Here is a 139536-nt window from a genome sequence, read left to right as displayed (position 1 = left end):
TTTGAGACAGTAGTAGGAGCTATAGTCTCCGTGCAGGTGTGTACATACCATTATTTCATCATGTGTACACACAGGCCTGCACCGCACTGCCCTGTGGTGTGTTGCCCACGGCAAACAAAAGACAATGGGTAAAAGCAGTGAAATGATGGAGACAAAGACAAAAACAGTCGGATTGAAAATAGGGAAGAAAATGAGGATGAGGAGGATGAGGAAGAGTAGGGTGTCTGCTCATTAAGTAGCTGCTGCTGCTGATTTGGATTCAGTGGATGTGGGCTGCTGAATTGCAATGATAAGCAGAAAAAAACACACACACGCGGCGCTTGTGTTGGATTTTTTTTTTTTTTTCATTTAAAGCAAACGAGGAAGTGCGATTTCTAGACATTTCTAGGTCCCTCATTAAAAATTCAGAGGAAATGATGAAGGATAAATGAAACTCACCTTTTCTTCCTCCTCTAATCCAGCGCCAGTCTCACAGCGCGCCTGGCTGTGGCATCGTGGTAATGTTGTAATGTTGTAATCTCAGGTGAAAAATAACAGCATCAGTCGCGACCGATCATCTCCTCCACGTCCACGGCGCGTCTGCAAACATGCACCGAGGGGATCTTTATGGTTTTTATGTTATGTGAATGTGTATCTCTCTCTCTGTGTGTTAGTGCGGCAGAGCTGGTGTTAGCGTCTCCCTCCAGCGCAGTGTGTGTGTGTATTTGTGTGCTGGGATGGATGGATGGGAGTCTCCTGGATGGCAGGGTGGATCAGAGAGGAGGGGTGTGTGTGAAATGAAAAGTGAAATCAACCAGACTGCCGTGCTGTGGGAAGAGGGGGGAGGAGGGGGAGAGTGGATGAAGAGGAGGAGGAGGGAGAGGAGGTGGTGGGGCCGGATAATGGCATCCACCGCTTTCCCCACAAACATTGAATATTCATCAGTGATGCAGCATCAGAGTGGGTGATGAAGGATGTCCTCGTGTCTCTGATGTGCAGAGGACACGAGTTCACTAATTAGCCTTATTAGTTGTTTTTGTTTTTTTAATTCCTTTAAACCACAAATCAAATAGTCCCCGTGACGTTGATCCTTGACTGAAGTGGAGGTGCAGAGGACAGAGGTTCGGCCTCCGTCGCGAAGGTGACGATCACATTTGTTTATCATCATAAAGTAAAAACACTCCCCAACATTTGATGTTATTTGACGTTTATTAAAAAGCATCAGTGCGCCATCAGCTGGAACACAGTGGGAACTACAAAAACATCACAAAACCAAAGCATTACAGACAAATAAAAGCTTCTGGGGGAAAAAAAAAAAAAAAAAATTATATACAAGAAAATAAAAAAAATAAAAATAATGAAGTCACTTTCCCATGGCACTCAGGATGTTTGCCTGAAATAGAAGAAATAAACATTAGTACAGAGAAAAAGCAAGATGTCAGAGTAAAAAGGAAGATTTTTTAGCTAAAGTGAAAGAAATGGATGTAAAAAGGCTGATATATTAATAATAATTTACAGTGTTCAGAGTGTTACATACAAGTACAAACAGTGCAGCTAGCTACAGCTAATTAATGTTTAATAACTTGCAGGTATTTGGTCATCCACCACAATATTTTTTATTTAATGAAAAATTGAGGCCATCTCTAAATATATTATAATTCATTGTGTGGTCTGCACAAATGGTGGTGTGAGTGGTGAGAAAGTGAGGATCACCACCTCATGGTAAAGATTCAAATGTTTCACGATGAGATAAATTCACCTTCATGAAAGAAGAAAATCTCTTTCCCGTCATGCCCTCAACCTTCACCAGATCGTCCAACTGCAAAACAACAAATCAAACACAACAATCACCACAAGTAAATCAATATTCACCCCGTGATGAGGTGATGCTCATGTTAATACAGGGGAAACATCTTCTCTCTCTCTCTCTACCTTTGTAAAGTGACCGTGGATCTCTCTCCAGCCCAGGATGAGCTTGGCCTTCTTGTCTCCGATCTGCTGCAGACCCTTCAGCTCTTTGAGCGAGCCCGAGTTGAGAACCTGCAGGATTTTCTGCCTGGACATGTCCAGCACAGACGTCTCCAGATGGGACTCCCAGTCGTTCTCCATCATGTTTTCTTTGCCTTCGGGAGGCTGAAAGAGAGAAACCATAAATACAGATGAGGCCATTTATTTTTCTAAAAAACCCCAACAAAAAACCCCCCAAAACCTAAATTACAAAACAGAAAATACACAGCATTTGAAAAAAAAATCTATTTTTAGACTGTCAACTTTTATTTGTTTCTATTAGACTGGAAAGGTGGTTAATTTTGCAGCGTCTGTCGAGTCAAGGAGCAAACTGAAGGTAATGCACTGTGTCAGCTTATATCTGATTGCTTGCAATTCTGCAGATGAGTCAAGCTCAGCACAGTGGAGGCTGGATGCTGACCTCAAGCTGGTTGGAAAGCTTCTTCTCTTTCTTCTTGACGCAGACAGACTGTTTTTTGCCGACTGCAAGCTGCTGAAGAGGTTGAGGCTGGGACACTGTTGGGGAGGAAACCACATAAATAGTTTATATTAAATTAAATTAACGCTTCACATGAAACACAATCTGTTAATGAGGAAAATCTTCTCACTGAAGGGGAAAAATACTGAGGTTTAAACAAGAACTTGCATTAATTTTCATATGTAGGTTGTTGTTTCAAGACAAATACATGACACACACACTGAGAGAAGTAACCTGGCTCACACACCGAGCTGCTGAGCGATGTAAAAATCTGTCCTCCTCATTGTCATTTGATACATTTCCTGGCTGCTACTCTGTAGACTGGGCTTCTTGTATCACATTGCACATTGTATCACCTCATTAGCTCCACTTATTCAATGTGAAAGAATTAGAGAGTGGCTACTCTTTCGGGAAGCATAAACAATAGAGGATTACACAGTAGAAAAGAGCTTTTCCAAGGTCATTTTTTCCACTGCAAATGGTACAAGGGCAGTTTTAGGATAATTATATCTGATATGACTGTAGTCTTACAGGGGTGCGTCAGCTAAAATCCGACAACTTGAGTTTTTTTTTTTAAGTGTGGTTTCATGGGTGGATGAGAAAAGAAACATTTGTGCAATTTCACCAAGTTCAAGTTCTGTCTATCCATTTTATCCATCGCTGTTCATCCTTACTGACCTTGTAGAGGCTGGACCACCGCCTGCTGCTTACTGGGTTTCAGAGCATTTGATGGTTTTCTTTGCAGTGGAGCCATGTTGTTTTTGAAGACAGGCTCCTGCTTGGTGCCGGACTTTTCTCCAGCCAACCGAGTGAACAGACGAGCTTTGCTCTCAAACTCCTTCTGCTTCTCTTTAAGCTCCTGTCAACAAAAGTGAATGATGAGAGGCGGGGTTGGCCATTAAATATCCATGAAGGTCTGATCAGGGGAGGAGATCAGACCGTTTCATCATTTAGGAAGTCATTTACTAATAATGTGAGAGACAAAGGGAGAAGCAGGTGTAGATCGATCAAATATTATATGACGCAGTTTTTATGAGTTTTCACCTGGATCTCCTTACGGGACTGGGCCACATCTTTAAGCATGCTGGTTCTGTCTTTATCTTGGCAGCTCATCATCAGCTTCTCCAGAGCTATGAGTCTGTCCATCACCGACGGCTCTGACAGACTGAAAGAGACACACAAGGAATCAAGGAAAGGTCGATAACGAGGGGGGTGAGCGTCTGGTCAAGGGCTTGGAGGAGATACACTCAAAAGCCAAAAGGTCAACCAGGCTGAAAAAATACAGGTTGACGAGTGTCCCGGCCCAGACAGAAGTGAAGGCCTGTTAACATATGGCAAGAAAAGCAGAGCTCGTCTGTGTCCTAGAGAGATCCCAGTAGGCGCAGCAGCTGCAGCCAATGGGAGCGCTGCAGAGACACTACATTTCAGTGCAAGCTATAAAGTCTTGGCTCATTCCCCTGTTTGCTTGAGCTGCTGTTATATGGAAAAAGCAGCGGAAATTGGACTTGGTGTTTTGGCTTTGGGGCGGATGCAGATGCACGAGGAAACATCACAGTATCCAAGTCTGATTAGCCAGACAAACAATCAATAACTCTGTCTGCGGGCGTCGTCTTTTCAACCTGTTCAAATGTGCAGAAGGTGACGAGGCGTCCTGTTCTGTTTTCTTTTCGTCTTTCTGCCTTTTCTTGTGTGGCTCGGCGCCAGACCCCCCCGCGTCGTGGTCCTCTCTGGCCCGCTTCACTGGAGATGGAGGCAGAGGGGAAATTAACAGTTTAGTATTCAGTGCACTCGAGCAACAGTGTTTGTGGGGATCTCTTGAGTGTAAAGCATTTCAGATGACGATGGCACAGCATCAGTCAGGGCTGCATTGCAGTGCCTCCGTTAAAAGCTAAAGGGAAGAGCAGCAGACTATAACTGTCAAAGAAAAACAATGTATTAAAACTGCCTGTGGCAAAGATAATAAATAAATAAATAATATTCCATCTAGCCCAGAGACGGAGCTGGGTGTTTACTCTTAGTCTTCATCCTCTGGGATCAAATTCAGTCGGAGCTTCCTTTTCTCTTCACACCACTAAGTCATCTGAATGAAAAGCAGTTTGTGCTTCCCTGACTCACCTGGCAGCACAGGTACAGCCACGGTTTCCCTGGTGAAGGGCTTGTTCACAATGAGCTTGGATTTGGCAGCAAAGTTGAGTGCACTAAAAGTATCAAAGTAGTATTTGTACTCCGGTGCGATGTTGGTGATCATGACCGAGTGTGCCGAGCCGCCCAGAGAGTCCTGTAGCAGCCGTGTCAGTTTACTGTCTCTGTACGGCACGCGCACGGCCGTGCCTGAGTTCAGAGAGTCTACAACTTTGCTCAGAGTGAAGAGGGACAGGTTGATGGCTCCGCTCTCCTTCAGCCGGATGCCCTGGTTGCCGGTGCGGCGGTTGTCCTCGGACCCGGCCAGGTCCACCAGATACAGCTTGCCTGTCTGTTGTCTGTGGGGCAAGGCACGCTGAGTCCGTACAACCTGAACCAAGGAGATTAAGATTTTAGAAAAGGCACCGACATGAAGGCCAGACATGACAGAGACACAGAGGAGGGAGGTGCAGGTAGAAAGACAGGGTTAGATGAGGTAAAACAGTGTTTCCCACGTAATTAGATTCTATTTGTGGCGGTAGCGGACTCAGAAGGAGTGTGGGGGCCTTTCTTAAATTAACTATTAAATAACACTACGGTCCTTCTCCTACATCCCTCTCCTCATTAGCTGCACCCATCACCTGCTGACCCTCTGTTGCTGCTTCAGCTGACACAGCAGCAGCGGTTGGAGCCTCTAAATATTCAAAACTAGAACGGCCCTCGGAGGACACACGCCGGCCAGGGCCAAAAACACCACCCCCTGGGTATAGGTAACAAATTAATTGGATAGTTTATGACACAGGTCAACTTCACTACATGCGTGACCATCAGTATTCTGTTCTGCTAACACAAATAGCTCCAGACTGAGTAAAACAAAATCAGTGTGAGGCAGTCAGTGCTGATACTGTGGTGATTTCACAAATAAGTCAATGTGGGAAACGCTCTTTTTGAGACATTATATATTCTGTGCCAAAACACAGGAAGTAAATAAGAATTTAAAAAGGGGAAGTTAGTAAAAGAACAGCAGACACCAGTGTGTATCTCTCTTAGTAGTCCCAGGAAGCCCAAAACTTGCTAGTGGGAGTGTTGCAAGAGAGAATTGATGTAAGCACCAGCTACCAAATCCTGGCCTACTGCTCAGAGGCCACGACCTGTTTAAGATGCTATTTGAATGTCCACTGGACACACCCATGCACAGACCGCCTGAACTAGCAAAACAGGTTCTCTCAAAGAGAATAACTAATTATCTCCTCAGTGTTGAACAAGGTAAATATCAAACCTTGATGAGGAGAATAGCATGGCTGCGGCTGGAGCGCTGGTTTAGTTTGGTAGAAGCTGTGGTACGATTGAGGCTGGCAGGGACAAAGTGTTTGTCGAAATCTGAGAAGGAGGAGATTGTTGTGTGTGTGAGGCCGGGGATCAGGATGTTCTTGTCCTTGTCCTCTCTGATGGGAAGATCCTGGGAACCCGGTGACAGAAGATCTAGCACCTGAGAAGATGAAAGGTGAATGCAATGATGGACTGAATAATGTCTGTCAAAAACAACAATATGGCTCGATATAAACAGAAACTACTACTACTACTTTTATCACATAGCACAGAAGGACATGAATTAAACTCTGCATCAGGGCCGCTGCTGGCCAACCTGGGGCCCTAAGCAAAATTTTATTTGGAGGCCCCTCCCCCGACCGACATCAATAGTTACAAAATGACTGTATAAATTATATGCCATTTAATTTGACAACATTTATTACTAAGAACAAACCAAATAAAAAAAGTAAAGCTGTACAGAAAAGAAAACTGAATTTGAGTCCACTCTGGGTCTTAACATTAGTTTAATAGCTCATCTATCAGACGATGTAGCCCAAACCTAAACAACAAATCATGGGAGTGCCAGTTATAGCCTCGGCCAACTAGACGTACAGGCTGCATCTAAAATGAACACCAATGTTTACAACAGCAAAGTCACAACAAACTCAACATCTGGAATCTAACTCAAATAGTCAGTGAAATCGAGCTGAGTGAGTGATTCCTCCTGTTGCTGCTGTTGTTCACTACATTCAGTCTTCACTCTTATTACTGTAACAAGCAGCTAAACAAACACAAATGGGCGCTTTTCTGAAATGACTTACTAAGTTGAATAAGTGGAAGATGGAAGTTATGTTCGTGGATTTATAACTCACAGAGGTTTAAGTCGCTCCACTGTCACATCTCATCTATGAGCAGCAGCACACAGGGAGTTATCCATGAAGCAGCTGCTTGTTCTCTCTCTCTCTCTCTCTCTCTCTGGACGTGCATGTGAGGGAGCAGCCCCACCCCTCACGGAGACAGGGGGAGCAGCAGCAGACAGAGGCTCAACACCCTATAGTCTATGCTCAACACCACACACACATACACCATACCGTGACGCGGAAACGTCTCGGGATGACTTGTAGCGCTACACGCGCCCGGAGTGAACATCCTTCGCGCATTTGCGGAGACTACCCTGGCGCGATAGGGGGCCCTAAGCACAGCACACAGTCTGCGTATAGAGAGCCTAAGCAGAAGCAGGAAGTAACGGTCACCATGGGACCTCAACTCTGAAAAACTCTCCATACAAATTAACGGGAGTCCAAGTTTTATTTCGTGATCCGTTTGAATTGTGCCATGAGAAAAAAACATGACCTCTACCTGTTTAAAACATCACGTTTCATCCCGAGAAATCAGCAGTTTGTTGTACAATAAAATTCAGAATAATCTGTAACCAGAAAGACTACAAGTCGCGTAGGTGACGTCACCACATGCCGCCCTTTCCCGTGTCAGTTGGTGACGTATTTTTTGTGGGACAGATCTGTAGTCCGTGGAGCGGTCTTTACACAAAATACATTCTTCTGTTGCCGTTTTATGATAAACTGCTGATTTCTCTTCATGAAACGTGATGTTTTAAACAGGTAGAGGACATATTTTTTTCTCATGGCGCAATTCAATCGGATCACGAAATAAAACTTGGACTCCCGTTCACTTGCATGGAGACTTTTTCAGAGTTGAGGTCCCATGGACCCCAGGAAGACTAGCGGCGTTCTAGAGCGCAGCTAATGGGGATCCTAACAAATAAAACATAAAACATTGCGATGTTACTTCCTGCTTCCGCTTAGGCTCTCTATAGGGAGCAGCGGCTCTGCATGCTTCAGTTTTTTTTTTACTTCAATGGTTTACCAACTGAAAAGAGAGCTGGGTAGAGACTCGATTTACTTGTTTCATTTACACGAGAATGTGTTTGGTTATTTAAAGCAGAAGTAAGCGATCCGGTGGTTTTGGCTAACTTCATGTCAGCCGATGGAGTTAGCAGTCCCCGCCCTCGTCCCTACGTCACCACATTCACGCCCATCCCTTGGCTGCACACACAGAGAGGACCGCCCCTTTATGCCGTTCTCTCTCCTCATTGGATAAAGGTTGTAGGATACAAGGAAAGTTTTATCCTCGGCTTACAGCAGAGCAGAGTGACTGACAGACGTGTGTTTCAGACCAAACACTCTATATAAGTGATTGCTGTCGGAAGATAGAACTATTCAAGACTTATATTAACACAAATATTCCGCTTACTTCTGCTTTAAAGCAGAAGTAAGTGGTCCGGTCGTTTTGGCTAATGCTGCGTTCCAGGCAGGCTTTTGAAATCGTAAATTACAGCTTCAAGTCACAACTTACGACTTTGTAGCATTCCAGGCAACCCACTCGTGTTTTTCCGACCTGTTTTACCGGTGAAAGTCACTACAACGGCCACTCGTAACTTCCGACCGGTGAACTCGTACCAGATCGAACTGGTACCACTTCACGGTCGGAAAAATACGAGTTTCCTTGAACGCACCATAACAGTCCTCGTCGCTACGTCACCACATTCACGGCGTTCCTTGGCTGCACACACAGCCCTGCATGCCGTTCTCTCTCCTCATTGGATAAAAACTGTAGGATACGATAAATGTTTTCTCCTCGGCTCAGAGCAGAGCAGAGGGACTGAGAGACCCGTGTTTCAGACCAAACACTCTATGTAAGTGATTGCTGTCGGAAGATATAACTATTTAAGACTTATATTAACACAAATATATCACTCACTTCTGCTTTAATAATAAAAAGAACGGTAATTTACCAGATCTTTTTTTCCAGCCTTAAATAACTGAACTACTCTCAATGTGTTGAACTGTACTGAGCATACAGCTGAATCCTCATACCTTCTCATTGTAAATTTCCAAGTACGACATGCCAATGCTGTAGTCCCATCCATCCTCACTGTCGCCATCCTTTGCTTTAACCAGCTTGAAGACCTCACGAACCGCTCTGGGAATCACACCTGGCTGCTCTGAACTGCCCATCATGGTGTGGGTCTTACCTGTGAGAGAGTTGGCAGAAAGAATACAGTTTAGACACAGATGAGTGGACTTTAAAAAGCAAGATTTGTATTGGATGGATTTAAAACACCATGTGGTTTACATTTATGCCATTTCAGAGAAATGTCTCAAGAAATCTCAAGGTTGGATGACGCAAACAAGAAAAATAGTGAACAAAAGCAACATATACAGTAGTGTTTTTTCATACCTGCTCCTGTCGGCCCATAGGCAAACACACTGGCATTTTGTCCATTTAGTATGTGCGGTAGAGTAGGTTTCACTGATGCAAGAAAAACCTCTTGCTGTGTCGTTTGCTCACCATGAAAAACGTCAAAACTGAAAAAAAAACAAAAAAACAAACGTGCACAGCAGCACTCTTAGAATTTACTGATGGATAATTATTAGAAACATTGAAATTTGTTCAGAAATAAAAACTTGATCTTAGATGTGGACACTGACTGGTATTTGACCGTTTCTGTCGCATTTCTCCAGTTGATGATCTCCAGGTTCTGGGAGTCCAGGCCTCTCACACACGTTCCTTCGCTTTTCTCGTCTTGCTTGTCCATGTACGGCCGCAGACGAACAGCTACCCGAACCCTGGAAATCCTCTTGTTTCCTCCATCTGATACCGCCACACGCTGAGCCATGTCCGAGCTCTTAAAAAACACAAGGCCTGCACAATAACAAGCCAAGTGAGCCACGTATTAACTTCCGTTGGCACTAAAGTGTCTAAAAAGTTGTAGTTTAATCACACAGTTCTTAAAAGTTGCCAGGCTTAATATTATTCGCCGATTTACTTCAAGAAACAATGTGCTTATGCGTTAAAATGTATTTTATTTACAATCGTATCACTCAGCTGATAAGATGCTAACTTTGCTAGCGTCTAACGTTAACGTTAGTTAACAGTGCTATACTGCTTCATTAATTAATGGTTGATTAACTTTTTTGTTTATGCTTACCGATATTTTCGCGGACTCCCACTGAAAAATGTTGTTGCTCTCAAAGTCCCAACTTTGAAAACATTGCAGACGCAGTTTTTTAACAATGGCGATCGACCCCCCTTCGCATCTAACGGAAGATTTTTCAAATGATGAACGCTGTAACCGGAAACGACCGCGAACCAATCAGAAGTCGCGAAACCACTGGCGCCTATTTGACGTCGAGCGTCCTCATTTACAGGATTTACTCGGTCTTTAAATGTTATTTTCAACTTTACGCTAAATAGATATGATGTGTTTTACATTTCGAAATAAGTTATTAGCGTGGGGCAGTGGAGGAAATGTGAGTATAACAATTATGTTCGATGTGCATTCAACCTTGTTTGCGACTGCGCACTAGGCCGGAAGTTGCGTCGCCGTAGATCTGTACAACACACGCGCGAACTAACGGCGGCTCCCCAGGCAACAGTCGAACCATCCAGGTGACGTTTAATCAGCGGGGATAAGCAGCGTCGCGGAAGTGAGCAGATCGTCATACAGTTCTTGGAGTCCAAAATGGCGCTATGTTTACGTCTATGCATAATCGCTTTTTATCCCTAGCAAGTCTCATGGAGAGCTTTGGTGACTTTACTCCCCGGAAAAGATCATTTAACACAAACAATTAACAGCAACGGAGAACCACGACAAACAGGTAATGACAATGCAATGCACACAGGTTGGCTAATTGTGAAATGCTCTTCAGAAATAGCCGGCGGTTAGGCCTGATGTTAGCAAGCTGGTTAATTAAATAGTGGTTTTTAAAAATAAATTACGTTTGAAGTGTTGTTATGTTGACTGCCTTGACTTTCTGTTCAGTAAAGGTAGCAGATATCGCTAGGGTACCCGTTATTAATTTAAAGTTGGACTCTTGGCTAGCTCTCTTAAAGACCTCTTGTCTCAGATACCTATAAGTTACTTCCTCACAGGTGCACTAAAATGTCATTTTGTTTTCCATCAAGCAGAGCTGTGAATATAAAGTTCACTATCAGCAGTAGGAAGCATGCAGACTGAGGCCACAGACTCTTCACTGAGAGAGGGCATAGAGGCTCTGGGCGTGAAGGACACAGAAAAACCTGCAGAGAAGGAGGAGGAGGAAGGCAACACAGATCAACAGGACGCTGAGATGACTACTGCCACAGAGGAGGACACTACAACCAAGGATGAAACCGGTAAGAGAAAGTGGGAAATGCAGTTGCACATCCTGCAGGCATAAACACAGCACAGAGTAGTAAGTTTAGCAGGGAAAAAACTTAAAGGGAGGCCTGAAAGTGACCTATGAGGAAGCACTCCCTAATGTAATTTTTGCAATAGACAGCACGAGGAATGAAGCTCAAAAGATCTAATAGCTTTGAAAGTTTTATGTTTATCAGTTAATGAATTTCAACCAGTACTTGTTGTGTAACACATACTGTATAGAACTGCACATACAGTATGACATGATCATTTATCTTTTAGGCAAGGCAATTTTATTTGTATAGCCCGTTTTTACAAACAGTTTGTCTCAAAGGGCTTTACATTGCATCACAACAACATCCTCTGCCCTTAGACCCTCACATCCACTGAGGATGAGGAGAAAACTCCATAGAAAACCCTTTTAACAGGGAAAATTTGGAGAAACCTCAGGGTGAGGAGGAGAGGGATCCCTCACCCAGGACGGGCAGACGTACAATAGATGTTGTTAGTATCATATAACTAATGTAATAGAGAAGCACCTATAATTTTGTACAATGCATAATAAAGGTTTTACTGATAGCTTACCATTGATTTTCCTTTTGCTAGTAATAATAATTAAGCATTTTTGCTGACTTCTCAGATGGAGACACAGAGGCAGCGGATGGAGAGGCACAGAAGGATGAGGCCCATGCAGCGGACACAGCAGTGGATGGCCAAGAGGGAAAGCAGGCTGCGGACGTTGAAGCTGAATGGGAGCTTGCATACAGCGATGAGGAAATGGAGGACCCAAAAAACTGGATGCCCCCTCCTCCTGAGATCAAAAGACTCTATGAGATCCTTGCTAAAGGAGAGATGCTGGAACTGAACTTTGTGCCGCTTCCCAGAAAGCCCCCTACACCTGAACGCACCCCGTCTCCTGAGAGAGACGATGAGGAAGAGGATGCAAAGGAAAGAGAGAGGGAGGAGAGAGAGCGCAAGTCAGTATTACTGTTTTTGTTCATCATTTTTGCTTGTAAATGTTTTGGTTTGTAATGGTTTTGGAGGAGAAGGCTCATCACTTTCTTTCCCTTTTTTGTTATCCAGGCCTCCAACTCCAACTGAGTTTGATTTCGATGAGAAGGAATTGCAAGCCACTCCGAAAAACTCGTTCATAAACAGACGCAGAACACCAGGTATGATAGACAGGAGACGGACAGCAGGCTGCAGTGCTTTTTTGAAATTTTAATATATCAATGTTTAACGTTCTTCCTTCTCCCCCAGGATCCTCTGCTCGCTCCTCTGTGAAAAGGGAAGCCCGGCTTGATAAAGTGCTGTCAGACATGAAGCGTCACCGCAAAATTGAGGAGCATATCTTGCGCACAGGCCGAGACCTCTTCAAGACTGAGAAAAAGCGGGAGGAGGCCCTGTCTCCCAACAGCCAGAAAGAACGGGAGAAAGAGAGGGAACGAGACAGCAACCCCAACACCATCTTCTCCCCGAGACAGAGGAGATACTGAAGTATTAAGAGAGATGAGGACTTGCTTAAAGGCAAACAAGGACAAGAGCTTTTCAAGGCGTTCTCAAAACTTGAATTTTTTATGTAACGAGTTTTGTATGTTTTCTATGTGTGTTTTGTATGATGGCAATAAACATTTTAACCCTGGAGTAACCTTGTTGTACTAAGTGAGGGTGATTGATTGATAAATGGCATAGAATCATTATATTGATCTATACTGTAATATACTAAGATTTGTAAAACTTGATTTAAAGAATAACAGGACAAATACCAGAAGAACAATGGTGTCATGAAATATGCAAAAGAAAAGTATTGCTACAAAGCAGTCCTGCTCATTGATGTTCATTCTCTACAGTGGCTTGGTAAATGCAAAGATATGGGACGTTTAACATTTTATTTTAAAATCTGGAGAACTTCGTACTGTCGCAATATATGGTCTTGCACCCAAACCCTAAGTGAGATGGGCATGGTGTTGATATGTTTACTGGAACTGACTTTCAAATTAATAGGTGAAACTCATTAAAAGTCTTTTCATGTTGCAGTAAGAGGAAGAAATCCTCCAAAAATTTGGTAGTTAAAACCTTAAAATTGAATTCTAGCACCCTCTACTGGTTTGCTTTTACCAATGACTAGAGAAGGGATGTCTTCAGTCTATCTGGGAATAAAATGTAAAAAAAATTGATAAGTAAATAAAGAAAGACTCGAGGCAGGCTCAGGACAGAGAAGTATATTTTAGCTAAGTTTGAGTAACAATACAGCCTTCACATAAGGCTCAGAAGCATAGAGTATAATATGTATGCATAAATATGCATTCAAAAACCACAAACCAAATAAATAAATAAATAAATACTTACAAATAAATAACGAGCATTTTGTGGAATATACAGTACATCAGTTGAAATGTTTTAGTATTGTCAAGAAGCAGTACCTTATGAATTCATGGAACAGGGGAATGGATATTCTGTGTTCAACATGCCCACAGTTGTCCAGGTGTTTTGGCACACGCTGCCCTGTCTTGATGATTTCTGAGCTTTGTTTTACTCTTGGATTTTTTTTTGTTTTGTTTTTTTTCTTGACCCATTTCCAGGACAGTGTTGCTGCTTTTAAACAAACATAAAATGATAAAACAAGCCAGTATGCTCATAGAAGGTTCATAGAACCAGTGGCTCAAATACACGGCTCAATGATCAGAGCAATTCATACAATGTTAAAAGAATTCATACGACTTAATGATGGTTAAAAATATAAATGAGCAACATCAAAATAAGTTGCCATGGACAAATGTGCTGCATGTCAATCACAAAGGAATGCTTCCCCAGAAGATCGCTTTTGTTTCCCTTCACACTCTAGCATTACAAGTCCCCGAACAAAGCTAAAAATACTCAAACCTCATGGATCCCTTTGTGAAATATTCCAGTCAATCGAGTGGATGTGTTGAGATTTACAACAGCACCAAACTAAAAGAAAAGAAAAACAACACGTAAATTCAGCTTAAAGTGATTGCTACTGTGCATCACTTCCTTGAATCCAAAAAACACTTTGTGATACCAGTAAATGGAATTAAGTCATATCTACATTGAAACGAGAAGCACTGGTGTAACAGGGGGGTGGTCTGCGGACACTAAGTTGTAAAACTGTGAAATGTTTCGTTTTAATGCTGAAATGTAACTGTTAAAACAATGTCTGTAGTAACATTGGATGCAGAAGTGAGACAAAACCTAAAAAAAAATGAGGGAAGGGGGGAGACAAAAAAAAAGTCAACATTGACCTAATACTGACATGGAAATAAGGACAATTTTACATCAGCTATGTACACCCGTCACATTTTTGTGCCCGAGGAAAGACCTCTTCCTTCTCCTCCCAGGATAAAAATAAATTAAAAATGTAAAGAAACTGCAAAGAATGGGGAAAAGGGATAAGGCAGCAGAATACAGGCTTGCGAGATTATCTCCCTTCTAAAGATGAGTCAGTCTGCAGGTTGGTTACATTTTGTTAAGAGTGACAGTGACTACATAGAGGATACAGATAATAAACACTAACAAGTCAAAATACTGCTTAGCCGGGATTTTTTTTCTTTTTTGAAGGTCTTCTTCATTACTAAACTGAATTAGGCCTTCCATCTACAGCAAATGTACTAACATACAATATAATACATTCCTATTTTCCTGCTCTTCCCGTACCGTGAGGCAGAGAGGACTGAATTTGATCTACATGAGGGAAATGGCCACCTATGCTTGCTATACATCCAGGCAAATTCCTCTCGGGTCAGTGCATGTTCCTGTCTGTCACAGTGCCTGATGACATCTTTAAATACTTGAGAGTATTAACACTCCATTTGTTTCCTACAAACTGAGAAGCTGAAGTCCTTGTAGGCCAGCAGCCAAATTATTTAGCTGTTTGACTTCTCGCCACAAAGACTTCAGCGCCATTTGAGGCCATCGTCTGTAGCTTTCTTTATATTGCTACTTGTTTCAAGTCTTACTTTCCCCTCGGCTTTCTTTCCTTTACATACTCATTGGTACATTCGCCTCCCTTCCCTCCCCACCCTCCCCTCCACTCTTCTCAGTGAGTGGCCAGCTCAGGCTCTGTGGAGCGCGTGCTGTAGCCGTTGGCCGGCTGGGGCAGTGCGCTGCCATCCGTCTGGCGCTCCTTTGGTGCGGCCGCGGGTGGGCGTGGTCTCTGAGAGCGGGAGGAACCCGTGAATAGTCGCAGGGCGCCCCTGCAAATGAGGGAGAACCAATAGAGCTGGGGGGCCATGAGCAGAGCAGCACCGAGGTTACAGTGCCACGGCACCGTGAAGGGAACCATGAGGAAGGGGATGGACGCGTACCTGGATGCAAAGAGAGGAGACATAAAAGATTGTGGGGCTGTAAACAAATGTCCCAAGTTGAATTTCCATAATACATAAAGATGGAGGTCACGTGGCTGTGCAGTTACCAACCCCAGCCCGGCAAGACAGCAGAACATGAGAAAACAGATGGAAAGAAAGACATACCTTCCATAGACGTAGTAGAGGTAAGGGAAGAGGAGGACTCGACAGATGAAAAAAGTGATCAGCATAAGAGCCCCATTCACTTTGTGCAGGAGAGTGTGTTGCTGTTTGTACTGAGAGCGAAAAAAAAACAAACATAGGGAGAGGTAGAGAGAGAGAGGGAGAAAGAAAAGCAAGCAGTACAGTTTGGTAAAAGCTGACGATGTTAATCCCATTTGCCATCGTTATATTGTTAATACCAACATTGTTATATCTGTTAAGACTAATCTGCATGGACTGAACAGGTGGCGATGGAGAGCACAGTATGCCATGCTGCTGGGTGGACTGGGCGGCTTCTACTGGAGGCAGCAGCAGAGTGTGTGTGCCAGTGCGTGTGGGCTTTTTTTTTTTTTACATTCTCATTTGTTTACAGCAGATGAGTGAACTTTTATCTTCAACCTGCTTCAGTGAGATAACACTAAGAACAAGCTCACATGCATTCCCGCTTAAAAAGGCCCATTCACTTGTCTCATATCCTAGAATTACATGGCATCCAATCAACAAGTGACTTATTGGTTTTTTGTTTCATTGTTTTTATTCTATAGGTAACAAGGGGGGCCACAGCTGTTGTTGTTATCAAACGACCACATGTGCTGTTGTCAGGGACGGGAGGGGCAGGGTGCTGTGTGATAGAGGATAGAGGGACAAGCTGATATTGTATCTACTGAATATCCAGCCTAAATACTAGAGGCTATATTCAGAGGCTAACAGCTGTAGGAGCTTCAGACGAGGGACAAGCGGACAGGAATGGAGGGGCGACGTTCACCCAGACACCGAAGCGTTGTACACACTCCTACACAAACCTAACACAGACACAGGTGGATGCAGCGCCTACTGATGTGCATTCACAATAACGGTGTTACCGATTAGTGACTGATGTTTCTGACAGTGTTGCTCATGTGCGACACAGTCAACAGGAGCCGATGGGGTATGAACAAGCGGCATGCTGGGAATGAAATATAATCTCCATGGAATGAAAAGGTGAAAAAAGAAGTGAGAGAGTGCTTTAGAAGAACTTTAGTGTGACACATGCACATGCACCAGCACTTAAAAACTTCTTTGAGGATGAACAAGGACACTTACTTGGATAAGGATTTTGCCTAAGCAGACAGACGGAGTGCTGAGCTCAGCCATGAACATTATACCCTGGAAATAATCTCCCTTTCCCTGCCGCCAAAACTAGAGAGAGAAAATGAGATTGATTATTTGTCGGTTACAGTTTGATTCCTTTCATTTCTGGTAGATTTGCACATTGGCAATTAAAACAATATTTGCTAACTGTGAATTTAATACTATGATTGTGGAAAAAGAAATTCTGGCTATAACATACTTAAAGACTTTGCTATACCCTACAGTTAATTGTAAACCATATAAAAATTAAGTTTTAAAGTTCATTTCAAAAAAGGAGATATTCAAACTCAACACACCTTTATAATGCAAAATCAGTGATTAATTAGTCTGTCTGACTTTAGGAAACCGGAAAAAAATGGTAAGATTTTCCCATCAACATATTGTTCTTTCTTGCTATATTTGCCCTTATTTTTCTCTACTCTCAGCCCAACAGGAAAAAAAGCAATATCTGACAGTTACCACAGAGACGGGGAAGCAGACGGTGACCATGACAACGTGGTGCAGCACCATGAGGAACTCGCGGCGCAGGTAGCTGGTCAGCGCTGAGCTCATGTGCTGCGGTGCTGCCGAGGCTTCCTCATGTCCCTTGACCCGTAGCTTGTACCAGTAGCACATGAACATCGCGTAGATGTCATACACAAAGTAGGGAACAGCGAACATGATGTAAGTGCTAGTCAGCCAGTGCCTGAATGGAGAAGAAGAGAGGGTGCATTTAAAAAAAAAGAAAAGAAAAGAAATAATAAAGAGTACCAGCTGAATATACAACGTCCTTCCTGACACAACGTTATGGTAATAACCAGTGCAGTAATTACTCTGAAACCAGAACAGTCTCTCCCCTCTGCAATCTAAAAAAATCTCAATGGAACCCATCTCACCTGAATATATAACCCTCTAAAAAAGTGAGAAACTGCAGGGGCAGTTATAAGTAGAAAAAACTTAATGATTACTGAACTAAAAACTGCTTGTACACTCTCATTTCCTGCTGCTGTATGAATAGAAGCCCACATCCCAAAGTGCCTTTGCATGATGCATCTTAAAAACCTGGGTCATCTGACTTGTTACAGGACAGAGTGGTCGATTGTGATGGGAGGATTTTCTATTAAGCATTATTCAACTTACTGGTCCTCGATGATGTCCTCGCAGGAAGAAGCAATGATGTAGCCAGCTGAAGAAGCCATGACTGCCTGAACTGATGACACCAACCTAGGAGCAGGAGCAGAAAATAGCACGCAAAAAAATAATGTGTAATGTGTATTTTGTGTGATAAAAGGTTCTAGACTAAACTTTTAAGCTTAAACAATGCAGCTTAAAGTGCTTAATAAAAATTCAGCCACAAGAACCTGTCATACTCAGGAGCCATGCAAAAAAACTACCTCTACACAAGCCTCAACAACTTGATGACACTGCAGTTAAAGTACCATTTTACTGCAAGAATTTTAGCAGAAAACAAAAACTTTGTAGAAGAAGGTCTCACCTTGCAGACACGATGACTGCATCTCCTTCGCTCCATCTCAGCGCTGGGATGGACTTCAGGCATTGTTTGGACAGCAGGAAAAGGCCGGGAAAGAACACAGACCCAGCAGCTAGGATGGTCAGCATGGTCCCTGTCGATCTGTCTGAGAGGCAAAAAGTTCAGCAGGCAATCTGGTCCTTGAGATCCGTCAATCTTTCCCCTCTCTGAAAAACACAGAACATCCAACAGTGGGTAAACAGTTCATATTGATCACCAATAGAAGTCGAGGAGCCTCCCACGTGGATGCATTTTGGTTGCATTTACTAGTCTGTGATAACAGACAAAGCATACTGTCAAAGTCCAATGTATGTGGCCATATGTTATTCTAGCCTCTCTTCTTCCTATGTGTACAATGAAATCAAGTGGGACATCGAAGACAGTGCAGGCACAATATGGAAAATGGCTTCATATAGAAGGTGAAAAGGGGACATTTCAGGTGATAGAAAGCAGGGAGACTATATAATTGCTGAGTACAGTCAGGGGCAGAAAATCAGAGAGAAGGTCCTTTTGTGCACTATGCTGCCCTGACCATCTGATGACATTGTAAGCGCTATTCCCAGTTATTCCCGGGACAACCATGTGTGTGTAGCTCCATGTGCTTATGCAGTTTTGCTTACACTAGACCAGCTGACTCATTAAAAAGTTGAAGTCCATTAGCAAAATACGCATTGCGCTACTTTAAAGTCCTGGACGTCGAAAATATCGACATAGGTATGAGCAGCCGGTGCTTATAGACCCCTGTTAACGTCGTGAGCTAATGTTACAAAAACAACAACGTGTAACTTAATTTAAAAAAAAAACTATTGTTTTGACAGCTAGCTTACAAAATAAGCACACAAGAGACCGGCTTAACTATTGTGTTATTGGCGCCGAGCTACCAAATCATTAATGTTAACGTTAGCTTAAGCAACTTTGGCTACATGACGCTTTGTCAACTTCAAGAGCACACATGTCAAATGTATTTGAACTGTACTAATACAACCTCAGCACTACACTGTACACTTGCCTTTAATAATATAACGTTATGTACACCTGCTAGTTACGCAAACAATAACACTAACGTTAGACAGCCACAGGTAACTGTTAACGCAAATTAACGAGCTTCGCTTTGCAGTTAGGTTGTCAACTTGTTAGCAAAAAAGAAGGAAAAAATGAACCAGGCAGCTATTCTATGGGGTTTTTCCTGAAGAGAGACAATGCTGCATAAACATTACATATCCACCCTCACCCTCAGTGAACATGGTGAACTGTGGCCGCTGAATCAGTGCTAACAATGACGCTAGCACCGTTAGCTAACGTTAGCAGCAACCGTTTCGTTTGGCTCACGTTGGGGAAAAAACAGTTAGCCGAATGATGGCATCCACAAACGACAGCTTATATATGGATGTGCCACCATCCACAGTTGCCCCCCTAGTTCACAAACAGGTTACATTACACCAACGCCCAACTGGTTTTTGTTTTTTTGTGTTTGCTAGCTTGTCATTTGTTTGTAGCAGTTAGCAGCAGCAGTAGCAGTTAGCTAACTGGTGGCTAACAGGCTAACAGATATGGAGGGTGCACATGTTAAGATGGGAGAAAGGTGGAAAAAATCTTATTAAACAGTATTTACTCAGAGACTCTTCGGGGATCCGGTCAGCGGCCGGTGGAAACTCGTGTCCTGCAGAAATCGCTTAAGGTTAGAGATGTCCCGGGGCTCTCCGCCTCGATGATCCGCATGTTTATGTGGCCGCTTCAAATGTCTGAAGGGGAGCAGCAGCGAGCTAACGCCAGCTTGCAGCAACTTGGATCGAAATCTACGCGAGGGCAGCTCACCGAGAGCATCGGTGACTACTAGCTCGTGATCTTAAGACAAGCTTTAAGTAAAAAAAAAAAAAAAGGTAATAATTGAAGACACAAGGAGTCACAACGACACGATCCGGGTCCAAGTGTCAAGGTACCGTTAGCCGCTCCAGCCGCTATGTCATCGCATCTGTGTCGCGCCAGCAGAGCTGAGCTGCCTCTGCCTCCTGCCAGAGCCTCGCAGATGCAACGTTGACTCAACACCGTGTACTGCTGCGCCAGCTAGTTCCTACAGGTCCAGACAGCAGCTCATGTCATGACGAGAAATTTGCACCACCACTCACTGCACTGCATTTGGTAAATTTTGCTGCTTTCTAGCTGTGCAGGGAAATGCTGAATGAATCCACCATAAGGAGACCCCCTCTATTCCAGCTACATTCATAGTTTTACAATATCTATCAATGCTTTTCCGCTCAATCCAGTTATGTCATTGGTTTTCGGAAGGACTTTGGGAAGTGTTTATCAATCATTTGGCCTTTGGATTGAACAGCATTTGCAAAGAAACTGTTTAGTGATCAGTTTTCAGATGCACATTATCAGAGATGTTTGGTCTGTTGATAGATTTGTGGTTTTGCAGGCATGTAAACCATGACATGTTTGGAGGTTTGCAGAATAAACCCCAATCAACGCAACTTTGCAGTAATAACCCAGCTCTGTGCTAATATTCAATTCAATTCAATTCAATTCAAAGAACTTTATTTTTCCGTTAGGAACTTCATTTGTGTAAAAGCGTCAGTGCAGGTTTAAAACAAGATAAATAAACAGATAAGTACATACATGTTAAGAAAAAGTTAGAAATACAAAGTAAATGTTAAAAAGAGAGGAGGCACAAACACACACACACACACACACACACACACACCCACACACCCAAGCCAAGCCAGGTCAGCTATTCAATAGTCTGATCGATGATGGAATGAAACTTATGGCTCTCTTGGTTTTAAAAGTAAGGGATCTGTATCTCTGGCCTGAGGGTAGAAGACTGTAGTGATTATGTAGTGTGTGTGCAGTGTCTGAAGCTATCTGAAAACCTTTTTGTTTAGTCCGTCTGCTGTAGATGCTGTGAAGTGGTTCCTGTGCCAGTCCGATTATTTTACTGCTCATGTTTATGATTTTGTTAAGTGGGTTGCGATGTATGTTGGACAGTGAACCAAACCAGGCTGTTATATTAAAGGTGATGACAGATTCAATGAAACATTTGTAAAAGGCAACTAAAACTGACTGATGAACCTGAAGTCTGTGGAGTTTCCTGAGAAAAAATAAACGCTGCTGGCACTTGGAAAAAATGGCTTCGCTGTTTGTGTGAAAGGTGAGTCTATGGTCGATTATGGTCCCAAGATATCTGTATGAATTGATCCTTTCAATTGGCTGGTTGTTGACTGACAGAGGGGGGATGGTAGGGGGGGCTTTACGGAAGTCAATGACCAGTTCTTTTGTTTTGGAGGTATTGAGGTCAAGGCAGTTCTCTCTGCACCACCCTGCAAAGGTGTCCATCTCAGCCTGTAGTTGACCTGGTGAGTTGGTAGTGTCAATGATCACAGTGTCGTCAGAGTATTTAATGTAAGTTATGCCCGGGTTATTGCTCCTACAGTCGTTGGTGTAGAGTGTGTACAGGACTGGAGATATTACAGACCCTTGTGGGGCTCCTGTGGAGAGTGATCTGGATGAACTGAGGTGACCATTGACTCTGACCCTCTGGCATCTGTCTGACAGGAATGAGTGGATCCAGATGATTAGGTGTGGGTTGACGTCCATCTGCAGCAGTTTCTGTCCCATCAGGTGAGGCTGTACGGTGTTAAATGCACTCGAGAAGTCTACGAAGACCAGTCTGACGAGTGACTTGGGCCTCTCCAGGTGTGTGTGGGTGGCGTGCAACAGGGTCAAAACGGCATCATCCACACCTCTGTGCTGTTTGTATGCGAACTGGAGAGGGTCCATGTGCATACTGACCTCCTCCTGGAGCTGGGAAAGAATAAGCCTTTCAAAGCCCTTCATAACCAGAGATGTTAATGCCACAGGCCGGTAGTCATTATTGCAGGAGGGGTTGTTCTTTTTAGGTACTGGACAGATGATTGATGATTTCCAGAGTGATGGGATGGAGTGTTCTGACAGGGAGCGATTGAACAGGTGGCAGAGAACACCAGCTAGTTGGCTGCAGCAGGACTTCAGCAGCTGACCAGAGATCCGGTCAGGTAGGGTGAAATAGTAGGCTGTCTTGGATTGGTTATTCATCATGGAAGACCTGTAAAGACAACAAGAGTTACCTCTTGGAGATCTCAATATATCAGTGACTTATAATATAAAATGCATTATTGGTCAGTAGAATATCTGCTTTTTGTTTGCATCAAAAACAATACATCCTGTGTGTACATGTAATTGTCACTCTGCTCAAAGATTAGTAAGAACACAAATCAATACGTATGCCAACACATAATGTTTGTGTAACATACATAGTATATGTTACTGAATGCATCACGTTATGTTTGTATTTTTTTGGTGCATCTGCTTAAAATTGTCTCATGGACTTACAATAGTGTTCAATTATCTATGGTGCTTGAATCTGAACATGTTCTTTTCAGCTTTACAGTGATACTGACTGTGATATCACAGTGTGATAGGGGCAAGATATCAAGTTTGTCAAGTCAAGACTTAGTGAGAGTTGTTGCCACTGGATTCCTCTGCAGTCTTCTTCACTTGAATTCATGTTTAAACACTGGAGCCAAAAGCTCAATTTAATAACAAGACATACAGGAGATGTGGTCTTTCTCACTTTCCCTTTACTGGGAATCTGTGTGACATAGATTTTTTGTTTAGCATGTATTGTCCTGTTGGTCCTGATGGCACACTGTGTCCCACTGAGGGAGATAACAGGAGAACATGTGCGCTGGTTATCTGTGCCAGTGACATGTGGGGTGTGTCATGAATTCCTGAAATTATCAAGTCATTGTTTGTTAATGACAATGAATCAATCTGAATTAATATACTGCCAGTTACATCATGCAGTACTTTTTGGACCTTTGCCACTCCCACCACCTTTGGAACCAGTTTCACAGCAAAAGATCATTTCAGATTCTTATAGAAATGCCAAGCTGTTTTCGTGTATGTTTGATGTTGGATATTAGATACTAGTATAGGAAAGTGGAATCATTGACAAAAAGCCAACGATCTTGCAGGTGTCACTCTACCAGCTGGGGTTAAATGGACAGACATGTAAGTGTAAGTAAACGTTGACAGTGTACTGAAGTGACAGAGAAGAATTGAGTATTAATGGTGTGTCAGGTTTCCTGTCACTACTCCTATTCTGGGAATCTCTGCCTTCTCTTTTTTGATCAAACTGGACTCCAGCTAATTTGGTGGCATATAAATTAATGAACAAAGTAACTCTGAGTTAAGGCACATGAAATATTAACCTATTCTTAAGTAATCACATCAATCCCATCACTTCGCAATGGGGAGCATTAGGAATTCATGATACATCCTGGATGAAATCATTATGTGCCATGCATTAGTTACACATTAGCTATGCATTACTAAAGCGTGTGTTAAAGATGGACAAATGGAGGACTTCCAACCTGCAGGTCAAACACCAAAGCACTGTCCTGTGAGTCGTGTCAGTGAGAAGCTGTGGTGTGAAAAGATCAGTCCACAGAACAAGGCCTGTTTACCCCTTTTACTTTAAATTGTCCAAATTACAAAATAATAACATGATCTCTACTTCATCTACAAAATAACATAATATTTATGACTGTAGTAAGCATCATTGATTTTTTTTTTTTGCTCTAACAACCTTTTAGACATGCATACTGTTGAGAAATATAAAAATATAAATATAAATACATCCCATTAATATTCTTAATTAATCCATGACTAAGATTTGAAATATTTCATCATAAAAGAAGTAAAATGCAGTTGAGTACGATAAGGCATTAAGATGTATCACAAGAGCTGTACAGAATCCTAGAGTAGAGGTATTATTTTTTTTCTTAGTGTAATGGAGAAAAACCTAAAAATTAACCGTTTAATAAATCACTACTTTTTCTCAACAGGAAGAAGAACACATTTTCTAAAGAAAGAAAAGAAAAGGAAGAAAGAAACAAGTCTACAAATTTCAAGGTAACACATTAACACAAAACTGAAAAAGCACTCCAGTACAAAACCAGGATTTGTTTACAGCATACCGAGTGGTGTTGTCGAACTGCCACTGCACTTCGGACTTGACTGACTCGTGACTTTAGAAGCCCTTTCTTGACACCACACATCACTCACAATACAACTCAAAAGCAACCAAAAGAATATCCAATGGACAAGTGACCATTCTTCACATGATAATGTGGAACGATAATGACTTGCGTTCAGAACATTATGTGCTATACAGAGAGTTAAAATGACTAAATCTAATGCATAAGTGTCACTCATCGGACTGGTACATAGAGAAAACAAAAGGACTATGGCAATGACCGTTACAATCAAATGAATGGCCGACGATGTTAAAACTTTTCTGAATAAAATCAACACTTTTTTATAAATATCATTGTTTACAGCCAACTAACTTAGTGGAACCGCTAGAAGTTTCTTTTTGTTACGACAGCTCCCTAACGATAAGCATGACTGAGCTAGCTTGTTTTCATGCAAAAAGGTAGTTCTCAGGTGCAAGAATCGCCATGTCAGAAGCTGAAGTGTTGTTGATTAGCTGTTTTTTTTTTTTGTGTGTGTTTTTTTTAAATGGCCAGACCCAGAGAGGAAGACTCAGAGCAAGAAAATCCAAGAAATCTCAAACCCATTTTGATCCTCGCTGAATCAAACAATAATGTTTAAGGTGCTTGACACTCCTGAACGCAACTCTATTCTTACCTGTGTACTTTTATGAAACAAATAAACAAGTACATCCCACGATACAGTTAAAGGGATAGTAGCATTTTTTTAAAGTGGGGTTGTATGATCTACAAATAGCCCCTAAGTACTTTAATTGCAGTAGAAGACTCTCTGCACTCCTCCCGTTAGCAACGCCAGCCCATAGCCCTGCCTAGAGATTTACAACAGTGTTGTGAATGGACCCAAAGAAACGGCCTATTTTCGTGGCCTAAAAGAGGTTTTACCTGGAAAAAAAAAAAAAACACAGTTCCATTGTTCGCTAATAAATAAAAACTGTGTTTTTCCTGCACTTTGAGGGGCTGGAAAATTATATTATAGCGAACAATGGAACTGTGTATTTTTTTTCCCAGGTAAAACCTCTTTTAGGCCGCGAAAATAGGCTGTTTCTTTGGGTCCATTCACAACAATGTATGTTGTAAATCTCTGGGCAGGGCTATGGGCTGGCGTTGCTAACGGGAGGAGTGCAGAGAGTCTTCTACTGCAATTAAAGTACTTAGGGGCTATTTGTCGATCATACAACCCCACTTTAAAAAATGCTACTATCCCTTTAACACACCCGACCAACCGACATGGTCTTCTTATCTTTCCTGATCTAGAAACAGCCCTCTAGAAACTTAATAAACTAGCTTCAAATCAAATGTTGATTTTTAGTTTTGTAGACAAACACGCTAGCATGCTAGAGGAGCCCTGACTTACAAACACACACACACACACACACACGCACACACACTCAAAACACACAACTTCCCTTCTAATGTGTCTCTTCGTTATGTTTTTTTTCCTAGAGCTACCCCTCGCCTCACTACTTGTTTTTTATTAGTTTTTTTTTTTTTTTAAACGCAAGCCATTTGGATTCTCAGTAAGTGAGCTGCAAAATGGAGGTAAGATCAGAGCTGGTGTGAGATATACAGTACTTGGTGCACTTGCAGAGAGCAGCCAATGCCAGGGTTGAGGGAAGGAGGAGAGAGAAAGAGATAGAGAGAGAGAGAGAGAGGGCAGAGAGGGGAGAGTAATACAGTAGATGCTCACAATACCACAGTTTCATTAGAGTCGAAAATGCACGAGAGCATTCAGGAAAATTCGGACGACACATCCATGTTTGTCGTTAGTGTCAGTGAACCCGCCGAAGCCACAAAGGTCCCTCCTTCCATCCATCACTCCACCGCTCTGTTCATACAGCTCTTCCTTTTTTTCCTCCACTTCTCCGATGCTCCGGCTCTGCAGCTCCGAGGTGAGACTGCCCTCGAGTTAATCTCCCCCCCACCCTTAATCCCAACCTTACCTATAGAGAGCCGAAGCAGAAGCAGGAAGTAACGGTCGCCAAGGGTCCTCACTTTGGAAAAAGTCTCCATGTAAGTGAACGGGAGTCAAAGTTTTATTTCGTGATCCGATTGAATTGTGTCATGCAGAAAAAAATGACCTCTACTTGTTTAAAACATCATGTTTCATGAAGAGAAATCAGCAGTTTGTTGTAAAATAAAATTACGTATTTTTTGTGGGACAGTAGTTCATAGAGCGTCTTCACACTAAATACCAGGGCTGGGTCGATACGCTTTTGTGCCGATTCGATTCTCTAACGATTTTTGGGTCCCGATGATTCGATTTAAATTGCGATTCTGATTAAACAAGTATTGCGATTTTATATTTCAATTATTGTGATTTTCTTTCCTTAAACAAGAGCAGGTTGAACCAAACACTTGACAATACATCATAAGTCATATTTACAAAAAACAATACACACATCACATCAGTTTGTCTGTTGTGTTCGTTTGTTCACATAGATATCCGTGAACAAACAAACACAACAGGCCGGTTTGACTTTGTCGAGTGTAATGGCACAGAATACATGATCGTACAATAAAGATTGGTCGTCCCAAAAAAAAAAAAAAATTAAATTTTTTTTTTTTTTAATCGAAAAAAAAAAATCGCCAGAAAAAAATTGCGATTAATATAAAAATCGTTTTTTTTGGCCCAGCCCTACTAAATACATTCTTCCGTTGCCATTTTACAATAAACTGCTGATTTCTCGGCATGAAACGTGATGTTTTAAACAGGTAGAGGTCTTTTTTTTTTCATGGCACAATTCAATTGGATCACGAAATAAAACTTTGACTCCCGTTCACTTACATGGAGACTTTTTCCGAGTTGAGGACCCATGGCGACCGTTACTTCCTGCTTCTGCTTAGGCTCTCTATAAGTGGGGACATGACAAAACTGAAACCGGATCAGCATCTACGAGTAACTTCAACCTTCTCTAACCTTCCCTCCAGTTAAGGGACTGAGGTCGTTATTGCTGCTGCTCTCTATTGCTAACTGTGTTGCTGCGGCGCTGCGATGCTCGAGCAGTCCGTGACCAGCAGGTCCACCACCGTGTTGCCCGTCACGTACACGGTGGGCGCCGTCACCATGTTGCTAAGGGAGACGGAGCTGCCGCCGGCCACGTTGGAGGTGACGGGGCTGGGCGCGCCCTGGTTGTTGCCGTGGGTGCCCATGTGGCCCTGGAGCTGGGTGGGCGTCTTGCAGTGGACGCCGCACAAGTGGCAGACCAGGACGCCGCCGGACCCCGAGCCGCCGAAGCCGCCCGGACTGTCCTTCCACTCCTGGCCGTGGTGCTTCTGGGCGTGGACGCGCAGGTACGTCAGCGTGGTGAAGCCTGGCGGACGGAGGAGATCAGAGTTATTCCGGCGAGAGCGCCAAGCCAGACAAAGATCAGAGTGAATACGGAGTCATGTCTGAGCTGCTCTCATTTCATCATTATTACATTTTTATGTATCGAGGGAGAAAAGAGGAAACAAAAAGTTCCCAGTCAGACCTGAACCGGGGACCTGGATGTTTCTTTCAATCTATTCTTCATTTACAGCTGCATCTCAATAAATTAGAATATCAGAGAAAAGTCAGTTCCCAGCACTTCAAGTCAAACAGCCCCCACCAAGTATTGAGTGCATGTAGATGGACATAGTTTTCAGAAGGCCAACATTTCCATATCAAAAATGCTTTTTTTTTTTTTAAATGGGTCTTTTGCAATATTCACATTTTTTGAGATTTGAATTTTAGGTCTTCATTAAATGTAATCCATAATCATTACAATCAAAAGAAATTAATCCTCCTGTTGTCCTCCTGGGAGAAGGAAAAAAGGAAGGAAGGACGAAGGGAAAGAAGGAAGGAAGGACAAAGGGAAAGATGGGAAGAAAGGAAGGGGAAAAGGAAGGAAAGATAGAAGGAGGGAGGGAAGAGATTGGGTCAATTGAGTCATGAAGGGAAGGAAGGAAGGAAGGAAGGATTGTGGAAAGAAGGAAGGGAAAAAAGAAGTAAAGAAAGATGGAGGGAGGGAACAGATACGTTCAAGGAAGGAAGAAGAAGGAAGGAAGAAAGGAAAGAAGGAAGGGAAAAGGGATTGTGGAAAGAAGGAAGGGAGAAAGGAAGGAAAGAAGGAAGGATGGAGGAAGGGAACAGATTGGGTCAATTTGACCCAGAAGGACGACAGGAGGGTTAAATAAAGACATGGAATTTGAAAGTGTGTGTATGGATCTACAGCAGGGAAAATGAGTATTGAATAGACTTCCATGGTGAACATGCATAGATGCCATGGTGGTTGAGTGCATTACTTTTTTTTTTTTTTTTTTTTTACAACTGTATCTGCTGATTCCAGGTCTGTCTAAAGCTCTCTGTCCTTGGCTCTTGGACAACTCTTTTTAGTTTTCTTTTGACTCTGTCAAAAATCTTGTGAGGAGCATCTGGCTGTGGCAAGTTTATGGTGAAATGTTGTTCTTTTTAGTTCCAGATAACGGCACTAAGGGATAAACCAGTGCATTCAGACACATCTGTAACCGATGCCATCAGGATGTTCTGCAACATAAGTTTCTGAAGGTCTTGAGAAGCTCTTTGCTTTTACCCATCATGAGACGCCTCTTATGTGACCACTTGGTGATGAAAAACCTTTCCAAAAGGTGTCAATTTGGACTAAAGCAGCTGATATTACTTTGCACTGACAGGGACAGGATTACTTTCTAAATACTGACAGACTCCAGCTGCTTTCTTGGCTTTCCAAACCTTTTTGCACCTCCTTCTCTTCATGTGTTCAATATTTATTCCCTGTGTCATTTCACTTTATTACACATAACTTAATTTATGGACATAAATGTTTGGCTTTCTTTGTATATGTGCATTACCGTACTTGGGTTGTTGCCGACATCTTTGTCAATAGCTCTATTAGAAATACATTTTCTGAGAAAAATGTTGACGCGTTCAATACTTATTTTCCCCGACAATGTATTAGTTTCACTTTTTTGCATTGAATTACAGACATAAATAAACTTTTCCATGATAGTCAAATACTCACTGCGGTTACAGAGGTGGCAGGCGTGGTGCTGCGACTGGTTGTGCACCCTCATGTGATCTGTGATGTAAGCGGCGGACAGCAGCTTCCCACAGATGTGACAGGGCACCTTCTCCTCGTGGCGAATCATGTGCGCGCGCAAACGATCCTTCGTGGCAAAGCTGGACTCACAGGTCTGACAGGAGGGACGAGGCCACGGATGAAGATTACAGAGAATTAGACAAAATGCTGTGTTCAACAATTAACTTCATTTTAAAGTCTGAAAAGCTTAAAACCAACAACTTGGATAATTATGTGTGTTGTAGTTATATCATTTTCAGTTTTACATCTTTTGGTGTTCAAGTGACCTAATTTAAGACTCCTTTATGGAAATAATATATATATATAGAAACATATATACTATGCTGTATTTATGAAATTTGCCTGTATTTATTTACTTGTGTATATTACCATTCTGTATATACAAACTACATGTATTCCTGTTCATGCCCACCCACACTGTGCAATATTTCTCAACAACTGAACGAGCAACACTATATATATTTATTTCTTCATAAATAAGTTTTGTACAAAACTGTATGTATATATATATACATATATATCCTTAATTATCTTTGTACATAACTGTATAGAGTGCCTTTTTATATTTTTATTCCTTACTTTTGCTTGTTCTTTACTTCTCTGCTGCTGTAACAAGTGAATTTGTGGGATCAATAAAAAAGTCTTATGTTTGTAGACACACACATAATGCAGAATGTGTGATGAAGTATCAACGATCATTTACTAAGGTCAAGAAATGTCTTTATAAATCAGATTAAGACTCAGATGTAATGTAGAAGCCAATGACCTTGACTTCACTGTTGACATAAATATCACAGTAGATGATACTTGTTATATTATATATTTGACCTACCGGACATTTGAAAGGTCTCTCTGAGGAGTGAACCTGTCTGACGTGACTGTTGAGGTGGTCAGGCCTTGGGAAAGAAAAAGAGCAAAACAATATGAAAGATTCTGTAAATATTTAACTCCTCCTACATTTTGGGAACTTAAAGGGATAGTTCACCCAAAATTCAAATTTCACTCATTATCTACTCATCCTCATGTGGACTAAGGGCTGGGAGAAGTTTCAGAGTCCTCCGTAGCTTCTCTGAGTTACAGTGGGGCTCCGTGCAGCACTGCATGTCCATATGATGGTTGCAAACGGAGCTCATTTTTCTTCGTCCAAAAAGACACACCAAAAAACATCCAAATACCTCCATACTGCTCGTCTGTAATGTCCCTCTTGTATTGAAGCTCCAACATGAGAAATTGTTCCGAAAAAAATTAAATAAGTCTATGTTTTAAGGTTGTTTGTAGCGGAAGCTCCCAGTGTTGCTCTGCCGGAATCTTGCGCGATTTGCGGAGCCGTGAACTGGGTGTCAATGCAAATCCCGCGAGATTTGGACGGACCAGGAAGAGTAGTGCTGGGAGCTTCTGCTACAAACAAGCTTAAAACATAGACTTATTTAATTTTTTTCGGAACAATTTCTCATGTCGGGGCTTCAATACAAGAGGGACATTACAGACGAGCAGCATGGAGGTATTTGGATGTTTTTTGGTGTGTCTTTTTGGACGAAGAAAAGTGAGCTCCGTTCTCAACCGTCATATGGACATGCAGTGCTGCGCCGAGCCCCGCTGTAACTCAGAGAAGCCACGGAGGACTCTGAAACTTCTCCCAGCCCTTAGTCCACATGAGGGTGAGTAGATAATGAGTGAAATTTGAATTTTTGGTGAACTATCTCTTTAAACCGTTCTGCAGAATCACCTGGAGAAAGCTTTTCCACAGTGGGGGCAGACGTAGGGTTTTTCCACGCCGCCCTGGTGGGAGCGCACGTGGTGGCTCATGCGGTCCTTCCTCTTGAAGCGCTGCTGGCAGATGGGGCAGGAGAACGGCTTCTCGTCCGAGTGGGACAGGCGATGGCGGTTGAGGTGGTAGACGTCGCGGAAGGCCTTCCCGCACGTCTCACAGGCGTGGTTCTTCCTCACCGGGTTGGGGTTGGGGTTGGTGGGACGCTGAGGCAGAAACAGACAAAACGGATAAAACACACTCCAGAGTTTAGACGCGATGCAGTTTCTGCACAGAACCAGGGCCGTTGCTAGGAATTCCGGGCCCCCTGAAAGAATGCTAAAGTGGGCCCCTACCCCCTGACTTTTCCCTTTCTTTCTTAGACTACGTATGTATTATCATTTTTTATTTACTTTGTTTTGATGCTAATGCAGCATTACTATGAGTATTAGTCAGAGTCTTATGCAGAATAAATCAGTCATACAAAGATTAGACTACTGGGGTTTTTGTGGGCCCTACTGGGCGCTGGGCCCCAAGAATTATCATCACCTTTACAACAGCCCTGCACAGAACTGCCATCACATACACAAAAAACAAAACACACTCGGCGTCGATATGTTTGTGTCTTTTTGTTGAAACCATGCAGAATGCACACTGAGATTCTTTTGGATTTGCACCAAAGATGCGTTAAGCCTTCATCTGCTGTTTGTGTCACAGAGAACATGCAGGGGAGCGTGAGGTGGGGGGAGGGGGGGCTTCTAGCACAGTGTTTCTCAAACTGGGGACCAGCACCAATCACTGGTATGTACTGGTCCCTGAACCAGTGACTTTACATCAGTACAGTCCAGATTAACACACGGGAGACATTAACTTTTACCATGTAGGTGACAAAGTGTAAAAGAAGACGGATGAACCACCTTCATGGCCGATGCAGCTTAAGAAACAACATGCTTGAAGGTTTTGGGGTTGTCGACAGCCATCTCCACAAGGCCCTGACCCACCTGTACTGTCGCCCCTGTGGCCATGACGACAGCAGCAGGAGGCGGAGCATGGGGGTTAACACTAGCCATTACGTTTGGCATGGCCACCCCATCACCATCCTGACTACCCAGGGGAGGCTGCTGCGCACCCACCAGCACGCCGGGAGGGGCGAGAGGGGGAGGCGCGGAGAGGTGGAGCAGGGAGAGGGGAACAGTGGGCCTCTCCGCCCTCCCACCACCAGCGCCCACCGCCATCACCGACGGGGCCGCCACCGCCACCTGGCCGGCTGCTCCCTCCTTTGCCCCCTCCGCCTGCTCTCTGGCCCTGTCCTTCATGCGTACCCCAGTGTGGACCGACTGGTGCCGCCGCAGGTTGTAGTTGTTCTTGAACTGCTTGTTGCAGATGGCACAGATGTGGGGCACGCGGGCCGGCCGAGACACTGGCTTCACTGCAGCAGAGGGAGGAGACCAGACGGAGATGGTTTTAGTCATTTTACAACAAGGCCGTAGTTACCATTTCCATTGGGGGGGACACATCCCCCCCAAAATTCAAATATGCTCAAAATGTCCCCCCCAAAATATTGCTAGCTGATTAAAAAAAGAAAAGAAAGAATCCCATGTGTTAGTGAATTTACCGTACTTTCCAGACTATCCACCTTTTTCCGAACGTCAAAAACGTAAGCCTGTTTTGCCGGTTTTGCTCTTCCGGTGGAATTTTATGTTTATGTTTCCATGGTTTCAGTAGTCGTGGTAAATGCATGGAATTCTTTTTTTTTTTTTTCAATGAAAATCTGTAAAACGCATGGATCATCACAGCAGCTTTTAACAGTGGATATCACACAAATTGACATCCGTGTTAAAAGCCAGCGATAATAGATCCATGCGTTTACCGCAACTATGAAAACGACTGAAAACCATGGAAACGTAAACGTACAATTCCACCAAACCGGCAAAACCGGAAGCCGGTTTTGACCATAGATGACGTTCGGAAACTTGTGGATAGAGCACCTGAGTATAAGCCGCATCAGATAAATTTTAAAAGAAAATACATATAGGCCGCACTTGAATATGAGCCGCAGGTTTTCATGTTCTAACATGAGATAAGAAAGACAGTAGGGAACTGTGCAAGTCCGCTCGCTTTTACGCTGTTTTGGTTATGCTCCTCTCGCCCATGTGCATTTATTTACAACGAAGCTGGCGAAAAATTAAAAAAAATGGAGCGGTGGATAACTTTACGTAACATATACGTGTGTGTTTGTGTAGTCTTAACCGTCATAAACAAAAGATTACGGGTACGGAGCGTGTTTGTGTTGCGGTGTGCAGAGACGAGAGCTGGAACACCGGGGCGGGGAAAAAAGTAGCAGCTTATAGTCCAGAAAGTACGGTATATAGAAAGTATAATATATACAGCGGGGAAAATAAGTATTGAACGCGTCAACATTTTTCTTAGAAAATATATTTCTAATAGAGCTATTGACATGAAATTTTCACCAGATGTCGGCATCAACCCAAGTAATGCACACATACAAAGAAATCTGAACATTAATGTCCATAAATTAAGTTATGTTTAATTAAGTGAAATGACACAGGGAATAAGTATTGAACACATGAAGAAAAGGAGGGGCAGAAAGGTATGGAAAACCAAGAAAGCAGCTGGAGTTGGTCAGTATTTAGAATGTAATCCTGTCTCCTATCAGTACAAGGTAATATCTGCTGGTTTAGTCCTGATTGATGCCTTTTAAAAAGGTTTCTCACCACCAAGGTGTCAGACAATAAGTATTGCATGGTGGGCAATGGCAAAGAGCTGTCTAAGAGCTGTCTAAAGACCTACACAACCTTACTATTGCAAAACAAGAGTCAAAACAATAATCAGAAGGGTTCCCTAACAGTCCAGGACACTGGTGGAGAGCTTCAGACAGACCTGGGATCAGCAGGTACAGTTGTTTCAGAGAAAACAATAAGTAATGCATTCAACCGCCATGGCCTCCATGCACACACACCATGCAAGACATAGAGGCCATGGCGGTTGAGTGTGTTACTTATTGTTTTTTCTGAAACAACTGTACCTGCTGATCCCAGGTCTTTCTGAAGCTCTCCACCAGTGTCCTGGACTGTTAGGGAACCCTTCTGATTATTGTTTTGACTCTTCTGTCTGAAATCTTTGGTTGCGTAGGTCTTTAGACAGCTCTTAGACAGCTCTTTGCCATTGCCCATCATGCAATTCTTATTGTCGGACACCTTGGTGGTGAGAAACCTTTTTAAAAGGCATCAATCAGGACTAAACCAGCAGATATTACTTTGCACTGATAGGAGACATGATTACATTCTAAATACTGACCAACTCCAGCTGTTTTCTTGGCTTTCCATACCTTTTTGCCCCTCCTTTTCTTCATGTGTTCAATACTTATTCCCTGTGTCATTTCACTTTATTACACATAACTTAATTTATGGACATAAATGTTCAGATTTCTTTGTATATGTGCATTACTTGGGTTGATGCCGACATCTGGTGAAAATTTCATGTCAATAGCTCTATTAGAAATATATTTTCTAAGAAAAATGTTGACGCGTTCAATACTTATTTTCCCCGCTGTATATAGAAAGAGAGAGATTTGGTCCCCCCCAATGTTGACTCCATGGTTACGGCCTTGTTTTACAACAAGAACAACACCAATGAATAAAAAACTAGGAATGAGTTTTGCAGGATAAATAAAGTTGATAAGAGATACAGCAACTGTATGTGTCCTGCGTCTAACTCCTAGTGCTGGTTATTAGCAGGTGGAAGCTCTACTGAACATTAATACTGAAATGATGAGCTGATCTATAAAGTAATGATTAATAATTTAAGTTATGTATCAAGAAGTAATGAGTCAGCTTCTCTCTCGATCACTGGGAGTTTACTTTTAATCAAACTTCTTTTCTTAGATGTCGATACTATGGCAAGGTCATGTTGAACTTTTTAAATATTGCATGTTAACATTTTCACTGTAAAAAAAATAAAAGTATCAGGGTTTGGTAACTGTATTAAATACATCATGTGCTAGTTGTTTTCTTTTCTGCTTTTCTATGATTTCCCTGAATGTTGAATTTTGGCATCTGCATGTGAGAAATACAAACTGAGTTTTTTGCCTTAATGTGAATTTCTAGATCCAAACTGATCTTTGTAGGGTTGAAGCTTGTTGGATTGTTTCTGAACATCCCACACTTAAACCTCTGACTGCCGAGGGGGGATTCAGGTCACCTACAATCTGAGATTTAAGAGTTTTTAAAGCATTAAAGAGTGATTGCATTTCACATGGTGGCATTACTGCATGTATAATGGCCGTTGCCTTTGTGGTTTCCATCTGTCTACACTGGGCTCTCTTCTCCTGACTGGACTGTCACAATAAGATGTAGTGAGCTCCACAGGTGCAGAGTGCAGTGTCCCTCACCAGGCAGGGGTTCCTCACTGAGAGCAGCAGTGTCCACAGTAGAAGGAGGCTGTGCTATGTGCTCTGTGGGTGGGGTTTGGGGAGAACTCGTATGCACGGGCATGAGCTCTGATTGGAGGCTCCCCTCCACTTGGTTTTGGGTGGGAGTATTCTGGAGAAGCAAAAGTAGAAAAAGGCCATCATCACCAAAAGTAAACACAAAGTCACAGCATTTATCTTGGGGTGCAACGTTTTGTCATGCAGGATGCAGGAGGCTGCAGGACACTCACTGAGCGGCCTAAAGAAAAGGCTCGGGCTGTAAAATTTAGATACAGAAACCAACAACAACAGCAGCAGCAGCAGCAGCACGGGGGGCTGTGCCTGTGCCTGCGTCTGTGCTGGATCAACCTACCTGGAAGAGAAAATTGCTCCAAGCAGCATCCATTTTGCGCCACAGCGATGGAGATTATAAAGTCAGCTGGTGATTGAGATCGAGGACAGCAGCCTTCGCATGGTGTTGACGGGGCCCAGGGTGGAGGAGGAGGTGGTGGTGGTGGTCTAGGTCTCGGAGCGGACGGCCGCCCCCGGCCGCGCAGCGTCAAGCCGCGGCCTGCTGCTGCTGCTGCTGCTGCTGCTGCTGCTGCTGGATCCGCTCGAAAAACGTGAATTAACTCGCCTGCGAAAATCAGCTTTTCTCATTGAGGTAGCCTAATGCTGTCAATTAAAATGCACGCAGCTGTTGACTAACGCGGGCTGCCGTACACACATACACACACACACACACTGGCAGGAGTGGAGCAGCAGGCCAGCTCCAGATAATGGCCCGTTTCTCTTTGACTTTGGTTTCTAACTTTAATTCATCAAACACCAATCTCACAAAAAACGCAACAGCACACAACAAAAAAAACTACTTGGAATTTTTTTCCCTCCAAATAATAATAATAATATTAAAAAAAAAAATCGCATATCACACTGTCACACTTTAGCAAAAAAAAAAAAAAAAAAACGTAAACAATCCTACGGTGAAATAAATGGATTTTACGCATAAGAGAACAGATATGGGTTATAACACACGCATCTGGCAGCACAGCAGGTCATGCTTTGTTTTTAATTTATGGATCTATTTTTCCGATTTCCCCCAATAGGCCAATCGGGTGTTTGTCGAAGCCTCGCTGTTGGATTCAAGCCCTGACCCCGGCGAGCGGCGCTCTCGCCGGGCCGCAGCCTATCGCTCCACCTCGGCCGTTCAGCTGCGAGGATGTCATCTTTCTTTTTTTATCGCCCGCGCTCCCTCCTCCCTCCCTGTCTCTTTCTTCCTTTTCTTTTTTAATTCCTCTTTCTTCTCCCCCTCCTCTCCTTTCCTCGCACCGCTATGTCCCACTTGCTCTTAAAGGGATAGGGTTTCCTCTTTGGACACCCCCCTCTCATTTCCGTCTCCCTCGGCGGAGCCTGTCCTCTCCCCTTCCTTCCTGGGATTTTCGGCCGACACAAAATGAACCACAAGGTTTTTTTTTCTTTTTCCCCCCCCTCCTCTCCCTATATCGTGCTCTCTCCTCTCCTCTCCTGTCGTTCCTCCTCGGGCCAGCTGGAGCAGATCTCCCCGCAGCGCAGAAAACAGCCAGAATGACTTTCCATTAAGGGAGAGATGACAGACGCATCTTAAAGGGCAGTGCGCACAGATCCTCCCAGTCAGCCCATAATAATGATGTCAGAGTCAGATATAGTACACAGGACGAATAGCAGCTCAGGATACACACACAATGGATGAGAAATAGATCGGAGAATTGTCTGCATCATAGCACAAACACACAAGAAGGATACAATATGTAAATATGACAGCGTGTTTATAGCTACACTGGTTAATAAATACATAAATACTAGATATGAATATGTAAATTGTGGCGGTTTAAATCCATCTAATTTACTGGTTCCAGTTTTCTCAAATGTGATGTTTATAGGCTACATCCAAGGAATACAAATCTATATTAAACAATAAATACATTAATGTAAAAGTTGAGACAATTTTAAGTTAAAATCCACCAAATTTCCTGGTTCCAGTTTCTCAAATGTAAGTATTTAATCAAAAACTGAATGTTTCATATTTAACCTAATTAATTTATTTAAATGTGTTCATTCCGGCTGTGGAAAACAGTTTTTATTACTATCTGACATGTTATGGACCAAATGACTCATTGAGAAATTGAGAAAACCCTGTATTTGATAGATAATGAAAAATAATAATGAGCTGGTGCAGTGATTAATGATCATCACCTTCAGAGGACCAAACATTCGCTCTATTTTCCACTAGATTTCATATTTCTATTAAAATACATGGCACGACTGATGATTAGATATGCAAATGAGTATTTTTAATATTGATTATTTGGTTTGGTATAATGTCTTATGATTTAAAAACAACAAAAAAGAAGACCGTTCTTCAGTTTCTAAAAACCCAGGTTGACATAAAAACAGCAAATAAACACATTTAAAGAAACTGGAACACCCATTTCTTTCTTTTCTTTTCCTATATGTCATTTTTATCTTTCAAAATGGTTTAAATAAAGAATCATTGTTTGTTTCAACTCTTCAATTCCATTGCAGCTGTGGAATAAAGGAGATAAAGGACATCAAATCCAGACAAATTAATGTGTTAATATCAATTTATTATCTTTTTTTAATTACTTTTTAAAGCACCCCATCTTTTTTTAATTACTTTTTAAAGCACCCCATTTCTTTTCCAATACATGTGTTAAGACCCTTCTTCCCCCCCTCCTCAAGCTTGATTTGAGTATTTCATAAGGATTTCAACCCCCACCCCCCCACCCCACGCCCCTCCAAATAAAATAATAACAATAATAATTAAAAAAGGAAAGAAAAACCTCTGCAGACACAGAAGAGCCTGTGTTGTTGCTTCTTCTTCGTCCTCACATCTAGGCCCCACCAAAAAAACACCAAGGCCGTCCCGACTCCACCAGTCTTAGTTTATATAAGGAGTTTATGCATGCACTGAGATTCCAACCAAGCATAGAGTAGTAGGTTATACAGGGAATTGTCTTCAGCTGGTGTTGTTGAGTCATACAAACAGCAGGGTGATTCTCTTTTTTCTACATTTTCTCAATAAAAAAAAAAAATAAAAAAATCAAAGTCCAGTTGTGTGTGAGCTGGTTTCAGGTGAACGACAGCCCACGGGAACCTTTTGGCCTCAGAAGCATCATGTGCTTCCTCATGAAACACTGATTGGTGTCTGTGTGTGTAAGTGTGTCTGTGTGTGTGTGTGTGTTTGTGTGTGTTTATCTGTGAGGACGGGCCGCTCCGGTCACTGCTGCTGCGCCGGCACCAGAGGGGGCAAGTCCACAGCAGCTCAGTCGACGCCCGTCCTCTCACTTCTCCATCATCTTCTACTTCTTCACACACTCCCAGCTTGTTGCTCTGGTTGTGTGCTGCACTCAGATCAGCACTGAAACTTACTCCTGAACTGAAAAACCAAATAAACACAAAGGGGAAAAAATCCAGCATTTACATTCCAGTGGCCAATTGTAAAATCTGTTTTAGTTTTTTTTTCTTCTTGTCTCTCAGAGTCCAGAGGAGGAGGTCAGAGTTCACGTGAGTAGTGGGGGTGTCGCCGTTGTCTGAGTGTCTTTTAAAATTCAATCATCTTGTTGTCTAAAAAAAATGGCAATATAACTAGACTTTACCGCTCGACACACATACATAAATCATTAACAATTATTAATAACCCCTTATTAATAATCATTAATACCTTGAACACACACCATACCTGACAATGCAAGTTTTTTTTTATCTTGTATTTTTTTTTGTACAGTCAAAAGTGGGCCCTTTTCTTCTTGCAAGAAAAAATGTGAACATGATTACAACAACAATTACATCAGGATTAGTTATGGTAATATTGACACCTATAGAAAATGCATGTCGGAGTTGTCGCTCTAAATCTTGAATTCAATACTCATTTGAATATATCAAAATTACTATCATTATCTTGTTACTCTATAAAACCAAATGACTTGTTTTTGTTCGTAATATTCCCATAAATATGTACAGTAAAGATCAAAAATGTGGGACAAGTGATTTTTAAATGCCAGTGAAACTTGGACAAGTACGGTACATTTCAAATGTGTTTGGTCATGTTTTACAAATGTCTTTTTTTGTTTCGTTTTTTGTTTTTTTGTACATGTATTTCATGCATCGGAGTGACTCCCATAGACACCTATGTTGTTTAGATACTCAATATGTCATGGATGCCAGAAAGCTTTTTTTTTTTTTGTCTTATGTATTTGTACAAGTCCTCACAAATGCTTCTCCTCGTCCCAGCTGTTTGTGTGTACGTGTGTGTGTGTGTGTTTAGTTGTTTTTTAGATCAGAGTCTCTTTGCCTTTACAAACATTCTGTGGATTTTCGTATTCGGCTTTAAATCATCTTGCAGTCATCAAATAAAAATTTTGATGGCACGACATCCCTTTAAGAACCCCTTAAAGGCATTGGTGACGTTCCAAGCAACTTGTTTTTGTGTTTTTTTTATACACTTAATACAAAAAAGAAAGAGAAAAATAAAATCAACAAAACGTAAACTGTTGTAAATCAATAAAAAAAAGTGTTGTCCAGTCTCCACCAGGCTGGAGACTGAGTTCACCCCTCCTTTAGTCATTCTCCCCATCCCCTGTTTCTTTTCCTGTTCTGGAGCCCAGGTTGCGAGATAATAATATCTGGACACTACAGACTACAGACAAGCACATACACAATGCAAAAAAACAACCCCAAAAAATATCATTTTCCTTCTTTCTTCCCCCTGTCCTCTCTCTTTCTCCATTCCAGTGTAGAACATCATAGAAGAAGACACGGCTGCCGTCCCCTCTCTCTCTCTGCAGCTCAGGGAGAAAAAAAAGGCTAAATGTCCCTCGTTCACTCGTCCTATCTCACTTTTGTACAGGCGGTAACAAAGATAAAAACATTAAACACAAACTTCCTCTTTTTTTTTCTTTTTCTTTTTTTAAATCCAATGGTTTTACAGGTGGTTACATTCCCCCCTCCCTCTGTTATACCTGTGAGAATGGGAGAAACCCTCTCGGCCCACCCTGAGTCTAAAGAAGCAGGGAGCCGCTCAATAATGTCAGCCCGCCCCCCCTCAGCCAGTCTGGGAGTTGAGATCAGTCGAGGAGGCAAACTGAGAGTATTGAGGTGCAACCTGTGATAGCTACCTTCCTAAACCCCCCCTCTCTGTTCTGGCTACCCCCCTGTGCTCTCTTGCCCCTGCTCTAGGAGTAGGAGAGGTGTGAACCGTTAGAGATGTGAGATGTGACTGAGGTGCTTCGGCTCAGGACCCCGTCGCTGCCCCCGGCGCCCCCCGGCCCTCCGCCGGACGCCGTCCTCCTCAGAGGCTGGGGGCTATTCCTCAGGGCCATCAGGCTCGGGGCGCCGCGCACCCCCAGGCCGCCGCCGCCCCCGCCGCCGCCAACGTATATCCCCCCCTGTGAGGAGGAGGAGGAGGAGGAAGAGGAGGACGGGCCGGAGATGGAGGGAGGGGCGGGCGGCGGGGGGGGCAGCATGGCCAGGGACTGGGAGGAGGAGCGCGAGGGCAGGTGATGGGAGAAGGGCAGGGGGTGTGGGTGGGCCAGGTCACCGCCGGAGCCTCGCGCCCCGGCCCACTCCCGCTCCCTCTCCTTCTCCCGCTCCCTGTCTCGATCCCGCTCCCGCTCGCGGTACAGCTGCGGCGTGCTCTGGTGGTGGTAGTGCTGGGGCAGGTGGTGGCGCTGGTGGTGGGAGGAAGACGAGGAGGAGGAGGAGGAAGAGGAGGCGGAGGAGCGGGACGAGTGGTGCGCCTCCCTGCCGTCCCGGTCCCGGCCCAGCCCCAGCGCCATGGCCAGGCCGTGGGCGGAGGACGAGGAGGACTCGCTCCTGCGGTCGCGCTCGCCGCCGCCGCCGCTGCTCCCGATGCCGCTGCTGCTGCTGCTGCTGCTGTTGTGGCTGCGGCGCGAGTGATGCTGCTGATGCTGCTGATGCTGCTGCTGCTGCGGCGGCGGAGGCATCATGTTCTGCGGGTGCATGCCGTGGCTCCAGTGGCCAACGGCGCGGGAGCCCGAGGGCGGGGCGTTGGAGTAGCCCTGCTTGGGGTAGGCCTCGCTGGGGATGCCCGTCAGCGCCATGTTGCTGAAGCCCAGACGCAGGCTCTCCGAGTCGAAGGACTCGATCTCGCTGGCCTGCCGCTCCAGCAGCGTGCGGATGCGTTCGGAGCGCTCGTTCTGCAGAGACAGCATCTCCTCCTCGATCTGAGAGAAGAGCGGGAGACACACACCGTCATTTCTTTTTTTAAAGGGACAACAAGGAGTTTCTCCATCGGCAGAACGAAAAATTCTGCAACAATAAAAAAGTCTCATATTAATGTGGATGAATCTACGTTACCACTTGCTAATGGGCCCACTTTCGATAAATATATTTTGTCTCTATGGTTATTTTGTTATTATTAGTGGTGGAAATGCTGGTCGAGCCGATAGCGTTTCTTTACTTTCAGTTTCGTGGCGAGTCATGAGAATAACGCCGCCGAATCGCCGTTTATGGTCGGAACTACGACGGTATGTGATCGTCTTTGAACCTCTGACTTTAATTCTTGATGAATGAAAACATGAGTCTGTCTTGTGCTGGTCAAAGAATTTCACGGTGCGCGGAGGCTCATAAATGTAGTGTGAAAACACTTTAAACAGATTAAAAAGAAACCTCATCATGAACTCATTTTAATCACTGAGAAAGTTCAGGATCTGATCACGTGGTGGACGCTGTGGCCTGATCCTCCTCAGCAGACGAAGCTGCTCAGTTGTCATGTAAATGTAGATCATCAAATGAAGATATAGAGTGATAAAAGTGAAAAGTCCAGGACATTTACTGACTGGACCTTTAACTACAGTCTTACTTTCTAAGCTAACGAGGCTGAGATGTCGTTTAGGGTGAAAACGATCGTACACTACGTCCAAAAGCTCCAGAACAACCCCTGAGAGGAAAATTATGATCATTAAATCTGTTGCAATTGTACAAAACGTAATATAACTTGTGTAAGGCTCAGTATAGGACAGCAGATAGTTACAAAAGCTAACAGTATTTAAGCTAACAGAGCTGCCACCTTAACTGACCTCACGTTGCAGTCTTCTCTCCTTGAATAAATGGATGTGTAAACCTCACCAAACTGCTGAGCTACATGTTAAGATGATGTGAGTCTAACCCTCTGCTCCAGCAGCGCGCGGCGGATGGACACCCTCTGCTCCAGGTCCTTGACCTCCCTCTCGTGCTGCGTGTCGGTGTGGATCTTGATCTTGCTCTGGTAGGCGTTGAGCAGCTCCAGCTCCTGCTGCAGCTGCATCCGCAGCACCTTGTACTCCGCTTCCTGGGTCTCATCCAATCGCAGCTAAGAGGCAACAAAACAGGAGGGAGAACGTGATGAAAATGCATTTAACAGGATTGTATGAGCGGGAAGATTTTTTTTTTTTTTTTTTGCTTTTAGTGTTGGCGAGGGGAGAGGAGGAGAAGCTTTGACAAGTTTGACAAACAGAGAGAAAAGAGAGAGTGAGGGAGATGCACAGGAGAGAAGAGGAGGAGAGGAACAGGAGTGTGAGCTGCAGATGGTTTCCTTCAGTCACTGTTTTGTCTTTGGACTCATCTCTTTCAGGATGAAGTTTGGTGAAACGTTTTTCAGTGTAAATGTGAGAAATTGTCAAATCAATAGATTTACCTTAAAGCTTCAGTGTGAATCAATGTTTAAAGGGATAGTTCACCCAAAATTCAAATTTCACTCATTATCTACTCACCCTCATGTCAACTAAGAGCTGTGAGAATTTTCAGAGTCCTCGGTGCCTTCTCTGAGTTACGGGGGGGTCCGTGCAGCAGTATTTATCCATATAATGGCTGTCAATGGATACCAACTTTCTTCGTCCAAAAAGACACACCAAAAAACATCCAAATACCTCCATACTGCTCGTCTGTAATGTCCCTCTTATATTGAAGCCCCGACATGAGAAATTGTTCCGAAAAAAATTAAATAATTCTATATTTTAAGCTTGTTTGTAGCGGAAGCTCCCAGTGTCTCGGTTCACTGCTCTTCCTGTGTCAGTGCAAATCTCGCGTGATTTGCACTGACCGGCGGAACAATTTCTGGGCTTCAATACAAGAGGGACATTACAGACGAGCAGTATGGAGGTATTTGGATGTTTTTTGATGTGTCTTTTTGGACGAAGAAAGTTGGTATCCATTGACAACCATTATATGGACAAATACTGCTGCACGGACCCCCCGTAACTCAGAGAAGGCACGGAGGACTCTGAAAATTCTCACAGCTCTTAGTTGACATGAGGGTGAGTAGATAATGAGTGAAATTTGAATTTTGGGTGAACTATCCCTTTAACTAAACTGAAGGTATCGTTTCAAAATGTGAGGATATAGAGAAAAGTGTAAAAAAAAAAACATTAAATAATTGCTTCTAAATGTTGAACCACTGTGACCTGTGCGTAGCTTGTCTTAAAGCCTGCTTCTGGAAAACAAATTAAAAGTCATTTCTTCATGTAAAAATACAGAGAAATGAATCCTCTGGCCTCAGGACTTGGTTTAATCAGTGTGTACCTAACCTTTCCACAAAGACTTGAACCACTGCAGGAGTAGATGTGCGGACAAACAAGGGCAGCAGGGATTTGGCTTACTGGGCTTACGTGGCACGCTGCCATGTCAGGTAATTAAAGATGCACAGGATGTTATGTCACTGAAGGGAGCACAACATTTTATTACGTCCCCTCTTCTTCCTACTACGTGTGTCATACTTTTAACATTTGGGGATTTGGGCAGTTAAGAGTTTCATCAGAGGCGACTGTGAGTGGGGAGTGAAACTGAAACGTGTATTTTCATAAAAGATCCTCTGCAGCAGTGGAGGAATTCAACAAAGTACATTTACAGAGGATTTAAGTAATATGAATACATCTGAAGTATGCAAGTACTTTACATTATTATTTACCTATTATTGATGTTAATGTATTAATAATAATTATCTTACAGTTACTGGAAACTTTTTCTTCTGAAACTTGAAGTCAATTTTTCCAATTACGCTGAAATTATTTTACTTTATTTACTTTTTCAATATAAAAATCTGTATTTTCACAGTGTGGTATTAGTACTTCAACATAAGTAAGGGGTCTGAATACTATCTCCTACTACTGACATCATAGTTCCACTAGTAAAATTGTGAGGTGTAAAGTGGCATTTGCTGTCCTAACCATCCTAAGCATTATTATTTTGATGTTAACTGCTAATTACATAATATATGAAATTAAATACAAGTCTGAGGCAACAAAATGAAAGACTCTTGTCTGTAACTATAATTTGTGTACAGTCCCTGAAATGAAAAGGAATGCGTTGTGTCTCTAGTGTAGTGTTGTGTTGTGTCATGTGCTCGTATGTTGTCGGTCATGAACCACGTCGGGAGGGACTTGGAAAAATCATCTGACTTCTGTTCAATCATGTCGATTTATCGTCGTGAATGGGCTTTATGCACAGCTCCACTACTTCCTGAAATAAGACAGCTCCTTTATTTCCCGTCTTACATTATTGGACCAACTAATTAATCCAGGTGTGTCTGACCATTGTTGTGAGGTCAGACACACCTGGATTAATCAATTGGTCCAATAATGTAAGACAGGAAATAAAGGAGCTGGCTTATTTCAGGAAGTAGTGGAGCTGTGCATAAAGCCCATTCACAAATGAAATGACCAAGAACAGTCAGAGATTGACTTGCAATGCATTGTTGGTAATGTAGGCAGAAGGTTTTGACAACAAGTGGAGCGTGTGGAATAAAAAAATCTGCATCAGTAAACTTGTGAGTCTCATGATGTTATAGGAGCGCAATACTAAACTGATAGAGTCTGTTGAAGACACTGTTTGACTGTAGTTTAATTGTGAGGCTGAAATCAGTGTTTTGCGATGTGGTCGAACCAAAGCTGTCGTCTCTGCTGAGTGTCTGTCAGTCTGTGGTGTCAGATCACAGAGTTGCTGCCTCTCCAGAATACTCCGGGTTGAGGGGATGTTTTGGAAAAGGACTGGCACAGAACTAGGAAACACAGAGCAGTGTTGAGTTTGCTGTGTGTGTAGGTGGAGACTGACACTGGGGGACTGGAGGAGGCTGGTTGGAGGCTGGTTGGCGGGCGGGGGGGCAGACAGGCAGACAGGCAGGCGGGTGGCGGGCAGGAAGGCCCCCAGGCCAGGCACAGCAGTGGTTGGTTGGTTGGTTGGTTGGTTGGTTGGTTGGTGTGGTGCGAGTGTGAAGTGAACGACGTCTCCTTGCCTTACTCACAGCCTGTGTAGACAGCATATCATTGATGGAGTGGTCATACTGCTCGGCCAGGATGGCCAGCTTACGGGTCTGCTCATCCTTCAGCCGCTTCAGCACGGCCTTGTGGTCCGACTTGGGCGTGTTCTCCAGCAGGTGGTTGCGCAGCGCCTTGTACTGACGGGTTTGGATCTTACAGGTGTCCTGGAACTGACGCTTAATCTGAAGCTCTTTGGACTGGAGGGGAGAGAAGAGAGACGGAAGCAGCTGGGCTAAAGAGCTCCTGTGGTTTTAGACATGAACAGGGTGGTGGGGGGGTTAAATGCACAAAATCATGATGAGGGGAAACAGTGACATTTTACACTCTGTTCTGTGATGACTTGAAGAAGAATAGAGGCAGAATGAATAGATACCTTTCAAATGTTCAATAAGTTAAATGTGTTTTATGAAGGTGTGACACATTAAAGACAGATGTATGTTTTCCTTTTTTTTTGTCCTTGAGAAAAATGTGAGATCTCATACTGATCAAACCACTCACACCATCCTGGTTAGGGATCGGCTCAAAATTTGGCATTTTATACTCCTAATACTTACATGTTTTTCTTATATACTGCTCAATTATAAACTCACAGAAAATGTAGTCAAGGAATTTTGTAAACATTTTCTATGAGTCTTAGGCATTCAGCAGCAACTTCAACTAAACTCTAAAAATTAAACCTGCTTTCACATCTAAAGGATACTTATGCTTCAAATGATTGTGAAATTGTGGTGGATTTTCACTGTAAAAAATAAAAACTTAAATTTTTAATTATCAAACTGATGCACAGGCAAAACTACAGCTGGTCAAAGTATTAAAAATAATCTCTAACCAAATTGACCAAACGTTGAGAATTTAACATTGAGATGCAGGTGAAAAATAAATCAATTCTGATGTCAAACATGGACAACGTAGGTGCATTCAACCTTATACATGGATTAAAAATGTTCCTAAGCAAAGTAGGAGCTGCTGGTGTCGTTTAAGGTAACGTTTACACAAAGGGAGGGACACAACAGGGATAAAATGAGTGATGATACAGGAGGAATGATGATGAGCGAAATGGAAATAGGAGATTCTTTTACAATAAAGATCAGGGAAAAAGGAAACTAATGAAGACATGGTAATAATGGAAACAAAATCATAAAAACAAACAAGACAATGATTTTACACACAAAAGAATTTATTTTTTTGTGTAAAGAAAAAAAAACTGAAAGTATGACAAAATATTTTTCTATGCTTGCGAGCACGCAGGCGACAAACACTCATGCAGCTAAAATGAGAATAAAGAGGACAACAAAATGGCTGCCAAACAGAATGCAGTACTGGTCTTATAAATACTGCATAAATTAAATATTAAAAAAAAAAAAAAAAAAACTCAAGGTGATATAACTCTGTGGAAACTCAAACACTCAGATGGTGTCACAACAAAACAGAATACAAACATGTAAACATACACAGAGGAACAGGAAATAACCGATACTGGAACACAAATGTAAAATCAATGGCAAAAAAAACAAAAAAACATGTTACATTCAAATAAAACAATGTTTATAAAATGTCTTTTTTTTTTTTTTTTTAAAGCTAGATATTCCCAAACGCAGGTCACTCAAAACAAAGTGCCCTACTTTTTGTTCCCCTGGGTCAAAGTACAGTTAAGTTTGAGTTTTTCCTACTCAGTAATATTCCTGCATGTGTATAATCAGCATTTTACTGTTTAACCAGACTTCATTTGCAGAACTGCACATTTTAAATTCTCTATATTCACAGGTCATTGATGATATGATATCTGCACATTTTCACCAATTTTGCTTCATTTTATCTTGTGTTTTAGTCATAAAATCTGCAGCAAAGGTACAAGATAAAAACGGCACAATGTCGACTCTGATTGGTCCGAGTGAAGCTGAAATAATTAACTGATTGGTTGATTGACAGAGAATTATCGTTGATTAACAATTAACCCTTTTAGTTTTTCTTTTTAAAGCAAAAAAAAATGTGTCAACCATTCTCTGGCTCCTAAATGAAATCAGCTGATTAATCAGTCGTGAAAATAACGTATCTCTTGTGAAATTTTCTCCCACGTTTGGTTTCATTTTTGAATCGTCTTCAAGACAGTGCAAAATCAAACATATGTCTGCAATAAACCGGATATCTGCTTTCACATTCAGTAGTTTCTTCAATCTTTGGACTTGTTTTATGATTGTGTGTCTCAAAAGATTGTCTATGGCTTCATATAAGTTAAAACTTTATTGAAATATTAAATAGGTTTTTATTATATTATACTTTTACTACTCCTAGTAGATCTGCTTTCTTATGTGTCCGTCATCAGCTCAGGATCCGTCACTTCACAGCAGACTACGTAGATTCGTGTAAACAGTTTAAACTAGGCACTCAACTGCTGATTCATACGCGTATTAAGGGGAAAATAACTAAATGTTTACACGGTAAATCAAGACAAGATTATTGCAAAAAGTGCAATAAAAAAATAAAAAAAGCTATTGAAAGCTATGAAAGCTATTAATATCATCCACTGGTGAACAATGAACTGGGAGGGCGTTATGTTCCAGCTAAATGGCCCCAATCTTTATTATTTTAAGTCCAATAAAGTAAGACCTTCTTCTAACCTCCTCCTCCTACTTCCACTAAACATAGAAAACATGTTTCAAATAATGTTGAATGTCTTAGAGTGGTCCTCCTGGATATTGCTGCTCAGCTCTTTATTGCACTTCCATACTAACTGAGCTAGTGTTCAGGGTGATGTTAGTGAAATTATTAAGCATCTGTTGTTTTCTTTGTTTCACAGTATTCAAGCTTTGGGGGAGTGGATTTATACGTAACACTGTTCTATTTGTTCTAAGCACTGAGATACCAGCGCACAAATGAGACCCTATGAAATAAGACCACTAGAAAAGAAAAGAAACCATTGCACAAAAACGGTCTTAAAAATAACCATAAAAACAATTGTCTTACAAAATAAGAGCAAAATAATAAAATTAAAGAAACTTTAAGGAACTTTTACAAAAAGCACAATAATGAAATGATAAAACTTCACTGGGTTTGGTACAGTAACCGTGGGTGTGGGTTCGACTGCAGGTTTAGCCCACCGGTTCAACAGTACGGCTTGTTTGTGGTTGTGGTTCGACAGCCAAAATCACTTTCAGCCAGCGCACACGGGTTCAAAGATGTGTGTGTGTGCATGTTTAGGGGGCGGGGGGAAGATACACCTCATCTTTAAGAAATGTGACCAAAAACTGGTCTGGGAATTATGTAATGAGAGAGACATGTGGACCCAAGATCTCACACACACACACGATGGTCGAACAATGGAACATAGAGCACGATCATGATCACGCTCACACACACACACACACACACACACACACACACACACACACAACCAGCAGCACATGTTCCCACTCTTTCCTTCGATTTTGTCTTGCACTCTCACTATCTCCACGGCCTGATCTTCCCCCTGACAAACCTTCCAGATGACGTTCGCCTCAACCCGCACTCCCACCTGCCTTCCTCCCGATACATCCTGTCCCTCTCCTCCCTCCTCTGCCTCTCCCTCTCCCTCCTCCTCCTCTCCCTCTGTCTCCTCTCCCTCACCTCCCGGGGCAGCAGTCGGGGCAGCTTGCTCGGGACCTGCTTCTTCAGGAGGCCCAGAGTCTGGAGTTTGAGGCGGACGCCGAGCGGCAGCTTCTTGAGCGCCTGTGCGGCCAGTTTTAGCACCACAGAGTTGGCTAAGTCTGCCAGGAGCCCGAGGGGCCGTCTGCTGAAGCGCCTCATCCAGAGCAGGACCCGGGCCAAGGGAGAGGCGCTGCAGCAGCGAGCCTGGTGCTCTAAAGGCAAGCTCTTCAGGGGGACCGGGATTTTGGACTGGCGCACGCCCCAGTTGCGGCCCGCTTTGGGAAACATCTCATAGAGGTTACGCTCAGCCATGCCGCCCAGGACCGACTGGCACATGGCGAACAGGGGCTTGGGGAGGCGGAAGAGGACTCGCATGCAGAGGCGGTTGACTTTGCGGGGCGCGCGCTGGAGGAAGTCGCGGGCCGGCCTGACGATCAGCACCACCACCAGGTAGAGGGACAGGAAGAGGGAGGGGGAGCTGAGGAAGGAGGCCGAGATCAGTATCATGGGGATGTAATAGATCCCCAGACTGAGGGAGAGGCCGAGACTAAAGAGGCCGCTGGCCCAGAGGCTGAGCGACAGGTAGGTGGAGAGAGAGAGGGAGCAGCAGGAGCGGAGGAAGAGGTAGGAGAAGAAGAGCGCCAGCATGGCCAGCTCGGCCGAGAGGACGACGGAGGCCACGGAGGGGAGGGGAGGGGAGCGGCGCAGGGAGAGGAGGAAGATGGAGAGGAGCAGCAGGGTGAGGTTGGAGGGCTGCGCGGCGGCCGAGAGGGAGAGGAGGAGGCAGATCGCGTGAGAGAAGAGCGAGGGGAAGGAGGTCTGGGCGGGGGGCGGCGGGGGAGGGGAGGGGGAGGGGGAGGGGGCGGAGCCGGGGGCGGGCTCCAGCTCGTCCGGAGTGTCGGGGAAGTAAAACTCGGAGAGCTCGTCGATCTCTCGCCCGCGCAGTCGCCTCTTTTCAGGCGACGGGAATGAGATGAGCTCCGAGGGGCAGCCGTCTGCCACGCCCCTGCCCTCCTCTTCATCATCATCATCATCATCCTCATCCTCCTCATCATCATCCGTGTCTACGTGAGCCGTCTTACCGTGGTCCTCCTCGTACTCCCACTGCACTCCTTCTACCTCCCTGGTCTCTGTCCCTTCATCATCAATCTTCCACTCCTCCTTCTCGCCCTCATCATCCTCCTCTCTGTCGTCACTTCCCTTCTGTTTACTCTCATCCTCAACCTCGTCTTTCCCTTCAGAGACGCTGCTGCCATTCATCCCCCCTCCCTCTCTAAAAGCTGCTCCATCGAGCTCATCCTCAACATCATACATCTCCTTAGCTACCACATCCCTCTCCTTCCCCATCTCCCCCTCCTCCGCCCCCCCTCCCTCCCCGTCCCAGCTGCCCCCCGGCCCCTCTGGCGTCCGGGTCTGTCCCTCCTCGGGCGACCCCGGGCTCTGGGCGCTCTCACTCACTTTGAGGCTCTTGGGCTGCTGGCGGACCTCCACGGCGTGTTTCTGACGCAGCTCCTGCTCGCGCCTCTTGTTGTACTCCATCTGGTTGGTGAGCTCCGTCTGGTGCTGCGTGCGGATGAGCTCGGCCCGCGTGCGCTGCACCAGGCTCAGCTGGCGGAACTCCAGCTCCTGGGTCGACTCGTGGTGGCGCAGCAGCATCGCACACTCCAGGTCCTTCAGAGTCTGCTTCTTGTTCAGATCCTGGAGAAGAGGAGACGGTGAGGACCACACAGGAGGGATGATGAAATACTAAGATTATAACTTTAATATAACTTAAATATAACTATGTATTAGTCTGAGTATACATATGGAAATACTGCAAAATCTCAAATAGAAGCTCTTATTTGCTTCAACTGCCGAACTGACCCAGCTTATATTTGAGACAGGTGTCTATATGGGACAGGCTTTTATTTAATTTTGAACAAATCTTATGCTTGGTAAAGATGGAAAATACAATATTGTCAGATCACTCTGTTCTTACTGTTTAAAAGACTAAGAATAGAAGGAAAGAGCCGGATTAAACTTCTTGCTCTGACTCGGGTTTGGGTTGAAAACATATAAATAACTCGGCTGTGTTCGGGCTGAGAATTAATACTCGTGACTCCGGCCGCTTCGGGTCCGGGCTTCAACACCCGTGGGTCGGACCGGGTCGTGTTTTAATTTTCAGGTCAGTTGAAAACTCTAGCAGGAATTAAGCAGCTTAGAAACTGCTCAAACGAGCGATCGTGGGCTTTGAGAGGTTTTGTACATTCACAAGAACTTGCAGAAAATAGAAATAGACCCGGCTTCTAATTGAGACCGGCTTTTTTTGCTCAAACCTGTAGGCAGACCCGGCCAGTATAAGAGACCGGCGTCTATCTGAGAATTCACGGTGCAATGAGTAATTAAGACATGTCAATACATATCTATTCTAGTATAAAAGAACATAATTTACATTTCATTCAACATCAATAAGAAGTCTATTTAACACTTATTTTACGAGTAAGCAGTAGTGTTGGACTAGATTTTGTCCAAAAATCTTTCCAATGTTTTGTCAATTACCAGAATGCAAATCAAGTGAGCAGAGTTTATGTCTGACAGCAGGAATCCACTCTCTTGATCTATTATTTAAAAGTCAAATAAGAACATGGATCATATCCAAGTCCAAAAACAGGTAGGTTTTTTTTTTGTTTTTTAATAAAATAAAATTACCAATATTGATCTAAATTGTTGTAATTGATTCAGTACCCATCTCCACACTGCTCAAGGAAAACAAGACTTGAGCATCTGTTTAATACAGTAACTTTCTAAATCATTTCCTCAGTGAATTCTATAATAAAAATGGAAACCTGACAGAAGCAGTGGTGAAATATCTGTGGTGGCGCCACCGATCTGCCAACTCGTATCTATACTGTATAATGTATTTCACAGACGCTGATGTGTTTTTATTGATTTAAAATGTTTTAAGGAGAATTATTTTGTTTGTTCATTATTGATTTGCCAGTGAAAGAAGGAAACGGGTACCTCTCGCAGCAAGTCTTGTTCCAGGTTGTGGCGTGACAGCAGCATCTTCCTCTTATACTGGCGACTCTGGAGCTCATAATACTGCCTCTGCCGTCGCAACAGGCCCGCTTCCTCCTCCGCCTGCAGCTGCTGTAGACACTCCTTCTGATGCACCAACCATTCCTGTTTCTCTCGCTTTGGTGTCGACTGGTTTTCATTCAGTTCCTGGAGTAGAGGGGGGGGGGGGGGGGGGGGGTAAATCACATCAAATTTACATCACATCAAGCCAATGGTTGTGTTGTTGCTACAATACAAGAGGACAATGGACAATGGTGTTTCTATCCAGGTGGTTTCAGATCAGTGTGGTATCGGCCGGCACCTCTTTGAGCTGCTCCTTGCGTTGTCGATACTGCCGCTTCTGGTTCTCCAGCAGACCGGTCAGCTCCTTCTTCTGCTGGCCCAGTATGTGCTGCTGGAACTTCTTCTCTTCAGTCATAGTACCCTTTGTCTGGGAAAAAAGAACAAATACGCATAACAACTTCAGTAGAACAAAATAAAGAGTGAATCTGCAGAATACGGGAATATTTACTGCATGTTACAAGAAGTTAAGAACTGTAGAAGACTCTTGGCTGCCTGTGTGCCGCTCCTTCCTCACCTCCTTCTCCAGAATGGCCTGGTGCTTCTTGGACAGTTTTTCACCCTCCATTGAGAAGCTGTTCCTCTGATTCTCCAGCTCTTTGTCCAGTCTTAGCTGGTGTTCGTCCATCTCTGCCTTCAGCTTGTTCTCCAGGCCCATCAGCTGCTTCTGGTGCTGCCGCCGCATTCGCTTGTACCTGTGAGGAGGTGCAGGGTTAGGTGAGCTCTGAGAGACACAGACGTGGCATGAACACCGGTTCCGTGACCGTAGTCTTACCCAGACATCTGCTCTCTCAGGGCCGACCCCTGTTCGTGTTCCTGGATCTGACGAGTGACCAGCGAGGCCGTCCTGATGGTGGCAAAGTGGTCTCTGCCTCGACGACGCCGGCCTCCCCCTCCTCCTCCTCCTCCTCCTCCTCCGCCGCCGCCGCCAGACGACGACGCTTCTCGTTGTGAGTCCACTTCTGGCTGATAGGGATCATCGTAAATGTTGTCGTGGCTCTACACAGTGGAGAAAAAATATCAAGGGTAAATAAGTTTAACGAAATAAATGTCATCCTGGTGCCAAAAAACACAAAAAAAACCAATACCATGGTCATAAAAACAGTCCATCGTAACCTAAGGCAGCGGTTCCCAACCTTTTTTGGCTGGTGACCCCATTTTGACATCACAAATTTCTGGCGACCCCGCAATGATCGTGATCACGGCCGTCAATTAAGATATTTTTATATGCTGCATTTAATTTGGACTCGATTTATATTCGAGAAAGTGAAAGTATAGAATACAGTTGTTTAAGATTGTGTGTAGTAGGCCTGTAACGATACACCAAAGTCACGATTCGATTCGTATCTCGATTTCTGACCCATGGTTCGATACACGATTCGATTCTAATTTTTTAAGGTTAAAAAAAGAAGAGACCCAAATAGTCGACCAAGCACTGGTCGACCCAAAAAACATTAGCCAAAATCTCATTGGTCAATTGGTCGCAGGAAAAAAAACCCACAACAACAAAAAAAACTGACAGCGAGAGATTGTCACGAGCCTCTCATAAAGTTGGGGTTTTTTTATTTTTTTTTTACACGACACGGAAGGTCCGGCCCCTACTCTTTTTTTCCTTGTCAAGAGCGACTTTTTCCGATGTTGACTCCGACGTGGAAGCACGTATCACCGGCGATCAGTCTCACAGCGTCACGGAGCAGATGATAACAATAATAAATTAAAAACAAAGAAACTATTCTCTTTTCTCACAGAACTTAACTCCATTGTGGAGACTATTTAAGTTTAGGAAACAAACTTTCAATCTGTGCCATATACCCAGGGGGCAAAGCAAAAAAACAGACACAATGGGTGTGTCGCGGTTCTGCCATTTCATTGGCGACACAGGTTCGTGTCTTAGAGTGTCGCGGTTTCGATTTCGACACGTGTATCGTTACAGGCTTAGTGTGTAGTGTTTTTAATCATTAATAATAATTAGTTAAGAAAATATCTTTATCAGTATTTTTTTTATTTTTATCAATTACTAGACATTTCAGGTGACCCCACATGGGGTCCCGACCCCAAGGTTGACCTAAGGGTTTGGCATTTGTTCTGGTGAGGCTGCAAGATGATTCTCTGCTGTAATCTTTAGGTGGCAACACTGACATGCGTTGTGCATCTGCAGGTCTAAACTGGTGCTGCTGTTACTTCTCTCTCTCTGTAGGTGGTGCAGGTTTACATGTGTGGAACTGGTCTGACAATTAAAGAGCGACTTCTTCTGTGAACCATCCGCAGCTGATTTAGTAAAAATAATTGTCACACTCAGGAATATGATTTTGGCAGAGTGCTTCAAATTAAATAAAAAGTGCTGCCTCTCTCTTTAAGATACATGTGAAACCGAAGGGCTGAATGTGTGAAAGAGGGGTTTGGCTGGGACAGTCTACAGTAAATCATTAGCACTGACCAGGGGCTTGTGCAGGACGGAGCTGTTGGAGGTGACGGTGTGCTCCCCCTCCTGCATCATGGCCATCTCCCCGCTGTCATCGGAGCCGTCCGCTAGGCTGTTGACCGAGCTGCTCTGGGAGCTGGCACTGATGGACATGGAGGGCAGAGAGTGGGAGCTCTCCATGCTGTTGACTGTGCCGGTGCGCAGCATATACTGCTCCACATCCTGGTGGTCAGGGCAGAGCAGAAGATTAGTCAATGGATCGGGGGGAAAATGACACTTTCAGATGGTGACAGGCGTTTCTGTGCTTCATGGAGTGCTAGCAGTAGTTGCGGTGTACTGATCAGTTCTTATGCTACATGAACTGGCTCATACTAAAACCTCTCTGAGCAGGTATACAGTTAAAACTTTCTAGCACACACTGGCAGAGAAACGCAGGCCTACACCCTGGAGAAGTGCAGCCCCACATTCCCTGAATTCCACCATTTCCTTTCGGGGGGAATAGCCAACTGGAATTAAAAGCTGATGGAAACAAAGGCCTTTGTATGGAGAGGAAGAGCTTCTAAAGTCACAGCATATATTGCGAGGTACAATACAAAGGCAGGATGGATGCTAAAAACCAGCTGTTTTCCCTCATTGCCCCCTGATACACGCTTCTCCACTTCAAAGAGAAAAGCTGTACTTCTTTATTTTCTGTATTTCACATTCATGAGACAATGTGAAGTAATGAACAGCCTTGATTCACAGTCTTGTTTCTTGCCTGTGGCGAGCAGGAAATGCAACACACATTGCACAACTTTGAGGCGATGCAAACAGTTTCGACTTCACAAATCAGCCGGATCTAAAGCATTTTTAAAGGGAACATAAAGTAAGATCTGAAACCCAGCAGTAAAGCTCTTGTTCTCCTCAGTGCTCCGTTGACCTCTCATGTTCCCGCTCTTACCTCTTCTTCATCACCTCCCTCTGGTGCGGGACCGTTGTGCGCCTCATGGAAGAGGATTTTCTTCATCTTCCGGTACTGCAGGTTGTCCAGCTCGCGGACAGCATCCTTGGTGCGTGCGATCAGATCCATCACGGCTGTCATGGGACGCTCTCTGCATAGGAAGTGGTGCTGCGTGGATGAACAGAATGAGACAGAGAAACAAGACAACAATTCAATAGGAGCAGTAAGGTCCTTGTGCATTAGGATTAACTCATCTGAAACCTGCACGGTGATCATCAAGTACAACATGCAGTTGAAGAAGAAAGTAAAACAGACTCCTGCAACCTTTATGAAGCGTTAAAACATAATTACATTTAGAAATATAATTTATACTTGAACTCCAGGCCCATTTTCATGTTACGGATGACCTGTGCAGCATTTTATATGATTTGACTAATGAGCAGGTAACGTGTGTCCAACCATTCTCATTAGACACACTTGTGGATACATCTCACGTATTTCTATAGTTGACAGGAGACAGTGGTGGAGGTCAGGTCAGTACCACAGTAGGTAACACAGTAGCTGTCTATACAAACCAGAACATGTTAAATTACAAAAATGCATACATGTGTTAAAGAGTGGGTATTTAAAAAAATAATAATAATAAAATCTGATGCCGCCACTAATCAGGAAACTCTGGTCCACTACATGAAGGATGCAGGTCATCATATCAACTAAATTAGTCATTGCTGCTGTAAACAGAAAAGCTCCTTGTTGGTAATAACTGTTTATTACTCTCAGTGATGCTTGAACATTCAACTTCCAGTTATTATTGTCCTTTGTCAAGGCCGGAAAAATCTGCTTGAAAGTTAAACAGCTGGCCAAATTTTTTGTTCTCCCAGCAGCAACCAGCTTGTCATGCCAGCACAGGCTTTAGCCAACAGTAAAGACAGATGTAAACAGAGACCACTACAGTGTACATTTAACACTCAGCGGCTGCAGCTCATGTTTGATTTTTAAGATTTTTTATTTGGAGGACACATATTATGCATATGTGAATGTTACCACTAATGAATACCGGTACTGTACAATAATACATCATTCCCTGAGAGCACCAAGTGTGGCTGCTGCCTAAACCTAATGGATATTTAATTAGATACCATACAAATTGTTCTTACTCCTTCCTTTTAATTTGATTTAGAGATGCTTTTGGCCAGGGGCCACTGTATTTTAAAAATATAGTGACACTATATTTTAAAAATATAGTGTCCCCTGGCCAAAAGCATCTCTAAATCAAATTTCCTCTTCACTCAATCAGTAAATACTATCTTTATCAATATGATAATGACAAGTCTCTGCTGGCCTTAATGTGTGACACTGAACAATGTTTGTGAGGCGTTGTACCTTCAGCAGCACATCAGAGGTAGGTCTGTCCTGAGCGATCTTCTGCAAACAGGAGTCCACAAAATTGCGGAAATAATCCGACCTGAAAAAAATGATAAAAATGTTCAATAAGAGCCACAATTTAGATGATGTTGTGACAAATGACAACATCATGGAAGTGTTATTCAAATTCTACAGAAAACCAAGTGTAACAATAAATTTCCGTGAGCTTTTTTCTACAGCTTTTTCAAAATAAACATACTGTTTTAATTTCTTGCCAGTGGTGTTGTATGGCAGTATCTCACAAAGCATTTATCTGAAGGATCAGAGTTACCATGTTAGCAGTGCACTGGTGCAAGAGCAGTAGTGCAGCAGAGGAAGTGCTGACAGTTTTATTTAAATCGAAAATAGATGATAAAACCAGCATCGTAACCTCACTGACATCTGAAAGCACAATGCAATATACTATACTACATACTATACTGCAATAAACTACAATTGTCTCCATAATCAGCACTTTGTCAAACATGATTTTAGTAAAAATCTTCATGTAGATCACAACAAAATATCCTGTGAAAGGAGCCTCAATCAAATCTTTTATAAAAACTCACATCCAGAAGGTAATTTGAAACAACATATGAAGATGCTCTTCGTTGCACATTATATCCAGTAAAAGTTATATTCGCCTCTAAGGACCAGTTAGGAAACGTGACCATCTCTCACCAGTGATTAGACTGCAACACAGGGCTCTCATTCTGGGCGATGTGGTATAAGGCACTCATAGCATTCATGTTGAACAGAGGAGGCTTCCTTTCCGCTAGAAAGTGACAAAGCACAACGTAGCGTGACGGAGAGCGACAAGAACGGAGAAAAAAGAGGAGAGGAAAAAGGCAAAGATAGAGGTTCACAAAGCTGAAAGCTCACACACACACACAAAGAAAAACACACACACATGAACCATTTCATAGACATGTCTTACCCAGCTCTATGCAGGTAATGCCAAGTGACCACACATCCACCTTCCCGTCGTACTGACCCTCGTCCATGGCCAGGATCACCTCGGGGGCCATCCTGCGTGGAGGAAACAACCCAGTGATTCAGCCACTTTCAGCTCATTTCCTTTGAACCTTGACTAACAGAGAACGGAGCCTCGGGGCCTCCGGCGTTTCCAGAGTCCACACACCACACGGGCAGACAAGCTTCATGTACACCAACAACAGTAACAGTAACCTGTCGCTGCTGATTAATGGAGTCTGACGCCCTTGTGAGAAATATTCAGGTAAGACTGAGACGTTTTGTTGACTGACAGTAAAACAGCAATTACCTAAATATGTATTCAAAAATATATAAATAAATAATGTATGTCAGTGAGTTGATGAAAGTACATCACTGCTCTTGATCTCTTGATATTAATGGTTCACTTAGGGCCTCGATATACTTGCTGTTAAGTACGCGTACGCGAGCTGCCGCGCGTATCCTGCGTCCGTTTGATGCGTATCCTGCGACCGAACGCACATATCGACGCGAGGTGACGCGACGCAGGATACGCGCGGCAGCTCGCGTACGCGTACTTAACAGCAAGTATATCACGGGCTTTACTCCGCAGATCAAATGTTCTTACTCCGCTGCCCGCTTTGAATACATTTGAATCTGACTTCCCAGTGGTCTTATCTTATTGAAGCACTTTCACTTTGACAATAAATTATGAATATTCTTTGTGAAAATATGTTAGGAAAAGCCGATTCTTAATGAAGTGAGCACAAGCTTTACTGGATCATGATGTGGTATTATTCTCATGGATCCAACAAGAGGAACTGCTGTAAAACCATTAACCATTAAAATGATGAGGATGACACTTTTGTCTTACCAGTAAGGTGTTCCCACAAAGGAGTTGGCCGGAGCAACAATGGAGGCGGAGCCAAAGTCTCCCAGTTTGACCTGACCGGGCTCCGTTAACAAGATGTTTCCTGCCTTCACGTCCCTGACAGAGACGTGATCAGATAAGAGAAGATGACAAGTCAGGAAAAAACTGTGAGGAAGTCAAAACAAATAAGAGACACGAGAGAGAAGATGTATTGGGAGATGCTCTAAATGTGTAGCTGCCCTGTGATGTGCGCACAAACACTATTGCATAAGCTTATCTTGGGCAGCACAGTTTGTGCTTTCTCCACTGTATTTGTTTTGTCTCCTGTCAAAGTGTGGGGGAGGAGAGCAGAGCAGATACAGATAGTGAGAAAAGGAGGAGGAGAGAGGGGGGGTTACCTGTGAATCATGTTGTGAGAATGAAGATACACCAATCCCTGCAATGCACCATGGGTTATGGCAGCTATTTCCACTTCCTGGAGGGGTTTCTTGTGGACTGGGTGAAGAAAAATATTGGAGGATATCAGGGACCATGTATAATTAACTCTACTATTTAATTACTCATTCATCTCTGTTCCTTCATGCTCACCTTCTAGGAGGTCGGACGCTGAGCCCAAGCAGTACTCCATCACCAGCTAGGAGAGAGAGAGACAGAGGGGGTGTTTAACTGCATGCTATTTTAGGGAGCACACTCAACTTTTAGGGCTTTTTCACACTTGACCCGAATGAAAACAGTTATTTTTTTCTTTCCCTGAGAGTTCAGCACATCTATTTAAGTGTAGGAGGCTGTTGTTGAGCTAAGGCACAGCACAGAAAAGTGCTCACATGGCCTCTTCAAAATGGAGGTCTGAGGTTCACTTGCAGAGAACAGGAGCAGCACCAGGCCAGCTGAATAAATCACAGTAGGGTAATCTGTCATTATGTGCAATAAGAATATAGCAGTGAACATCATTAAAAAAAACACACACAAGTGGGCATTGTTTAGCTCAGTGGGTAGAGCAGGTGCCCCATATACAGAGGCTATAGTCTCGGTTGCTTTTCTGCTGTCTTGCTAACCCTCCTCTCGGCCATGTGCACTTGTTTACAACGAAGCCGATGAAAAAATCTATCAAAAGAGCGGAAGTTATCGTTACATATATCATACAGGATGTTACGACGTGTATATTTGTGCAGTTTAATTGGTCATAAACAAGAGATTATGGGTTACGGGGCGCGTTTGTGTCACAGTGCACAGAGACGAGAGCTGGGACACCGGGGCGGCGGTTCTCATCTTGCAAGGTTGGTTTTCAGCCAAGAGACGCAATAAGTGACACGCAGGTGGAAGGAATAGAGCCTCCATTGTCCATTTATATATTAAGCCATGTATTAAACCATCACAATTACTCCAACTGCTTAATTGTAGCTCAACTAGCATAGATGAGCTACAAATCCTGCATAGTTCCTCTCTAAGGCTTGAAAAGCCCAAATAATATTTTAAAAAATGAAGAAAACCATTCAACTAAAAAGCAGGAAACAGTTGCAACAAATGTAACTTTTAGGATGGTTTTCCTGTAGCAGTTTTGTCAGGGCATCAAGAACGATTTGAGGAACTTTGACACTAGACATTTATTTTCTCCTGGATTAAATTTAGGCTCCTGGTTGTTTTGGTTGAGGACATTTTGGGCAGGGTCTGCATGGCTGACTTGGATCCTCTGGGAACGACCACTCCAGCACGACATCATAGCCAAAACAAGGAAGTACTGGGCACCACTCTGACTGATATTAAGATGAGGCGTTGACATTTCCTATTGTTTATTATTGTTAAAAAACAAATCTAGGCTTTGTTGCGGACAGAGAAAGTGGGACTGCTGAGAGAGATGTGGGTAAAAGGATATAAATACAACTTGATTTAATAGTGGCCTCGTGGCACTTAATGTCTTAAAACAGGAATGAATGACCGTCAAACACTCAACTGCATTGTGCGATGTGAAGACAGCTGTCCTTTTCATACAAATCCAACATCACATTCAATCAGAAGTAAATACAAAGTTTTCTCATGAGAAAACTCTGAACCTGGACGATTCTGTTTTTCAATCTGTCATTGAATTTCTTCAAAAGGTGGAGTGTGCAAACTGGACTTTAAGTCTGTAGTTTCTACCTCCAGAGTTCAGTTTCCTTGGTTTCAACACTGTTTCTGTTATTTTGGCCACCTCATCAATATCAACCAGTGAAAGCTACATAACAGCAGAAAAGAGACCAGATCAGTTGAAGTTGGTTAAAGTCTTTGTTGAACTTGATGTCTTTCACCCTCCCAGATGAAAATGTCTCATCTTTGTTTTATTTGATGGCAGGTGTGAGGTAACAGCATTATCAACACTCAGTATGTTTACATGCAGAGCTTAATCGAGCTATGCTCAAAATTCGATTTTGGCGTCAAGTCGGACTTCTGTCCTTGTCTCAATATACATGCAACTGAAAAAACTGAATAACTGACGGGGTCCGCCCCCTCATGCGGCGTCACCCGTTGCTTCAGCGGGTTAATACGCCGCCTGTCCTGTTGACTTTTCTGTCACCTCCTAAAAAACTGAAACAATTTATAAACTTAATAATAAATTCTCAACTGCAGTTCCCGACCAGACGCGCCAGTCTGGGCTGGATGCACGCTGAGAATAGGATACGGGCTTCCTTTCTCTCTCTCTCTCTCTCTCTCTCTCTCTCTCGCTCTTTTTTTTTACCCTCTTACTGGTGGCGCTGTGTTAAATGCATTGAATCGGCGCTGATGTTGGGTTTTTTTCTTTACTTTGCTTCTCTTCTCTGCTCCACTTTGTGCCGTCTCTACGGTTGTGGAGCATGCGCACATGCATTGTCCAGTTATACTCCGACTAAGGTGTTTACATGACGGAGAAAATCGAATTCCAATCGCATTATCTGGGTGTCTTAATCGGAGTTCTCAACTCCGATTTCAGTCGGACTAAGGTGTTTACATGCACTTAAGTTGTCCAGTTATAGTCGGATTAAGGCAATAATTCGGTTTTTTCAAGTGTCATGTAAACGTACTGACTGAGAGACGCCTTTTTCATGAAAGTCATGTTGATGAAATTACACAATGCCTGCATACACACACACAGACACACTTACCCATGCTGTGTGCTCTCTCAGGTAGCAGCCACGGTACTCAACGGTGTTGGGGTGGCGCAGTTTCTGGAGGAACTTCACTTCCTTGATGATATCCTGCCATTTCTGGAACAAGTCCAGAGCAGCAATCAGAGATGAAAGAACTTGACTGAAAAACTGATCTATCATCTACCACAGAAGCAGGGTTGCTCTTACCTCGTTGGACTGTTTGCCACTGTAGGACATCTTCTTGATGGCCACCACCTCATTTGTGCGGATGTCATGGGCCTAATGTGGAAAAGTTAGAGACAAATTACTTCTTCTAAAGTCTTTTTTTTTAGTACAATAGTAATCATTGGGATTAATCATCCATTTTCAACTTCACAGCAAACAAAGAAAAAAATAGGGTTTCTCCTGAGCCTCCCTCCCTCTTCTCTTCCGCTCCCATCGACCCCTTCATCCATGACTCGCTCCTCTTCACCCTTCATTTACCACAGCTTTTCATCCATCACTTACAAGTTCCCCTCAACCATCACAATGTTTTTCTTTTTTTCTTTTACTTTTATCTCCCCAGTCCTGTGTTTAATCACAGGCTGACAGGTTGATCTACCTGGTGATCCTATCTGCAGCTCCACCATTAGCTTCCCTCCCGTTGGACAGACACCACCTCTGACCCACAACATCACACCCATCCGTCCCTTTGTCTCAGGACTTTGCTGTGCTCACCTTTGGCCAACAACCACCCTGACTCTGACTATATGCATTAGTGAAATGACCTGATGTTAAAGAGAGGCAGTTTATTTCATCTGTGCTGTTTTATTTTTTATTTTTTAACTAACTGTAATGAAAATTAACTGCAAGGTCCATTTGATGTGGAAAATAAACTCAGATCTATCTCAAGTTATTAGAGTCCAGGATGATGTTATTAAGCAGACAACAGGAAAGCAAATCAGCACATTTGAACACATTTCTTACATTAAATATTGATAAAATAACTCAAATGTCACTGTTTCTTTTTAAGCCTTGATCTAAGCAACGGCAACATTTGTAATAAACATGTATGGTGTGTAGAATATGAACAGAAATCGACACTACAATAGTCTGAAATGTCAGTGTGACTGAAAAACATAAATTCTTTGTCCAGAGTCCAAAGACTTTTCAAGCTTGATAGATAATTACTTAATTAGATAATTAGATGCCCATGGAGATGTATTTGTATCAGCAGAGTTTATAATTTTTAACTAAAAATACCCATTTGTAATTATTTTTTCTGTCACTAAATTTCCTACACAGTAACTTTAGTTGATCCAGCTCAAAAGTAAAAGATAATGTTTTGACTAGTATGATGATTCAAAGGAACTCATATCCCATTCCCCCAACTAAACACTAGAAAAAGGAACTTACGAAGTAGACCGCTCCGAAGCTCCCATGGCCGATCTCCCTCAGGTCGGTGAAGAGCTTCTCGGGATCGTCCCTGGAGAAGAGCTCCGCCACCTCCGGGTCCTTCAGGCTCCCGGCCCGCACACTCGACGGCATGGCCAGCGCCTGGCGAGCGTGGAAGAGACACACTGGGTGAGCGTCTGTTATTTGGAAGGATTACCAGCATTTGTGTTGGACACATGAGCCACTGAGGAAATATGGTCCAGTCTGTCACATCTAATTGACATGTTGGTGGCTTAAGGTTTTTTTTTGTTTTGTTTTACAATATCCTGCAGTGGTTTCCTATTCCCATCATTATTTTGAATGTACTGCTGATAAATCCCTCTGTCTATATTACACCTTTGCATCTTATGCGTTATTTCTATCTGTGGTTTTCACATTAACACTAAATTACTCTCTACTTCCACCACAGTTGTTTTCCACTCCACATAGACAAGTCACGTTGTTCCTGTGTAAATAGCTTATTCTGCTCTACACCTGCACTTCAAACTGTCTGAGGGTTAAAAAATGCTAATTTGTGTTGACTCATATGGAAGGAAAATATCAAAGTGACCATCAGCTTCATATGACCATCCATCCATCCATCCACCCACCCTTTCTTCTATCATCCTCCATCTGCCTCTCTACCAGAAATATAGGTCTGCATTATATTCATATACATAACAAACCTAACATTGATGTATATTAAATTTTTACAGCAAACCACACATTGGTCAATTATTACTAATTTCATCAGGTGTAGTAAAGGGAGCTTTTCTTGTTGGTAGATCCAACTGGGAGTGAGGCAGAAATGAATACCGGTTTTTGAATTACGTCATCGTTTTCTTTTTTTGAGAACAACACATCTCATTTTTTTCCCTATGGGAATTCAAAATAAAAAAAATCGACACAAAACACTTGATATTTTCATTGTTTGCAGAACAAAACAATCCCCTCAGTGAGTCTGACTAATCATTAACTGGTTCTTCACAGCATCGCACACTCAATGGCACGACCGGCCCTGTTAGACAAGGAGCATGAGTGTGAAACCAGTGAATGACACTACATTAAAATCATGGTAAATAATAAACAGGAGGACTAGACTAGACAGTTTGTTGTTGACATCATGAAAAGGCCAACATTGACTGTTTTTTGTTTCAGTTAAGCAGTGAAAGAGTTAGTGTATCATGTATCATGCGTTGCGTACCATGGCTGGTCTGATTTGGCTATGTAATGTTGATGCTGGTACGACACACGATCAGAGATGTGGATAGTAAAGCTGGGATCACGTTCATGAGGAAAATCCTGCATTAGAATGATACAGTACAGAATAGAAACAGATCAATACTGGATTTCTGAGGAAATTTTTTTAAAGCAGATTATCTCAGATTATAAATATCATGATTTCTTAAAACACATCATCAATAACCATAACACACACACACACATCCCTTAGATTTGCTGTGAGTGAGCAGGACATTTTTACAGTATGGCAGCCTGGCCAACAGTGAAGAGAGCCGTCTCTCTGAGAAGCGGCAGACAACAACAGTAGGCCACATTTCACAAGAAAAAGGAACACTGCCAACCAGTTTAGCAGGCAAATGATTCACCTCCTGTGTAGGAACAGTGTAACTAACCACAAACACATTTTACCTCTTTGAAGCATCACAACATCAATGCATACTTCTGAAAACCTGATAAAAGGTTTCCTGATCAATTATAGAAAGGAAGGTAGGTACACATGAATGGATAAAGCTTTGAGGTCTAAGTTAGAATGAAATGTGTGGCTTTTGGAAACCAGGGTTAGGTTATTCACAACTGGAAGTGACCAGTGCTATTATCGCTTTTGTATTGTGCCCTACTGTGTCATGTGATGTGGTTATACATGGAGATTTGTCATGCATGGAGCAAGTCAACTTCTAAAACCAAAAGGCTACATTATGTAGGCTAGTTTCTTTTTTTTAAATGCTGACACAACTCCTTCCTATTTAAATGAGCTTATTTGTGGTATTTTGGTTTCTAAAATGTGTCAACTCTTGTGTCTTTTTGCATTAGATATCACAGTTACCAACAGGATCAGAATAATTAGGCATGATGAATACAGCACTGGGATAACTGTACTGTATAATATATAAGGACTACTATTGACAGCCTGCAAAAAACACACAATTTAATGACAATCACAGGCATTTTGAGTCAAATATAATTATTATTGGGGAGCACAGTTGCTATAAAGATCTTTGTGCAAACAAATCTGTGAGAGTGAGGCTGCATGTGACGCTTGAGTCTCCAATTTTAAGAGAGGAGGAAGCTGAAACTCTGACTAGCCTGAAATATATACACATTAATTGTGCATAGTGAATGTCTATAAATCATAATTGTAGCACAGACAGTAACTGCTCATCTGTCTGACACACTGTATGTCATCATGATTGAGCCAAAGGTTTGATGTAAAGATGCAACACATGTGCAACATATATATTTTTAGGTGGACAGCAACTTAACAACTGAGCTTTCATGGTAAGCATTTCCAGCCACTTGAAAATGAACATGTACGGGATGAAGCACTTCTTTCATGGCCATTTTGCATCTGTCAAAGAGGAAGCATGTTGTTCCCTTTAAAAAAAAGAGAGAGAGAAGTCCTTTATATATCATGTAATCAAGCCTCAAGCATGCTCTCAATCTATCTTTCTTAGAAGAAAAAAACACCATTCATGTCATAGTCACTCCAGACACTGAGGAGGAAGCAACGAATGCTTCAATTATGTGGTTTTATCCAAGATTATCTCTCTAACCTACATGCAATTTTAAAACCTTCAATCACCCTGGGCATATTTTTTGGGGGAAACAAAACGCATATTGTCCCTGGCTGTGGTGTGAGACAGAGAAGTGATTATTCAGATATTTGCTTGCCATCAGTATCTTGTACAGTGTGCATCTCAGCTGAGCAAGTTGCATCGCCTTCGCTTGCACTTGGCTGGTCAATTAGGGCTAGCTCTGCTGCTGCTGTTCACCGGAGAAATGTATGACATGTATTCAACAGTAGACAACAACAACTCCAGCCTGGGTGGGTGTTGAGGGTGCAGGCCAACAACAAGCCTGCATCATGTCAATGTCAACCTCTCCGTGCTCTGGAAAGCCAGTGAGCTAATGCTGCTAGCTGGGCTTTTTCCCCTGCCGACAGGAAGGTGGAGAGGCGCAATGGGGGCTACTTTGGCACACTGAATGATTTATAACATGTCTTACCGTGGCTTTTGGGATCCACTGTAGCTAGCCCTGGAGCTAGCTAACCGGCCTGGCTGGAAAATATTGCTCTCACTCCCCTTTTCCTCGGCGCCTGGTGTCTATTCAACACGAACAAACCACATCCTGTCTGTCGACGCTTTTACTCGAAGACCCCTCCATCCTGATGCTCCCAGTCAAACACACACGACCTGACATGAGTGGAGCCAGTCAGTGGAAGTGACAGCTATCTGCTGACTGACTGACTGACGCCTGCAGCAGCAGCAGCAGCTGAGCTGTCTCCAGGAGAAAACCTCTGTTAGCTGCTGTTAGCAGCGCCGCTAACTAAATAACGTAACGCCAGGAGCCGCCTGCGACGTTTTCAACGGGAGACTGGTTCGTTAATTTCCACGGGTCCGCTCCGCGCTCCACTTCGCACTGTCATAACGCTACAGCCGTCGGCGCATTTCATCTCCGGTCCGTGTTCTCCCCATTTTGCTCGAGTCTCATCCGTTTTTGTTCAAGACTTCATGATGGCGGAGCGGAGCGGGGCGGGAGCCGAGAGGAAAACGGAAGCTTCTTCTTCTTCGACGCTTCTGAATCGGGCACGTGAGCCGGAACGTTGTCACGGTGAGGAGGAGGCTCGTTCACATGGCAACAGCAGCTACATCCCCACTTTGACTTGATTCATTTGTTCATTATTTTATCCAACTTTTACATACACAAATCTAAAATTGTCAGGTAAGAAGCCAACATTTTCTAGAAGTGTCTGCAGCATATTTTAAACAAAATATCTAATCTATGTGAAAAAAAGCCGTTAAAGCATGTCTTGCAGCTTTACAAAATATTCATTGAATAAGTTTGGTTGTTGTTGTTGTTTCTCTTTGTCTTGTTGTCTGGCGTGTTTATACATGTATGTTTGTGTATTAATGTTGTAATACACTTATCCTTATCTGTATTCATCTGTGCACTCCTGTGTGTTGTTTTCAACAAAGCAGAAAAACGTGGTACGTTAACAGCAGGCTCAGTGGCGTGCAGGGGGGGGGGGGGGGGGGGGGGGGGGGGGGCGCGTTTTTCAATCGTTGAAAAACGCTGCTAAAGTGCCCTCTTGGAAGCCAAAACACGTGTTAAAGTGCCATCATGGCAGCCAAAATGTGTGCTAAAGTGCCCTCTAGGAGCCAAAACGTGTGCTAAAGTGCCCTCTCGGAAACCAAAACGCGTGCTAAAGTGCCCTCTAGGAGCCAAAACGTGTGCTAAAGTGCCCTCTCGGAAACCAAAACGCGTGCTAAAGTGCCCTCTAGGAGCCAAAACGTGTGCTAAAGTGACCTCTTGGGAGCCAGAAGTTCAGAATGCGTGCTTAAGTGCCCTCGTGGGAGCCAAAACGCGTGCTAAAGTGCCCTCTAGGAGCCAAAACCTGTGCTAAAGTGCCCTCTAGGAGCCTAAATCTGTGCTAAAGTTCCCTCTAGGAGCCAAAACCTGTGCTAAAGTGACCTCTTGGGAGCCAGAAGTTCAGAATGCGTGCTTAAGTGCCCTCGTGGGAGCCAAAACGCGTGCTAAAGTGCCCTCTAGGAGCCAAAACCTGTGCTAAAGTGCCCTCTAGGAGCCTAAATCTGTGCTAAAGTTCCCTCTAGGAGCCAAAACCTGTGCTAAAGTGCCCTCTAGGAGCCAAAACTCGTGCTAAAGTGCCCTCTTGGAAGCCAAAATGCGTGCTAAAGTGCCCTCTTCGAAGCCAAAACGCGTGCTAAAGTGCCCTCTTGGAAGCCAAAACGCGTGCTAAAGTGCCCCCTTGGAAGCCAAAACGCGTGCTAAAGTGCCCTCTTGGAAGCCAAAACGCGTGCTAAAGTGCAGAGCTGCCAAGCCTCACGCTTTGAGTGTGACAGTCACGCAATTTGACCCATTCTCATGCCACACTTGACATTTCTCATGCTTATATTTCCCCAATCAATAGCCTAAACTATTTTTTTTTTCCATAAACTTCTAGTTTGAGTAACTGACCGAGATAACCAATCCATCAGTCCTTTGTGCCTTTGACTTGACTTTTGACTTGACTTTGTCAAAATTCTTGTTACAATTTTCATTTCTAATTTCTGGTTAATTAAGAATAGCATTAGGAGGCCACAGTGCAGGGAGAGCAGCTGGCATGGAGGTGAGGACATCAGTCTTAAAGCAGAAGTGAGTGATATATTTGTGTTAATATAAGTCTTAAATAGTTATATCTTCCGACAGCAATCACTTACATAGAGTGTTTGGACTGAAACACGGGTCTGTCAGTCACTCTGCTCTGCTCTGAGCCGAAGAGAAAACATTTATTGTATCCTACAGTTTTTATCCAATGAGGAGAGAGAACGGCATGCAGGGCTGTGTGTGCAGCCAAGGAACGCCGTGAATGTGGTGACGTAGCGACGAGGACTGTTATGGTGCGTTCAAGGAAACTCGTATTTTTCCGACCGTGAAGTCGTACCAGTTCGATCTGGTACGAGTTCACGGGTCAGAAGTTACGAGTGGCCGTTATAGTGACTTTCACCGGTAAAACAGGTCGGAAAAACACGAGTGGGTTGCCTGGAACGCTACAAAGTCGTAAGTTGTGACTTGAAGCTGTAATTTACGATTTCAAAAGCCTGCCTGGAACGCAGCATTAGCGAAAACGACCGGATCACTCACTTCTGCTTTAAGGTATCAACAGGCCAAATCGACGTTAAAATAGGCAAAAAAATTTCGCCGGCGACCTATGGTCGCGGCCGAACACAACATGTCTCTACAGTCTCACTCTTGTCATTTTCTGAAACTTGGCAGCCCTGAAAGTGCCCTCTAGGAGTCACCTCTAGGAGCCAAAACATGTGCTAAAGTGCCCTCTTCAGTGGCGAGGACGCGCTATATGTGCCCTTTCTTTTCCTTTTAAGTTTAAGTTTATTTAGGATAGCCCCTTGAGATGCAGCATCTCGTTTTCGAGGGGGTCCCTATACAGAAACAATGCAAACAATACACAAACAAGACATACTATTACAATGATACAAAACACACAGAGACACAAAGCACAGCACACTGCTCACCCACTTCACCAACCCCCAAACCCCACCCAACTTATCATAGACTTACACTGAAAATGCACATAAACCTACATACTGTGTAAATGTAGATGTGAGCAAGTATACACATGAGCAAGTACACAAATACACAAATGGGTCTGCCCCAATAACAAGAGCAACACACATCGGAGGCAACCGTAAACCACTGCATCAAAAACATGAGCAACCTGTTCTTAATTGGGAAAATAGATCTGTTCGAAAGATATAGAAGGAGGTGATGGACTTTAACACAGGGGGTAGATTGTTCCAATCAGATGGAGCTTTGTATTTGAAAGATCGGCGGCCAATTTCTTTATGAATCATAGGCACCGTGAAAAATAAATTTGCTGTGTGTCTAAGGGGGTAGGGAGATGTATAAGGGACCAACAACTGTTTTAAGTACGGTGGGACTTTTCGCCCCTGCCCTTCAAAAAGTCTGTGCACGCCACTGAGCAGGCTACATGTAGGCTCATGGGTGCAGATCCCAGGGGGGACGGGGTGGACATGTCCCCTCCAATTTCTGAAAAACATGAATTGTCCCTAAAAATAACCTAAATTATTCAAAATTGAACAAATGTATTTTCAGACTTCACATTTTAGATTCACATCTAAAAAGAAATTATTGAAATGGTGGAACAAATAATGTTTGACAAATATATTTCTGACTACACATCCCATCTCTCGTCTCCTCCAGTACGATGCAATCATGCATAAAGTCCCATACACTAGGAGAAAAGGAAGATGGTGAGAAGAATTGGGGATCTGGGAAGGCTGGAGGGAGGCGAGAGATAAGAACGTGAGTAGACATTTACCTGAGACCCTTAAAATGATGATTTACTAACACTTAAGTAGCAGTGATTTGAGCTGTTGGCTGTTTAGGACAAATAAACAAGACAGGTAAGCACAATAAATGATTCCCTGTGCAGTACTTTTTGAATGATATGGCGAGCCTCTAGATGATTTATGGTGGCATGGTATGAGCTGCATATGGGTAAAAAAAAAATCACTTTTTGACCCCCCCCCCCCCCCCCCCCCCCGCCCCCCCCCACCCCCCTAATCCTGACATCGGATCTGCACCCCTGTGTAGGCTAGTGTTACATGTAATAACAACAAATAAAACAATAGGCCACTTAAATTATTAATATCATCGTTAATACAAATACTACAGTAGAGATACAACAAAGATAGGCCTACTACTTTTTTAATTTTAAGTTTTTGTGACCAATATGAATAAAACTCCATTGGAGTGGTAGGTATTAAAAACAAGTCAACAGATTGTTGTCATACAGCACCTATCCATTTTAAGTGGCAGATTTTTGGGATGACAGATGATCCCTGCAAATAAGAGAAATATGTTTCAAATTGTAGATATATGCCGTTTAAATGATTTGGGCCTACACAAGATCTGCCAGCTCTATCCAGCTATTCTCCAGCTGCAATTTTAATGTCTCCTAATATAGGGATTTGCCTTTTTTGCTTTGAAAATGCATGTTGCGAATTGCAGATTAAAGAAATGAAGAGGAACCAACATTGTTTGTTACTTAAGCCATTTCCATTACTAAAGATGATGATATATTATTTCTGATAAGATGTCCACATAAATGTATGATGTAATCGTTCTTACACTGCTTACTGATTTTTATATTTTTTTCTTAATGGCCTTTCATGTAGGCTAAAAAGAATTTGGAAGTTTGCCTTCTGTGCCGTTTTCTTTTAGGGCCACACAGACACGCAACATCGCAATCCCACATCTGACCAGACTCTGCATTTATAATCCACTCACTATAATCTCTGTTGTGTATTTTTAGCCAACACAAAACATACACAAAATACACAACAAAAACAACATTTTTCCCTCTTCCCTGCAGCTTGTTACAGTCAAACTATCACCAGACACCAGACACCAGACTCGGATGCGTCAGAAATGGGAAGCTGCTGCTGGTACACACGATAATGACACGTTAAAGTTATTGGCTGAGCGTTGAGGGTCAAACAGGACAGGTTTCCATTCATCCTCTAAATCTTCATCCTTTATAATTCACATCATTCCCAAAAAGAAAACACATAGCCTACACCTAGTCCCCTCCTCCTCTTCCTCCTCTTAGTTTTCATTCATACTCGCCTTGCCTTCTCCACGAGTATCTTTTCACAGCCGTGGAGGTACCCTAACCTCTCAGCTGTCCCACTGAAATGACAAAGAAAAAAAGATAATAAAATCATTACTATTTCCTGTTGCATAGTCCAGCGGATTATGCTTCTTATGCAAACAGATTTTTGATGAATTTACATAAGCAGAGAGTCAGGCAGAGGGGAAAAGGTCAGAGCAAAGGACACACACACACACACAGTAAGATCCGGATCTGAAGGGTTTCAGTTCAGCCAGTTAATTCAGACTCAACATTTACATCCTTGCCGCTGACCCAGAGACATTAATCCTACACATTGTCATCAGGGTCTTTATGGAGGAAATAATCCCTTTTTTGCACGCAAATGTAACCAATACTCTTAGATTATCACACAGTAGGATATTAGCTGTAATCGGCCTGTCTCATCCTACAGCCTCTTAATAACAATGGAGAGAGAGGTCATGTAAGGTCTTTTCTTTTATGGTGTTGCATATATTTTTCAACGAGAAAAAAAACAAGGCATGTGATTTGAAATGTTCGTTTTTATTTGTCAGTACAAACTGAATTCAAAAAGTAAAATAATTAGCATAACTCACATAACTTATTTGTTAAAATACACTGTTTTTTTGTGATCAACTTTTTATTTCATTTTATTTCATTTCCATTCATCTATACCCCTTACTCCTCCCCCTATCATGAGGGTAACATGGAATTATGAAAACCATTACATGAAAGAAAAATACACTGTTAAAGGATTAATTCAGTTGACTCAGTAAGAATCATTTCAGCCTATATTCAGTGGCTTTTTGCCCAAGAGCACATTTATATTTCTGTTATATGTGCTGCAATGACTACATTTAAGTAAGATTGTTTTAAGCTGAGTTACAAAAGGTTTAATAAATAAAAGTAGCCTAAGTAAAAAAAAAATTAAAAAAATAAAGTAATTAGTGGAAATTATAGTAAAACAGAATTACAAGAATATATTTGAAACTATATGTAGGGCCTAATCTGACAACTTTGAAGCATTTCTCTCATTAAGAGAGGAATAAAAATGTTGGAATTTGAAAAAATCTGAAAATGAGCAATTTTGTGCAAAATGATGACAACCTTCTTCTCTGGAGGAGGGTCTGGCGAGCGAGACTAGGCTATGACAACTAATGTGCAATGGCAGCATATGCACTTTTTATATGGTTAGGTGATTACAACAACCTCCTCTTATAGTGAAGTTTTGCACCTCTTTTATTGTTTTATCTTTTGATCTAGTAAGATGTATAAATATTTCACAATTTTATTGTAGCCTTTGTATGTGTGTGTCTCTGCATTGTCGAGCGTGGCCATCCGGTCCTGTTGCACTTGTGTAGGCTACTGGCATTCGTAGTCATTTTCTCAATTGCAAAATAACTGACAGATGAATCAAATAGTGAAAATCAGGCCGCGGCGTTGCAGCTACAGTGGAAGCTGCTGTATATGGATGAATCCTCTTGGGAACAGAAACTGTAAACAAGCAACTGTACCCCCCTAACCTGTAAACTGATAGTATCCAATTTCCTCTGCTATTCTACTCCAGTGTTCACAATGATGTCAACACTCGGCTGGAAACCAGGGCTGCATCTCTTCAGCTGGTGAACCTGACTCCTCCCCACAGAGCCCACAACCCCACCTCCCCTAATACAACCTCCCGAACATCCCAGTAGACCGGGCAGACAGGGTCACCACACGCTGAGAGGAAGGGCTGCCTTGGCTTTAGAGGGACCGGACTGACACTGAGAAGAAGATTAAGAACCAGACGGAAACAGAGGGGCTTGTTTGCACTGCACTGGTCAGCTGCTGAGTCTCCGCTTCAGGGGTCGTGTGGGATGCGCTTGGCTGCAGAACAGAAATCACCATAAAAAGGTGAGAGCATATAACTCCACTTAATCCTAATTTAATCATTAAACTCATGATAAAAAAGAGTCTATGACATTTGATTAAAATGTTGTTTTCATCAAATGTCATAGAGTCACAGTTGTCTCTGTATTTGTCAAATATTTCATCACTTTGAATTATTGTTGCTCTTGAAAAGAAATTACATTTGCATCTGTTTTAACAAATTAGTCTTTCTTTCTTTCAGTTATTTAGCCTATTTATTTTTACAGTGTTTATGAGCCTTAGTGGTGTGAAAATGTGAATTAATATTATGAATCAATCAGTATAATTTTAGTAAATGTTTAAAAGATGTCAGAAAATTAACACACACAGACAGACAGACAGACAGACACACACATACACACAGAGCCCATGGGGCATGTTGTCCAATCCCCAAGAGGGAACACAGACTCCTCAATCTGTCTTAATCCTGATTTTCTGGCTCTAGCAAACACCAGCAGCTTTGTGTCACGTCAGGAAATGTTAAATTACTAAATAACACATTTCTACATCACTGTCTGTATTTGTATTTGCAGAAATGAGTTTGGGGGCAGCGTGCATTTTCCTGCGTGGAGGGAAAAACATTGTAAGAGCCTATTTCACTTTTTTTTGTGTGTGTGTGTGTGTTGATGTTTGCAAACTGCTGTTGAACGGCTGACAGGATTATGACCTGAAAGGTGACAGGATAAAATGATAAGTGATTTAGACTCACACACACAGGGAGAGAATCTGCTGCCTGCTGTTTACTGTGGCATGATGACACCAGCTCATATGAAGCCTTCCTGCCAATGTGGCCATAATCTACACTTGAATCCAGGCCATAATAAAAATCCAACTTCTCTTTGGTGCCACGGCTTTTGATAGAGTAGGGGCAGCTCTAAAGATAGATGAAACATCCATTTTGCTAATTGTGTGGTTGGTCGTTTGGTAGAATGTATTTTAGGTTAGTGTTTAATGTATCACAGAGTACGACATTTGTTATAAATGTCCATGCTACACTGGACCAAACCAAATATTATTCTCTTTGTGCAGACCAGAGAGCTGGCTGATGATGAGATCGAAGGTGAGTTCAATTCTTACAAATGACATTCTCCTGTTTTCATCATAATATGCAGATTAAACTAATCACAACTTGTCCGGTTAACCAAAATATGTAATTTTGTGTGTGTTGCTGTATTTTTTGTAGAGCTGCGTGATGCATTCAATGAGTTTGATAAAGACAAGGATGGGCTGATCAGCTGCAAGGACCTGGGGAACCTGATGAGGACGATGGGCTACATGCCCACTGAGATGGAGCTGATCGAGCTGAGCCAGAACATCAACATGAACCGTGAGTGAACAATATATTTTTTTTTAAAGAAAAAAAAGATTTTGTCTGATTGGACCCAAAGGTGACACAATCTCTTAGACGTCCTGTGAGACATTGGGCTTGATCAAAACCTTTGAGATGCACAGCTGCCAGAAATGCAAGTAACGTAAGAGTGATGGATGTTTCTCAAACTCATTATGTACTTTTATTTTCCGCAGTTGGTGGCAGAGTCGACTTTGAGGACTTTGTGGAACTGATGACTCCGAAGCTTCTGGCAGAAACGGCGGGGATGATTGGCATGAAGGAGCTGAAAGATGCCTTTAAAGAGGTGACAAATTAATGAAACACTTTGCAGAAACTTTCCAGGAGCTCTGATGTTTCACAAGGAAATGAAAAGACTCTCCAGAAGCTCCGATGTCAGACCGTGCTCCGTTACTACTCACGCAGCACAGTCTCATAAAGATGAACAACACACTGACGTCGCCTCTTAAATCTTCTTTCGTCTCTTGTTTAGTTCGATGTGGACGGGGACGGAGAGATCTCAACAGAGGAGCTGCGCTTAGCCATGACAAAGCTGATGGGAGAGCACATGGGTCAGAGGGAGATAGATGCCATAGTGAAAGAAGTGGATGACAACGGAGATGGCACTGTAGACTTTGAAGGTACAGTGTCTTTTAATGTTAACATGTTGAGGGAATAAATGCAACTTTGTCACCTCACAGGAAACTGAACTGAACTTTTTGTCGTCCTCTGCAGAGTTCGTCAGAATGATGTCCCATCAATGATGGCGTCGGCCGAGGAGAAGGTCAATCAAGAGAGTACCTTTGCACATCTGCGGTCATGCATTAATAACAACGCTGTCTTTGTCTAAAGCTCCTTGACAGATTAACCTGTGCATATTGAGAACAAACTTAATAATAATAAAATTAAAATTCTAATTTAGTGCTGCAAAGAAAAGTCAAGCAATATCAAATCGTTCTCAGAGAATATACAGCTATGCAAAGACTCACAATCATGTACTGACACATTTTTGTAAGACTATTGAAAAGAGCTATATTATTTTGTTTGATTATATATATTGTATATACACAAAGCCATTTTGGATTGTTTTGTTGCTCTGATTGATTGATTTCTTTTTTTTTTTTGAAAAGCGTGTATTGAATCATTGCTACATTACTCTTTTCACTGAAATTATCTCATGATGCAAAATGAACAGCTACTCTGTTTCTGTTTGCCTAGACTTGTAATGCTACTCCCTGGATTACATCATTTATTTATGGATCAAATCCAACAAGTTGAATCCTGGTATATTCAAATGTCAAAGACCAAAAATAAAAATATCATTATATACGTGAACACTATACATGAGTTTTGTGTGCCTCCTCCACCGAGGACGCTGGGATTTCACTTCTGACTTTGGCAAAGTAATCAGAAAATAAAGAGACTTTACACTTAACTTGTTATTAAAACATCTGTCTATTATGGCACATAGTAATTTAAACCAAAGGAAAACTTTCTCACGTGTCACACAGGGTGAAACTTGAGTAAAACTAATAAAATGAGTCACGGCTGAATTCCATTTAGTTTCTTGATGACAAGTGAAAATGTCTGCTGTGTCGCTTCAGAGCTGAAAAAGCAAAGCAAATGTGGGACATATTCACAGCACGACCTCTATGACAAATCAAATTGCATAATAATTTGCAATGCGCGGGTTGTGTAATGAATTGATCTATGGATTTCATGCAGAGGGGATTTAGAAAGCGAAAACATCAGTGATGCCGCTGCGCTGTGGGTAGAAATGTTGAGGGTTGAGTAACTTCTCTGCTTTGGCTTTGGAAGGACATCAGGATAAAGAGATTGTGTGACCAAAAATAGACGAGGCTACTGATTTGGTTAAAGTACCATCCATGAGACATCATCTGAAAAATCTGACATCATAACACATGCATAACAGATTTCTAAGCATTCTGTGCAAAGAGATGGCAAAAAAAGATGTACTTGTCTGAGCATTAAGCCTTTCAGAGGGCACAGTCTGGGCTTTGGCCACTCTCGGTAAAAAGTTGTTAATGTTTGTGGAAATTTGGAGCCAGACTGTGGGGAAGAGTTGCAGGGCAGTTTATTAAAAACACTGACTATATACATAAGGAATTAAGTCATAGTTAGTTTCATTAGTTTATTTCCACACAGTTTATTTCGTTATTTCAACACAGCAATGAAAACACAAAAATTGCAGCATCATTTCCACTGATTCCACTTCCTACCCTGATAGGTCGTCTTGTGTCTTATCCTCAACACCAGCCAATCCAAAGGCAGCAGCAGATTAAACACCTGGGCTGAGGGACTTTAGGGATGTGGATGGGGACACATGCGCCCTCACAAACAGATGTTATTGCATGACAAACCGGGCAGAGCCTCAAACGGATGGACAGATGGAGGAATGAGGGCTTATAGGACCAATTAACAAAAGTGAAGCTGTTCCACCTCCGTGCACGAGCACCTAATAACTAAAGTCACATCTGTCAATGGCACTCCACAGATTGGATACAAGGGGTGATGATAGCTGTGCCAATATGCTTAATGGATAAGCGACAAATTTTGTTTTTTTCTCTGTTGTAAATAACTGCTCTCTTGTGTGGGCAGGCAGCCAGCACCAGGATGTGGGAGAAACTGTCATTTTGGACGGATTTATTGCTTTTATTTGTGGATTATTAATGTAGCCTACATGCAATGTAATGGGTGTCTGGAAAGGGAGGGGGGAGGGGAGGGGGGGTCCTATCTAAATTGAGGGGTGTAGTTCACAGGGAGGTTGATGAGGTTGATGATGTAATGCATGCAGTCCTGCCTTTGGCCTGATCCTTCCCTGATCCCTCTAACATCCAGCATCAACCTTTATTGCATTAATCCACCATAATCTCTCTCTCTCTCTCTCTCTCTCTCTCTCTCTCTCTCTCTCTCTCTCTCTCGCTCTTTGACTCAATTCCGAGGTAGCCGGTCTGTCCAGCAGCTTGTTGTCGGACACATCATGAGACTGGCAGTTTTAACCTTCTGCAATCATCTCCCGACATTGTTAACCCTCCTCTCTGTTTTGGTTTTTTTTGGTCCGTATTTTAATTTGTTTATTCCAAAAATACTGGTAATCCTTCTGAGAAGTGGTATCCTCTGCTGGACCACCTGCCCTATAGGACTTAATACAGCTTATCAAAGTCATCTAGCCTTTTCCTGTTCACATTATTCTTTGTATTTGATTTATACCATTACACTGGCTTATAAACTGTATTATGTAATAATAATGATTATATACTGTGTTTGCTTTTGGTTTAAAAGAACTAATTGAGGTGAATCCAAATAACTTGTGTAATGAGATTCCTAGGTTTTTTTTTTTTTTTTTTTTATGCATTAAACTAATGTTTATTGGTGAGGACTGAAAATCTCTGCAGATTGTTTTGATCTATTTTCAAAATTTTCTGTTGTCCTTATAGTTGTAACACTCTGGCTGTTTTGGCTCAGTCATTTTGATTCTATTCATTTTCACAACTTTCTACAGTCTGAGAAATAAAATATATCAAGAATTTAAATATGATTTTGTCCTTTAATTTAAAACTTAAAACACTTATACTTATCTTTCCTCACTTTTTGCACACTCTGATGCTTTTTATGCTGCAGACCACATGGCTACTTTTGCTTTGAAAAGTCTTCTATAAACTTTACTTCATTACTAACTACACTTTGTAGCCTATACTGATGAGAAATTATATTCAATATTATAATAGATCACAAAACAGGGATTCATCTTACATCTATGTGTAGCCTCTACATCATAGTCTTTTTATTTTATTTTTTACAGTCAGTCATTAAATGCAGGGTTGTCAAAATGAGCAGGAACTCACACATAATGTAAAAATATTTGCAGAGTAGAAATGTAAATAAATCATTAAGTAGGATTTGAAAGCTTAAAATATTGGTAACAAATGTTTATTTCCACCTAGGCTACTTGTGTAATTTGACAATATTTTAATGATATGGCCTAGTTTGTTGCTTAGATTATTTTGTAAATTTACTCATTTAAGGTGAAATACTGCTGATTATTGTATATTGTAATATATCTCCGACAGAGCTAATGAGATAAAAAAAAAAAAAACATATTCACTGAAAAAGTTTATTTCCCCCGACGGAGATTTTGACCGTCCAATCAAAACACCGCTTCGAGCCACGGAAGCCGGAAGGGGACACAACTCCTCAGTAAGTGCACTTTGCTGTCGCTGTCACTCCGGGACAAGTGTGTCCATCTCCGGCAGCGTGTTTGTCTCTCATGTGCAACGCCAGCGACAGTATGTTGAACTCACTGATGCACATATCGATGTGTAAATACTGTGTTTGTGGTTATAGCAGCGTTAGTTCAGTGTCTCGTGGCAGCTAATGTCGGCTAACTGGTTAGCTGCGCTGTTAGCTGCTGTAGCTCTGTAGCTCTGCAGCTCTGGTTGTAAGTTAGGTGTTTGAAGGTTTGGGACAGCAGCGCTTCATTTACTCAACACAAGAGTGGAGTGAATATAGTAAGACCCAGAAGTCCTTACTGTCTGTCTCTTTAGATAAAACACGTAAAGATAAAACATTAGGGAGAGTTTTTCAAAGTGTAGCCTAAATGTCTAGTTAAATGACTGAACAAAATCTACTTTACTTTGAATGACAGAAGCATTTGTGACAGTTTTTGATTGATATAAGTTAGATGATTCGTTTTTACATTGTTATAAAAAAAGGTGAGAGCCTAATGTGAGATTTTCAGTTTGTTGTGTGCAACCAAAAGATCCTAAACAGGTGTTCATTCAGCAGTGAAACAAAACAGGGAGAAAACTGCTAATTAGAAATCAATTTGTCACTCAAAAAGAAAGAAATCTGCCAACTAATCTCCAGTTTATCAATTTTGAGTATTTTCTGTGTAGTGGTTACTCTGAGTGATTGATAAATGATTTAACCAATTGTCTGCTAGCTGGTTGATTAACATATAGTTTTTGGGGACAATGAACAGTCAGTCTGAAACTATGTTTGTTCTGCAGAGTGATGTTCTCTTGGTGGTGTATTAATCGTGTTATTTCTTTTTCTTCTGTCACACAGGTCTCCACTGATGTTGACTGGATGTATGAACCTCTGTCGGACTGTTTTACCGTTCACCTCCAGAGGCCTTTGTAGCAGAGGGAGCTGGATCTCATCCTCTGCTCTCCGCTCTTCTGCCTTAACTGTATCATCCCTCCATCCACATCTGCCTTCAGCTGCTCACAGCGTCCTGACGAGCCGGCAAACCTCATTTCCTCTGCACCCATCTGTTCACTTCTCCTCCAGCCGGTGCCTCTCTGGTTCTGCTCGCTCCTCTGGCCCGATGGAGCTGAAGGAGGTTCTGCAGGTGCTGGAGCAGCTCGCTCCTCTGTCACTCGCCGAGTCGTGGGACAATGTCGGCCTGTTGGTCGAGCCCAGCAAACCTCGGCCGGTTAAAACCGTCCTGCTGACAAACGACCTGACCGATGCTGTCATGGAGGAAGCGTACAACATGAGCTGCGACCTCATTATCTCATATCACCCACCCTTATTTCGGCCAATCAAGCGTCTGGTCCAGAAAGATTGGAAGCAGCGATTGGCCGTCAAGGCGGTGGAGGCCGGGATCGCGATCTTCTCCCCTCACACTTCATGGGATAGTGTTAAAGGAGGGGTCAACGACTGGCTGGTGGGGGGACTCGGTAAGACGTCGTTCTGGTTGGAAACTGTGCCACATACACACGACTTATGGTATTTGCATATTTAATGAAGGCTCAAGCTAAAATGTTGTGACACTTGACGCTGACCCACCGGTCTCCTGTTCTGTCCAAGTGTCAATGTCTTGTCCATCGAGAGCATTTTTTTTTTCCCATCTCTGGTGTCTGTCTCTGATCCTCAGGTAGAGGCCGTGTGTCGGTGCTGAGCCAGGCCCACAGCGCCGCCTCCCACACTCACAAACTGGAGTTTACGGTCCGGAGCTCAGACGAACTGAACGCTGTCACGGAGGAACTGAAGGCTTGTGATGGTGGAACGACACCACAGTATTCAGTGAGCAGGTTGTGTAAGAGCTTTGATTGATTTCCCCTCACTCAATTGTCTCCCATTACACACAGTATGACATCAACATTTAAACACTAGGAACCTCTAGTTAATCCAACACACCTACATTTTACAGTCAGGGTGAAGAACAAGCCTGAGTTTGTTTATTATTCTGGGTTTGACTTTAAAGGGCATTACCAGTCCGTTATCCATGCTTACCTCAGATACAGGGCGGTTGTATAAGAGAGAATGGTGATGATAACTCTAGGGGCCCAGCGCCCTGTAGGGCTCATAAAAAAACCCAGTAGTCTAATCTTTGTATGACTGATTTATTCTGCATAAAACTCTGACTAATACTCATAGTAATGCTGTATTAGCATCAAAACAAAGTAGGCTAAATAAAAAATTATAATACATACGTAGTCAAAGAAAAAAAAAGTGGAAAGGTAAGGGGGCAGGGGCCCACTTTAGTATTCTTTCAGGGGGCCCAGAATTCCTAGCAACGGCCCTGCTCAGATATTAGGTCACCTATGATCAGTTAATTTCATACCATCCATACTCCCAACAGCAGCGTGTGGACGTTTATATTTGTTTTTGTTCAAGAATCTATCATTTTTTTCAATTTTCATTAATGGGCTCCGGACTAATTTTAAAATTGTTCTGTGGTCGCAAGTAAGTCGACCATAGACATCTATGTGAGGGACTCTGAGGCATTTGTTCTCTGACCTGGAAAGGAACAATGCAGAAGCCGAATTTTAATTGTAAAGCGAATTTTAAAATTGAAATCAAAAGGTCTAAAAAGGTCAAAAGGACGTAACTTGCGACCACAGAACATATTTTAAATTAGTCCGGAGCCCATTAATGAACATTGAAGAAACAATAGATTCTTGAACAAAAACGAATATAAACGTCCACACGCTGCAGTTGGGAGTATGGATGGTATGAAATGAAATGATCATAGGTGACCTGATATCTGAGGTAAACATTGATTAGGACTGGTAATGCCCTCTAAAGTTACTTAGCATTTCGAGAGTGACCCCAACTCGAACTCTTTCACACCGTGGATATCAAAGCCTTCAGCGCCTTCATTACAAACTGGTAGCAGCACAGTGACAACAAAGTAAAAGCTACAACTACTCTGACGAGCTCTGGTGGATTCAAACAAACTGAAAAGAGCAGAAGATAACCATCCATATTAAGCAGAGTGTGGTCAAAAGTTATGTATGGTTTTTGAATGTATTGGTTGAAACATGGTAACAGAATCTACAGAGGTCCTTTGTTTTGATGCTGTATTTCCTCTTCTTCCAACAGGCCAGACAGCAGTGGGATCCATGTCGGTGTTACCTGCAGTGACTCAGCGCTGACTCCCAGTGTCCACGCACTGTTACGACACACCACTCCCAGCCAGTCCCTCAGCATCCTGAAGTTAGAGAAGGTGCAGCAGCAACACTTCACTGAATGATGACATCCATGTTTGTTTTACAAAAAGATGGAGGAGACCAATTCCATTCAGAGATATTAGACAAAAAGCTCTTTCAAATTCAAATTGTTTTCTATTTTTAAACTGAGCCCTCCACCCATCTCTTTCTGCAGCCCCCACTCCCAGGCCACGGCCAAGGACGGATCAGTGTTTTGGATGAGCCGGTAACCGTGGCAACAGCCATTGAGAAGATGAAGTCTCATCTGGGTCTGAGTCACCTCCGTTTGGCTCTAGGATGGGGGCAGACACTCGGTACAAACAACAAATCAGCTGCTTTATCAAACTAGCACAAGTTTAAAAAAGAGAGGAATGAAATGTTTGGTCGATTTTAGAAAGTGGAGTTTGGTTGACATGAACACCTGCAGAGGTCAGGGTCAGGATTAGTTTAAATTGAGATGAAAAGTAATTAAGGCCATAAACAAACACACCAGAAGTGTAATTGTCCACACAGATGTCAGATTACTAGCTCACATATGGAGCAAGCTTTGAATGTGATAATAAACCCATTAACATGTGAGTAGATTTAATTATTCTGGTGTTTTTCAGAGTCCTCTGTGAGATCTGCGGCTGTTTGTGCTGGATCAGGAGCTTCAGTCCTGTCGGGGGTCAAGGCAGACCTCTACATCACAGGTAGAGCTGTTAACTTAAACAGTCCTGTTAGTTTACATACAGTATATAGTGGTTGTACATGAGGGGTATTTACCTGCAACTTTATTACCTGATGTTACAATGCGTCCATTTCCCAGGTGAGATGTCCCACCATGAAGTGCTGGACGCTGTGGCGAAGGGAACCAGCGTTCTCCTCAGCGACCACAGCAACAGCGAGCGAGGCTTCCTGGCTGTGTTCAGGGAGAGGCTGGCTGTGCGTCTTCCTGACAGCGTCACTGTGGTGGTGTCGAAGGCTGACAGGGACCCTCTGGAGGTGGTCTGACCTCAAACATTAAAGCAGAAGTAAGCGATCCGGTGGTTTTGGCTAGCTTCCTGTCAGCCGATGGAGTTAGCAGTCCCCGCCCTCGTCCCTACGTCACCACATTCACGCGCATCCCTTGGCTGCACACACAGAGAGGACCGCCCCTTTATGCCGTTCTCTCTCCTCATTGGATAAAGGTTGTAGGATACAAGGAAAGTTTTCTCCTTGGCTTACAGCAGAGCAGAGTGACTGACAGACCCGTGTTTCAGACCAAACACTCTATATAAGTGATTGCTGTCGGAAGATAGAACTATTTAAGACTTATATTAACACAAATATTCCGCTTACTTCTGCTTTAAGCTTTGTCGGGTGAATTGGGAATGTTTTGATCAGAGAAACACAAAAATAGCAATGCCTATTCTGTAATTTGTGTGAAATTGTCTTCTATTCAAGCTTTGTATGTAAAGCATCAACATTAAACTGCCTCATTTAATGATTGAAAGTGCTTCCTTGGTACATGTTGTACTATTTATAACGTGTTTCTGGCAGGATCTTAATAAAATTGGACCCTGGTTGATCAAAAAAATGGACTGAAGCATGTAATCTGTAATCTGACTTCATGTATGCAGCAGATTTATTTATTGACAGCACAATCCTGATAATCAGTGACATCAAGTGTGCCCTTCACCGGTCAGGAGAGGGAATTTAAGCATCCACACATTTTCCCTAAATGAAACCGATTTTGCATCACGCGCTCAGGACAACAAAAAGTAATCCTCATCAGATTAAAAGCCTTGTGATTTCATCACTAACCTGCTTGAGAAAAAACAGACAAGATGCTGTTGTGTGCTGATTCAAACAGAGGACATCTGTGTCAAATCCAACAACCAATCTTTTTTTTTTTAATTTAAAGACAAATACTTTTTATTGTCTCTTATAAATTTTGAATTAAGGAAGAACAAGTGTTTTGTGACATGACCTTTAGACCTCGGTGAGCAAATAAAGGTGGACATCAAACCACTTAGCACGTAGATGTCAAAGAGCAGGCCTGTGCTAATGCTTAATCCACTGTCAACACCACACACTGCAAAAAAACAAAACAAGTAACAATCCTCATTATGGGCTGTAACTGAACCTGGCGCGACACACCTGTCAGCTCGTAAAAACATTAAGAGACGTCACACACACCTCGCCGCCCCCCCCCCCATCTAGGTAATGACCTTTCTCTCAGTGTGGCGTTCACACCTCCACTTCCCCTCGCTCCCCTCCGGCTTTTATCCTGTCCCCAGCACACACACGTACACAAATGGAGAAAGAAAACAACAACTAGAACAACAGTTATACTTTGCTCCCTGTAAAGAGACCCCAGCTGTCACTGTTATATGGGCAGGAATGTCTGAGCAGATAGATTTAGGGGGGTGTTAGTTTGTTTTACAATCAATTTGAGAGTCTTTTTTTCTAGCTCTTTTCTAAGTATTGATCTACAGACAGACACCGTTTATCCACACAGAGATGAAGCCACACAGTTCAGTGGTTGAGAAGCCTCTAATCTTGATGTAATGGTAATCCTCTGCTAAACTGCCTCTATGGTCTGATGACACATCCTCCTACAGCTCTCAGATTACTGCTGCCACTTCCATAATACAGTTTAATGTTGATCTGTGCTGGCCATCAACTGACTTCAAGGAATTTGAGCTAAAGCTACAAAATCAAGATTGAAATCCTCCTGACAAAGAAGCTGCCAAAAAGACACAAAGAAAGAAGATCAGTTATGTTGGATCTTAAACTGTGTTACAGCTGTTTGCATCCATGAAAGGACAAGCACTTATATTATTATATTATATATATATATATACTATATTTCAGAGCGAAATCTATATGTTATGTTATGTTTATTTATTTGATATGGACATCACAAATACATTGAGACTGTTCAGTGGACAGACCAGATGCTTTGCTTGGGTGTGTTTAGCACATGTGTTAATTTTCAACACCAGTCCATAGGCGGCTATTCTAAAAGCACAGAGCATATATCAACAGTATGAGATAGAACCAAGTGCATGACACAACATCACAATAGTAGCATACTAAAAAATACAGAGCACAAGATCAATGAAAGGAGACTGAGCAAACAGAAATTGTAACAGTAATAATAGTAACAATGAGAAAGTCCATATTTATACATGTGAGCATTGTTGTTTTGCTTTTAGTCCTCTGTTAAAAGAGTTTGTATCAGTCTCCAGTGTTTGTGCATAATGGTTCCCAACCTGTGGGCCAACTAATCATTTACACAACATGAAAATTGTGGTGAAAAGAACAAAACAAAACAAAACAAAACCAGAATATAATTGATATTTTATTTTTTTAATAAATAGGTCTTTAAAAATGATTAGAACTCGACAATGATAGGAACTTACGTTGTCGCCCCTGCTGCTCATTATATTTTGTCTGATTGCAAGTTAATCTATGGGGTCCACTTGAGTCCAGTTGGGTCCAAATCAAGTGGACCCTGAGTTCAAAAAGGTTGGGAACACTCATGTAAATAATAATAATCCAACACCAAGATAACTTTGAAATGATTTTTCCTGTAACATTTGTGTTGTTTTAATTCAGTGATTTTTTTTTTCTGCAGGAAGTTTTCTCACTACTGGTACTCATACTTTCTTTGAAGTGAGGGCTCTGTAGACCCACCTGCTCAACTTGTCTGCTACTATCACCAGTCGTGTGTTTGTGTTGTGTTTTACTGTGGGGACAGGGATAAAAGCCCTGTCCTCTCTTGGGACAGAAGAATTTAGTCACTCCGTGGCTCTAGCACTGAAGTGATTTGGGTCATTCTCGTCCCGATTTATCTGTAATACTGAGCTCATGCCTTAATCCAGACCTACATACAAACTTCTAGACACTTGTGTTTGTGTTGTGGCCAAATTGCTGCGTCTCCCTCCTCCTCCAGCTTCATTCAGGCCGACTCCCTGCAGAGAAGCACTAACAGGCAGACTGCTGAGAGGAAGAGACATGTCATCAAGTCATCAAACAGCCACAGGGGAGCTGCCAGTAAACCACCTGATTTATGTGCATGTATGAGAGTCACTTGAAACCTGAGAAACATTTACAAGAATGATCACATTCTTAGGAAAGTATCAATTCCACAAAGTAAAAACACTCAATTACAAGACAAAGTCCTGAAACAAACAAAATGGCACTATAATTAGTAGATTATTTAATTCTTCAATGTTTGATGTGTAATGTTAAAGCTCAGGATGGAGCAGTTTTTAACTAGGCTACTATTTAATAATTAAACAAATAGTAATACATAACATTTTAATATTTTGCTTGTAAAGTGCTAACCTGCAGAGTCTAAAATAACTGTTTATTCAGTAAGGATCAGTTAGTATGTTTTTTCTTTCCTTTTCTGGTTCTAAAATAGGAAAACACCTAATTTATTATTAAAATCATAGTTGTAGAATAATTGTTATGAAGTAATTTGCCCTCACATGGAGTGGAAAAGAATTACAAAAACATGAAATGAAAATATTACAGTACAAATAAGTCAAGGGGCTCAGTCTAGCTCCACCGAAATAAAATTAATCACATTAGTGAAGCAAACTGAGCTCTACTTTTCTACTCTCCTTGTGATCAGTGTTTGTGTAGCTGAGTGGGGACATAAGGGAAGATGAGGGGCCGGGGGGAGAAACTCAGGGGCAAATGAGGAGCTATGTGAAGATGGGACCATTTGGCCACAAAAGTGTGAAGCCTCACACACCTATTTAACCGCAGCAAGTCAGCAGTGTGAGCATTTGTAGCATAGGACGACCAAAGGATAGGAGCAGAAACAAAGACAAGGACAGAAGTGGAAGTTTTAAAGAAGAGGACTCAACAGAGGGACAACGGACACTTTGTTAGCTGCAGACAGCTGAAGTGAAACTGTAGAGGAGACACAAGGAAGGAAGAAAGAGTCACAGGGTGAAATGCTCCTTTGCAGCAGGTGAAGAGAACAAGTGAAAGGACAAACTCTGACAAGGAAGGACAATGCTGAGTGTGGAGATGTACCCCAGTCTGGCTCTGGGGCCACAGAGGATCGGAGACTGCTTCTACAGAGGTAAGAGAGAAAGAGAAAGAGTTCATGAGATTTAATTCTTTTTAAAAGTTTGTGTCAAAATGTATGAATAATTGGGGTGTCATGTAGCTCAGAGCAGGCGCCCCATATACAGAGATTATGGCCCTGCTCGATTCCACCGGCCTTTTGCTGCATGTCGTTCTCCACATTTCCTGTCTCTCTACTGTCCTATTGTTTAAAGGCCTGAAAATATATAAAGCCCAAAAAATATCCTTAAAAAAAGTGTGAATAATTATAATAAAAGATTTAAAATAAAAGTGCACCTTACCCATTAAGGTCTCTTTAAAAGAACGACCACTGTGTCTGTAATAGGAGCTGGAGGCCGGAGTTGAAGAAACAAAGTTGTAGCTCAATTTAGAAATTAATTAAATTGAACATTAAACACAGATTGACTCAGTTCTGGTAAAGCCTATAAGATATTACTTTCTTATCTCTGAATATGTGCGTACTACGTCTTTAAATGTTTACTTTGTAACTTTGATCTCAGAGCGAGAGGCCCCTGCCCACATGCCGCTGTTCCCTTCGGCCTGTGACGCTGCAGCCAAAGCCCTGCCCCCGAGGCTGCTGGCCCCTCCCCCCGCCCCCAACGACCCCACGGGCAAAACCCAGAAAGATGAGGTGAAGATGGACCTGGAGAACGCATCACTATGGAAACAGTTCAGCTCGGTGGGCACGGAGATGATCATCACGAAGAAGGGCAGGTGAGGGAAGAAAGTAAAATGCGGTTTGTGCGTGCAGAGTGTGCAGCATCTGACCCTTGACCTTTAAAGGGATAGTTCACCCAAAATTCAAATTTCACTCATTATCTACTCACCCTCATGTCAACTAAGAGCTGTGAGAAGTTTCAGAGTTATCCGTGCCTTCTCTGAGTTACGGGGGTTACTCTTCAATAAGAGGGACATTACATACGAGCAGCATGGAGGTATTTGGATGTTTTTTGGTGTCTTTTTGGACGAAGAAAGTTGGTATCCATTGACAAACATTATATGGACAAATACTGCTGCGCGGACCCCCCCCCCCCCCCCCCCCGTAACTCAGAGAAGGCACGGAGGACTCTGAAACTTCTCTTAGTCGACATGAGGGTGAGTAGATAATGAGTGAAATTTGAATTTTGGGTGAACTATCCCTTTAACTTCCTTTTGGTTCTTTGTTTTGATGTGTTTTATAACTTTCTCCACTCTCCTCACTTTCCCAGACGAATGTTTCCCGGGCTGAGGCTGAAGCTGTCGGGCCTGAATCCATCTCTCCGTTACATCCTCCTCCTGGACATCATCCCCGTTGACAACTCCCGCTATCGTTTCCAAGGCGGCGGCTGGCAGGCTGTGGGCAGCGCAGAAGCACGGCTACCCGACCGGGTGTTCATCCACCCGGATTCCCCGGCCACAGGCGCTCACTGGCAGAGCCGCACCATCTCCTTCCACTTTGCAAAGCTCACCAACAACACACTGGACTCCCAGGGACATGTAAGCACCGCAGACTGACGGACGGTACAAGATCTTCATTGTCGAGTCTGTGTTGCATTTAGTGCCAACTTTTTTACTCTTTTTAACTTCTAGATCATCCTCCACTCGCTGCATCGCTACCAGCCCAGGATTCATGTGATTGAAGCCAGAGATGTGCTGAGGTGGGGAGGAGGGCAACACTCCTTTGTTTTCCCAGAGACCCAGTTCATCACAGTAACCGCCTACCAGAACAACAAGGTACCTTCATCAAAAACAAAGCACTTAAAGATTAGCTAAGTGTGCACAACCCAAGAATCTGGAGATATAGTATGTGTATATTTAAAACTATGACCCCATATGATGCAGTCTGGACTGGACATGATCCAATTACAGCACTATAAGAGGAAATCATCAAGAAATCTTCAGATATGATCCAGAAGAACCTAAACAACGTCTCCAGATTCTTTGAGTTTTGTCACAGTGATAGAAATAAATCCAGCTCAGGATTTTGTTCCTACAAATATCTCAAAGATCCATGACCATATCTCTTTCTCATAATAGACCCTTTTGTTTTTATTGTTTTCAGATCACAGAGCTGAAGATCAACGCCAACCCTTTCGCCAAAGGCTTCCGCGAGGACGGCATGAACAGCAAAAAGTAAAATACCCACAAAGAAACTCACATGTACGGATGGAAACCCCTCACGTTGTTGCATATTGTTGGTAATCCTAACTCCTGATTTTCCTTTGCAGACAAAGAGATGCAAGGCAGAAGCGCAAAATATCAGTCCTGACAGAAACCCTGGATATTGGTAAGTGTGACAACCAGCCACATCACCTGAGATCATTCATTTGGATCTCTTTTTTGTTGTTGCACTGCAAAAACTCTACATCTTTCCAAGAATATTTGTCTTATTTCTTGTCAAAATGTCTCAATTTTAGTCAAAACGAATCTCTTTCCACTTAAAATAAGACTCATCACCTAAAAATTAACTTGTTTTTAGACAGTTTTCACTTGTTTCAAACTAATTTTCAATTGAAATAAGTAGAAAAATCTGCCAGTGAACGCAAGTTTTTTGTGCTTGTAATAACAAAGAAAAACTTGCTCCACTGTCAGATTTTTCTACACATTTAAAGTGGAAAATTTGCTTGAAAAAAGTAAAAAATTGTCTAAAAACAAGCTACTTTTTAAATGTGATGAATCTTATTTTAAGTATAATTAGATTTATTTTGACTAGAAATAACACAAATATTCTTGGTAAGATTTTGAATTTTTGCAGTGTGGTATAACTGCTCCCTGGCTGCTACTGAAACATCTCCACCTCTCCATCTGTCTCTCTCAGTTAACTGCGACCCATGCGACTCCACTGAGCTTCTGCCGCAGCCCGACGTCACCACCGGCTCCACCGCCTCCAGCACCGACCTGCAGGCCCTGGCTCTGGCCTCTCTGCCCCCGCTGCCTAATCCCTCCTGCGGGTACAGACCAGAGGAGGCCTCCTATCAAAACACGCTGGTCCAAGAGCAGCCGCTAGACCTCGGTCAGGCGTTCATGGCCTCCCAGATGTCTGACATCAGCATCTCCATGGCCAATGGGATGCAGAACACATCAGGAAGTGACGTGGGGAACGGTATAATTGAAAGGTGGGTGTGTGATGTATGAGGATCCATTGTTATACACAGGGCCGTTGTATAGGGAATGATAATTCTAGGGGCCCAGCGCCCAGTGGAGCCCACAAAAAACCCCAGTAGTCTAATCTTTGTATGACTGATTTATTCTGCATAAGACCCTGACTAATGGCGCTTTTCCACTAGCGCGGCACGGCGCGGCACGGAACGGCCCGCTTTTTTTGCTTTTCCACTAGCCCTAGTACCTGGTACCAGGTACTATTTTTAGTACCTCCTCAGCCCTGGTTCCAAGCGAGCCGAAGCGATACTAAAACGTGACGTCAGCCAACTGCCTTCCACTGATTGGACAGGACGTGGAAGAAGTGTGAGCGCTACGTCCGACATGAGAATCAAACCCGAAATTTGCCGTGCCGTGAAAGTGTAGTGGAAAAGCGCCATAATACTAATGCTGCATTAGCATCAAAACAAAGTAGGCTAAATAAAAAATGATAATACATACGTAGTCTAAGAAAAAGAAAAGTGGAAAAGTCAGGGGTTAGGGGCCCACAGTAGTATTCTTTCAGGGGGCCCAGAATTCCTAGCAACGGCCCTGGTTATACACCAGAGGAAGAGTTTAACCCTCAGGTTGAATCTGATATATTGTTATTTCATTTTCTCCTCCACAGATCAGACACTATGGGTGATCCAGCTTATACCTCCTCCTTCCCCTCCCTCCCCGTCCCAGACCCCTCAAACACATCCAATCCTCAGGCCTCCATCCCTCCTATCGACTACCCCTCCATCCTCTCCTCCTCGCCCACGCTCTCCTCCTCCCCCACCACCACTCCCTCTCTGCAGCAGACCTCCTTCACCTTCCCCACTCCGCCTCCTTCCAACTCCTCCTCGCCACAGCCCCTCCTCTCCTCCTCCACCTCCTCCTCTCCCTCAGGCAACACCTACCACGCCATCCCGGAGACCATCAGCCCCCATGCGACTGGGGACGCCTCCTTCCCCGCCCCACCTTCTGCTTGCCAGTCCGGTCTGCAGGGCCAGATGTCAGCTCACCCTCTGCTCGGCCAGCCCACTCAGGCCCTGCAGGTTCAACCCATCAGCAGTGGAAATAATTCACCCAGCGATCAAAGCTCAGCATCGTTTATCTATCCAAACATCCTGTCTGTGAATCCTGACCCTGCTCCCGTTGTTGCTCAACCGCACCCCAACCAAAACCAACCACCAGCTCCCAACGGTCCATGCTCCCTCCCCACCCCTGGTGCCCCCACATCCTTCACCTTGCCCTCTATGCCTCCACATATGCAGAATTTCCATTTTCCAAATGTATCTCCAGGCCCTGCTCATCCCGCCTTGCACCTCCAGAATCTGAGCCACCAAGCCCCAGCTCCCTCCCTTGCTGCTGCCTTCCCTCCCTCCTCCTTCACTCACCCACCATCCTCCCTTCCTCACCCTCCTTTCCAGGCCTCCTCTTGCTTCCAGCAGTCCGTCTCCTCCGCTCCCCCGCTCCCACCAACGGCCCATCCTCAAAACTTCCCCAATCCTTCTGCGTCCTCCTCCGCCTCCTCCTCGTACCCTCCTATGGAACTAGGTGGCATCCCTCAGTTCAACCCGCCCGCCCCCTATCGTCCAGAAATGGTACTGCACCACCCGTCTCTTCTCCCTCAGCTGGATCCATCTCTTCCCTCCTCCACACCTCCTCCAGCCCTCTACCCGGCCTTTCCATCCTACCCCCTCCGCCTGTGTCAGGATCCCCACCCGTCTCTCTCCATCCCTTTCAGACATCTGTACAGACAGCACCAACACGGCCACGCCCACCCCCAGGGGTCCTACCTGGACATGAGCACAAGACCTATGTTTTAAAGTGCAGCATTGTTAACGTTGACAAAATGTTTTGGCCTGATAGCGCTTTTAGGGGTTTTCAGCAATTTGTAGTATTAGTTCCAGTAGCCTAGAGTACTGTGAGTGTGTGTGTGAGGGACTTCCTATGAACCGAGCTGATAAACTGATAAATGAGATTAATCCAGGTTTGTAAATATCTGTTGAAGATTTTCTTTTCAAATATCCATTCCAGTGTGAAGAATAAAACCATATCTTTTCAAGGCCTTTGTCGTTCAGTGCTTTTTCTGCTGAAAACATTAAATGACCAAAAGTTGAGTTTTTATAAACTCAAGAATTCAACAGTCATCTGTTAAAAGAAATGTTTGATATATGAATCTTGTGATCAGATTGTGAGCTAATTGCTATTGCTACTTAGCCAGAATTAGCATCAACAGCTCTTTAGCTTCTTTGTTACTATTGTCTTTGTGATAAATTCACAAAGCATATTTCTGGTAACAGCTCCTATCAAATTAAAGTAGCATATGGTTGTATCAGCCAATAGCTACAATAAGGGACACATGGCTAGCCTATAGATAACTGGTGAGTTAGCTACCTTGTTTTATTCTTTATGCAAGTAAAGCTATAGGATGTTAAATTAAGTTAAACAATTGCTTCATATCAAATGTAGCGATATGAGACTGGTAGCCTACCTATCAATCTTCTCATCTGTTTCCCAAAAATGTCAAACACCCTCTCACATAAATGCAGGCTAACATCAACCACAAATTTTGAAAAGACACATCTTTTGGTCTACCCCTCTCAAACCCGTCCCCTGACCTTGCTCCTTGAATGATCTTAAACTATTATGAATTATTTTGAAGTTAGTTAACACTTAAGATCATAGGGCAGGTACAACACAGTTTTTTTTTCTTTTTATCAGATTGTTTTAAATGCATCAGACTTACATTAATTCTTGATAAACTTGAGGATCTAAGTGTCCTCAATCCTTCAGTTATGAAACTGAGAAATGGGTCAACGTTTTGTAGTTAGTATTTTCATGCTTGGTTTGTCAGCAATAGTGTCGGCACAGCAAAGATTTAGGTGGTGTTAAAAGACTCTGTCGGTCGGGTCAGAGAAACATGACAAGCAGTTGGCAGTTAATCATTTCCTCTTCTTTGCTGCTTTGACACCCACCCCTCAAACTCTGCTGAGCTCTGTGGAGTCATTTGCTTTGTATGTTAGGTGTTCTCGTTTCTCTCTGGGTCACAGAGGCATTCTTTAAATTATATAGTCCTTAACTTATTGGGGTTTTGTATTTGACAAAAAGCTTGTGGAAAAATGTTATTATAATATATATAATACGTACCTTTTAAAAAAATATTTTAATCTGTAATTGCTCGCTCAAGACAACTGTTTTTAACTCTTGTTTTTAACCTATTTTTCTTTTGTGGTTGCTGTTGTAGCACTTTGAGATTTTTTGGTAGCCTAAATATAAAGTGATGATACAAATAAAATTTATTATTATTATTATTATTAATATCATTCACTGTATTGGAGTACAAGTCAAACCATAAATGCAACAAGGTGAAAGCTGAGGATTGCATTTGAACCATTTATCGAAGGGATACCCATATGAATCTCCGTCTACAATTTACATACCATCAACAAACAAGGCGGAAAAAGCAAAGATCCAACAGTGGTCAAATGTTTTGGGGATTTTGGAGCAGACATGTGCGTTGATGCTAAGGGTCAACTTAATGTTTACTCATTTTTTTCAGGTAGTCACTCATTAACCAGCGAGTAAGGCAAAAGATTCTGAATCTTACTGGCTCACCCCTCAAATTGCACCTGCTCAGCTTTTCATCATTTCGGTCGTCTGAGAAACACTTTTAGGACAGAAAGAGGGTAAGGTGCTTCAGCTGTTTCTCTATTTCTGTTGATTATCATTTTTATATTTGACATTGATCATTTTAAAACTAGTTTTTCTACAATTCAAACTCTGGTGGTCACTATTCAGACTGCAGCTGTGCTTTGCTTCTCCTCTTCCAACAGGTTGTCACTTGAGGGGATCATCCCTGACTGATCTAACCCTCTGGATTATTGTATTTCCATGTTATGCACATATCAGATACAACTACTTCTGAGAAGAGGAGACACTTCAAAAAGAGGAAGATTTATACAAACACTTCAAATCATCTGAACTGCAAGCTGAGTGTGTGACATAAACAAAGAAACACATACACACCTCTCCAGGGACGATGATGTGCTCTGGCTTGCGCCCCTCACTCGCTCAGCTCAGGTCTCTGAGGCTGCTGGGGACTGCAGCCCCCAGGACGGCGGCTGCCAGTCCACCAGACCTCCTCTCAGGGACTCTGGCCTTCAAGGATCCCAGCGCCTTCAGGGTGAAGAGTCTGGGCGAGCTGCTCCGTGCTCTGGGAATCTTCCGCCTCTGCTCTTTTCCTGTGCTGGTGAACCACTGTGGGAAGGTGAGACACAAAGCATGGTCACTATATGGAGGAGAATGAAAGGTGAATTCATTTTGATCAGTGAATGGAAAATAGACTCACTTTTCTTGGTTCATCTGGTTGATGCTTCATTGCAACTGAGTCCTATTTTGATAGCTGTGCATCTGAATTCAGCCAGGACTGTAGGTGAGAAAAACTAGTGCCAAAACCTCTGGGTCTATCTTTTTCCTGTGTGCTATAAAATGGCACTTGTATTGCTTTCTTTTTTGTTGTTCTTTGTTGTTGCTTTCTCCTATTGTTGTTGTTGATTTATCTTCTGAATGTATGTATATTTCTTGGGGAGGTGCTTTTTATAAGCCCATATAGGGTTTTTTAACCTCTCCCGCACTTACTATTCTTGTTTCATTTCTGTTTTTTGTAATTGTCTTTTATTACGGTGCAAATAAATAAATACTAAATACTAAATAAATACTAAAATACTTCCTCTTCTTCATTTTTCTCAGCTCATGTCCATAGCACGCACCCTCCTGGGAAGGAGGGGGTTCTCCTTGCTGCTGCGGCCCACTGTGTACGCTCAGTTTGTGGCCGGAGAGAACGAGAAAGAGATCTCTCAGTCCATGGGGAAGATGAGCTTGTTGGGAATGAGGCCCATGCTGGCGGTGCCTATTGAAGAGGATCTTGGAGAAAGCACCGGGTATTTCACCTTCTCTTCAACTTGACTTTACACACATCCCTAAGCATCTCCAAACTCACACATGTTTAAGCATCAAGTCCATCACGGACTCATGTTGCCGTTTCTCCTCCTCCAGAGAGAAGAGGTACGATGACAACATGGAGACCATGCTGGAATGTGTGCGAATGTCCCACAGCAACGCCTGGAGCAGAGACCCCATGATGCAGCTGAAGATCACAGCCCTGCTCAGCCCAGAGCTGTGTGTAAGGCAACGTCTGCAGCTCTGACACCATTTGTCATGTTTTTAGAGGAAGTTTAATCCTATTGACATGTTTTCTGTGAAAGATTACATCATTTCTGTTGTTTGTTTGTCCATTGTTTAATAGAGAGAGGCTTTGATATTTTAATTTTGTGGAATATAATAGATATTTATTTGTCATTATTATATGTGCGCTTGTTATAATCAAAGCCATTTATGAAATTTCCAGTTTCCTGCGGCCATGTGAGAACCCTGACACACTGTGTGATGGACCTGAGCCAAAAAATAGCTGAATGTAGCCTAGTTCAAATACATGGGGGGGAAAAAACAGATAAACCAACAGAGTGTTCACAGCTGTGAACCTCCCCCAGTGTTTCCCAGCATTTGGCTCCTCTCGTTTTACATTGCAGGCGCTATATGTTGTGTTGTGATAAGTCTGTACTGCTTGTGTCAAGGTGAAACTCACAACCCTCATCGCACAACAACCTTATGACCTGAATCTGGTTGTGAGAGCAATGGATGGAGAGGTACGTCTACACTACAGTCGACCACAATTAGAAACACAAACAAAACAATATGTAGGCTACACATATGTTTATAATTCTGATGTTAAATAATCCTTGGATCTCTAATCTTTTCCACTTTCAGCCAGTCAGCTTCCCTGGTTTAGATGAGAGTAAAGTTGCCCACTTCCATTGTGGTCTGCAGAGACTCAACAAAATAGCAGAGGTACAGATCTTAAGTAAAATTATTAATGAATTAAATTATTCTTTATTCCTAAATTTCATTTTGTTTCACAGCTCCGTCACATGTGTTATTTGTCTTAGGCCAGTGTAAACAAAGTCCGAATCCTGGTTGATGCTGAGTACACCTACATGAATCCTGCCCTCTCTCTCGTGACCATGGCAATGATGAAGAAGTTTAACAAAGATGGCGCCTGGATTTGGAACACATATCAGTGTTACCTGAAGGCAAATATAACAATTCATTTGTTTGATCAAATATAATAATTTCTTTAAACTGCACTGACAGTTAAATGACCCCCTCTCCCTCCTATGTGTCCGTCAGGAGTCCAGGTCCCTGGTGTTGGACGCTCTGAGTCTGTCCAAGAAGGAGGGTTTCTGTCTGGGAGTCAAGCTGGTGCGGGGAGCCTACATGGACAAAGAGAGGAAGCTGGCCCAGACAGAGGGTCGTCTGAGCCCCATCCACCAGAGCTGGGAGGAAACCAATGACAGGTGGAGAGGAGGCAGCGGCCAGTAGTCACAACCAGGCAAATGGATCAGAAACTCTGACTGAGGCCAACTCAGATACACAGCTTCTGAAATACATGAAGGCCTGTAGAGTTCATACTATAGGCCTACTATGTTTCTGACAATCAGTGGTGGACAGTAACGGAATAAATTTACTTGAGTACTGTATTTAATATCCAGATGATTTACTTGAGTATTAGATTTCTTGGTACTTATTACTCTTACTTGAATACATTTCCAAGACAAATATTTTTTACTTTTACTTGAGTTAATTTCTAGGAAGGTTGAAAAGTACTCGTTGCTTTCAGGTCTGCTCTTTTTTTCTTCTTCTAAAATCCTATTGGACACAAGCTGTGTTTGTCAAAGAAGGAAACCCTAACCCCTAAAAGCAGCACTTCAGTGCAGGTGGTTTCAAAGAGTTAATTCTCAGAGACAAGAGTTAAAAGCTCCTTAAATTCATTTAGAAAAAAATATAGTAATTCATTGATGTGAAAAATAAGAAATTTACTCTCTTACTTTTACTTAAAGTAAATTTAAAAGCATGTACTTTTGGATACTTAAGTACCTTTAAAAGCAAGTACTTTTTTGTCGACTGAGCTACTTTTACTTGTAACGGAGTAAATTTTGACCAGTAGTTTTTGTACTCTTACTCAAGTACTGGGGTCGAGTACTCTGTCCGTCTCTGCTGACAATTAACTTGACTAAATTCATCTAATTCTTGTCTTTGTACAGTTATAATGGCTCGATGAATGTGATGCTGGAAGAAATATCCCAGAAACCCGAGCGCCACAGGATCATAGTCGCCACCCACAACGAGGAGTCAGTGAAACGAGCCGCCACATGGTCAGACCACATGAAGTGAAAATCACACACATGGTTAAATATAAAGCCTGCAGTATTTCACGTTTTTCTATCTGTGTGAAAATGAAATATCTATCTCTGTACTACCCTGATCTCACAGGGTATGACTTCAATGTCAACCCCCGTCTCTAGCTTTTGTAGCTTGTGACCCCTCTAATTTATCTTGTGGCCCTGAGCAGGGGTCTCCAGCCTCAGGTTGGACACCACCACCATGTGTAATGCTGCTTGTGTGTACACCATCTTCAGGATGGCAGAGCTGGGGATAGAAAGAGATGGAGGCTCAGTGTGTTTCGGCCAGCTGCTGGGCATGTGTGACCACGTCTCCCTCACACTGGGTGAGCCTCGATCCCTCAGCCTACACTTCACTGATTTAATTCAAACGTTTGAATCATCTTTGCCTTTGGGGAAATGTATTTATCTTCAGTGACTGATATGTTTTCCCTCTCTTCCCTCCAGCTAAGGAGGGTTACGCTGTGTACAAGTCGGTACCGTACGGCTCAGTGGACGACACACTCCCCTACCTAGTGCGTCGGGCTCAGGAGAATCGCACTGTGTTGCAGGGAATCCGCAAAGAGAGGGACCTACTGAGGCTGGAGCTCCGTCGGAGACTCCGCCTGAGCTGAAAGGCCACAAGCACAGAGGCTGAGCATGTTCCCAATGAGGAAACAAGGCAGTCGCATGGAAACACTTGAAACGTTTAAATATGTATGAAGTTAAGCTTCAGCCGTTTTTTGATGGACAAGTTGTATAAGAAATGCATTTCAAATACATGTGATACTTATGTTGTACTATGAAAACTGTCAATATATGTTTTAAAGTAATAAAGTACTTAGATGTGTGGAATATTTGTCATTTAATTTTGCTGGACATGATTCGTTAACCAGGTAATAACTGGAACTTTAGCAACAAGTTCTTTGCAGAAAGGTTGGGGGTGGATAACCTTACGCTTTTATTCTGAAATGAAGTTTTAGTTATTTTAATAGATGCCAATAATAAAAACAAACAAAAACTCAAAACACACTGTTTTATCATTGTTTATTTGTTAATTATAATTCAAAAATACTTGACATGTCTTGTTGTCTGACTGCACTGCCACAAGCTGACCACACTGCACTGCCCTTTGTGTACAATTTTCTAATATCAATAACCTTAAAACCCTTCATGTACTGTAGAAAGAACATCACCCTATGCAGTTGCAGTGAGGCTTGTGCTGTAACGACCTTCAGCTGTTTCAGGATCAGTTTAGCGTCAAATGAGGGAGAACAACACACAGCCAAGTGCCAAGTATAGAAACCCAGGTGGTGGTGGGGGTGGTTGTTATGGAATGAAAACTACTTGAGGTGGCAACGCTGAAATCCACACGTTCCCAGCTCAGTAGTCTCTTTGATTTTGATTTCTGTAGCCACCGCGCTGGTAGCCCCCCTTATTCTGGTTGTAACCGCCTTTCTGATCTGTGGAGAGGAAAAAAAAAACATGGTTATTTTTTTATTTTATTTTTTATTTAACCTTTATTTAACCAGGAATAATCCCATTGAGATTCAGAATCTCTTTTGCAAGGGGGTCCTGGCCAAGAAAGCAGCACAGTACATCCACATCAAGTACACATTTGGACAACATCAACAAAACAACATAAAAACAGCTAAAAAAGTAACAGCAAATCACATCAATACATTATAATCACCAGCTGCGTTCGGTGAGAGAACATGTGCATTCAGTAGTCAAATAGTCCTTGATCCTAGCTTTAAAATCTTCCATACTTGGGAGATAATCCAATTTAAGATGACTCTGTAATTTATACCAGGACGAGGGTGCAAATGCTTTGAAGGCACTTTCCCCAAAGACAGTCCGTGTACGAGGAATAGTATACATTATCAATCTACCGTGCCTGAGACTACAGCTTCTGGTTACACCGAATCCAGCATTTTCAGAGAGGAGAGATTTGCATGCATGTTAGGGCTGGACGATTATGGCAAAAATCATAATCACGATTATTTTGGTCAATATTGAAATCACGATTATTTACACGATTATGGGGGGGGGTAAAGGATTTATAGCTGGACCCTGCTACATTATTACCTTAAATAAACAGTGCCAATGTGTTTTTAAGGTTTTTAAGTTTATAATTTTAAATATTTATTCAAAATGTATTTAAAGGGACAACGAGGAGTTACTATTTGGTTATAAAAAAGTCTCACGTTAATGTGGATGAATCTCCGCTACCCACACTTGTTAATAGGCCCATTTTCGATAAATATATCGTTCTGTCTCTATCGTTATTTTGTTATTATTAGTGGTGGCGGAGATGCTGGTCGAGCGGACCAGCTTTCTTTACTTTCGGTTTCGCAACGAGTCATGAGAATAACGCAGCTGAATCGCCGTTTATGGTCGGAACTACGACGGTATGTGAACCTCTTTGAACCTCTGACTTTAATTCTTGATGAATGAAAACATGAGTCTGTCTTGCGCCGGTCAAAAGAATTTTACGGTGCGCGCGGAGGCTCATAAATGTAGAGTGAAAACGCTTCGCTTTTCCAAAACTCCTCGTTGTCCCTTTAAAACTTTTTTTTTTTTTAAGTTTTATGATCCAGCAGCAGAAACTATAGGAGGATGTTTAGCTTAACTTTTCTACATTTTTACCTTGAATAAACAGATTTGGAGTAATTGTCATGGTTTAACTTATTAACTCATTGAGTGCCAACCACGTAATTTCTCGTTTTTCGTTCCCATGCGTTGAGTGCCAAAAACGAGATTTTACGTTTTTTGCTTTTTTTTTAAATTATGAAAATAGACACTTTAATACACATCATATGTAAATTTGGGGACTCTACGACGAGGAGAACTGAAATAGATGACGATCAAAGTCACATGACAGCTCATGATCTGGAAGTTTTTAACATAACTCGGCTTTTGCAAACGGAGTTCTGCATGCAGATGCAGCGCAGATGCAGCAGCTGCTCTGCTCTCACCCGCGCTGCTGCTCCAGCTGCTCGAGCTGCTCGGAGCAGAACCAGGAAGCTCTCAGCCGACTGTCCCACCCGGTCTTCATCTGGAGCAACACCGTGTCCTCCCCAACGTCCCCCCGCGGTAAAATCTGATGGTCTCTGGGCCAAAGCAGACCGGCATCACCGACCCGAACCACAGAAGGACCGCGACCACCGGCGGGACCGGTCTTCCCGAGCCGCGGTGGCCGACTGACCCTCACGTTCCGCGGGGAGAAGCTGTGACACGGCACGGTGCGTCTGTGTTATTGTTGTTTAGTGGCGCCCCCCCCCGCCCCCGATGGTGGTTTTGTGAATAGAACAACAATTGTTGTGTATATTTATCTTATACGAGCCCTTTGATCCAGAAATGCGAGTGTCAGAAGAGGGATAGACACAAACAGCGCACCTTTCATAAAAGACGCTCTATCTCCTTTTCCAGAAAAAAAGGAGGGATTTTGGTGAAACCCAGCCATGTTTAGCTTGACTTTTCTCAGGAACGGAGGCTCGTAGAAACAAACGGTTTGTGGTCATTTGAAGCATAAAGTTAAACCTTTCAATTGAGCTGAGGTGGCAATAATATAGAATACACTATGGCTCTACATAAAAAGTCAAAAATGGTCTAAATTGCCGGTACACTGGACTAAAACTTTGGAAAGGAGCGCGGCACTCAATGAGTTAAGAGGGAGAATGGAGGCTTTCTGCTTCCGCTTATTGCGTCTCTGGGATGAAATCCAACCTGGGAAGATCAGAGCCTCCGCCCCGCTGTCCCAGCTCTCGTCACAAACGCACCCCATAACTTTTTTTTTTTTTTTGACGCGCCCCATAAGTGATCTCTTGTTTATGACAGATTAAACTACACAAATACACGTCGTAACATCGTATAACGTTATCCGCCGCTCTACAGATTGCTTCCTTGCCGGCTTTGTAAACATATGCACATGTAGCCTACGGGCCGGGGGAGGAGGACGAAGAGGAGGAGGAGGAGGAGGAGGAGGAGGGTTGTTGTTGTGCGGCCGCTTTGAGGAGACGAGCGAGTGTTTTAAATGATTATTTCCCGTTCATTCGTCCTGAGCGGTGGCCGCTGCTCTCTCTTCACTGGCGCTGATTTTTAAACGCCGCCGTCAACACATGAGTGGACTCGTCCACAGCATTAACTGAGAGAGGAGTGCAGTGCAAGCGCGGGGGCAGAAGCGCGCATGTGTGTTTTTCAGAATAAAACACCAATAGACAAAAAAAAAAATCGTTTATCTTCGATTACAGTGTTTTTATGATCGTGAGAAGCCAAAATCGTAATCACGATCAAAATTCGATTAATTGTCCAGCCCTAATGCATGTATAAGATATCACCATAGTCAAGTATTGATACAAAAGTTGCCTGAATCAGTCTTTTTCTCGCATTAAAGGAGAAACAACTTTTGTTTCTATAATAGAAACCAAGTTTAACCCTGAGTTTCTTTGTAAGACACTCAATATGATATTTAAAAGACAGATTTTCATCCAAGTAAAATCCCAAGTACTTGTAGACTGAAACTCTATTAAGAGAACACATGGCAGCATTTTAACAGTCGACAGAAAGCCTTAAAAAGGACCCAATAGTCTTTTACACAGTTTAAAATGGACCTACTGACAATTTCATTAACTGTCTTATTCTTAACCTGACATTATAATCCATCATAACTGAGTTAATAAAATGCAAACAAACATGTTTAACAGCAGTTACGAAATAGTGTCATGGGTGTGTTGTGCAACTTTTGTGTGGCTTAACGTACCTCTGTTGTGGCTTAACGTACCTCTGTTGTAGGACTTGTTCTGTTGGTAGCCACCTTTTTGGTCTGTAAAACAAAGAACAACCGGTTACCATTTGTTCAAAGAAAGTACTATTGAATCAGTAAGAGCAAACAGAGCAGAAAAGATGTACCAAGAATCTTTTAAGGTGTATTAATAAAACCATTGGGTAGGCACTTTGATGTGATTTACACTTATTAAAAAACAGGGTGGGTGTAAAGCATACCCACTTTTCCACCAAATGAGCAGCTACGTATAAAACATTTATTTTAAATGCAGGTAAACCGTAAGAAAAAGCTGACAGATCCCTTTCCACTGCCTATAAACTTTGAATCATGATCCATCCATTACAGACAAAAACCCAATGTCATCTGTTTTTGGACCAGTGGATTACACATACAAATGTAGTACACAGTCAAGTGTGTGTGTCTACTCTGACCTCTGTTGAAGTAGCCTCCATAGACGCCCTGCTTGAGGTCGAAGACGCGCTCGTTGTTCTCCACCAAGCTGCCCAGTTTCTCAGCCAGCTGCAGAGCCATGTTCTGCAGGGAGGTGGGCTCTGTGCGGTGCATCACTACGGTCTGCGTGGGCTGGTCCAGAGACGCCTGTTGGAGAAGGAGACAAAAAGATAATTTACCTTTATACACCAAGATATTCTGTTGCATCAACTCCTGAAGACAAAGTCACAACAGAGACACTCACCATGAGCTCCTCGTTGATGATCATCTTGCTGATGATGCTGTGAACTGTCGGTATCTCCAGCTCAAACATCTCAGAGAGGGTCTGCATGCTGGAGGACAGAGAGACACATATGACATCAATACTCTTTCATTCAATCAAAAAGCTCACGTTGGGATAAAGTTGGGGTTGTGTTGTTAGTTGCACTTACCTGATGGAGTCGTACACGCTGCTGTACGTGAACAGGTAAGTCCTCAGTGACTCCTCTTGGATTTTCCTGTGAAATTCATTTAAATTAAGTTACATAGTGCAGCAGAATGAATACATTTCCATTTAAATAAATAGTACTGAGTTCTTCATTCATTAAGACATTTCCTATAACACACTAAAAAGCATGACAGCTACCAGAAGTGACTCAGATTGTGAAACCATTCTACATAAGACTCAATGAATAGAAATTTGAAGATAAAGACGGGTTAAGGGTTGATGAGGGCTGAAATAAAAATCCTCACCTGACGAGCATCTCTCGTACTCGCTGAGTCTCGGGGAACAGGTCCCAGACTTTGCTGTTCATCTTCTCATTGATGATGAATGAGTGGCAGGTACGCCAGTCTCCCATCTTCATGGCCTTGCTGGCGGCCACCACGTGCTCCCTCATGCTCTCTGGGGGTCCTGCAGGACAGAGACAGCTACAGTTACACTCTGTTTTCTGTGTGCGTTCGACATTAGCGGGTTATTATTCAACAACAAGGTGCTCACCAAGCAGTGGCTGTCTCTCTCCCACCCTGAGCTGGTGGTGGAACTGCTTGCTGATCATCCTGCGGCGGGCGTCGAACTCGTGGGCGGCCATGTAGGGAATCTCCAGCAGCATGGCCGACACCAGGTAAACACACTCCAGCAGCTCCAGGTTGATGTGCATGTGGAACGGCACCTGTTGGGGTCACAGCGATATTTTGATCTCCCTAATATCTCCATCACACATACATTTGCTCTATTGTGATAAAATTTACCCGACAAAATTGACTGGATTGTCAAATTATGAATTAAGAATTCATTTTCTTATTGATAACATGATGAAGACATCTTTTTGCTGTATGTGTAGGACTCACTTGTCTTCTCTTTTCAATTTTCTCCTGCTCAGCGTTCCTCTCCTGCATGTTCCTCATGAGCAGACCCTGACCCAGGAGCTCCTTGGCGCGACCGGAGGACTGGATGTCCAGCAGTGCGTTGTGGGCATCTTTGATCATACCCTGCCTAAAGGCGCAGATGCCGAGTTGGACCATGGTTCTGTTGTACAGGATCTGGGAGAAACAAAAACAGGTGGTAAGTTTCCTAATCTAGGGCTTTATTCTTGCAACTAAAAGAGTCCTCTCTCTCTCTCTCTGCCTACCTGTACGGGCGGGTCGGCGTGCTGGATGTTGTCCTGCAGGTGGCTCATCAGCATCAGGTCTCGGGCCTGGTACCAGCGTGAATGCAGAGCGTGGTGGTAGATGTGGCAGAGGATGGCGCAGGTACGGATACGGTCGGTGCGATCCTTGGAGTAGATGAACTTGCAGAAACGGTCCATGATCACGGCGCTGTCCTCGCCCTCGCTCTCCTCCTGGTCCTGCTCCGACTGACACAGCCGACACAGAGGCATGACTCTACACATCACACTCCCCATAAACTCACACACAAGCTTAGTCCTGTATGGAATTATTTATTCATTCATTCATTCATTCATTCACTTATTGATAGGCCTGTAACGATACACATGTACACGGAGGCTGTTTTTTTTCCTGCGACCAATCGACCAATGAGATTTTGGTCGGCTAAATTGCATTGTATCGTAAAGCGCATTGAGTTTGCCCTGTGCATGCACTTTATAAATAAAATTGAATTGAATAATGTTTTTTTGGTCGACCAGTGCTTGGTCGACTATTTGGGGGCAGCCCTAGTTATAATTGTTAATGTTAGGCTATATATTGTTGTTATAATAAATAATCCAGTTTTTGCTATCAAAATCTCTTTTTTTAACCTTAATAAAATTCGAATTGAATCGAATCGTGTATCGAACCGTGGGTCAGAAATCGAGATACGGATTGAATCGTGACTTTGGTGTATCGTTACAGGCCTACTTATTGACTGACTGACTGACAATCATTCAAATCATAGTATATAAAGAAAACATTAAAAAAATAACACATAAAGAGCATTTTGTGGGCAGTATTGCACAAATTCTCCCATTTATTATATTATACGTTATTATACGCGGTTGAATGACTCCTTTATTTGGGTAATTTTTTTCTCACCTTGGTCTCTCCCTGGATGCCCAGGCTGCGCCGGTGAGCCTTGTAGTCGAACTTGTAATAGGTGTGCATGATCCTGCGAAGGTAGATGCGGCAAACCTCCTCTGTGCTGCCCTTTTTCTCCAAGTAGTCCAGCAGCCGGTCGACGATGCCACAGACTCGTCCCTCGTCCTTCAGGTTGTCCACGTATTCTGGAGAAGAGAAGCAGAAAGCACAACGATGAGCTGCTGGGAAAGAGCTGCTGAGAGTTGTTGTCTTCAAACTGTTTTCTGGCGGAGCTCACCTTGTGAGTGGGGATCGGTGTTCTGCATGATCTTGGTGAACTCTTCATCCATCCTCTCCACCAGTGTTAAGACACATCCACGCACCCTGAATGGCTGCTACACACACAAAGTAAAGAAACAAGTAGAGCCAAATGTTAATTATTTCGGTAATAATATATGATGTAGCATATTCATACACTGGTGATGCCAATACAAAGACATGCTGCAGGGGTTTTGGGATGGTTTTCTCACCAAACACAACAAACTGCAATCTAAAAAATAGTAGGAATGAAAAAACAAAACAGATAAAGGATGAGATACCGTTTCAGAGACGGCCAGATGTTCACTGTCCTCTGCAATGTTCTCGCCGATGAAGATGTTGTTGTGCTCAAAGAGGATATCCAGCAGCTCGTCAATACAATCCAAGCACTTCTTCCACATGTCAGCCTAAAAGGCAGCAAAGTCAAAGTGATTCAGTTTAAAAACAGCAGGATTACATTAATGGTGGTTCAGAATTCGATCATTTATGACATTAAAGATTATAATAGATTCCAGTTTATATAAATAAGCTGTAACGGTAAGAAAAAAACGGTTTCCTACCTTCATGAAAGCGGCCAGGTTAGGGTTGTAGTCATACAGGGAGGCAATGATGTTGAATTTAATCTTGACCGAGATACCATGGCCCAGGTTGTGCTCATTAGAGATGTTTGCCAGAGCATGGAGCAGTTCAATCTGGGCAGCCCTGCAAGAACACAGACAGAGTGAGGACCGAAGCAAAGAAACAACCACGATAAAATATCTAAAACAAGTTTATCTATGAAATGTGATTAACTATGCAATGAGACAGGTAAGTGGACTGAGGAGGAATGGACACGAGGAGCTTTAGTGAAGGAGGCAGCGTTACCTGTCTGTGCCCTTTTTGCCTCTTGCTTGCAGGATCTCATTCAGCTTCTTCACCACCACTGTTGTGTTGATCTCGGTGCCTTTGGCAAACATCTTGGGCTTTTCCTGTTAGAATGAACACACCACATAATATAAACACTACAATGTGGATTCATATTATGGAGTCATTTTTGATCACCTACAACAGTTTAAGATGGTTTATTGTGATCCTTTTTAAAAAAAATCATTAATCAATATTTCTATATTAAAAATGCAGTATGTGGAGTTGACAAGACAAAGCCAGTTATGGATGTGGGCACCATCCATTACTCCTTCTGTTATGAGTGGCAGCAGAATCAAATCCTTGGGGTGACCCCTTTATTACACACCCCGTCATTGTAATAATCAAAAAAAGTCAAACATAACAGCAGTAAATCTAACAAAGCTTTTCTCAGAGCTTCTTTACCTTGACCAGAGGGACGCCTCCCTTCACCTTCTCCCAGCCTCCCTCTACTTCCTCTCCTCCCTCCTCCTCAGCCTCCTCCTCCAGCCGCTCTTTCTTCTTGGGCTTCTTCTTCTTCTGAATCTTCTTTTCAGACTTCTCAGACTCCTGGGTCCTGAGGACACAAAGTGTGGGAGTAAGGTATTTAAAATTTACATTTGGGGCAAGAGAGGAAACTCTGTGAATAGACAATATATTTCATTTCCATTAAGTCAAACTGTTTAGTCCTTAAAACGTCGGAGATGGTGTAAAAATAACTGTCAAAGATGCAGCGCTGCACATTTCATCCATGTAAAATTGAAAGACGTGTGCAGAGGGAGACTCACTTCTTGAGGAAGACCACAGCCAGTGAAGCGCTCTTTCCCTCGCCTTCATCTGAGCTCTCGCTGCCACTGTCCACTGTGTCTGAGCCCCAGTCTTCATCTTCATCGTCATCATCACTAGAAGAGGACTCATCCTGTCAGAGGAAAAACTCATTAGCTCAGATGTCTTCTCACACAGGGGTTCATGAGCACAAGAATGAGTTCTCTCTTGTCATTCAGTGTGTATAGTACAGTTTATTATGGCATCATGTCCTCTTACCCCAGATCCTTTCTTGAGGAACTTGCTGGCATCTGGGGTGACTTCAGGCTTTTTCTTCAAAAAGGCCTTGGCTGACACGCCTTCATCGCCCTCGCCGTCAGAGTCAGAAGAGGAGCCTTGTGGAGCCAAAGTTAGGATTTTCATTAATCAATTTTAGGGAGGCTGCTTGTGCATATTCCGCAAAACCATTATCTTAGCATCACTTTTGATGTTAAAGGCAAGTATAAATCATTTTACTGTTTCATAACCGTTTAGTTCTTGATACTTAAAGCAGAAGTAAGCGGAATGTTTGTGTTAATATAAGTCTTAAATAGTTCTATCTTTATCTCAATCACTTCTATAGAGTGTTTGGTCTGAAACACGGGTCTGTCAGTCACTCTGCTCTGCTGTAAGCCGAGGAGAAAACTGTCCTTGTATCCTACAACCTTTATCCAATGAGGAGAGAGAACGGCATAAAGGGGCGGCCCTCTCTGTGTGTGCAGCCGAGGGATGCGCATGAATGTGGTGACGTAGGGACGAGGGCGGGGACTGCTAACTCCATCGGCTGACAAGAAGTTAGCCAAAACCACCAGATCGCTTACTTCTGCTTTAATATTTATATAAAATATATTTTGACAGTAAACGTACCAGAATCCTCTGGCTCCTTCTCCTCCTCTTCATCTGCAGACTCCTGTGGGTTCTAACAGAAACAAGAGAGGATATTTATAATGTTTTATTATATTTGATAGGTTAGGCCCAACTGTTATATTTGGATGCTGTCCAGTACAACCACAGTCTGGTCTGCTGACTACTTAAGAAGCTAACATGCAGTACAGAACATGTATTTTATGTCTAAAGTATTAAACCATAGAGGAAACATTTCCAAAATTACCTCCTTGTATGCAGCGATTTCTGTTTCATAATCTCTGTTGTACTTGCGGATCTTCTGACGAAGCGTGCTAAGGGCTTTGGCATTGTTCTTGTTCATCTTCTTCTTGCCTTCTTTGTCCTCCCAAAGCTGGAATATAATAATGATACGTATTTCATGTGTAATTCAGAATTGGGACATTAAACATGCAAGTCAAAATTTACCAGGATAATATTCTTGTTTTTTCTGCTTCAACCAAAGCAACAAATGTGTTGAGACAACAAACCTGGTTCAGATAATCCTCCAAGTCGGCCAGAAGACGGATGTAGAAAGAAGGGACACCCTCTTTGTCTACTATGTTTTTGCTTTTGAGGAAGGCTCGACATAACTGTTCAAACTCCTCCAAACATTTGGCCATGTCTCGAATCTTCATCGCATTGCGGATGGTCTTGATGAGGTTGGTCAACTCCTCAAATCTGACATTTAAGAATAAAAACATTCAGAAAAAAAGTTGTCAACATGTACAGTTTTTAACTCTTTCGCGACCACACTAATTCTTCAGCACATCCGCTCAGGACCACATGTTTTTGGCTATTTGTTTACCTTTTATCTCACGTCGAACCGAACTATGTACGTCACCTAGAAACAAACGGTCTTCACTTGGTTGAAGAGTGACTTTACAACGTGCTTCTCGAAAAAACGGCGAGTTTTTCTGCCGTTTCGTTCGTGAGTACGAAGGAGGAGAAGAGAGCTGGGTTTCTCCAGAAACGGAGCTCCCGCTCTAGTTTCAGAGAAAAACGCACTTTTGTGTCAAGTGGCAATCTGCTCATTTTACCGGTACTCTGCAGTGTGGCGTCTCCCAAATCATTTCTACGGCTAAATAAATATATTTGTAGGTAAATCTGGGGGGGGATGGCAGCTTGGAGAGCAGCGGTGCAGCAGTGTGGGTCTCTGGCCGCAGCGCAGCAGCTCCGTGACACTGCTGTGTGACTGGCCGGCGATGAGTGCTCTGGGGCGGGGGCGGCCCGGTCACAGCCCCCGCTGCTCAGCGCCCGCTCCGCTGCACCGTGAAAACAGCTGTGACAACGGGCTTTCAGATCCGAGTCTCCAAACCAGAAACGTTTGTAAACAACACCGGAAAAACTGGCCAGATTTGTCGTCGGTCGCTTTTGTCAAAAGAGGGTTTGGAAAGTCGCCAGATTCAGCGAGAAAGTCGCAACACTGTAGCCGACAGCCGCACAGCGCTGCACGCTGTCCCCAGAGCAGCATTCAAGGAGACCGATTACTCAAACAAAACCAAGATCACACAGTTTATAAAAAACATTATGTTTTGGTTTTAGTTTAAAACAGTTTTACATATCAGAGGACTACCATATTCACACACAGGGTACCTCAGAGTGTCTATTATCTTAATCTGTAAAAAAACGGTTTTGACGAGTTTGCTCGTCAATGGTCGTGAACGTTCGGCAGGCTGTGACGAGTTTACTCGTCAATGGTCGCGAAAGAGTTAAAGGCAAGGTGGCTAAAAGATACAACACCAACCTTTTGTCTTTGGCGCTGCGCACCACTCTTTTAGTGTCCTCCTCATCATCACTAAGAAGCAATGACCTGTGAAAACAATACAGATGTGTGAGATTGCTATAAAAGTACAACTTGAATTCTGATAGTGAAAACCATTGGGAATTGTACTGACTGCTTGAAAGTTGTCCCCGGTGCTTTGGGGGTGATCTCACTTCCAGATGAGGACTCCTCTGACTCACTGTCGGAGCCGGTCGCAAAGAAACGAGACATTTTTGAAGAGAGCTGTCAATCTGTAAAGATAAAATCACATGTTGGAGATGAAAAACATTAACTAAAGATGAAAGAAAACACATGATTAAACCATTATGCTCATGCCATGGTGTCCCTTTGCTAAAACCAGCTCCAGCTTCCAGTTGATTACACTTTATCATTTAAATAACTACTTCTAGTTTGAATGGTGTGAACTGGGAAAAAATTACAAATCTGTTGATTAATGAAGTACAGAGAGCAAAGACTGTATGCAGAGTACTGTATCAACACACTACTCACAAAAAGTTAGGGATATAGACTTTCAGGTGAAATTTATGGAAATGTAAATAGGTCATGCTACTGTGCATCATCAAAGTAGGGCAAGTAAGTAAAAGTAAGAAGTGGTAATGGACGTCCACCTCTCTGCCTCTCTGCTCAACCCACTGATGATACTCTGAGACACTCAACATCCCATCTGAAGCCTCCATATGTCCAGTACTGTTGATCTATTGTTAAATGTCTCCTTAGTCTCATGACAATGTGAACATCATGATGAAGAGGACTGTTTATACACACTGTAATTGAACCAGAGCATTTAGTAGTCGATTCATGGATCAGAAACTTCTTATTGTTGTTATTTTGTGGTTAATCACCTTGTTAGAGAACAGCATGTTATGTTATAAGTATTGAAACATTTAACAGGTGGACATGTGCATTCAAACTTTTAGAGAAGGTCAAATTAAGTTAACCTGTAAAGGTTATATAGTGCATTATAGGTGCAATCTGAAATATCATGTTAAAGCTAAACATGCCTAACTTTTTGTGAGGAGTCTATATGAGATATTTGAAATAAATGTACAAAAGATATATTGTGCCATGTATTTCACCATTATCCTGTGAATAGTAGTGTATAACGGGAGGGGCACAGCGTTTACTGCGATAATATCAGGATAAAGACTGTTTCTCTAGCCAAAGAGAAACTGCTGTTTGCTTGAGATTCGTCACTGTGATCCGCTAGTGCCATAATCAACACATTAAACATTTTATTTCAGCGTAGTTTGACATGTTATCTCTAAATGATGCAGTTCTTTAGACAGAAATACATGTGAATGCAGGTTGAGTTTGTTAGCATCCTGCGCCTAGAGGCTACATGCTCAGCAGCGACAACCTTTAGTTAGCTAACGGTATCTAAGTTAGCTCTGACATATGGATTAGGTACAAACAGACATACAACACCTAGGCCACTTTAAAGATACATCTCCGACTGTGCGTCTTATTTATAGTCCACACGATGAAAAATATCTAATAGTTAACATGCCACCGCTGAATTATATCAAATTATTTAAATGGAAAAACTAACGTGGCGCGGCGTCGTTGCTATGCTAACGCTAGCACCGGGCCTTCCCGCATGCGTAACCGGTGAAACCGCCTCTCTAAAGCGGATAAAACAGCGCGCATTTTTATCAAACGTCGAGGCAGACTCACCTACGTCCTTGTGAAAGTTATCCCGTGGTGTGTCTGTCCGATTTGAATCGTTATAAAATCCAGTTTTGCTGTGCAGCGGCCACAAAATAAAGGCGTGCGACAGCCTTGCCGGGCACTTGCGTCAGGAAAAGGAAGTGTGTTGTAGATCAACAAGGCAAAGGGATGGACCGCAGCAGATCTACACTCAGCATGCAAACAGCCCCGGAGGTCATGCTGCCACCTGAAGGCTAATGGATGCAACACTCATTTTGTTGTTGGGGCCCGTGATAAATAAGCACTTTATTCACAGGATATTAATTAAATACATAGCACAATAAATCTTCTGCACATTCATTTCAAATATCTCACATAAAGACTACTCACAAAAAGTTAGGGATATTCGGCTTTTAGGTTGAAATTTCACAATACACTATAACTTTTACAAATGAACTTAATTTTTAACTTCTCTAAAGTTTGTGCAACTGTTTAATCTTTCAGTATTTATGACATAATATGCTGTTCTCTAACAATGGGATTAACCACAAACATCCACCACCAACCACTAAGGAGCAAGTGTCCACTGAGTGTCAGAGTTTCATCAGCTGGTTGAACAGAGAAATACAGAAACTGGAAGAGTCACAGAAAGGCAGAGAAGTGAACGTCCTCTGGCCACATAACATTATTGAGACATTGACATTTTTTGTTTCAGTATACCCACCACTGTTGTTAGCTTTTGTTTCAATAAATTGTTTCAGATGAAATGCCCTACTTTTATGATAGCATGAACTTTTGGCATTTTCCACAAATTTCACCCAAAAGTCAAATATCCCTAACTTTTTGTGAGTAGTATACAAACAAAATAACTCCAAAAGACCCTGCCAGGCATTCAAGAGTAAGTTGGTCCAAATGTGGTCAGTATTTAGTATTCAGTATTATTATCCACTCAATATTAGATGGTATAAATGAACAGTCCAACATTACACACACACACACACACACACACACACACACACACACACACACACACACACACACACACACACACACACACACACACACACACACACACACACACACACACACACACACACACACACACACACACACACACACACACACACACACACACACACACACACACACACACTATATTCAACATAGCATTGTTTGTCAGGCTTTAATATTTTATTTTGGTAGTGGAAAAAGTAGCTTCAGCCTTACAAGAAGCAAATCTTCATGTTGTTGCAGCATTCATAAACAATTGTGTGATTTATAATTATGTTAATATTAAATAAACTACTACTCTACACTGAAGGGCTTCATAGCATACAGTAAGTCATGTTAACAAACTGACTTCACAGTTTAAAGCAGTGTAACATGTTAGCATTTGAAAGGTATTAAAATCGATTTATTCAAAACAAGAAGATATGTATTATTCAGCAAGTATTCACATTGGGATTTAATCAGGGCAGTGAGTTTTCTCCTCCATGTGTGCTGTACTTCAGCAGCTCTGGAAAAAAGGATATTAAAACCATAATTTAGAACCAAAGACAAAAAATAATAATTTGGGGTAATTGCCAATATAATATAAGTCATACCTGCTTTCAGTCTACTTATTTCTTCTGATTTTATTTTGAGTTGCTCTTCAAGCGTCAGACATTTGGCACACCCTGCAACACATTTGATCCATAGAATTGGTTCATGACAAATATTTTCCATTTTTTGTTCACTCGTCCGTTTTGGATTTGTATGACAACTACCCCTTATTGTGGAGCGATGTCAACTTACCATGGCCTTGGGGTTTAGCTAGAAGACCTCTTTGGCTGTTTGCAGGTTGTTTCAGGGTTCTGGCTCTGCTGGCTGCATCACAAGTTGTTGAGGTTTCAGCAGTGCTGGCTGGCACTGCAGCATCTGAAAGCATGTGCCAAAACAGTTAAGTAAGTCACAAAGAGCCACTGTCTGGCTTTACACAACAGAAAAGTATAATACAATCCCAACTAACCAACTCTTTGACTTTTTGCAGCTGGCAGAAGTCTCTGACCAGCTGTGGGCCGTTTCAGGTTTTTGCCTTTGTTAGCAGCATCACAGAAGGATGTTGGCGCCACAGGGCCACTGGAGTGTGAGGGAACATCTGAAAGAAGGAGGAAAGAAAATTAATTCTGAGTTCAGAAAAGTCTAGCTTTTTTAAAACACCATCACAATAACTGTTTAATTTTGAGTCTTGTTTTTTTTTCTTGCAATTTTTGTGCAGAGACTTAAAAAAAAAAAAAAAACTAAAAGTGGCTGTATGATCACAGTGTTCCTTTGCAGCAGGTGAGCATTTACCCATTCTCTTCCTCTTGGCTGTTGGCAAAGCTTCACCCTTTGTTAAGGGGTGTTTCTTTGCTTGTGAAGCCTTTGTCGCAGGTTTAGTTACTGTTTCATGCAAAAAAAAGAAGAAAAAAAATTCAAATTAGTCACCACACATGTCAATGGCGAATGTGCACTTTACAATCTTAGTCAAATTTATTTACATTAACAAAAATCTCTCATTGTGGCTCATATTGCGAGTGAGTGTGTTTTTTCATTCTTGGAGCTTAGAAATACAACTGCATAGAAACGCGGTGTCACACTTGTGCACGTGTCATTTTCCTGTCTATCAGTTAAGCATACAGTCTGTCTGACCACTAAAAGAGTACCTCCAGGTCCACAGAGTTTGTCAGTGCTTGAGGAAGCCAGTGCGTTGGTTCTTCCTGATGGAGGCCTGAGACCAGCTCCAGGTCTCTGGATGCCTGATGATATCCCACTCACCGGTGGTCTCAGCAAGCCAGAATTGGGCAGCTTGGATCCTAATGTCAACAGAGGAAAGATGGTTTTAAACCCATGCATGTATTTCAGAGAACATTAAACTGTATACTGATGTTCAGTTTATCCAATATTTTCATTAATTTACCCACATTTATTTTGCATGACCAGGCTGATTTTAAAAATCAGTGTTACATACTGCTGCTTACCTGTTGTTGTAGCACGCAAATTGTAGGAGCTCGATGTTCCTGTGGTCTTAAAGAAAAGAATATGGGAGAATCATCATGCATACATTCTGGCCTCAGTCATAAAAAGTGGGTTTAACACAAGAGCAACAGAGTGAATTTGACATTTGATGTCTGTTTCTTTAAACAGAAAGCACTGTTAACATTTAGCAGATTACACAGACATTGAAAATAAATTCAAAGCCTACCCCTTGCGGTGCATCAGGCGCTGCAGTGGTTTCCAAAGCCTCGGCTTGGGCTCTGTGTCTGGTCATCGGCAGGCCTGAGGCTGACGGCTCACACTTTCCCAGAAGCGTGGAGGCTGGCTTGTATCTCAACAGGTGTGACGCAGCTTTTGCAGGAGGCCAAAAGGACTTGGCGGCGGGTTGCGTCAGAAACGTTTTTCGGTCAGTCACTATGTTTGACGGTACCTGACCAATTGGATTGCTGGGTCCACCTCCGTACAGTTTTCTCTGTGCCCCCATGGTTTTGCCCTCGGCACATTCGGTGATGGGTTGGAACATTTTCGAGTTCGGCATTGGCGTGGAAGTAACCAAAGCGTCGACCTTTAAATCCAAGGTGTCGTCTAAGTTGAATACGTTTGCATTGTTGTTCTCCATAGCCACGCTCTGATGGCTCAGAGAGTCAGAAAGACTGTCTTTCACAGGCAGACCTGAACGCGAACAACCCTCAGTCTCGCGTTTATCAGCTCCAGACACGACCTCTACAGATGAATTAGCTCCAAACGTGGCCTCAGCGGTGCCAGTTGTCCCATTTTGCTTTGGCAGTTCAGGAGGGTGACCTTCAGAACTGTTGAGGGTAGTGGTTGCATTGCAGACTTTAGAGGGAGAGGGCTTGTCTAAAGTATTCTGGTGAGTGTCACTTGAGTTTGTTTCTGACAAAGTTATGGTGCCATTTTGTTTAGGTGGTTGATTATCAAAAGTGTTCTGGAGGGAAAAGCTTGTGGCACTGGCTTCTCCCAAATGCATACTGCCCCTTGATTTTTGAAGAGAATGCCTATCAAAAGTTGCATTGTTCACCTCGCATGGACCAATAGCTTTATCAGCTGAACTACTATGATCCATAACAAGGGAAGTTTCAGTAGTGTTCTTAAAATCTGTGCTAGCCTGATCAGTAGCCATAGTAACTTGATCAGGAGCCGTGCTAGCCTGATCAGTAGCCATAGTAACTTGATCAGGAGCCGTGCTAGCTTGATCAGTTGCCATAGTAACTCGATCAAGAGCGGTGCTAACTTGATCAGTTGCTATAGTAACTTGATCGGGAGCCGTGCTAGCCTGATCAGTTGCCATAGTAACTTGATCGGGAGCCGTGCTAGCCTGATCAGTTGCCTCACTCTCTGCTTTGGGACTGTTTCCATTAGATGGAGGGAGATCCAGAGTCTTATGGTGAGTGGAGGACTGGTCAGTGGTAAAGGTCCTGTTGGTGGACTTGGTAGATTCTGGGCTTGACTGTGGCTCTTCACCTGTCAACTCATCATGGGTCGTAAGCAGCTCTTCATTGTTAGTATCTGCAGTATTAGAAGTCTCCACAGGATTAACATAAAGCTCAGTGGTGACATTTTGTAAACTACTGTTACCCTGCACATCGGCGGCGGACGCACACTGTACAGACATGGTGCTTGAGCTGCTTATGTCATGAGTAACATTAACAGGATGAGTGCAAAGTGAGCCTTCAGCTGAAGCTTGGCTTCTCTCTCCACTGGTCTCAGATGGAGATCTACTGTTTTCCAAAACACTTCCCATAGAAATGTCCCGAGTTACTTCCAAGGAAGCTTTGACGACATTTTCCTCTACACACTTGTCAGATTGCTCACTAAAGGAACTTATGGAGCGAGTGACATTGTCAGTAAGAGTACTTGTACTTGACAGTTCCTCACTTTGGGTCATGTCCAGTTTTCCAGGCTCTGCCACGGTGTGTCCACTTCCACTGTTTTCCATATTATCCATCGGTGGATTATCCTGTTTGACGCCCACAGAGGGCGTTTGTACTCCTGGTGATGGTTCTGAATCACGTGTCACATCAAGGAGGGTTATTTCTGGGAAATACCTGTCATCCAACCAACGCTCAGGAGCATACATGCTCGCGGGGATGTCATCCATCTTGGCATCGAAGTCTGTACTAGTTGTTGTCCAGTTTTGTTTTGGTAATGCAGGGGGGTGAATTTCAGAGCTGTTATCTTTAACATTAGGGTGGAGAGGACTGAGGGTCTCGATATCAGTGGTGGCATTCTGAGTGGAGGGCTGAAGAGAGGAAAACACGCTCTTCACAGTCTTAGCCGTCACAGGTGTTGCAGGCATGCTGTCAGGAAGAGCTGAATCATTTCTTGTCATCTGCATTGTGGAATCACATGTATCATTCAGGAGAGTAATTTCAGGCAAGTACTCATCCTGCAGCCAGCACACAGGAGCATCCTTGTCGCCAGAGTTTCTTGTTTGAATTTTCCCATTTGAATCTGCTGTGGGAACACCAAGGGAGAAAGAGGGAATACTGAGACGGGTGCCATTTCCCCGTTTTAAAAGCTCTGGAGATGAGCCTTTGTTGCCGATGTTTAAGTACTTCAAAATTGGTGTTAGAGCAGACTGGAGACCAGAGAGCCGCGATCTCGTCTTAAGCGCACCATCGATGCTTGCTGGAGCTGGGGTCGAAGCGATGCAGGGGTCAGAGAGATGCTGATTTTCTCCACTTGGCTGTGCAGAGGAATATCCAATCACATCTCCAACTTGGACCTCGAGTTTTGACGTCTCAGCTGCAGCAGTGACTCCTGGTGGAATATTTTCTTGACATTCATCAACATCTGGATTTTCCTCAGTACATGAGGGTTGTACTGTTGTCTCACTGGTCATACTGGTCAACCTCTTTTTCTTTTAAACAGAAAGAGAAATTTTGATTTTTTTTTTTTTGTTGTCTTTTTGGAGACAGGGTGCAACACTTAGATGTCTTGACACATTTTTTCAGGTGTCCTCTCAAACTCTCTCTGCCGACAGCCTGTGGATTGAAAAAAATACAAAACATCTGTACTGTGTTGTGATATTTACCCCAAAATCATATATTGCTATAATGTTTGGGATATTGACATTTGCCTTAGACATATGATAAGCTCGTGACAATCAGATTATTAATGAAGCATGTAATCAACTTTTCTATAATTGGTGTAATTACTGTGTTTTGCTCTTACAGCCCAGAGAATGACATACACATGACAGGGGAAGTAGCAGTTACACACAGGGACTGAGTGTACTGGTTGTTTGATAAACAATTGGGATATCTGGTCTTCGTACCTAGTGTAACTGTGATAGTCAGCTGGCGCAGGGAAAAGCTGACGAATGCGGGGGGATGTGTGTCTTTTTCTCTTTCTCTTGTCCCTTGTTTAATAGGAGCTATCAACAGCTGATCAGCACCAAGCATGAGATGGGGGTCAGACACGAGGTCATGGCGTATGGACTCCAGCCAATGAGAATGCACATTACATCAATTACATCATATCTTGCATTTGTGTAATCAGTAACTATAAAACCGGACAGGAGACAGCATCAGACTTGGTGAACTGATGCTGCTGCGGCATGTTGGTCAGGGAAACTTAGTCTGGTCCGGAGCTCTGTACACGATCTCTTTTCCTAGTTGATTCTTTTATAAATACATTTTGGAAAATTTTGTAATTGAACGTCTCCTGCGTACTTCATCAAACGAACACGCGAGTTCAAGGACTGGAACTCTTCAATGGTCACACCATTAGTTCATGTAAATTTACACTATGACAACCAGAGTTATTGCAAACGCTGAGATTGAGCAGGCGTTACCATTGGATGAACTTAGGGACATTGTCTATCTATTAACATAGCATTTTATACACATTATTAGCAGATTTATAAACAAATACAGCATCTGACGTGTTAGTATTTGTCATTTTGTATCGATTTTGTGGCGATTTGCTATCAAGTTATTCATCTAACGTTATGACAACAACACATGACGATCAACCGTTGGCAGGACGTTATGTTGTACCACTGGAGCTGCTGGTGAGTGGACATGACCATTTACTACCGGTTTAACACGGTCGAAACGTAACGATAGCTGAAAATAATGACTGCAGTCAAAAGAGAGGGCTCACAGTTGGTGAAAATAACAAACACGATATGTCAGTCTCAAGAGAAATGTCTCAAAAACACATTGACGTCAGTGTTAACGATGTCAGGAAGCTAAGCTAATGCTAACTTGCTGACGTTAACGTACATTGGAAACCGTTTTGGACTTACCCGTGTCAACAGGCACTTCTTAATGACTGCTCACGCTATCAAGTATCTGCAGTAGTCCGCCGGAGACTCTAGTCTTGTTAAATCAAAGACGTAACTACTAAAAAAAAGTTCAAGAAAACAGCTGTGCGCCGCCCTGGTTTAAAATGTTAGTTTTCTTCAGTTTCATTGGATGAATCCAACCAATCACAGCTCGAGCTTCTTATTCGTGTGTTAAACAGCGAGTGGCGTCCAGGCGGTGGAACAACACTGACACCTACCGTCTCCATAGGAAATGTCTTTCTGCAGAGTAAAATACAGAAACAGCAGCAGGAAATGTTTCCAAATGCCACACAGTACTACTTTCATGAAAAATACGTCAGTTATATTCTGACTTATCTTACAGTTAAAAGTAAAAAACAGACAGAACTGTATGTCATAAATCTAATAATATGGAAATGCCATAAACAAAGCTAAATTTAGTCAGTCAAACCTCTGTTTTTGGCATTCCAAAGGGAAACTGAACAGTACATCCAAAGCATCTGTGACTCAAATAATAAGAAAGCTATCAAAACATGTGCTTTTTATACTGTATGTATTTGAATAATCCCCCTGGCTGTAGTTCATTTAATAACTGCCTTTGTACTGAAAATATTTTTCTCAATTAAGATTTAGGCTATTGCAGGAAAGAAAATCAGGTCAAACTTTCTAACTCCAGTATTGTTTCACAGATCTGTATCAATGAGTACTGAAGCCTCTCGGTCCGTGTACGAAGTATAATTCAATTACGTAGTTCACTTCGAACCATGAGAAATGTCATTTTTAGGGGTATTTCCTATTTCATTGACGTAAGACGTACAACGCAATTCAGCGCACCGAAGTGCCCGCTTGTTCCTTTCTCCAACTTGTACAATGAAAATTGAAAAAGGAAGTCGAGAGCCGGAACCAGCCTTCAAAATAAAAGCTCCGCGTTTTGAAGCATGTTGGCTACAGCGCCGGACAATTTAAAAGAAAAAAAAAACCCCGAACGAATTAAATACAAACTCACAACAAATCGCCTAAACGATTGTCATTTCATAAATGATATAAAGTGATATTTCGGCTACTTTCCCCACAACTGTCAGGATCCCTGGGGATTTTCACAATAAGGGCACTGGATCGCACTGAGATGCTGTCAACGACGTGAGGTGAGTGAGTCAAACTCTGTTGTGGTTGACGACTTCATCACTGCTGCACCCATGAAGTAGGTCACACGTTATGTTGTTTTTAATTTTTTCGACCTAACTTCTCCAACCAGTGTTTAAATTGTTGACCTGTAGCTAACGGTTAGCTCCAGAAGATAATCAACGCTAGCAATGCTAATTGTTTACAGGTAAACTAGCTAAAGTTGTAGCTAATAAACAGCTGTTGGATGCTAACGCCACCTCATTTGAATATTTTCTTCTCTAAGTCTGTGAGAAATGTCCTCATTTATGGTAGAAGTGAATAAATACGCGTTTTTGATTTATTAAATGCTAGTTGTGTTCACAACTGTGTAACATAACTTATTACCAGCATCATGTTTGTCCACGCAGACTACAGAGCAGTCTAAACTAAGTCTAAATGAAATATGAAATGTCATGTGTGTCTCTATTTGGCAGATGTGGGTCCAACATGAGCTGATGCATGAACCCATCCTATGACAGCACCAGGATCAGCTTGAAAACAGCTGGTAAGTTGAGAGTAACCAGTGAGTAGAGTCCATCATTTAGACACGTTTTTAGGGCATTTTGATCATCACATTTCCACGGACATGACTCCCTGTCATCATTTCATCAATTTATAATGTTTAAAGTTTGAATTCAGTGGGGAAGCTTTTAGTCTTCTTCTTTGATGTGGTGCATTTGTGTGGCAGCGTTATAGCGCCACGCCAGCTCCACACAGGCCTGGCACAATACTACAGTGTTTTGAGTCGTGTATACACAGTCTGAAAGACCTCATCATTCCTTACTGTCCTACCAGAGTACTCTGCTCCCAGAATGCAGGTCTGTTAGTGACTTCCAGTATCTCTAAAACAGACTGGGAGGTAGAGCCTTCAGTTACCGGGCTCCTTTACTGTGGAACCAGGGGCCCGTTGTTCGAAAGTAGAATAAAGATATCCAGGATAAGTGGAAAAGCCAGGTTGGACAAAGTCTCATAAATCCATCCTGGCTTAATTGGTTGTTGGAACGCTGAGCCAGGCTGAGAAGGAGCAGCTTTGTCAAGCCAGGTGTAACTAATTCTCTCGTCAGTAGACCACAGAGATTGATCACAGATTCACCGATGAGAGGACAGGTGTGGCCACTTTCCTCCAATCAACAGCGGATCTTGACGTAAGGTGACACACCTCTTAGAAAAAAAAAAAAAAAAGCACCACTGCTGTCGTAAAGCTCAGAGAGAGTGCAGCGGACAACTGCGGACTGATTGAATGTTGAAGTAGCCTAATCCAAAATTATAATCACAATTTAAGTTCCTTTCACAAATTAACAGCTGTGCACTTTGCCTTAATGATGAGCAGTGGAAGTTGATACATTGCACTCATCTCTTATCATCTAAAGTAAAGTTCATACAGCACAAATAGAAGTGGCCAAAAGTGCAACAGGAGACAATTAATTAAATATAAGAACATTATGCAGTCTGGTGCTTCAATAAATTGCCGATAACAATGTTCAAATGAGGTGTATAAATTATTTGGAAGGTGCCTGCTCAAACAATTGTATTCTTGTTTTCTTCCCTCAACCAATATTCGGCCAATATACTGTATTTTGTAACATATTTTATAATAATAAAAATAAATCTATTGCTAATTTTGCTTTTTTTTTTTTTTTTACTAGTGGTCATAGAAAATATCATAGATGGGTCACAGATATCGAAAATAGTTTGTATTGTCTCAAGAACAGTGTGCACAATTCTGTGCAACAGATTTCACAAACCGTCAGACATCTTTATGCCCTGCATTTGAAGAAGCAGGCAGCGCTGGCAGATGCAATGATTCAGTGTGAGAAGCAAATGAATAGCCTTAATTATGAAAAAAAGAAAAGAAAAAAAACCTAATAAATATTGTAAATGTTTCATGTTATTTGATTATTGTAAATGTATTTAGTTTGTTTAGAAATCAGGCCAATATGTAGGGTACATAAGAACATGGAATAACTGTATAAAACATTGATTTCTGATCAGAGTGACTGCTGACTTCACAGATAAAGACAACAGAATCAACTTAGCCTGGCTGTTAGCCTGGTCTGGAGCAGGCTAGCTGCAGAGAATAAATCACCATAGTAACTTGACCAGGATAAAGGTATCCAGCTTTCGAACAACCGAGTTGAGGCTAAATTCAGACAGGATAACCAACATATCCTGGCTTAATCCCTTATCTAGGTTTCGAACAACAGGCCCCAGCTCTCTCCAAGGGTCAAAGAGGCAGAGAGACACTCTAGCTACATTTAAGTCTAGGCTTAAGACCCTCCTCTATGACAGAGCTTTTAGTTAGAGCTGGTTCAGGTAGCTCTGAACCATTGTATAGCTACACAGCTACAGTATAGGCTTAGACTGCTGCGGGACACATCACGTTACAGGAAGCCCTCTCCTCTCCTCTCTTTTTGTGTTGTCATTTGGCCTTGGTCTTACACCCTCTCTGTGTTTTCCACAGATTTCTCTAGAGCTCCACCTGCAGCGCCTCCTTTCCTCTGCCCCTACAACAACCAGCCTGCCCATCAGTACTCCTGCTCTCCTGTGGATGGAGTGTCACTCACCTCAGATGCTTTTGAAGGAGCTTCAACATGTCTGCTTTCTGAGTCCCAAACTGTACCTACTAAGAATGGCTTTCACAGCAAAACACAGCCTGCTTTCTAGTGCAAAGGATAGTACTAAGATACAGACATGCTGGGTGCTAGGATTTTACAAATGTTGAACAATTAATAAATTAACTTGGAATTTATATTACCTCCAGAACTTCCATTGGCTCACAACTCCTTATCACATTCAGTTCAAAGTCCTTCTCCTCACCTTCAAAGCCCTCCAGAACCAGGCCCCATCCTACCTCACTGACCTTGTTGGACCATCACACCCCTCCTGGCTGTCAGAAGCGATGCAAGTCATCAGGGGAACTTACTGAATCTTTCTTTCTTTTTTTTCTTCTTCTTCTTGTTTTGGAAATGAGTTACTTTCTATTGTTTTGATGCATTGTGTTCATGAATTAAATGTTGTAAGTTGGAACTCAGAACCTGACTCTGATGTGTTTGTTAACTGCACTATACTGACTTTTTTTTTTTTTTTTTTACAACTACAGTATGAAGCATGAAACTTTGCTCAGTCCTAACCTCACTGACCTGCACTGGAGAGGCTGTATAACAGACTTATTATTCAGATTTCTTAGCATCTTGTCACTTATTGTAATACATTTATACATCAATTTACTGTAAATGTATTTCATTTAATTACCACCCATGATTCATAACAGTATGTACCCATCCTACAACACCATTTCTTTAGGTTAGTGGATATTTTATAGCACCCTCCAATTATTGGAGACATTTAGCATTATGATAGGCTTTTGAGTGTGGCAAGAAAGGAGACAATTGCACAAGTAAAATGATCTCATCTTCAAGAACTGTTGCATTGCTTTACTGACAGAATTAGGCCATGTTGTGTACACCATCACTGATGAATACAAACAACATTTTTGTGACCCGTATGAGCTACTGTGCATGTTTCATCTGGGCACTGGACAAAGAATAACCATCTCTTCTCATCATCCAGTAAATTAAAAGGCAGTGTTTACATATGAAAATGAATCAATGTACCCTACTACAACTATAACTTCTATTGCTGTACACTCAAAGCTGAGCTGAAACTCATGCACACTGGCACAGACGGATAGGTGCGCCGGAGAAGACCTGTGTGGTTGAGAAACATGAACAAAGGCTCCCGCACACTGTCTTCACTTGCATAGGTTTATTAAACAACATTTGGTCCTGAGACCGTCCTTGTGAACCTGACGAAGGTCACAAGACCGAAACGTTGTTTAATAAACCTATGCAAGTAAAGACAGTGTGCGGGAGCCTTTGTTCATATTGCTGTACACTCAAAATGCATTGGATTTCTTACTTCTTTTTTTTTTTTTTTTTTTTTTTACAATTGTTCGCACATATGAGATGGCCAAATGACAACACAAAAAGAGAGGAGAGGGCTTCCTGTAACGTGATGTGTCCCGCAGCAGTCTAAGCCTATACTGTAGCTGTGTAGCTATACAATGGTTCAGAGCTACCTGAACCAGCTCTAACTAAAAGCTCTGTCATAGAGGAGGGTCTTAAAGCAGATATCAGTGGAATGTTTTTGTTAATATAAGTCCTAAATAGTCCTATTTTCCGTCAGCAATCACTTACATGAAGTATTTCAGCCTAAACACGAGTCTCTCCGTCACTCTGCTCTGCTGTAACCCGAGGAGAAAATTTTCCTTGTGGGATACAAGTGTTATCCAATGAGGAGAGAGAACGGCATGAAGGGCTGTGTGTGCAGCCAAGGGATGCGCGTGAATGTGGTGACGTAGCACGAGGACCAATTGATGCCTGACAAGGGCGGGGGCTGCTAACTCATGGTGCGTTCAAAGAAACTCGTACTTTGTGTTTTTCCTTCCTGTGAAGTCATACCAGTTCGATCTGGTACGAGTTCACGGGTCGGAAGTTACGAGTGGCCGTTATAGGGAACTTTCACAGACAACAGGATGGTAAAAACACGAGCTACAGGTTACCTGGAACGCTACCAAGTCGTAGTTGTGACTTGAAGCTGTAACTTACGGTTTCAAAAGCCTGCCTTGAACGCAGCATTAGCCGAAACGGCCGTGAAGCTGATATCTGCTTTAAGCCTAGACTTAAATGTAGTTAGAGTGTCTGACTGCCTCTTTGACCCTTGGAGAGAGCTGGTTCCACAGTAAAGGAGCCCGGTCACTGAAGGCTCTACCTCCCAGTCTGTTTTAGAGATACTGGAAGTCACTAACAGACCTGCATTCTGGGAGCAGAGTACTCTGGTAGGACAGTAAGGAATGATGAGGTCTTTCAGACTGTGTATACACGACTCAAAACACTGTAGTATTGTGCCAGGCCTGTGTGGAGCTGGCGTGGCGCTATAACGCTGCCACACAAATGCACCACATCAAAGAAGAAGACTAAAAGCTTCCCCACTGAATTCAAACTTTAAACATTATAAATTGATGAAATGATGACAGGGAGTCATGTCCGTGGAAATGTGATGATCAAAATGCCCTAAAAACGTGTCTAAATGATGGACTCTACTCACTGGTTACTCTCAACTTACCAGCTGTTTTCAAGCTGATCCTGGTGCTGTCATAGGATGGGTTCATGCATCAGCTCATGGTGGACCCACATCTGCCAAATAGAGACACACATGACATTTCATATTTCATTTAGACTTAGTTTAGACTGCTCTGTAGTCTGCGTGGACAAACATGATGCTGGTAATAAGTTATGTTACACAGTTGTGAACACAACTAGCATTTAATAAATCAAAAACGCGTATTTATTCACTTCTACCATAAATGAGGACATTTCTCACAGACTTAGAGAAGAAAATATTCAAATGAGGTGGCGTTAGCATCCAACAGCTGTTTATTAGCTACAACTTTAGCTAGTTTACCTGTAAACAATTAGCATTGCTAGCGTTGATTATCTTCTGGAGCTAACCAGCTACAGGTCAACAATTTAAACACTGGTTGGAGAAGTTAGGTCGAAAAAATTAAAAACAACATAACGTGTGACCTACTTCATGGGTGCAGCAGTGATGAAGTCGTCAACCACAACAGAGTTTGACTCACTCACCTCACGTCGTTGACAGCATCTCAGTGCGACCCAGTGCCCTTATTGTGAAAATCCCCAGGGATCCTGACAGTTGTGGGGAAAGTAGCCGAAATATCACTTTATATCATTTATGAAATGACAATCGTTTAGGCGATTTGTTGTGAGTTTGTATTTAATTCGTTCGGGGTTTTTTTTTTCTTTTAAATTGTCCGGCGCTGTAGCCAACATGCTTCAAAACGCGGAGCTTTTATTTTGAAGGCTGGTTCCGGCTCTCGACTTCCTTTTTCAATTTTCATTGTACAAGTTGGAGAAAGGAACAAGCGGGCACTTCGGTGCGCTGAATTGCGTTGTACGTCTTACGTCAATGAAATAGGAAATACCCCTAAAAATGACATTTCTCATGGTTCGAAGTGAACAACGTAATTGAATTATACTTCGTACACGGACCCCTCTCATCCTCTGAATGTGTTCCTTTACTCTCACATAAAGTAAATCTAAATGGATTTAGTTTCAAACTGATTATCCTTCAAAGTTCAACGAGTTGTTCCTGTGTAATGTTTACCTGGTTGACATTTTGAGACTATGTGTAGATGTTTGCACCCTGCACAAGATAAGAAACATTTGTTGTTGTTTTTTTACTCAAATTTATTACAGAACTTTACCATGATAAACATCTCATTGCTGTACGGTATTTAATACATAAAAAATAAAGCAATATGTATATTATATTCAGATATTTACACAATGCATTATAACTTGTTTTCTTCACTCTTCTGAGGTTTTCTTCAGTTTGCTCTTCAGTTCAGACATGAGTGGATTTCCAAATCTGTGAAGACATTTGTAAATCAGGAATTAGAAAACCAATGTGACTCTTCAGTGCCTTATATACAGCGGTAATGTTAATAGTCCTTGGCTTTTACCCTGGTTGTTTTGGTGGCATCCATTTAGGTCTGCGTTGTGCCTCATCTTGTTTGGGAGTGTCTCTCTTCTCCTCCGACTTAGTCTCAGGTTCCTGTGGATGTAACAACATTTCAGTGATGTATAGACCTCAACACTAGAAGTTACTTTCCAGGGCGAGTATTAGTGGCCTACCTGTGAGAGGGTGTCTGAGCTCTTTTCCTCTCTCACCCCACGTTGCGTCTTTTTTAAAACGGGAAAACCTCCACCAAACCCTGAAAAAAACAAAATGTAGGGCATTATTTACAGATTATGGAACATGACCAGACATTTAAAAAACTCAGGGTAATGCCTTTTCATGCCTCATACAGTAAGTGACCTACCAGGCAGTTTTATTCCAATCCCCATGCCTCCCAGTGGCACACCGAGTGGGACCTTGACTGGCAGACGTGAGGAGGGTGTGGGATCCACTGAGGGCATGTGCAGCAGGGAACGGGGATCTTTAGGTGGTCTTACACGGGGGTTCTTGACAGCGATTCTTGATTTTTGTGGGGTGAAGTCCAGCGTAGATGCATCCACCTGCAATGCCAAATATACCTGAATTCACATCATCTCAGTAGGTTATACTGTACGAATACTGATTTACCCAGACATTTTATGGTTAAATGTTATTTTTGGAAACATTACCTCCATCTGATTTTCATATTCAGTTGCTGGCTGCTCTGACCCCTCAGGTGATGACTCAGTGTAATCTTCTGACCATCTGGGCTGTGGTTTGTCCAGTGAGAGCGCTTTCAGTAACTTCTTGGAATCAGTACAGGCATATTCTTGCGATGCCATCAGCACGACTTCGTCCTGCAAAGAAGCCTCTGAGCCACTTCCAGATTGTTCTGATTCAGCATCTTCGGTTTCATCTGCAGAGTCAGACACGGTTCCCTCAAGAGGTGAATCTTTAACTCCAGTTTCCTCGTCTTTGAGAGAAGACTCTACTTTTGCTTCAGTGTCCTCCCAGTCAGTTCTCTTTGCTAGGTCCATTACATCAGCATCAATCTCTTCCTGTGATTCAGTTTTTGCCGTTGCTGATTCAACCTGTTCTTCATCTGTTCTTTCTTGTGAATTTTCCAATTCCTGAATTTGATGTTCAGTTTCCGATGATCTAGCTCCTGAATCATGGTGAAGTCCTGCCTCAGCGATTGATTCATCATCCCCCGTCACATCTGACTGTCCTGGCTGCACAGATTCAGGTTTGGGTTGTTGTTCAGACACTTCAGAGATGTCTGCTGATTCTGAAAAACTAGGCAACTTGTCAAAGCTGCCTTGAAACAACCCCATGTCGCTGTGGTTTGTCCCCCATTCACTGACAGGCTGGTCCAGAAATCCAGACTCTGTTGTTGATGAAGATATTTCTGTGTCAGTAAATAATCCAGATTCTCCTGAATTGGACTCCACAAGCTGCTCTTTCTCCCTCTCTGCTTGCACCAATGGTAACTCATTTTGCTCCTCATGTGATGGCTCCATTTTGGTGTCTGTTTGTTGACCAGGCTCTGACTCCTCTTGTTGCTCCATGTCATTGTTGTCCTTTGACAACGCTGTCTCTATCCACAAGTCTAGGATTTCTTCCTCAATCACATCTAGACCTCCACTGACTGAGCTTTGTGTTTCTTCAGCATAACTCCCCTCTGATTCCACCTCCGATATCAAAGTCAAATCTTTTGGTCTGGACTCAATTGTGAGTAATGTATCTGCTGCTTGTGTATCTGTTAAAATCTCATCTTTGCTCACCTCAAATGCTTCATCTGATGGTAGATTCTTTGTCTCCAGCGGCTCATCTGGTCTTGACAATTCAGATTCTCCGAACAAAACAGTTGCATTGTTTTCTGTGGTTAAATCAGCTGCCATTCCTGCAAGCATTACTGGATTTAAAAACTCCATCTGCTTGTTGTTGTTCTGCATTTCAACTTCTACTTCTTCCTCCTCAGCTCCATAACCTGGATCTTCCATATCCATCTCTGTGTCTTGCATTTCTACAGTGCTATCTTCAAGTAATTTAGGCTCAGTCTCAACTGACTCTTTCATGAATCCAGATTCAGCGATGTCTTCTAGCAAACTATGAGTTGTGCTGCTGTTTTCTTCAAAGTTCATGGTATCTGGTGACTCTTGAAAGAAGTTTGTCTGGTTCATCGTCTGCTCTTTCATTTCATCAGTGAATCCGACCACTAAATCCTCTGCAGCTTCACCTCCTGTTGTCTCACAGTTACCTTCTGCAGAATCTCTTGAGTCACTTAAACCTTCGTCTGTTTCAAATTCAACCAACAGCTCTTCAGTCACACCTCGCAGCTCTTTTGTTTTCTTCTCGGTCTCATCTGTTACACCAGCATGAGTCTCAAAGTCTTTTTCTAAGTGTTCAATTCCCATTTTCATTGAGATTTCCAATAACTTTGCTTCTTCTCCCTCAAATAAATGTCCTGGTTCTTCACTTGCTGGTTCAACAAGCAGCCCGTCTGTTTTTTGTAGCAATCCAGAATCTGTGAGGTGCAGTACTCCAATTCGTTCCTTATTAATATCGTCTGTGTTTTCTCGTTCCTCTTCCATATGCTCCCCGAGCGTTAAATAGTCTCCTGTCGTGCCACTGTTGTGAGTGCTCTCTGGTTCTTTGCTCTCCTCCTCTTCTGGTAATTGGGTGGCGTGGCTTTCCTTGCCATTTCCATCCCCTACTTCCAGGAGCCTTTGTGTTGTATTTTCATCAGGCTCAGGCTCATTGTTGTATCCAGGAACTCCCTCTTGTGCTTCCTCAGATGTCGGAGAAGTCAGCCCCTGGGACACAACAACTGGGCCTTCACATATTCTCGGAGGAGTGTTTTTCAACTCTCCACCTATTTCCTGTCCAGTCTCACCTATGGGTTTTACTGTAACTGAAGTGGCTGTGGAAGCTATTTCCATGTAACTTTCTCTGACGTCTTGTTTTTCACAGGAAAGCCTCTCCTCCCCTACTTGATCTTCATTACATAATCTGTCGTCTACTGAAATCTCTGCTGTTGGCGCACACAATGTTTCTACAATTTCTGCCCCATCAACAGCATCTGTTTCTCTTGTTTTGGTTCCAACTTCAGCCACATCCTCTTTTTCATCATCTGCAATTTCCACTGTGTGTAGCTTTGCTTCACCATTCTGCAAGGTTTCTTCAGTGTGACTAACATCTTCGGTAAAAATGCCGTGACTATCCTCTGAAACTGTTTTGATTCCTTCCTCTTCCTGCTCTGGCTCTTCACGTACTTCCTGGCTCTCTGCAATCTTGTTAATTTCTTCTCCACTCTGTCCTCTGTCCATTTCTTGAGCATCCAGGGCCTGAGTGTTGTCTTCAGCACCAGCTTTTCTTATGTCTTCCTCTACATCTTCACTCATTGCATCTTCTGCAGGATTTAGTCGTCCCATCTTTACATGTTCTTCATGTTCATGATTCTCTGGTGTCTCGCTTTGTCCATGAGAGTACAGTTTCCAGTCGCTGTCGTCTTCTTTGTCCTCTTTTGTGCTCGCATCTTTAGCAACAAGTAGTTCTACATCATCATTTCTTGTTTTGTCAAACTGATCCACATCTTCAGCAAACATGCTTTGACTGATCTCTGAAATCGTTCTGATGTCTTCTTTCTGCTCTGGCTCTTCATCTACTGCCTCATTTCTATTTTCTTCCTCACTTTGCTCCTTCATGTCCAGTGTGCTCTCAACCTCCTTTTCTCTTTCATCTTCAGCTTTATCACTTTCACAACTTTGACCCATCGCCTCCTTTTGTCCAACATCCTCTGACACATCAACTCTTTTTTTAAAGGTTATTTCATCCTCCAGCGTAGCAACACTTGGGTCTTCTTCTACGTCTCCATCATTCCCTGACAGCTCCTTGTTGACTGAAAACACATTCTCATCTTGTTTTGCCTCTTCGTCGTACTTGCTTTTATCTTCCAGGACCACCTGTGAAACACCACCACTGTTTTCTGCTTCGTTACGCATCACTGCTGTATCCGCCTCATCCCTCCGTTGCCTTGACTCCTCTGTGTGCATGCTCTGCTCGTCTTCTAAACTAAAATCTGTTGTTGGGTGCAGTGTTACCTCAGTGTCCTCTGTATCCAAATCTCGCTTATCTTCATGGTGCATTTTATTGTCTTCTTCCTTTACTTGTATCTTTCTCATGGTTTCATCCATTTTTTGATCATCATCCAGGGCCTCCTGAGTCTCATCTTCATCACCAGCCTCGCTTCCAGCTCCCTCGATGTCGTCACTCATTGTATCTTCTGTAGGGTTCAGTGGTCCCACCTTTACATGTTCTTCATGTTCATGATTCTCTGGTGTCTCGCTTTGTCCATGAGAGTACAGTTTCCAGTTGCTGTCGTCTTCTTTGTCCTCTTTTGTGCTCGCATCTTTAGAACCAAGTAGTTCTACATCATCATTTCTTGTTTTGTCAAACTGATCCACATCTTCAGCAAACATGCTTTGACTGATCTCTGAAATCGTTCTGATGTCTTCTTTCTGCTCTGGCTCTTCATCTACTGCCTCATTTCTATTTTCTTCCTCACTCTGCTCCTTCATGTCCAGTGTGCACTCAACCTCCTTTTCTCTTTCATCTGCAGCGTTATCACTTTCACAACTTTGACCCATCGCCTCCTTTTGTCCAACATCCTCTGACACATCAACTCTTTTTTTAAAGGTTATTTGTAATTCATCCTCCAGCGTAGCAACACTTGGGTCTTCCTCTACGTCTCCATCATTCTCTGACAGCTCCTCATTGAGTGAAAACACGTTCTCATCTTGTTTTGCCTCTTCGTCGTACTTGCTTTCATTTTCCAGGACCACCTGTGAAACACCACCACTGTTTTCTGCTTCGTTACGCATCACTGCTGTATCCGCCTCATCCCTCCGTTGCCTTGACTCCTCTGTGTGCATGCTCTTCTCGTCTTCTAAACTAAAATCTGTTGTTGGGTGCAGTGTTACCTCAGTGTCCTCTGCATCCAAATCTCGCTTATCTTCATGGTGCATTTTATTGTCTTCTTCCTTTACTTGTATCTTTCTCATGGTTTCATCCATTTTTTGATCATCATCCAGGGCCTCCTGAGTCTCGCTTCCACTTCCCTCCATGTCGTCACTCATTGTATCTTCTGCAGGGTTCAGTTGTTCCACCTTTACATGTTCTTCATGTTCATGATTCTCTGGTATCTCGCTTTGTCCATGAGAGTACAGTTTCCAGGTGCTGTCGTCTTCTTTGTCCTCTTTTGTGCTTGCATCTTTAGCAACAAGTAGTTCTACATCATCATTTCTTGTTTTCTCAACCTGTTCCTCTCTCAAGCCCTCACCTTCCTCAGATGCTTTGCTTTCACCATCTTTACTCAGCTGACTTTTGTACTCTGTGCTTTCTTCAGCGGGCCCTAAGTCTACCTCTGTGGTGCACATTTCCCAGGCAACAACTGGCCGTGATGAACTAAGCAGAGAGGCTTTCGCAAGAGACTGTTCCTCATCGACACCCCCACCACAAGTGTCACCCTCTGGGTGCCCAGTGTCAGCCGGCTCATTGTTATCTGCAGCTTGCTGAGGGGTGATCGGGTCACTGCTCTGGGCGTTAGTGGGCTCCGGCCTGAGGAATCTGTTCACAGCTTCAGATATATAGGTCTATAAAAAGACACAGAAAGGAAGAGGTGACTCACTTTTTTGTTACATAATGAATAAAAATTGATCTATGCATGTTTCCATTTTAATATTTTTGCACTTTTTCCTGATCATAGACACTGTGGGTGTTTGTTGTCTTTGTTCTAAATTATTTTTTACTGGCTTGCCAATCATAGAAAATACAGGCTGCATCATATGGTAAAGTGCTAGACATATATTAGCCTTGAAACTTCCGCGTTTGCAAAAACAGTTTAGGGAAGGCCATTTCCTGTTGCAGCATGACAATGCCCGAATACTGTACATGATGTGAGGTCCATAAATGGTTTTCTAAGCGCTGTGTTGTCTCGGCCTCGTCAGACAGCTGACCTCAACGACCACATCCTCCACAAGCACTGAATATGATTCTATTCAAAACTGAAGTAATCATTATCCTTTATTATTGTGTGAAATAAGTTAAAAAATAAAAGTTGGTGCAGCCATTTTTTTTAAATGTACATATTTAATACACATTCTGCAGCCCTGGGGAAACATGCGCTTTTATTTAGAGTCACATACATGCAGTATTGCACTTATATTCTGAGTTATACTCGCCTTTTCTGTTTAAATGCAAATATCTACTCTAAAACACTGTTCGCAAACCAGACCTACTGTCTAACATCAACAAATCACCTATAAAGATTTCATTATGACTGTAAAAAATGACTCTAGTTGTATGGAAAATGCCTGACACTGTTCTATTGGTAAACCTACTAAAATGCATGCTGTGAAATATTGAAATCAGACATTTTAGAAAGTGCACAGCAGTTTGTCCTCTACACGAAAATCTAAGTCTCAAAAAGTTATCTGATTTATCTGAAATGTTTTCAACTGAAATTCATACAATAATATAACAGCTGATCCTAGATTCAGCACAAATATTAACTTGAGCTCTTTACAGGGCAGTTCTGCAAAAGTAAATCATTAACCACAACTCCCGTGCTGTGTGTGCGTGCAGAAAGTAGACAAACACACAAACAAAAGAGAGAGGGGAGGAACAGAAGAGAGCGGTGGAGGTGGAGGTGGAGAGAGAGAGAGAGAGAGAGAGAGAGAGAGAGAGAGAGAGAGAGAGAGAGAGAGAGAGAGAGAGAGAGAGAGAGAGCTTTAAGTCAGTGTGAGGGGGAGAGAAAGGGAAAGAGGGGTGACAGGCAGCGAGAGGGAACTTTGCATCCACATTTCACTGTTTATGAAAAATACAAAAGCAACGTGCTGTCCAACGCAGACACTCACTCACCCAGACCGTCCAGAAGGTTCTCTCCACCCTGGAAACCGGACCGTCGGGATTGTCCATCTTCAAACTTCCTTCGACCAGCTGACTGCTGCTGCCCGACTGTCACCGTGATGGATTGGACACACACCTGAAACCCGTCTCTTCAACTTGCAACATGCACAAACTCCACAACACGCTGCACCCGGACGGGACCAGGTCGAGCCACTCGGCACGGCTCTGGTTCCTCTTCCTGACAAATGTCCGGTGTCATTAGAGGAAGAGGGTGATTAACACAGCTGAATCACCAGCAGCATCAAGCCTACGTGTTGCTGTTTGCGGATGTGAGCACTGAGCAGCTGAGCCACAAAAACGTGTGACAAGCTGAAGCTTCACACAGGTCTACCACGCTAGAAATAAACATGACAAACACAAACACAAAGAACTCCTGTCAGTAGCCTAACACCAAAACTTTTTTTTTTAAAGGTTTGGTGACCTGAATATCACATTTCAGCCAGACTGGACTAAATGATGTGCTTAAAGTCAAACTGTTTCAAATGTCAATGTTCATATGTTTCAAATAAAAAATAATATATTATTTAATTTATAGCAAGTTATTTATTGTTATTGCTTTGAATCTGACATCCTGTCTGACAGTCCTGTTGACTTGAATATTACCTCATCGAATTGTGTTTATAGGAGTTTAGGGAAAACAATGAATACATAATAATATCCTAAAAGAAGCTTGTTTTTCCCCCCACAAAACATTACATTACATTAGCTACTAGTAGCATAACACTGCAGAGTCTGTGGAGTCATACTGTGCCGAGTTGATTGTGGGAAATGTAGGCATCTGGTATTAACCGAAGAGAGGAATGCATGATGAAGTAAACATTATGTGGTTCTGCTTTAGGTTTGATAAGTCCACTGCTGGGTCAACATGTTGCCAAAGGCTTGTTGTCATTATTCCACATCCATCTATCATCATTATATTCATCTGATACTTCTTACAGATGGTTATCTTGTATACAAAACATAACTGCACTTTTGAACGATGTATGGTTTTTATTTGTTGTGTGACCTATAAAGTTTTCACAAGTTTTGAAACATAATTTGTCTATTGCATCAAGGCTTTTTGACTTTGTCAGGAACCTCAATTTAAACAAAATAAAACTTTTTTTTTTTCACAAAATTCTAAAATTCTCTGGTTATAACACTGAAATCATAAGTGCAAAACCAACCTTTTCATGGATAAGGAAGTCTAACAATGTAACCAAGAGATGAAAAACAAATGGGATGATAAATAATTGTTTTAGTGTGTTTTACAGCTGATTTAAGACTCGGGTCAAAACTGACCCAAACACCATAGATGGTAGCAGAAAGCTGACAAGAGGAAGGTTACATTGAAGCCAAGGGTAATAGTGACCCGAACACCATAGATGGTAGCAGAAAGCTGACACAAGACAAAGGTTAATGTATGCAGTGTGAATGTAGCTATTATACAGAACAGCAGTGGTATTTGTGCTTTGCTTTTTTTAATTTATTTATTTTTTATCTGAGGAGGAAGTTCCACAGTAAACATCTTTAATTACTCAGTGCCATCATGCAGCACCTCCTCTGCACGGCAACATAGTTAAGTGACACTCCTGTGGTCAGTGAGTAGAAAAAACTAAGAAAAAACAGAAGTATATTTTGAAATTGAGAAGTTATTTCAGAAGCAGTGGTTGACCAGTAGCAGGTATCAGTTTTCCACAGAACACTGAATGGAACAAAAGCACAATAACCACCACATGGTGACTGTTGAAAAAAAGTTTATTTATTCATTTCATTTTCCAGTGGAAAAAAAAAATATCCACAGAGATGAATTATTATTGTAAAATGTTCTGTACAAAAATATGAGCATTTATAAAAAATCATGGAGTTGGAAGAAAAAAATGTAATAGATGACAGATCATAATAAATAAACACTAAAAATGAAGCAAAACCACACTTATTGATCACTTGATCACATCAAAGGCAGTTGGATATTGCTAAAGCAGAACTAATACATTAAATTTTACTATAGAGATATACAGTATATTAGATATATGAGCTATATGACATCGAGTGTCAGTCTTCATGATGCAGATGAAAGTTCCTCATTGGGCTCTGAAAGAAAGTTTACAAGATCAAATTGAAGAACTAGATATGAACAAACTTCCTGTTGAGAGGGAGATTCAGCTTTTTCTTGTGCAACAACACAACGTTCGTTCTCTAACTCTGATTCTCTTGTTGTTTTGTCATACTAGTTCCTGTCTTACTCTAGTCTCTACACCTACATGGTTTCATTGTTTTCTTACCTGTCCAGGTGCGATAAACAGGAAGCTTGAGTGCAGGGTGTGTGATCTCCACACAGACTCTCAGTCGCCCTCTCTCATTTTCTCGGGGCCCCTTGGTCAGGTTGACCCTGTTGATGTGCAGTGCACCTGGGTCGTCCTCTCTTTCTTTGTCACTGTCCTCATACTCCTCAGATATAGTATCCTCATCTCTGTCAATGTTGTTATTCTCTCCATCCACTATTTCATCAATGTAGTCTATTCCCTCGGTGTCAGGATCTGTAACAGCAGCTTTTGTTTCTGTGAAGTGACACCAGCAGAGAGTTTAGACTGCACAGTCTGTCTGCAAATCATACTCCTCTTTAAAGATGCATCAGAATGGCCATGGTGTGAGGTTAGCAGTGTAACATTTGTAAAAAGATAAGAGGTAACTGTAGACCAGTGGGTCTCAAACCTTTTCAAACTTAGGGCCCACTCAGAGCACTTTGTTATTTTAATGATAAAGACAGAACTGAACTGAAAGCAGGAGAAACATGTAGGAAGCTTAGAAGCTTAGAAGTTTAAAGCATTGCTAATTGTAGTAGACAAATGAGGGGAAGAGGCCGACCATGAACAATCTGCAAGTTATAGGAGCTGAGCCAAAAAATCATAGGCCAACTGTTTTGAAAATTATTTGCCTACTTGCAATACCTTCTCTGACCACCAGGGGGCCGTGGCCCACAGTGAGGAATCACTGCTGTAGAAGATATGAGTTGTATTTTTGATCTCATACAATTGAAAATAAAGTAAAAACACAACAGGAAAACTATATCAGTTTAAGATTGCACAAAAATAAAATAGGGAGTGTTGCAAAAGTTAGACTTAGAGAAATCCTACGCTTCCCATAATGCAACAGGAAATATCTTTATGTGACACTTCCTACTAACCTAATGCTCTGAGTTTGCTGCACAGGTAGACATTGAACCTAAGCCAAAATAAATATCATTAAAGATGCTTTTAAAAAAGAAAACATATATGTATATGTATGTATATAAACAATAGATAAATGACACATACTTATTGCGCGCCCATTCTTGTGTTTCTCCGGCTGTTTCTTTGTGTGGCTTGGCAGGCTTGTAGATCTCTCCACGGCGCACACAGTCTTCAGCTCCCTCTGACCGTCGTCTCCTATCTCCTCTGTTTCACTGGACTCCAGCGGTGAGAGAGTCTGTCCTCCGGCCGCCCACAGTAATTTGACCTTTGGGTGACCTCCCTTCAACAGGAGAGAGAAGACACCAACCCCGAAGCTGCTCCAGGAGACGGAGATGGATGGAGGGATGGAGGGAGCAACTGAGGGAAGACAAACCACGGGAAGTGTTAGTTCATGGAAAGCTGAAAGCGGTTGAATTTGTAGCACAGCTTCTTCCTTATTTTTCAGAAATAAGCCACAAAGAGAAAGTTGCTGACAGTAAAAATATCTATAATTATTTATACCAATGTCAGCATTTCTCCATTGTCTCTCAATGGGCTCTTGGAGGGAGCAGTGCTCCACTCTACAGATGATCCCCCCTCTTTTGTCCTTCTTCTCCTGATTGGTCGTGCTTCTCCTCAGAGTGGCTGTGGCCCTGTAGACTCTGAGCTGAGTCTCTACGGGGCCCCATATCTCTCCTCCTTCAATCACCTCCTCCTCTCTGTCATCTTGCTCTCCATCTCTGAGCTTCAGCCATGTGACTGATATGTTTGGAGGGTAGAAATCTGTGATCTCACACCCCAGGGTCTGATCTGGGGAACACGTGGAGTCGAGGATCTCGGACACACACGGCCTCTTGATGAAGCCTAATTGGAATAAAACAGAAGTATATCTTTAATCTCTAGAAACGTTACATTAAACCTCTTGCCATGTTCTTCTGCTCTCTCTTACCTCTGGTTTCACGGGTGACTGGCTGCTTCAGGGCGATGTGGTGGACACTGACCCACACTTTAGTGCCCCCCTTTTCCAGTTCACTTCGGGGCAATTTACACTGGCTGTAGGCTGAAAAGAAGCCCTCTGAGTTGGGCCGCGGGGAGGACGAGGCCTGGGAGGCCACAGGGCTCAGCTCCCCCCCCTCACAGAACCAGCGGAAGGTAATAACGTCGGGATGGAAGTGTGATGCTCGCACTGTCAGGCTGATGACATCTGGAAGACAGAAATTTTAGGGATGCAACTTTTAACAATCAGGATTTTTTTTTTATTATTATTATTTTAGGGCGAGACACCCCAGGCAAAAACACTGTTTTTTCTTGCACTGATCAATTTTGAAATTATTGGCTATTTTTCTTCCTTAACATGTATTCTTTCAGAAGAGTCAAATGAAATGGTGGAAAATCCACATTAAGGTGGTTATTTTACTTCATTTTGTCTCTTTTGTTGGTAGATTTCTCCTAAATTTGCCAAAAGTTAACAGCTACAGACTGAGCTGTGCCTGTTGTCTGACCCATGTCATGTCAGGTATCATTGTAAAGCTCTCTCTCTCCTGAACTATGATGTAGGCTCCAAAAATTGTCATCTCCTCCGTATCCGCAACCAATCGCAAAAGTACGATTTACATTAACAATCTATGGAATTTTACAGTACAAGTCTTTAAAGGCAGTTTTCTCAAAATGAGTTTACCTACAGACACCAAACCTTCCAGTTTTATTCCTGTCTATATTCTGAAGGTTTTTACAGAGGGGATTGTTGATCATTCAAAGCCTGATTTATACAACATTTTATTCCTAAAAACATGGCGAAATTGGATTTTTTTTAAGGGCTGGTGACAGTATTTTCTCACTTATAGAGTAATAAAAAGAGATATCCAAAATCCCCTCTGTAAAAACTTCTGACTCTAATATGTCAACAAAATAAAACACAAATTTTGAAAGTAGCTTTATCCATTTTTCAGATTTCGGTTCTGGAAATGTATGTAAATGAGTGCACATTTCATCAGATATGGCCTCATTTACATATTTAAACATAAAATTTGACAAAACTTGTAATACAAAAAAC

The 139536-nt window shown here is 42.6% G+C and overlaps 11 protein-coding genes across 18 annotated transcripts; 5 read left to right on the top strand and 6 right to left on the bottom strand.

Moving 5' to 3' along the window:
- Nucleotides 1-1293: 1293 nt before the first annotated feature.
- Nucleotides 1294-10013, bottom strand: kif22 (kinesin family member 22). Its single transcript, XM_083994153.1, has 13 exons — nucleotides 9906-10013; nucleotides 9406-9619; nucleotides 9155-9282; nucleotides 8791-8948; nucleotides 5865-6074; nucleotides 4580-4976; nucleotides 4084-4204; nucleotides 3509-3629; nucleotides 3143-3323; nucleotides 2408-2502; nucleotides 1912-2112; nucleotides 1739-1798; nucleotides 1294-1372 (listed from the first exon to the last, which is right to left on the bottom strand). The coding sequence occupies exons 2-13, from the start codon at nucleotides 9591-9593 to the stop codon at nucleotides 1343-1345; spliced, it is 1890 nt and encodes a 629-aa protein (XP_083850279.1). The 5' UTR covers nucleotides 9594-9619; nucleotides 9906-10013; the 3' UTR covers nucleotides 1294-1342.
- A 410-nt stretch (nucleotides 10014-10423) lies between these two features.
- Nucleotides 10424-12699, top strand: pagr1 (PAXIP1 associated glutamate-rich protein 1). 2 transcript variants are annotated; one of them, XM_083994184.1, is made up of 5 exons: nucleotides 10424-10575; nucleotides 10886-11092; nucleotides 11737-12073; nucleotides 12180-12268; nucleotides 12357-12699. In XM_083994184.1, the coding sequence occupies exons 2-5, from the start codon at nucleotides 10924-10926 to the stop codon at nucleotides 12590-12592; spliced, it is 831 nt and encodes a 276-aa protein (XP_083850310.1). In that variant the 5' UTR covers nucleotides 10424-10575; nucleotides 10886-10923; the 3' UTR covers nucleotides 12593-12699. The 2 variants fall into 2 exon arrangements, with proteins under 2 accessions (XP_083850310.1, XP_083850311.1); XM_083994185.1 differs by having other exon boundaries at nucleotides 10439-10575; nucleotides 10883-11092.
- A 604-nt stretch (nucleotides 12700-13303) lies between these two features.
- On the bottom strand, nucleotides 13304-20258 carry tlcd3bb (TLC domain containing 3Bb). Its single transcript, XM_083994182.1, has 7 exons — nucleotides 19876-20258; nucleotides 18228-18430; nucleotides 17873-17956; nucleotides 17213-17438; nucleotides 16706-16801; nucleotides 15587-15696; nucleotides 13304-15421 (listed from the first exon to the last, which is right to left on the bottom strand). The coding sequence occupies exons 2-7, from the start codon at nucleotides 18350-18352 to the stop codon at nucleotides 15154-15156; spliced, it is 909 nt and encodes a 302-aa protein (XP_083850308.1). The 5' UTR covers nucleotides 18353-18430; nucleotides 19876-20258; the 3' UTR covers nucleotides 13304-15153.
- A 6837-nt stretch (nucleotides 20259-27095) lies between these two features.
- mazb (MYC-associated zinc finger protein b (purine-binding transcription factor)) lies at nucleotides 27096-36694 on the bottom strand. Of its 2 annotated transcripts, none has more exons than XM_083994161.1 (7): nucleotides 35944-36694; nucleotides 35553-35703; nucleotides 32143-32570; nucleotides 31121-31368; nucleotides 30227-30290; nucleotides 29317-29488; nucleotides 27096-27630 (listed from the first exon to the last, which is right to left on the bottom strand). In XM_083994161.1, exons 1-7 carry the CDS (start codon nucleotides 35974-35976, stop codon nucleotides 27287-27289), a joined length of 1440 nt encoding a protein of 479 aa, XP_083850287.1. In that variant the 5' UTR covers nucleotides 35977-36694; the 3' UTR covers nucleotides 27096-27286. The 2 variants fall into 2 exon arrangements, with proteins under 2 accessions (XP_083850287.1, XP_083850288.1); XM_083994162.1 differs by having other exon boundaries at nucleotides 32464-32570.
- Nucleotides 36695-40646: 3952 nt separating this feature from the next.
- On the bottom strand, nucleotides 40647-67498 carry taok2b (TAO kinase 2b). 2 transcript variants are annotated; one of them, XM_083994138.1, is made up of 21 exons: nucleotides 66967-67498; nucleotides 64928-65025; nucleotides 63706-63846; nucleotides 62518-62589; nucleotides 62326-62427; nucleotides 59798-59843; nucleotides 59608-59704; nucleotides 59213-59326; nucleotides 58325-58416; nucleotides 58069-58162; nucleotides 57367-57448; nucleotides 55984-56151; nucleotides 55059-55265; nucleotides 53397-53620; nucleotides 53139-53316; nucleotides 52863-52991; nucleotides 52505-52708; nucleotides 50963-51202; nucleotides 45865-46077; nucleotides 42757-42939; nucleotides 40647-41812 (listed from the first exon to the last, which is right to left on the bottom strand). In XM_083994138.1, exons 2-21 carry the CDS (start codon nucleotides 64928-64930, stop codon nucleotides 40802-40804), a joined length of 3600 nt encoding a protein of 1199 aa, XP_083850264.1. In that variant the 5' UTR covers nucleotides 64931-65025; nucleotides 66967-67498; the 3' UTR covers nucleotides 40647-40801. The 2 variants fall into 2 exon arrangements, with proteins under 2 accessions (XP_083850264.1, XP_083850263.1); XM_083994137.1 differs by lacking the exons at nucleotides 40647-41812; nucleotides 42757-42939; nucleotides 45865-46077 and having other exon boundaries at nucleotides 48591-51202.
- A 7078-nt stretch (nucleotides 67499-74576) lies between these two features.
- Nucleotides 74577-76132, top strand: cabp5a (calcium binding protein 5a; the record flags this gene model as incomplete). The annotated part of the gene is made up of 6 exons (XM_083994192.1): nucleotides 74577-74624; nucleotides 75071-75101; nucleotides 75225-75368; nucleotides 75566-75675; nucleotides 75862-76009; nucleotides 76104-76132. 6 exons carry the CDS (start codon nucleotides 74577-74579, stop codon nucleotides 76130-76132), a joined length of 510 nt encoding a protein of 169 aa, XP_083850318.1.
- A 3421-nt stretch (nucleotides 76133-79553) lies between these two features.
- Nucleotides 79554-84334, top strand: nif3l1 (NIF3 NGG1 interacting factor 3-like 1). Of its 2 annotated transcripts, none has more exons than XM_083994168.1 (7): nucleotides 79554-79586; nucleotides 80457-81073; nucleotides 81271-81427; nucleotides 82722-82845; nucleotides 83004-83142; nucleotides 83437-83520; nucleotides 83637-84334. In XM_083994168.1, exons 2-7 carry the CDS (start codon nucleotides 80467-80469, stop codon nucleotides 83819-83821), a joined length of 1296 nt encoding a protein of 431 aa, XP_083850294.1. In that variant the 5' UTR covers nucleotides 79554-79586; nucleotides 80457-80466; the 3' UTR covers nucleotides 83822-84334. The 2 variants fall into 2 exon arrangements, with proteins under 2 accessions (XP_083850294.1, XP_083850293.1); XM_083994167.1 differs by having other exon boundaries at nucleotides 79575-79675.
- Nucleotides 84335-87826: 3492 nt separating this feature from the next.
- On the top strand, nucleotides 87827-92832 carry tbx6 (T-box transcription factor 6; the record flags this gene model as incomplete). Its single annotated transcript, XM_083993923.1, has 8 exons — nucleotides 87827-87896; nucleotides 88402-88615; nucleotides 89110-89377; nucleotides 89471-89614; nucleotides 89943-90013; nucleotides 90109-90167; nucleotides 90699-90996; nucleotides 91647-92832. 8 exons carry the CDS (start codon nucleotides 87827-87829, stop codon nucleotides 92830-92832), a joined length of 2310 nt encoding a protein of 769 aa, XP_083850049.1.
- A 1773-nt stretch (nucleotides 92833-94605) lies between these two features.
- Nucleotides 94606-99204, top strand: prodh2 (proline dehydrogenase 2). 2 transcript variants are annotated; one of them, XM_083994163.1, is made up of 11 exons: nucleotides 94606-94695; nucleotides 94843-95276; nucleotides 95759-95949; nucleotides 96065-96191; nucleotides 96643-96714; nucleotides 96836-96916; nucleotides 97015-97158; nucleotides 97256-97422; nucleotides 98170-98280; nucleotides 98545-98633; nucleotides 98755-99204. In XM_083994163.1, the coding sequence occupies exons 2-11, from the start codon at nucleotides 95049-95051 to the stop codon at nucleotides 98919-98921; spliced, it is 1377 nt and encodes a 458-aa protein (XP_083850289.1). In that variant the 5' UTR covers nucleotides 94606-94695; nucleotides 94843-95048; the 3' UTR covers nucleotides 98922-99204. The 2 variants fall into 2 exon arrangements, with proteins under 2 accessions (XP_083850289.1, XP_083850290.1); XM_083994164.1 differs by having other exon boundaries at nucleotides 94611-94695; nucleotides 94919-95276.
- Nucleotides 99205-99321: 117 nt separating this feature from the next.
- On the bottom strand, nucleotides 99322-112513 carry eif3c (eukaryotic translation initiation factor 3, subunit C). Of its 3 annotated transcripts, none has more exons than XM_083994146.1 (23): nucleotides 112362-112513; nucleotides 110800-110917; nucleotides 110649-110714; nucleotides 109393-109582; nucleotides 109131-109256; nucleotides 108887-108938; nucleotides 108260-108375; nucleotides 108004-108134; nucleotides 107642-107792; nucleotides 107198-107301; nucleotides 106894-107035; nucleotides 106615-106740; nucleotides 106314-106410; nucleotides 106034-106221; nucleotides 105133-105357; nucleotides 104852-105043; nucleotides 104502-104673; nucleotides 104255-104414; nucleotides 103954-104019; nucleotides 103767-103854; nucleotides 103504-103669; nucleotides 103049-103111; nucleotides 99322-99749 (listed from the first exon to the last, which is right to left on the bottom strand). In XM_083994146.1, the coding sequence occupies exons 2-23, from the start codon at nucleotides 110895-110897 to the stop codon at nucleotides 99670-99672; spliced, it is 2799 nt and encodes a 932-aa protein (XP_083850272.1). In that variant the 5' UTR covers nucleotides 110898-110917; nucleotides 112362-112513; the 3' UTR covers nucleotides 99322-99669. The 3 variants fall into 3 exon arrangements, with proteins under 3 accessions (XP_083850272.1, XP_083850274.1, XP_083850273.1); XM_083994148.1 differs by having other exon boundaries at nucleotides 103070-103111; XM_083994147.1 differs by having other exon boundaries at nucleotides 112366-112497.
- A 14595-nt stretch (nucleotides 112514-127108) lies between these two features.
- Nucleotides 127109-134473, bottom strand: LOC311002693 (uncharacterized protein). The gene is made up of 6 exons (XM_083994132.1): nucleotides 134245-134473; nucleotides 128013-132977; nucleotides 127709-127904; nucleotides 127521-127600; nucleotides 127349-127440; nucleotides 127109-127254 (listed from the first exon to the last, which is right to left on the bottom strand). The coding sequence occupies exons 1-6, from the start codon at nucleotides 134299-134301 to the stop codon at nucleotides 127194-127196; spliced, it is 5451 nt and encodes a 1816-aa protein (XP_083850258.1). The 5' UTR covers nucleotides 134302-134473; the 3' UTR covers nucleotides 127109-127193.
- Nucleotides 134474-139536: the final 5063 nt, after the last annotated feature.

Source organism: Trachurus trachurus (assembly GCF_905171665.1).
Source record: "Trachurus trachurus genome assembly, chromosome: 19".
In the NCBI taxonomy this organism is placed as follows: domain Eukaryota; kingdom Metazoa; phylum Chordata; class Actinopteri; order Carangiformes; family Carangidae; genus Trachurus; species Trachurus trachurus.
The sequence above is the reverse complement of the archived record's forward strand: the minus strand, read 5'-3'. Positions and strand labels throughout refer to the sequence as shown.

Excerpts from the sequence above, each read along its gene's own strand:
- kif22 (XM_083994153.1), bottom strand. The coding sequence starts at position 9,593 with ATGGCTCAGCGTGTGGCGGTATCAGATGGAGGAAACAAGAGGATTTCC. Across the intron at positions 9,283-9,405 it reads ACAGAAACGGTCAAATACCA|TTTTGACGTTTTTCATGGTG; the intron begins GTCAGTGTCCAC and ends TTTTTTTTTCAG. Across the intron at positions 4,205-4,579 it reads GGCTGTACCTGTGCTGCCAG|TGAAGCGGGCCAGAGAGGAC; the intron begins GTGAGTCAGGGA and ends CTCCATCTCCAG.
- pagr1 (XM_083994184.1), top strand. The coding sequence starts at position 10,924 with ATGCAGACTGAGGCCACAGACTCTTCACTGAGAGAGGGCATAGAGGCT. Across the intron at positions 12,074-12,179 it reads AGGGAGGAGAGAGAGCGCAA|GCCTCCAACTCCAACTGAGT; the intron begins GTCAGTATTACT and ends TTTGTTATCCAG. Across the intron at positions 12,269-12,356 it reads AAACAGACGCAGAACACCAG|GATCCTCTGCTCGCTCCTCT; the intron begins GTATGATAGACA and ends CTTCTCCCCCAG.
- tlcd3bb (XM_083994182.1), bottom strand. The coding sequence starts at position 18,352 with ATGCTGACCATCCTAGCTGCTGGGTCTGTGTTCTTTCCCGGCCTTTTC. Across the intron at positions 17,957-18,227 it reads GCAGTCATCGTGTCTGCAAG|GTTGGTGTCATCAGTTCAGG; the intron begins GTGAGACCTTCT and ends TCCTGCTCCTAG. Across the intron at positions 15,422-15,586 it reads CTCTACTACGTCTATGGAAG|GTACGCGTCCATCCCCTTCC; the intron begins GTATGTCTTTCT and ends CTTTGCATCCAG.
- mazb (XM_083994161.1), bottom strand. The coding sequence starts at position 35,976 with ATGGATGCTGCTTGGAGCAATTTTCTCTTCCAG. Across the intron at positions 35,704-35,943 it reads GGAGCAATTTTCTCTTCCAG|AATACTCCCACCCAAAACCA; the intron begins GTAGGTTGATCC and ends TTGCTTCTCCAG. Across the intron at positions 29,489-30,226 it reads AGAGACCTTTCAAATGTCCG|ACCTGTGAGTCCAGCTTTGC; the intron begins GTAGGTCAAATA and ends CCCTCCTGTCAG.
- taok2b (XM_083994137.1), bottom strand. Across the intron at positions 62,590-63,705 it reads GCTTCGGAGCGGTCTACTTC|GCCCATGACATCCGCACAAA; the intron begins GTAAGTTCCTTT and ends TTTCCACATTAG. Across the intron at positions 57,449-58,068 it reads GTGTTGCAGTCTAATCACTG|GTCGGATTATTTCCGCAATT; the intron begins GTGAGAGATGGT and ends CATTTTTTTCAG.
- nif3l1 (XM_083994168.1), top strand. The coding sequence starts at position 80,467 with ATGTTGACTGGATGTATGAACCTCTGTCGGACTGTTTTACCGTTCACC. Across the intron at positions 81,074-81,270 it reads CTGGCTGGTGGGGGGACTCG|GTAGAGGCCGTGTGTCGGTG; the intron begins GTAAGACGTCGT and ends TCTGATCCTCAG. Across the intron at positions 83,143-83,436 it reads AGGATGGGGGCAGACACTCG|AGTCCTCTGTGAGATCTGCG; the intron begins GTACAAACAACA and ends GGTGTTTTTCAG.
- prodh2 (XM_083994163.1), top strand. The coding sequence starts at position 95,049 with ATGATGTGCTCTGGCTTGCGCCCCTCACTCGCTCAGCTCAGGTCTCTG. Across the intron at positions 96,715-96,835 it reads TGAGAGCAATGGATGGAGAG|CCAGTCAGCTTCCCTGGTTT; the intron begins GTACGTCTACAC and ends TTCCACTTTCAG. Across the intron at positions 97,159-97,255 it reads CATATCAGTGTTACCTGAAG|GAGTCCAGGTCCCTGGTGTT; the intron begins GCAAATATAACA and ends TGTGTCCGTCAG.
- eif3c (XM_083994146.1), bottom strand. The coding sequence starts at position 110,897 with ATGTCTCGTTTCTTTGCGACCGGCTCCGACAGTGAGTCAGAGGAGTCC. Across the intron at positions 108,376-108,886 it reads GAAGGAGCCAGAGGATTCTG|GCTCCTCTTCTGACTCTGAC; the intron begins GTACGTTTACTG and ends TGGCTCCACAAG. Across the intron at positions 103,112-103,503 it reads TGGAGGCTACTTCAACAGAG|ACCAAAAAGGTGGCTACCAA; the intron begins GTCAGAGTAGAC and ends TTTGTTTTACAG.
- LOC311002693 (XM_083994132.1), bottom strand. The coding sequence starts at position 134,301 with ATGGACAATCCCGACGGTCCGGTTTCCAGGGTGGAGAGAACCTTCTGG. Across the intron at positions 132,978-134,244 it reads GAACCTTCTGGACGGTCTGG|ACCTATATATCTGAAGCTGT; the intron begins GTGAGTGAGTGT and ends GTCTTTTTATAG. Across the intron at positions 127,255-127,348 it reads ATGCCACCAAAACAACCAGG|ATTTGGAAATCCACTCATGT; the intron begins GTAAAAGCCAAG and ends ATGTCTTCACAG.